At 38.4% G+C, this 144,179-nt stretch overlaps 1 protein-coding gene and 1 pseudogene across 2 annotated transcripts; both read right to left on the reverse strand.

The window, feature by feature from the left end:
• Window positions 1–876: 876 nt before the first annotated feature.
• LOC147572124 (lipoxygenase homology domain-containing protein 1-like) lies at window positions 877–6,280 on the reverse strand (annotated as a pseudogene). Its single transcript, XR_015247005.1, has 3 exons — window positions 5,804–6,280; window positions 4,965–5,114; window positions 877–1,446 (listed from the first exon to the last, which is right to left on the reverse strand). The product of XR_015247005.1 is annotated as a lipoxygenase homology domain-containing protein 1-like (transcript).
• Window positions 6,281–35,830: 29,550 nt separating this feature from the next.
• Window positions 35,831–93,933, reverse strand: LOC147572125 (uncharacterized). The gene is made up of 7 exons (XM_086695924.1): window positions 93,670–93,933; window positions 69,545–69,648; window positions 67,592–67,768; window positions 64,329–64,541; window positions 52,640–52,817; window positions 37,498–37,629; window positions 35,831–36,821 (listed from the first exon to the last, which is right to left on the reverse strand). Exons 1-7 carry the CDS (start codon window positions 93,854–93,856, stop codon window positions 36,805–36,807), a joined length of 1,008 nt encoding a protein of 335 aa, XP_086552050.1. The 5' UTR covers window positions 93,857–93,933; the 3' UTR covers window positions 35,831–36,804.
• Window positions 93,934–144,179: the final 50,246 nt, after the last annotated feature.

The raw sequence follows: 144,179 nt of genomic DNA on the forward strand, positions 1-144,179 counted from the left end.
AGTCCAGGGCACAACCGGAATAAAGGAAGCGATAACAGAAAAGGAGGGGTGTGTTAAACAGGCCCTGTGAGAAGGAACTGACTGAGTTCAACGACTACAAAGGCCCAAGAGAGGGACAGCCCGCTGTGGTTCCCACTGCTCCTGCTCGGTTAGTCGCCCCCAATCATCTCTGGCTTGCGGTTTTTAGTGGCATGCATTTAAGATTTTTTAGTTGAGTTGACTCACTGTCTTCTGCTCTGTTTTTGGCTTCGCAATTCAAGTTGCAGCTGTTCTGACGTCTCCGAATCTATATGCCTGAACCTGAAAGCCATTCTTTGTCTATAACTTTTTTTGCCTCGTTTCCTGTTGATTATCTACGATCTGTTGAAAGGAGGCCGTAGGGCCCCAACATTGAGGATTCAAAATTGCAAAACAGAACCCCAGGTTTCTTCCTCCATGTGCACAATAGATTGGAGTTTTGTGTAGAACCCTATCGTAATTCAATCCCGTTCCTGGGTCTGGGGCCCACCCTCTTCCCTGTGGTGAGAACCAAGCATCAATACCCAGCTGGGAGCTTCTGGAGAGAGAAGACTCAAGGGTCTAGAAAGCAAGGCTTGAATCTGGAGGCAGTAGGACCCGGTCAGAAATGGCTATCAAAGGACGGGGAGTGGGCGGGGATGAGACCGATGGTACTTAAGGATACAAACTTGCAGGGGGCAGTAAGCAAGCCACAGAGACCTAATGCACAGTGTGATGAATACAGACAAAATTGTACGGTAATGCTGTGACATAATCAACATTGTTCCAAAGGCAATCATAGTACAATATACAAAAGTATCAAAATATCACATTGTATACCTTAAATTTACACAATGTTACATGTCATGAGGCTCAAGGGAAAGCCTGTTATCTAGACTTTAATCTTTGTCTTTCACAGGTTCAATTCCAAGAGTTCTTGCCACAATTCTTGCTAAGTTCCCTTATGAAATTGGTATAACACTACAATTTTAAGTAATGGAAGTAAAGTAAAGCCAACATTTAAACAAACATTCCCATGATGGAGGTAAAAATTTCCAGGATTAAACTTTTGATCCTCGTGTGATATATAGAGCACACCGAAATAGTGAGAAACGACGATAAGATTTCTTTGCGATGCTTAGCGATAGGTCATTCAAACAATCAATGAGTAAAGATGATGTGGAATACTGGGTAAGCGACACAAACCCCCGCACCTGAACGCACACCGGCTCACGCACACACAGCATTACCCACATCGCAGCACACTCTTTGAGGTACCAGAGGGACCAGCACTACCTTTCACAGGTGAAGACAGGCTCGGGTGCGGCACCAGGCTCTCTGGCCATGACCTTGTCACAACACCAGTACTGGGATTTGTCACTGGCCTCACAGCGCAGCACCTTCTGAAGTTTGCCGAGAGACACTGCTTTCCACTTGCCACGTATCGATCTGGTGCAGGAGGCAGAGAAAAGCCCCACGGAAATAACGTGAGTCCCCACACGGCAAATGCAGGCAGTAAGAGGCCGAGGACGGCCAGCAGCAGCCCGCTACTTTAGAAGAGATAATGTTACCACAGTTAGCATCAAAAGGGGAAAGAAGGAAAGAAGATAAGCAAGTTACTTTTATCTACGAAAATAAAATTCTGTGTTTTTTTTTCTCTTCTGCAGTTTTATTTTACCCATTTGTGGTAGTTTCTAATGTAAGACATAAACCCTTCTACAAAGGCTTCTGGTTTGTGGCTTTTCTCTTACTCAGATTCCTGCTCCTGTGACACAGTTTAGTAGGTGGTCAGATTGAAAACCATGAGCCCTAATATGTAAAACCAGTTTTGTTTCCATGAATGTTGATATATTTGGAGACATGTAGAAACAAATTTTCCCTTTCCTTCCTTCCTTCCTTCCTTCCTTCCTTCCTTCCTTCCTCCCTCCCTCCCTCCCTTCCTTCCCTCCTTCCTTCCTCCTTTCCTCTTTCTTCCTTCCTTCCTCCGTCCCTCCCTTCCTTCTCTCCTTCCTTCCTTTATCCCTCCCTCCCTCCCTCCTTCCTTCCCTCCCTCCTTCCTTTCTTCCATGCTTCAACACATCCTCTCCTGTACTTTCCTCTGTAAATAATATATAGAGCACATTCTTGGGCTTGTTGTGGAAGGGCATCCTGGAATCTTCATTCCTAAACAGAGTCACTTTGTCATGTCAAACACTCACTAACGTTTCTAGAGAGCGGTAGGACCTAAAGGACGCGCTATTCTGGTTGGAATCAAAAGAACTCCTTCACACATTACTTCTTCATAGATTCTTGTTGAGAAAAACCACCTAAAATTACCTGAGGAAAGGATCATGAATTTAATCAAGTCTGCAATGATCCCAGAAATGACAGCTGACTACTAGCCACTGTTACCCTACTTTGTGGTAAAAATACAAATCCCGTAATGCTTTGTGTTTCCTATAGGGTTACGCGGTCTTACCAGCTGCCACACTGTTACCAGTTTGAATTTCAGTGTTATATTTGAAGACCTACTGCTGTTAACTCTTGATGCCGTATTTGTTATTAATGGAAATCTTTAGGCCAAACTCACAACATTACTAGTCCAGGGGTGTTTCTGTAAACCAGACTACGACTGTGCGTGTTCTCAGGTGTGCCTGGACAGCCTTCTTGTGCTTCAGTCCCCAGTGAGCCTTTACAAGGGACATTTCACAATACACACCACCGGTTGCAGGAGATGTGCTTGAAGCCCCACCCACTGTCCTCTAGGTCCCTTTCTGGTCCCCTGCTGCTTTGGCACATAACTCAGGCATGCTGACAGCTTTCTTCCTCAACCCCCTGTCTCACTGCCTCTTTGCCTGAGGGCTTCCCCCTTGTGGGACAGGCTTGAGGGCTGTCCTGCAGAGTTTCTCAAGGTCCCCAGCAAGAAGGAATTCTAGGTCATTAATGTCCCCACCTTGACTTTTCTCTCTTTCCAGCCTCATTTTGTCTACTCCTTCATTCCAAAGGTACTCACTGTGACTGTCCCCCAAATAAATCCCCTGCATGTCCTTGTGTTATGGTCTGCTTTGGAGCAAACCCAAACTATAATACATCAAGGTCCAGAGGGATTGCCTGACTCGGCTTTCTGGTTACTTCTTGTCTCTTAAACTAACTTTGGTTCTGAAGGTAGAATTAAATTAGGTCTGTTACATATGTTGCTGTCTCTTGGTTATCCACTGGACCCTCTGCAGAGAAGATGACAATACCAGCACCATCAGTGGCTAAAGATGTGAGCTGTGGCTCACGTAAAACCACTCTGGTAATAAACCAGAAGACTGTTGTCACAGCTTCTGAACTGCAAAACTCTTGACATCATTTGGCATTCCCCATTCCACTCCCTTCATTGAGGAAAACAACAGAAAAATATGAAATCTAAAATGAGCCAGGGAAGAAAAATACTTTCGTATCTCTGATGCTGAACTTCAAAACATACCACTAAACCCCCATTTCCCCCCTGAAGTACACACTGGTGGCAATTGTACCTCCTGTCTGCTTTTAATCTCATCCATAATGCGCCCTTCCCATTCTCTCGTAAATGCTACATACAGTGATGGACTGAAGATCCATCGTGAAGACGGCTTGTGAAATCAGCGCACGCAGCCCGACGTGACGCAGCACACAGAGAGACCGACTAGCTGGCACCCAGGAGAGATGGGCTTCACCATCGCCAAGTGATGTTGATCACAAAAGGGGAGGGTGGAACAGTCTAGGGCTGATGGGAAGCTAGGAGGATCCTGTAGGGGTAACTGCACTGATCACTCGGTGTAACAATAACCTCACGCTATCTAAAACTTTGTTTCTGCTTTTCTCCTCAAAGTTAATTCTCTTGTGGTGGCAGAAATCAGGCACAATTTTGTTCACTCCCTTCTCCAAAGCGGATCCAGCTTTCGTCTGCATTCTGATGGAAGTGTCTCCGTAATCTGCAGTGACAACAGAAGGCTTAGGTGATCTTTAAGATCTCTGATGTTTCGAGATAATTCATGAACTTCAACTACAAAAAAGTGTGAGAAATAGCACTCTCAAACTGGTCTGGGAGTCTTTTTTTTTTTTTTTTTTTTAAATACATCCTAGGGTGACATAGTCCCTATTTTTAGTTTCAGACCCCAAGTAGTACTTTCTTTCTATATACAACAAAATAACATTAAAAATTAACTGGGTTGATTACATATCTTATTGCCCCCTCCTCAAACATCTAATATACAAAAAGACTCATGCTTATATATATATAGGACAAAAGGAAATAGTGAAGGGCTTAAAGTGTGAAAATAATACACTTGGTTCCATTCAAGATGTTTTGAAGAAAGGCTATTGTGTTATTATGTGAAATGTACTATAATGCCCCTTCTATGACCCGATCTTTTAGATTAAGGCTTTGTACTTTCGGTCCCAACAGGGCATGTTCATATATATTTTTCCCTGGTATTGTCTCATTTTTTTCCCTTATGCTATCACTAATTTTTTTTTTTTTTGAGAAAGAGTACGTGCACGCGCACGTGCGCGCGCGCGCGCACACACACACACACACACACACACACACACACACACACGAGTGGGGGAGGAGTCAAGGGAGAGGGAGAGAATCTTAAGCAGGCTCCACACTCAGCGTGGAGCCCAACACAGGATTCAATCTCATGACCTTGGGGTCATGACCTGAGCCAAAATCAATAATCGGACACTCAACTGACTGAGGCACCCAGGTGCCCAAACTATTACTAATTTTTAGTGTCATTTTCTTTGTTCTATTATTCATGGCTAGTAGAGTGTGTCCCGTTTTTCTTTCAAGATCTTCTAAAACAAAGCACATTGGGAAGTTGGTCAGGAAATCTTATGTCAACGATGTCCTACAATGAAAACTTGAAGGGTGTGAAGCACCTTTCAATTTTCAATTATAAATGTCCACCTTCAGGGAGCTTGCTAAAGTCATGGGAAAGTTACTTGTGTGGACTCACCTGTTCTCTTTGAAATTTTACTAGCATGTTAGATTTGTCCAGAAGTCTAAGCCCAGAGTCTGCCCTCTCCTCATAGACACAGGAAAACTTCAGACTCTGTCTCTGCTTGCTTCAATTGCCCAGTATGGACATCATCGTGGTATCTCACTACTGGCAAAGCAAAGGGAAGAGACACAAAAAGCAATCCATTACCTGTAAACTCGTACAAACAGAACCCAGATCCATGGGTCGGACCACAGTAAAAAACAGTATACGAGAATTCTTCTAATCTGGATTTTCTGCATCTGTTGAGAGATTTAAAAGCTTTTTTCAATTACTAACTTAAATTATGAATGGGCATTTTTATACCATGAACAAATGCCCAGAAGACAGAGAGAAATAAAAGATTTTTTTTAAGACTGTTCTACATATGACATAGGAGGACATTTCAGGAGGACTTATACATATGACATAGGAGGACTTAGTATTTTCGTGGCAAGGGTGACAATGTTATTGTACATGATGCTTGAAGTTTAAAATGATAAAAGTTTAAATGAGGAAATATATCAAAAATGACGTGATGGCCCCAGAGGAGGCCCAGACCTGACATTATATCTTTCTTAGAGCTTCAGTCCCTGTGACTATAGTTGGACCATAAGAACCTCTTTGAGATTCCATTTCATCCCAGATCCACCAGTGACCCATGCTATGATACAGAAAAACTCACTTCTCAATGGGTAAAACAACCCTCTGTTAGAACTAGAAACAATATTCTGTAACTAAATAGTTCAGAGAGAAACTCAAGCAACTCTAAAACAACTTGTGCATGCAATATATGCCACTCAGAATCAGTGACGCACATGGAAAAATAGCTTGTCCTTCTCTCACCACAGGAAGCTCACAGACAATCCCATCGGCTAGCATTCGAGACAACCACGCGTTTGCTGCAAAATCGAGGGTCTCCTTGCTCTTCACGTGTTGCATGGTCACCTGGATTTAGAAGAAACAACGACCAAATTGTGTGACTTCCAATTTCTCACAGAATTTCAAAGTGCACCCCAGGGATTGCTAAAATGTACTTCGCAGTCTCATGTTTGTTGTCGGCGGTAGTGGCTGTTGCTTATGATTTTCCAGCGACTATGCGAAGTGATTCATTTTAATTATCTCTTTTAACCATCACCAACTAGATTGGAGAAATACTTATAATTTTATAGGTAAGAAAATGGAGGCTCGGAGATTGGAAATGGGCTGTCTGATTCAAAGCTCTCAATTTCACTACAGCAGTTGCTAAAGAAGCGATCCAGGGGAGGGAAACTCCCAAAGAGATTCGGTGCTCGTTTTAGTCAGCGAAGCAGGCACACAGCAGAATTTTGAAAATTTCTAATGTCTCTTAAACGTACTTCAATAGGTGTAGGTTACGAATAGCCCTCAGCTGCTGCAGCCAAAGTGTCTCACTTCCCCGAGTGCAGGGAGTTGTCTCTGCCTCCTTGCCCAACGTACCCTCGGCAGGCTCCTCACTGGCTCTCGATTCTTTTGTTATTTCTAGTTATGAATGGGTATGTCTTTCACAAGACGGCTCCCTTCCCTTTGTTTTACCCTTCACATCTCAGCCAAGGACTGACGTCCAGAAGGAATGTCACAATCGCCTGCCTTTCCTCCGATCACATGGATGATGTGCCCCTCTCCGAGCTCACTGCCACAACCCACTGGCTGCCATTTTGGCTCCCCTCAAAACCTGCTTTTCAGCTGTTTCGGGAGAACGCAGTCTAAAACAGAAATCTGATCACTGTGTACACTGCTCCCAACTTCTTCAATCATCCTGCCTATAGCATAAAATCCAAAATCCTCAGCATCGTGAGCAGTTCATGATCAGGCCTTGCTGACCCTGAGAGAGACTTCTCCCTCACATACAAAATCCAGTCATACGAATAGGTTATGGTTCCACAACTGGCCCCATTCCTTCTCACCCCAGAGTTTCCACACACACTTGTATCTCTACATAGAACAGCTTTCATCTGGCTGAATCACCTGCTGAATTCACCTGCTGAATCTGCCCATCCTTCTTTACATGGCTCAGACATAACATCTTCTAAGAAGCCTTCTGTGAGCCCCTGGCCTGGGTTAAGCGACCCTACTGTGATGCATGGCAACCTACCCATTCATAACTATGATTTAGCACCTAATATTTGACTGACTTGATAGAAGGGACAATGTCCTACTCATCTTGGTTCTTCCACAAGCTCTCACAAGGCAGTCCTTGTTTTTTCAATGAATGATTAAATAACGAAGCGAAAATAGGTATTTTTCAACAAAAGTAATTAAAACTAAATCAGTTTTATTTAATGCCTGATTGTGGCTTTACTGCTCCAGGCAAGAGGCCATTCAAAGAACACTGGATTTCGAGAAAGAAAAACTGGGACCAAAGTCTAGATCTACCATTTTCCAACTGTTTGATCATGAGCAATTCACATAACCACTTTGAGTATCAGCTTTTTCATCCATGAAATAGTTTACATGGTTGTTGTGAAGATTAGATGAGATTATATGTAAAAAATGTGCAAAACTTTTTATAAACTGCACAAAAAACTCTTATTTACATTAGCCAAATTTATATATGAACCCACCAATAAATATAAAGGCAATTACTATAACACATACCACTAAATTTGGAAATGTCCCTCTCTCTGAACTATCTCATGCTTTATTTTTCTAGCAATTAGATGGAAAATCCAGGAATACTAAGAGATAAAGACCAGTCATAAAGAGTCACATGCTTTTTAACCCAAATCAGATACAATACTCAAAATTATTTTTGCCATCTGTCTGAAGTTTTCATTTTTATTTTTTTAAAATTTTTTAACGCTTATTTACTACTACTGAGAGTCAGAGAAACACAGAGCATGACCAGGGGAGAGGTAGAGAGAGGGGGGAAACACAGAATCTGAAGTAGGCTCCAGGCTCTGAGCTGTCAGCACAGAGCCCGACACGGGGCTCGAACTTACAAACTGTGAGATCGTGACCTGAGCCGAAGTCGGTCGCCTAATCAACTGAGCTACCCAGGCGCCCCATGTCTGAAGTTCTTAAAGTTCAGTTGCCCCAGTGGTCCTGAAACTCAGAGGCTGGGTTGCTGACTTGGCAATTAGACAGACAGGAGTGGTCGATGAATAAAAGAAGAGAAACCCACATCCCACAGCTGAGGCTCCATATTATAAGTCATCTTGTTGCTAAAGTCCTAGCAAATGAGAAATGATGTTTAATCTTTTTATCTCCCTTCCTTGATCCCCTTATCATATTTTTTCTTTACTGGGGGCAAAAAGAGATGTTACTTCCTAAACTACATAGAGGAAAATACTCCTCAAAAGAGCAAGCAAACACAATTCCTAAACAAAAAAAGAGCTGACCAAAGGGCACAAGGGAGTTTCCAGACTAGATAGATATGCTTGCGTGCAGACAACCTCAAGAAGTGGCACACGGGGGCGCCTGGGTGGCGCAGTCGGTTAAGCGTCCGATTTCAGCCAGGTCACGATCTCGCGGTCTGTGAGTTCGAGCCCCGCGTCGGGCTCTGGGCTGATGGCTCAGAGCCTGGAGCCTGTTTCCGATTCTGTGTCTCCCTCTCTCTCTGCCCCTCACCCGTTCATGCTCTGTCTCTCTCTGTCCCAAAAATAAGTAAACGTTGAAAAAAAAAAGAAGTGGCACACAGACCCTTGGCCTCCTCGCAGTGACATTTCTTAGAGTGATGCTCACAGCACTGCACTGGCCATGACTGGGAGTTTAACAACAACAACAACAAAAACGCCTCTACGATCAAGGAGAGTATATAGACTATCTGTGAAGTATAGACCAAAATATTTAAATAACACCAGATTACATTAAAGCATCATATCAATAAACACTTTTCTTTCAATAAACACTCATTAAAAGAAATTAAGTTCTATGGGGATGCAGGCTAATGTGAAGATTAGAATGAGAATAATTTCAGATGGAACCTAGTGGATGCTTCAGATAAATGAGGGTCATAAGCAGGCAAAAGGGAGTCTTCTGGATTCTGCATTTGAAGCCTTCCCCACGACAAGATCATTCTACCTCAAACTACAACAGGCTCTTCCTCTGCACTCAACTCTCTGTGGGACCGGCAAGAAGCCTCTGGTTTCTGAGGCTCTGGGACCATCCCTCATCCTTAGAAGTATACTGACTGTTGAGGGAGTCTTAATCATTTTACTTAATTGAGTGCAATCACGCTAACTCCACTGAAAAGCCTCCGGGTGAGGGTTCTGAATGAGTTTCATTTACCTTCAGAGTAGTGATGCCACAAAAATAACAAACAACAAATCTAAGTTAATTTGTTTTGTTTTGTTGGTTTTTTTAAATGTTTATTTTTTTGAAAGAGAGAGAGAATATGCATGGGGAGGGGAGACACAGATTCAAGTAGGCTCCAGGCTCTGAGCTGTCGGCCCAGAGCTCCACGCGGGGCTTGAACCCATGAACCATAAGATCATGACCTGAGCCAAAGTCCGATGCTGAACCGACTGAGCCGCCCAGGTGCTCCTGTTTTGTTTTGTTTTGTTTATACAACACAGAGATACGGCAGTGGTTCTCAACCAGGTGAGATTTTGTCCTCCCAGGGGACATGTGGCAGCATTTGGAGACATTTTTGGTTGTCACAATTGAGAGGATGCAACTGCTACCTAGTGGGCAACAGTAGTTGAACACTCTACAACGCGCAGGACGGACCCCACAACAAATCATCCAGCTCTAAATGTCAAAGTGCTAAGGTCAAAAATCCTGAGATAGAAAGACACCTAGTTGATAATAGATAATCCAATAATTGAACAGAATGATATAGGTAAAGAAAGAGAGACACATACATCTATGGATCTTATTGTGTTCATGTCTGTTTTTGTCACAATTGTTCTTGATTATTAAAGTAATAAAGTAATACAATATTTTTTAAATTATTGAAGTATTGAAGTGAGTAACAAATGCCAATTATTAAAGTAGAAAGGTCAAAATTCTTGCAAGATCACAAGGCATGAATTCAGTCACATCGCAGCTGATGGCAGGACACATGAAGGACATATGCCACGTGGGACAAACCCAAGCTTGGATCACAGGACCTCCATTTATGTCCTGGCCCTGCTACTTACTAGGTGGCTACACAGCCCCGGGTAGAAGCCCCACACGACCTGTGGTCTTCCTCATTTGCAAAACTGGAGTACTTCTATCTTGCCGGGTTGGAGACTGAGTGTTTTAGAGCCAGAGTGCTTTATGTAATAAAGTGAGATAAAATTACCTTGTAGAAAAGAGAAATAGAAAGTTATTTCCCACAGCAGAGTTTTCGCAAGTGTGGGTTACTATATCCAGGAATACTGAAACACACACTCATCCTGAACATCTGACTTGCCCAGGTGGCGGTAAGCGTCAGACCACTTCTTTTCAGATCCATGTGCTTAGCTATGTGATATTGGGAATGGTTTATTGTAGATTCAAAAACCTCAATATCCTCCATTGAGACAATAATATTATCTACACTGTTACGGTATAATCACTAAAAGTCTAAAAGTGATGATTGATACTCTTAGTGCTCAATAAATGCTTGGAGGTGGTCGTGGCACTAGGAGGAGGAGGACAAGGATTATTACAATTAATCATAGATACTAGATTTCAGAATTCTTAACCTTTATTTGGGGTTATTTGTGGTTCCTCCTCTCTAACGCCTCCTAGAGATTGCGCAAAGAAAACTTAGGCTCAGTTCTTTATTATCAAAAAGAGATTTCTTTTTTTTTTAATGTTAACTTTTTTTTATTTTTAAGAGACAGAGAGAGACAGAATGCGAACAGAAGAGGGGCAGAGAGAGAGGGAGACACAGAATCCAAAGCAGGCTCGAGGCTCGGAGCTGTCAGCACAGAGCCTGACGCGGGCCTTGAACTCAGAAACCGGGAGATCGTGATATGAGCTGAAGTCGCATTTGACCAACTGAGCCACCCAGGCCCCCCCAAAAGAGATTTCTATGCTAAATCCTTGGCTCCTGCTCTACTTGGCAGAGCTGACTAGATTATCTGGGAAGACAGACAGAGGCCTCCTTAACTCCTCCTCCCCTAAGCCAATCTAAGGTAGCTTCTCCTGCTTCCTCTCTTCAGGGCCCCACCTTGAATTCTGTAGCCCATCAGTCAAGAGGTCTAAACAAAAGGCAAAATCCCTGACTTCAAGACTGAAAATTCTGAAGCTCTCCTCTCACCGCCCCACCCCCCCATCCTACCCCTCCAGGAAAGCTCTCTAGTACCTCCAGTCTCCTGGATTCCTATCTGGATAATCCCTGCATGTTTTCTCTGAGGTGGTTCCCATTCAGATCCTCTGTAACACCAGGCAAATGCCCTCCTTCCTCTCCACGGGTTTACCTCTTCCACTAATGTCACACCTATTTAGCCCTTCAGAGATGGCCCAGTAGCCTTTTCCCCATCTGGCCTTCATGCCTATCTTTAATGCCAACCAGGACACCCAGTAGAGTAGGAGTCGGATCCAGGTGGGGCGGAGGTAGGGCCACCACTGTGACTGGGTCACACTGGATGACAAGGGCAGGGGGAGAAGCCACCCCCCCCCCCCAAGCTCTACATCATTCTTTCTTGCCTATCAGGATTGAAATTAAATGCCATTCATAACCAACAAAAATTACCACCATCTATATTTATATTTCCTTTTTAAAATTTTTTTTAAATGTTTTATTTATTTTTGAGACAGAGACAGAGCATGAGCAGGGGAGGGGCAGAGAGAGAAGGAGACACAGAATCAGAAGCAAGCTCTAGGCTCTGAGCTGTCAGCACAGAGCCCGACGTGGGGCTCAAGCTCACAAACCACGAGATCATGACCTGAGCTGAAGTCGGATGCTCAACCGACTGAGCCACCCAGGTGCCCCATATATTTGACTTTGTTTTATGAAATACTCTTCACATATGTTATGTAACCCCAAATTTAATCTTATCTTTTCTTGGAGGAGAAATGACATACAACCAATGTCAACCCTTTCTGAGAACTCCACTTGTGGCTAGTTGTCTGCTGGACCCTGGATATAAAATAAGGATGTATCAGGATGAGAGAAGTTGCGAAAAACGCTTTTAGAAATCCTACTCTGAAGTGTCATAAACCTTTGTTCTATAAAACAAAACACAAAAATGTGTAATACCTCTACTCTTATTATGTATCCAATGTAGACCATGCTTCTTGAAAAAATAATAAAAGCAAATAGTCACCGATATACTTTGGGGGCACTTAAAGTGTTCATAGGATTATACCAGATCTGGCCCTGGGGACAGGGCAGCATGTACTGTCGGTCATTAGTATTTCCTTTTTGGAGTCGGAAACATGAAAACATAATAAGGCCTAAATGTGTTGTTGTCAGAGAAGAACTCTTAAGCGTTCTTGCCAACCAGCCTCCAACTGAAGCCTGACTCTGAGCCTCCTTATTTCCGGTATTGTTCCTTGTGACAACGCCCTATTTGTTACACGGACGGTCCAAGGAGGATGGACTATGGTATTTACAACTGACCGGGGGACTATCAAACACATGAATTATCTTTGGTTCAAATAAGCTGGCACAACTTTTAGGATGTTTCTATAAACTGCTGGAGCCTTTTGAGATTAAACATTTGACTGGAGATTTTGTGAGAACAGCTTCCTGCTGTTCACTGAACTAGAAAATCCTCAAAAACAACCATTTCTCTTACTGCATTTTAGAACTTGCTCTTTCTCTTCTGTGGCTCTTTTCTAGAACCCTGAAGGGAAGAACTAACTAAAAATGACAAAGAACTGGAAATATTTCTAGGATGGTTTCAACTTTAAGAAAATAAAGCAAGAAAGCAATTTCTTATCTGGTTTAGCTAATCTCAAAACCGCCTGGAGCTTGTTATCAAGTAGGTTATCGTATCATATCAAGGCGTAGTAGTATAAAAATAACAACAAATGCACCAAAACCTATGACCCACTTCAATTCAAAGGCGCAGAAGAACCGAGAAGTATCCAGAGAGTTGCTATTCTATTTGAGCCAATTTATCCAAGGCACATATATAGCACATGCTGCAGAAGTAGCCCAGACATGTGAAGAGAGAGCAGTGGGCCAAGAGTCAGGAGGAGGGCCTCTGGCCTTGACTGGGCGATTAACTCTATGAGAGCTGGCCAAGCCTCCGAAACCGTCCAGGCTTTGTTTCCTCATCTGCCCCTTACATCCGTCAAGGCTCAGCCGTATAAGATTACCTCCCACTCCTTAGACACCAAGCAAGCTTGTATGATTTCGCTTCAATTCACACTTACAATCTACAAAGGGTTTCACATATATTATAAATATCTGTTACATAAACCCAAAGTGAGTTTTAGTCATTCATTCATTCCACAAATATTTATCCCACATCTACTAGAATGTAGGTACCATTCCCTGTTCTCACGTTTTGCTCAGTTTCTGGTGAACGGAGAGTAAACAAATAAATTTTAAAAATAGGATTCAGTAATGTGTTAAACAGAAAATGAACCAGGCTCATAGGATTGAGGGAAACTGGGGGCTTACCTTGGACTGTGCCAAAAGGCCACTCTGAGGCAGAAGAGCCGTGTGGCTTAAACATAATGTAATGAGCCAGGGTAGGGTGGTGGGAAAGGTGGCCAAAGAGGGAGGCAACGGTCAGATTAAAGGGGGAACACAGGACCTGACTGATGTTTCTAAAAGCACTCTGGCTGCTCTTGGGAAACTGGGTATCAGGGGAAAAAGGGAAGAAGCTGGAAGGCTACTTCAGGAGATTTCTGCAGTGAAGAGGAAAGAAAATAGGGCACCGATGGACTAAAGGGATGATAGTAAGATGCAGAAAAAGAGACACATTCAAGATATGTTTTAGCGACAGAGCAAGAGGGGATTTTTTCAGGCACTGGATTCTGAAAGCTAAAGAAATAAAACAATCTAGGAAAACATACAGATTTCTGGTTTGGATAACTAGGTAGACGCTGACATCATCTACTCACACAAGTAAGTTGAGGAAGAAGCAAGCTGGGTGGGGAATGAAAGGTTCTGATGGTCCTGTCTCATTTTTTCACTTGATATTCACAGCTTGTGAGGGAGGGTAACTATTTCTGAGCCCTATTTTACAACAGGGAAAACTTAGAGAAAAGACGAACAAAAGACTTTTTATAAATTAAACATCTATCAGGCCTTTGGACTCTACATCTAAGATTTCTTACATCAATTTTAAATAGTCAAAGCCAATTCCAGGGAAGAAAATACAGAAACCCCAAGATTCAAAAAATAATTATTAGTTTTACACAATAGTATTTCCTAAAATAAATTCTTATCTTTTTCTCCACATTCAAAATTAATTACTATGTGATTATCTTCAGTTATAGCCATCCTATTTTAGGGCTGAGCTATCTATCTGTTACCTGGAATCAATTCAGTGACCTGGATTAATACTTTACATCAGCATTCTGGAAGCTGACGGGCACAATTGGTTAAAGTGTATTAACATGGCTGATACGGCAAGCCAGACCTCCCTCCAGAAAGGTGACCAAAGTATGATCAAGGAAAAAGAATACGTTCATACTCTGATACAAAAATCCACCACTAAACTAACAGCCCCAAACTGCTAGAGCATCATGGAATGGGAGAGCCAATCCCTCTAAAAATCTACATGTTACGTGAAAAAGCATGTTCTCGCCCATTTTAACTTGGACACCAGGAATAATTTCAACAAACGCTTGCCGGAAGCACTGGCTTCCCTTAAACAATAGCATCCCTTAAGTGCTCTCATGGTTCATCACCAGAAACTATTGGCTATAAACAGTGCATCTTTATGGACGGGGGGGAAAACCCTCATGGCATACACCCTAATAAAGACAGACTTTCAGATTTCTCAGTCCACTAAAGACAGCCTTTGATCATGACAGAACCAACTATTTTCTTGTTGAAAACAGTATTTCCTTTTGACTTTCAGACTGGGGCATCATCTACTATACTTGTCTCTACTAAAAAAAAGATCCAAAGCCCCGACTTTTGCTTTTGCTCTGATACAGAGTTGCCAAATGTGAGTACTATAAAAAAAAAAGTTAGTATAGCAGAGAAAAAAATGCACTTATATTAAGCTTCAAAACCAAACCTTATGTTGGGATAAATGTGGGAAAAGAAAAAGGGTGAGTTCCCCAAAATATTTTTTCCATGGGAACATACACTCATTTCCATTTAAAACAAATAAATTAACCAAGTGCTTAAGGCATGACGGTATCTTTATCATGTAAAATCTTCAGCATTTGTCTTAATTTCATAAATGAACAGAAACAATTTTAGGAATGGCCTCAACAGAAACTAAAGTTCATTTGCTGAGCTCTCCCTACTGACTTACAATCGCAGATTATTAGTCGTTTCACAAGAAAACATTAACATAAAAATTCACTTTTGATTTCTTAGAAACCTAGAATTCCTGGATTCCTTTAAGGAATTTCAACTAAGTAGTTAAATATGTGCCCTAAAAATAGCTGACTGGAACAGACACACAGCGGTATTTACAATGTCTTAGTTAACACATCAGAATTCAACACTGAGGTTAGAACACCTCAGTCAGGCTACCCAACCTTTCTGCTCAGAACCTGAGACAGGGGAGAAATCAATTTAGTTCCTTCAATAAATCTTTTGGAAGACAAACGCAAGGGAGCGAAGCATTTTCACTGAGATATAACAATTAAAATGAAAACTCTAAGAAGAACCAAACCACAATCTGGTTTATAGCTGGGCTAATCGTGCAACAAACCTTTTAAAGGCCCGCTACGACACCTTTGTCACACTGGCATGCTCACACTCCTCGCACAGTCCCTTGCACATAGTGGGTGCTCTAATAGTACTTGATGAAGGACTTTGAATAGGAGTACAATTGTGTGTGCCTTTATGCATCTCTGTTATTATCTGTTTTAACGCCAAAGTCCAAAAGAGAGACCTGTCGCTCTCTTCCTTCCACTCGGACACACTGATACAAAAGAAAAATTACCGTGGTCCTGATCTGTCCAAAAGTACAGAGTTAAGTTGACTAGGACTATACTAGTCCTGACAAGGAAAAGGGAAAAGCCCTTTAAGAAAAGGGAAATAGTGGGGCGCCTGGGTGGCGCAGTCGGTTAAGCGTCCGACTTCAGCCAGGTCACGATCTCGCGGTCCGTGAGTTCGAGCCCCGCGTCGGGCTCTGGGCTGATGGCTCAGAGCCTGGAGCCTGTTTCGGATTCTGTGTCTCCCTCTCTCTCTGCCCCTCCCCTGTTCATGCTCTGTCTCTCTCTGTCCCCAAAATAAATAAACGTTAAAAAAAAAAAAAAATAGAAAAAAAAAAAAAAAAGAAAAGGGAAATAGTGATTAAGAGGGATATATAGATGATACAAAGATTACTAAACTGTTCCACTGGGCCATGCATGCAGATGAAGAAAACTGTGGGTTGCACAGGGATAAACTTCCAGTGCAATCGTGAAATAGAAAACAGATAATACTGAGAGTTTAATTATCAGACAGAAGATGGTTGCCATACACACAGAATTCTTTGTACACGCATGAGTAGGAAGGCAAGACATGATGATGAAAGATGTGTATTTATTAACTGACTCCACCTAAATTATGCCAGCCAACTTGTGTCTGACAAAATCGAGGCTATCCAAAGACCCTTGAAATACAACTACTTCAGCTTTGCAAATAGACACTTTCCCTCTCATTGGGGAAAAGCCGTTTTACATATATATGTAGTTATTTTTCATGAGACTCCACATGCAGCGTGGATACCTGAAATAGGCAATCTCCAAATAACTTTCTGCTCACCATCTCTCCCTGCTCTGCCCTTACTCATACCTCTCCACTGTCCAAGGGCTTCCTGTTCACAAAGCCTTCCTGGTTCCTCAAGGGACACATATGTATCTTTCTTATTTGAAATCTATGGCTGTTCGGGTCTTTATACTACCCTCTAATCACTATATGGATGTTACGTGATTTTGTTTCTCCACCCAGGTTGAAAGCAGAACCTATGGTCTATTCTAGTTTTGTAACATTGCAATGACTAGCACCAGGCCTATTGGTGAGTTCATCATTTTCTCTTAGATATGCCTTCAGAATCCCATAATTCACCTAGCTGCTTCTAGGTTAAAAGCAGTTCCTTGGGGTCTCACTTTGATCACCTCTCCCAGAATTCTCTGTGGGTTGGAGATTTCCAAAGAGTAGATTAGCACATTAGCTAGTCATTTTCTAAATTATATAAATTATAGATCCCTATGTATTGTTAACTATGACTAGACTCATACAAATATAAGCCAGACATCTCCGTGTGTAACTGTTACATCACAGAGTCAAAGATGGCCTCTGGATATTGATTCCTAGATTGTTTATTTCTTTACTTGCAGGCTGAGGCTCATTAGCTCAAAAGCTGCTGTTGGCAAACTCAAATTTCCTAAGTTTAAAAATAGCCCAGGGGCACTTGGATGGCTCAGTCAGTTAAGCGTCTGACTCTTGCAGTTTGTGGGTTCATACCCCGCTAGGGCTCTGTGCTGACAGCTCAAAGCCTGGAGCCTGCTGCAGAGTCTGGGTCTCCCTCTCTCTCTCTGCCCCTCCCCTGCTCATGCTCTGCCCCCTCTCAAAAATAAATAAGCATTAAAAAAAATTTTTTAAAAGCCCAAACGATTTCTTACCCCCCCCCCACACACACACACAAAGATAGCCCAAACAAACAAGTCTTTAGCCATTTAGACCCGGCCTGATTTACACACCCCCAAAAAACCTCACCCAACGGCTGTTCCCTATTGATAATATAGGGCCTCGAGGTTACGAGGCCCCAAGCTGCTGCTGCTGTCCTTTGGAGCTTTGTGGCAGAGACTCTCCACTATGCTGGGAAACCGAGGCACGTAAACCTCCTCTCCTCAGATCTTGCTCTCCCCTGGGGGTCCCTTAACCACCCCGCCTTCCCTTCTGAGTAGCAACCCACGCCTTAGCGCCTGTCTGCACAGACTCCTGCCACGAGGGACTCTCCCCAGATGCAAACTTGTCAAGGCCTCCCTCAATAAAATGAGTGTGTCCCACTTCTGCTGCCTCCTGGTCATGTCTTTCTCCTCAATTGTCCCCCAAATGCCTCAAGTCTCTACAGCAATACACAATATTCATTTCAAGGAATGTTAATAGATTTCACCTGAAAAATATGGTCCCATGGTGAATTTAGCTTGGAAAGGCTGTTAAACAGTTTTCTTTACCAGAGGGCATCTCCGAGCCTTCACTGTATTTACATGCACTGCAAATCTCCAAGAGAGGAAGGAGAAACTCAGTGTTTCACAAACTCATTTCACCACAGAAATACTTACCGGGGGCATCTTGTGAAAGCAGAGGCAGGGCCAGGCTCTCACCCCAGAAGTCGGCCCTGGGCTGACATACGTAGGCTTGAGAGGGCCAAGTACCTTCTCTGGGTGTCCCGCACAGATACTAAATGCCGTTGCCCACTAAAAGAAACCAGGGCTGGAGAGAAGAAAGCATTAGATGAGCCTGAAATATCTTTCTGTGCCAGGAAGCAAAGAAGTACTCAGAGTATGGATGGTGACAGGCAAGGAAATAGGAGATAGGAGCTTGAAGGGTCTCCCACTGGATGAATGGAGAATGATTTTGGCATCAAAATAAAGGATGATAAGAAACAGTTTAAACCCATCAAACAAAATAAGAATCCATTAAATTCATGCTGGTACAAATTAAATAAAATGTTTAAATGGGGGAGAAAGGAAAGTTGCACCTTGTAGTAGAATGCCACGTAATGAATGACAGAATCAGAAAAATCCCCATCTGGCAAGCATTATAGCAATAATTGATTCTGGCAAGAATCTCCCATAGATGTTAAATTAGTGGGTGAAAAATTTATGAGAACAAAGTGTCTCCCCACAGAATACTATTAATTAATCATTAATTAATAAGTACAAAATACACAGAATTTTACACTGAAGAACTGCGATAGACACCAATCTGACCAACTGGTCCAAGTGAGCATCCCCAGGAACGGGAAGAAATGGTACTGTGTCCCTGGAGATGTGAGGCACTGAATAGAACACACCATCCCTTCTTGGAACTCCTGCCCCGAATGAGAAACTTGAACCTAATCATGACAAACACAAATTGAAAGGCGTTTTGCAAAGGAATAGGCCTGTACTCTTCAAATATATCAAGGTTACGGCAGACAAGGACAGACAGAAGAATCCTTCCACGCTGAAGGAGATTAGGGAAGCAGGACAACTAAACACAACACACTATCCTGGACCGAATCCCTGTTTGGGGGAAACAAACCTTGAAAACTTAAGGGGCGCTGGGCAGCATGTCTGTAACCATCTCTCAAATGACTAAAAACTACACACAGACACACACACAGATATTTCAACAGAGAACGATAAAGCAAATGGGGTGTATTGTTAACGGGGCTCTGAGTAAAGTCAGTTTTTATTCCATTCTTGTAATATTTTCATACATAGGAAGTTAATTTGAAGTGGAAAACATGTTTAAATTAAGTCACAGGACGAGTTCCCTCATTCCACATCACTTTGGTGATTCAATCAGGTCTAGTCACTCAATTCGTGTGCTGATTTGACGGATCTGCTCTTCACAGAAACCTGTGCCACCAACCCAAGGGTGGGCGATGCCTCCTTTTGTTCCAAGGACCGAGCACACCCTCCTCCGAGCGCCCTTCCTGGGGCTGCCTCCCCCCAGCTGGAGGATCACTACTGCTGCACCTCTGAACAGCCTTCTCACTTCGAGGCCCAGAGACAGCAAAGCTCCACCAGCGACAACAGGCCAACTTAGCTCACGGGAGCTCCTTCCTAAAACGTCTGAGTCCCGTTTCCCAGTAATTCACAAGGACAGATTTCATAATTGTGTGAGACTGTGCAGGTTCCGTGGAGGTTTGCATCCTCTTAAAGGGTTCCTTTCTGTGTGTCCTCTGAAACCACTGAATGCTGCTGAACAGAGAAACTTTACAGCCAACATACAGCCTCTTCCTACTCTCTACAGCATTTAGCGCGATGGAGGGCATATATTAGGTACTCAGAAAATACGTCTTGTCCAACCGACTGGAACATACTTACCTGTTCCTGTACTATAAGAATACTAGTTTTCATCATATTAGTTATGTGTTAAGAAATGCAACAATGAACATTTCAGCAGATTTGACATTTTCTCATTTACTTTCAAAATATAATCAAGGATACATAACAAAAATCACAGATAAGATTAAGAAACGTTTTATTTTAACTTTATTTATTTTGAAACAGAGAGAGAGTGTGTGTGTGGGTGGGTGGGTGGGCAGGGGAGGGGCACAAGAGAGGGAGAGAGAGAGAATCTCAAGCAGGCTCCCGGCTGTCAGCAAGGAACCTTACACAGGACTCAATCTCACAAACCGGGAGACATGACCTGGGCCAAAATCAAGAATCCGATGCTAACTGATTGAGCCACCCAGGCACCCCAAGAAACATTTTAAATGGAAAAATGATAGACTCGCTAGATTCTAACAAACTTATTAAAAATTTTAAACCTCAAACATGTTAAAATAATATATCATGTACTATAAATGAATCAGTGACAGACATAGTATTTAAAGCTAGAAAGCAGAGATGTTATAGAAATCGAACCACGGCATCTCCACAATAATTATGCTTCCATACAGAAACCTTATGGCTTCTAAAAATTTAATTGCCATCTATTTTTGAAAACAAACTTAAGGCCCAATGATATTGCTTAAGATCTCGGTAATATTATGTATCAACTATACTCAAATAGAATTTTTTTTAATTTAAAAAATATCTCCATTCTTGTAGTGTAACATACAATAATACCTTTACTAAGTCATCTCAGCCAAATTATTTCACTTTATGGAGCCTCAGTTTTCTCTTCTATAAAAAAAAGACATTAATGGTACCTAAATCAAAGAGTTGCTTAGGCAACAAAAGTATGGTTGTATCTGTAAAGCAGTTAGCATATGGTAAGAACTTAGCATACACATTATTACTGCTGTCATTATTGCCATGATTAACTAAAAAAGAAAAAAGAAAAAAGAAAAGACAGAATCCCAATGTAATACATAGCATGATTCAATTTCATTAAAGGAACAAAATATACATAAATGTGTGAGTATGTGTGCGTGTGTGTGTGTGTGTGTATAATATTCGTACATTCATGTGTTCAAGTATGTAATATATACATTTATATATAATTACATGAGTATGTGTATGTAGAGAGAAAGTGAGTTCAAGAGAGGGATTCATAGAAAAAAGACTGGAAGAAAATGAACAACCCCAGTGGTCATCTAATGATCAATGAGTAACAAATCATTTTTTTTCTTATATACTAATGTATTCTTCAGATCTTCCATGAACACAGATTGCCTTTGTAAATATAATTATAAAAATACTATTTTTAAAAACCTCACAAAGATGAGCCATATTTGTTTAGAATGTTATAAACAAAAAAAAATTGTTCACATTATTTACAACAATTGGAAAATATGCTATCTTTCTCATTGTTTTAAAAAGTCTGCTTCCTTCTTTTCATAATCGAGTAAATATTAAGCACAAAATAAAAACCATTACCCTCTGTAAGCTCCACTCGGGCTGCTCGCTAGTCCCATCATGTCCTAGCCTTATCTTATAGATCTTTCCAACGCTTCTTATTTCAACCTGAATGAAATGCAAAGAAGAAACAATTAGCAGAATGTTCAAATTAAGCATATTAAAAATTTTGTTTTCTTCTTCTTACTAAATGCACCTTTTCTTCCTAATAACTGGAAGGCTCCCAGGGACCCCCTCAGAGTCTAGCGATGAAGTCTTCACAAGAAGCCACTGGTGGACTCCACAGACAGAATATGAAGCAGAAACATCACAAGACTTGACTAAAAATATGCAGAAGGAGTCAGATGAAAGAATAAGATAAAGAACATACATATGCTCAGCTCTCTGATTACCACACACTTCTCATTGGAAGCCAACATCTTCTGAGCTGAGCCCAAAGATGGGCTCTTATTTTAAAAAGACAAAAAGCAACTTTCATCAAAGCTAAATATAGCTATTTCTACACACTCAAGGAAAAGTACCAGTGAGTCTAGAACTTGCTTTTACTCTGAAAATCCTCTCTTGTTTGACTTGCAAGCTAAGACGTAGATGTTCCAAGTTCAAGGATAAGAAACAAAGCTGCCCACGGTGTATGTATACTTGGTTAGTTTCTGACATGGCCCAAGAGTATTTGTTAATCCAGGTAGCATTGTAGAGAATCAGCTTTGGGATCATTTTGAGTTCAACTGGTATCCTGGCTATTGTAACCTGAATAAAATATGGTATCGTATATCTCTGGATGTCAATTTCTTTATTTGTTGGACAGACATAATGTCTCCTGCATGCAATTTTCAAGTTAACTAAATAAATGTGTAACGTAAGCATTGTGCAAGTCTACAGGTATCCAAAGATTAAAATGATGGCACAGTCCCTAACTTTGAGGAATTTACAGTCTAGTAAGAGAGACAGATTTGTAAGCAGACATTTTCAGCACAACAACATATGTCCAGGACACTTAACTGTGAGGATTAAAAAGGGCAATATACCACCTTGCTGGTTAATAGCTTAAATAATAGCCACTGCCATTATTTCTACTACAGGTGCTCATCTACCTCCACAGACTAGAGATATGAATATAAGTAGGCACTTGCATATTATACTTGACTTCTATCATTGCCCACCTATGAACTAGACCCCAAAAGAGCTGGGACAGTCAAGTGACCCAGAAGCCATCAGCATTCCTCTTCCATGCCCATTTCCCACACTCAGAAATTCTCTCTTTTAAGGGTCCATCACCACCACTTTCCCCCACAAACTGCAGCCGCTAGACCGGCCCTGAGGCGGTTGCACTGACTGGGCACTGACTGGCACCGACTGGGAGGGAGGAAAAGAAGCTGTTAATCCCCCACTTTCTCATTCCCAGAGCTGGTCTCAGTGGCAAACGCAGAAGCTAGCTCTTCCCACCAGAGAAAGTAAGAAGCTATCCCAAACTGCCGGCCTACTTTCTCTCTGAAAGTTAAGCTGGCCATTAAGTACACTTTCACTGCCCCAAGAACCTACTAGCACATAAGTATAAACCTTCTCTTTCCATAAATTCTAAGTGAAAACATAAAGGACTATACGATTTCATGACTGCCTTCCCGTTACTTCCGGAGAATGCAACTGCCATGCAATGACCTCGGCTACGCGCCAGCCAGGGGGCAAGTGCTAGGTATGTATGGTCTCTTCCAATCTGTACATAGCTCTGTGAAGAGTAAGGCCCTTTAAGGACACCAAGAGGTGAAGTGATGTATCTAAAGACGTACAGCTGGATACACGGGTCCAAAAGTAAAACTCGGTCCCAAGCCTGTCTGATCAGAAATGTCACACTGTTCTCACACACACAAAAAAAAAAAAAAAAAAAAAAAAAAAAAGCCATGTGTTCACTTTGGAATTGGAAGGAAGGAAAAGAGGATAAAAGACTAATTCAGAGGATGCAGATGATGCCAGTGAAAAAGAACAAGGGAGTCAATGCCCACAAAAGTGAGAATGAAGAGGAATGAGCTGGCTCATCCTAACTTGAGGTTCTCAGACTACCAAGAGTCCCCATCGCTCCTTAAACCCTAGACCAGTGCGTCTCAAACATTAGTGTCTACACAGATTACCTGGGGATCTTGTTAAAATACAGATTCCGATTCAGTGGATGTGGTGTGGGGCCTGAGATTCTGCGTGTCTAACGAGCTTCCGGGTGAAGCCCGTGCTGCTGGTCCGGGTCCACAAGGCCTTAGACTCCTAGGGAGCTTTCGTATCCATCTCTGCCCCTGAGGCAGCAGCTTGGAGCTGGGTAAGTCCCTGCTCGCACTTCACAGTAAATAGAAGCTAGGAGGAAACATGCTGATGCTGCAATATCTGTAGTTAGTAGAATACTTCCTATCTACCGGGGGCAGATCCCGAGACGCACATTCCCAAACATTTCTTTAAAGTTAGTAGTATTACCTCGCTCCCACTCTTTACTAAGAAGGAAATTGAAGATTGATGAGGTGAAGCGATCTGTCCCAGGTCACAGAACTAACAAGTGGTCAATATGGCTCTGAACCTGGCTTCCATGACTCCAACGCCTCTATTCTTAATCAATTTACTACATTCCTTAGGGGTCAACGGAATTTTTTAAATGTATATGTATTTTCTCTTTCTCTTATAAATTTCAGACCACTGTGAAATTTGGGGGGAAAGCCAGATACCATTGCCTCCATTCTGTATGTAAAAATAATGCTGCCCTGGAGAAAAATAATTAATGACATGGTCAAGGTCACACTGTGAATATACGGTAAGCTAGGACTCAAATCCCGCTCACCAGATTTGCAGTCTAGTGCTATAACGGGGCTACTCACCCTTGGTTTCACTTTAGAATCACTTGGGGAGCCTCTGAAAGCTTCAGTGCTCAGGCCGCTCCCTAAACAAAACAAACCAGAAGCTCTGGAGGTGGAGCCGGGCATCAGCAGTTTTTAAAGCTCCCAGGTGATTCCAAAGTGCCATCAAGACTGAGAATCTATACCATCCATTCTAAAATTGGAATCTGGGAACATTTTTCCAGAAAAACCAGTCACAGATTTACCAGCACATAAGTTCATATGTCACAGGTACATTATGAGTAATGATAGGCTTGTGTGGGGTAGCCTAGGGATCTAACCACACAAGCCTTCTGAGTTCTAAATAATCATCCTCAAATAATCTTTTGAAATGCATATGTTGTATAAGGTACGACTGCCTGTGCATTGAGCCCATGTGCTCTTTCATGACTGCATGACTTCTAGGTCCTGTGGCCTCAAGCAGCCTTGGCTTCCTGGTGATTTGAGTTGGCCTCGATCATTCTGTATGCTCTACCCAGCCTTAGGATACAAAAGGAATATTCTCCAGGAGAACAACTGCTGTTTAACAGTGCACTCTGTGGGGGTGGGGGCGAATTAGTGAAGTGGAATGTAATCGTCCCAACTGAAGTTTGTCCAAAGCCCTGAGGAACTAGGAGAGGCAACCAGTGACACTCAAAACAACAGCCCATTGAACAAAAGAACAGCCCCTTGTTCTCTGATGCCAAGAGAGATACTCCGACGGGCACGGGCAGAGCTTCAAAATATGGCCTCTGAAGATGCCAAGAAAAGGATCTCACATCCATACTGTTCAGCTGAGTGACATCTCAAAGTATACGCAAGTTACAAAAAACAGGTTTTCATTACCAGAAGAATTTCTAAATGGCTTATAACCTGGTTATAATTTGAGTTGAGGCTGATGGTTTATGGGGCCAGTTTCAAGGCAATGGCCTAAAACTAACTGCTTTAAAGAAACCAATTTTCAAAAGAAGAAAGAAAGAAAGAAAGAAAGAAAGAAAGAAAGAAAGGGAAAGAAAGGAAGGAAGGAAGGAAGGAAGGAAGGAAGGAAGGAAGGAAGGAAGGAAGGAAGGAAGAAAGAACCAATTTTCTTCTACAACTTTCTTTGCTTATATAACATATGTCAGGAAAAAAATGTTTCCTCCAATGATTCCAATAGGCTTTAGGATAACTCGTGGGGATTTTCACAGACCAGAGATTTTATACAGGACACCCCCATAGCCACTCCCCCCTCCACACGCAGTCACACCCTTCTGTATTACAGAAATAAATTTAGGATGTTGAAAAGGCAATATTACCGCCAGTCTTGTTTACCTGAAACTCATCCTCCCGTCTTGGAAGGAAAAGCTCCTCTGGGCTGTCCTTGCGAAGACTTATTGGTCCAGTGACTCCTTCATCTCCATACACCCAGAGTGTGACATTGGCTTGAGTCCCTCTATTTCCCGTCAGCACTAACACTTTCCATTCATCTTCTGAGAGAAGAGACTTACTGCTTTGGGAAGGCCTGATTTCTTCTATGGGGGGAAGAAAGGCATTAGCGGCAGATCAGATGCAACATCAGGCTGACAGAATCCTTTGTCACCTGAAGCCCAAGGACATCAAAACCAGCGCAGGGGAGGGCAGGGCGGGGAGGCACTGAACTGCCACACCTCCAGGGAGTTGATTTGTGCTGGTCTGCTCACAGCAAGGTTCTGGTCAACTGCGACTGAACTACTGAAGGAGATTGAATTAGAACAATAAACATCTGACACACCCGGCCATTTTTCACCTGTCCTCAACGCTACAACCCGGGCGTGTGCCAGAATTTGCAGTTCTGTCTCCACAGATTTGTCATAAAGCTGCCCGCCTGGCTTACAGACTTTCACACAGAACTACTACAATGTAAAGAAACCAAAAAAAAAAAAACAAAAAAACAAAAAAAAAGTGGAATTAACACCCGTTTTCAAGTCAGGTGTAAAAATGGCAAATGGAGGGGAGAGGAAATTCTTCTGAAATATTTCTAGGCAAAAAAGAAATGCCCCACTAGAGAAAGCAATGAAAGGATTTAAAGCTTAAGGTGGAATTTGCACACGTGCTCAGCACAGGTTAGTCTGTGAGGACAGGGACTCGGCAGCCCCCGTCAACCAGCACTTCCCAGACGGCTGCTCTGTGTTGGTAAGAGATGCTTAGGAATGGAGGCCCCAGCCGAAGCCACCGTCTCTTCTGCCTGTCGCCTCATCCAAGGAGATGCCGGGGCACGCAGAGCTGACAGCATCTCCCGGCCACTCTGCCCTGGTGGCTGGATTGCCCCCAGCAGCACACGAATTCTTGACTGACACGTCCGTGTAGAAATATCCCAGACTTAGGTAAGGGGATCAACTTTCTCACGACGAGCGGTTAAAGTGCCTTGAAGCCGTCACTTCCCCGACTCTTCCTCCCTTTAATCCTGTGGTTTGAAGTTATAGGCAACCCTCAGCAGCACCTCGGATCTCATCAACACAGCATCAACAGTGATGACCAAACCTGGCAAATAACGCCAGTAGTCCCCCATTATCTGTAGTTCTGTCTTCCCCGGGTGTCAGTTACCTGCGGTCAGTTAAGGTCAGGAAGCAGATGTCTGGTCACGTGGTCAACAGTAGCCTAATGCTAGGTCAGTGTCTGTGTCGTGCACCTCACCTCATCACAAGAAGGGCGAGTACGGTACAAGAAGGCATCTTGAGAGAGACGACATTCGCACAACTTTATTCATTATACTAAACTTTCATAATTATTCTGTTTTATAATTATTGTTAATATCCTACCGTACCTCGTTTCTAAATTAAACTTCAGCATCATAGGTATTGTGGATAGAAAAAAATCACATGTATAGGGTTGAGTACTACCCGGGGTTTCAGGCATTGCCGGGGGTCCTGGCACATATCCCCTGCAGATGAGGAGGGGCTACGGTAATTATTTCCTTCTGTAACAAACAAATTTTAAAATAAAAACTACACCCCCAAAATTGTACATGCTAAGAAAGAACTGGCCTTCATTTTCTAAAGTTGCCGCCTCTTTACTCTCCTGGGTAATTTCCGTCATTGTAATGGCAGGCATTTCTCCTTCAATCGTAATAATAATTAGCATCTATTAAGCTCCTACAATAAGCTAGGCTCTGTGTTGGATGCTTCATATTCATTTCTCACTCCATGAGGCAAGTCAAATTATGATACTCATTTTAAGATGGGGAAAAGAGGCAGAGGCTTATATGCCCTAATCATACAGTAAGTAAAGGATGGAATGTCTCCCTCCAAAGCCTCTGTACTCCAAGCTGGATAGGTGTATCTAAACACAATTCACCAAGACACATTTTATTCTGTGCTAAGGACGGTCCTAAAAACTTAACATTTATTACTATGTCAACCTTACTCAAACCTCACACTAGTTCTATGAGGTCCTGTCCCCTACTAAACAAGTGGACAAACTGGGACGCAGAGGTTAAGTATTTGGCCCAGATTGATAACAGGCAGTAGCAGAACTGGCAAACTAGGTTTGAATCCCATGCCAGGCTGGATGCAATGTCAAAGGTAACTGACCCGGAAAAGAGCACAAAACTTGGTCCAACAAAATTTTATGACACAATCTAATTTTCAAAATGTAAATATTGTATGTGAACACCTAACTGCCTTGCCTGCTGCTTCTGGTCAACCATGATCAGGAACCTCACACACACACTGGAATTTTCTCAGACGCTAGACGAGGGGGCAATCAGATCTCTACTGATGAAAACTCCATAGCACATCTATGAGTGCCAGAGAATAATCAGTGATCTAGGTTAGGAGGATAAACTATTTAGGATGCTAATCCTTTACTCAGTATTTCATGAATGTCTGAGTCATCTAAAAAGATCATTTTTACTCAATTCCAGAAAATTTTATTTAGTTCCTATTATTTGCTGGGCACTGTGTCAGATTCATTGCTCTCTAAAAATTAATCGCACAGATGAAGTGTTTGAAAGATAAATGAAATAAATGAGAGTCTCACCTCAAAGATACACACTACCTGGTAGGGAAGACAAACATATAAATATTTGGATTTCAAACACGTAGACGCATTCTCAGACAACAAAAGAAGTACTACGAAGTTTAGATACAGCAGAATGAGGAGTGGTTAACTGTGGAGGGGTGGGCAGTAAAAGCCTCATGGAGAAAGATACGAGGTGAAGCAGAATTTTGTTGGGCACCTGGGTGGCGCAGTCGGTTAAGCGTCCGACTTCAGCCAGGTCACGATCTCGCGGTCCGTGAGTTCGAGCCCCGCGTCAGGCTCTGGGCTGATGGCTCAGAGCCTGGAGCCTGTTTCCGATTCTGTGTCTCCCTCTCTCTCTGCCCCTCCCCCATTCATGCTCTGTCTCTCTCTGTCCCAAAAATAAATAAAAAACGTTGAAAAAAAATTAAAAAAAAAAAAAAAGAATTTTGTAGAAAGAGGAAGGGAAGGACTTCCCCAATACGTACATGCCCAATATGTACAAAGGCTTCAAACAGCAGGCATAAAGAAGAGCTGCACACGGTGATAAGTGGTTAAACATGACATCCCATGAGACGTTATGGGAGAAAAGGAGAAACAGTGAGATCATGAAAGGCATTGAGCAACTTGGAAGGGAGCTGACACATCTTTGTGCAGGCAATAGGGAACCAGTCAAGATTCTAAAGTGTGGTGGTGATACGATCTGTTAGAAAGATCAATGTGGGGGCGCCTAGGTGACTTAGTTGGTTAAGCGACTGACCTTTGATTCTGCCTCAGGTCATGATCTCATGGTTCATGAGATCGAGCCCCACATTGGGCTCTGGGCTGAGGGTGTGGAGCCTGCTTGGGATTCTCTGTCTCACTCTTTCTCTGCCCCCCCATCTCTCAATTTCTCTCTAAAAATAAAAGAAAGATTAGCGTGAAACGCAGGGAGGCCAGTGAACAAACAATGAACACTGAATAGTGTGTAAACAGAGCCTGGAACAGGGCCAATAGACCACCTTTACTTGGTTTTAGTTTTTTTGGGTATTCATATGCAAGTACATACACATTCATGCACATGTGTGCATGCTTGTAGTTTGTCTGCTTCCATCTGAAAAAAATTAATGTTCTCTAAAACCTCTTCTTCATTCTCTAACGTTTTCACAAACATAACACATTTGCACGAACATGCATATCATTGGCATGCACTTATGTCATAAAAGCTGATGACTTAATATGGTAGACTCTATCATATAGAATAATGTATCAAAGTTGTGCTATCAATTAAATATGAATTCCATCTAATGCCCTGATCTTCTGGAAATAAACCAAAGTCCATTAGTCTCAGACCATAAACGTATCCATTTGAGAACCATAAAAGCATTTGCTATTGTTGACTAGAGGTTTAAAATATTCTAAGCTGGGAGAATATTTGATGGTGACTCTGAATTAACTGACAGACTCTTTCAGGGTCTCCCTGAATAAAATCTACAGTGCCTAAAATGTACCCAAATGACTAAAAATGTACTTCATAGGGGTGACAGAACACTTTAATTAAGCACCACTCAGGTTGACTCGGCCCAAAGGAAAAATAAACAAACCCTAAGCTACCATTGCTGGTCTCTTAAAGCTCTAAGAGAAAAGAAAAAAAATACAGAAATAAAATAACAAATTAGCTGATTCTAATAGTTCATGGATTGAACAAAGTTAAGGTCCACTTGGAGCACCTGGGTGGCTCGGTCAGTTGAGCATCCGACTTCAGCTCAGGTCATGATCTCACAGTTCGTGGGTTTGAGCCCTGCATCAGATTCTGTGATGACAGCTCAGAGCCTGGTGCCTGTTTTCGATTCTGTGTCTCCATTTCTCTCTGCCCCTCCTGCAATCATGCTCTGTCTCTCAAAAAAATAAAATAAACATTTAAAAAAATTTTGTTTAAAGTTAAGTTTCACTAAAAGCATGAATCACCATCAGAGTGTGGGCATAAAAAAACAAATTGCGTAAATTTTTGTGTACTTTTTCAAGACAGTGTTTGAAAAAAGTTGATTTATACTAAAATGTAGGGGTGCCTGGATGGCTGAGTCCTTTAATTGTCCAATTCTTGATTTTGGCTCAGGTCATGATCTCAGAGTTCATGGGATCAAGCCCCACCTTGAGCTCTATGCTGACAGCACAGAGCCTGCTTGGGATTCTTTGTCTCTCTCTCTCTGCCCCTCCCTCACATGTGCACACACACTCCCTCCCTTTCTCTCTCAAAATAAGTACATAAACATTGAAAAAAATAACTATTTATATACTAAAATGTAAAGCCCACTAATGCCCATTAATATCTGATACACAGTATCAGAAAAATGGCTATTTAACTGCAAAATCATCTGGAAAAAAAATAAGGTAAAGTCATCTCTCCATAGGTATCTTACTATATAAAAATATCTATTTCTACAAACTTAACATGAACCGTATTATTTTATTCACAAATTTCTCAGTTTCTTGACTTAAGGCATTTATATAGAGCACAGAAAGCATAAAGCTGGTAGGGAGAGCTAACATCAAATAATCAAAACTATCTCAGCATGTTAGAATGTTGGACTGATATCAAAAAAAATAAAAATTAACTGGTATCAAGGTAAAGGTCCACATTTTGGTTCAAAACATCAGTTATATATTTTTCAGTGAAAGGATCTGAATACAATATCCTGAATGATCTTAATGAATACCAAAAGTCCAATAGCAATGCCCTACAACATGTATTCCAAGCCAAGACCATACTAACAGACGTATGAGGTCCACATTAAAGGAACGCCATTATTCTAACCATTCAGATTATATGAAAAGACAGGCTCCTACATGGAGAAAAACACTTTAAATATCCATAAAGGTAAATAATTAGAAAACATATATTAGGAGGAACTATTAAAAATATATATTTCAAATAGAAGAGAATATACTAAAAAGGAACTAAAAATCCACTTTTTAGTGTGTGTGTGTGTGTGTGTGTGTGTGTGTGTGTGTGTGTGTATGAAGGATATACTAAGAAGAAATGAGAATATACTAAGTAAAAACATCAAGGTTTATTTTATAGGACAGGATGTTGACTTTTTATATGCCAAACGAATTTATAAGGAGTAGGTTTTCTGTTCAACATAGAGAGGTACTTTCAACTGATTAGGATTGCTTAAAACTGTGTGCCTTGTTTCTGCCTTCTTCATGTGAACTTTTATGTTATTTTTGCCAGGTGAAAAGTCCCTTCAAATCCTCATTCTTTTTTTTTTTTTTAATCTTTATTTTTGAAACAGAGAGACAGAGAAGCAGGCCCCAGGCTCTGAGCTGTCAGCACAGAGCCCGATGTGCTTGAATTCACAAACTGTGAGATCATGACCTGAGCCGAAGTTGGACACTTAACCAACTGAGCCACCCAGGTTCCCCCTTCATATCTTCATTCTGTGATAAATGAAAACTTACGCTACCTCTACACTGTAACTTACTACAATAGCATGAGCACAAAAGAATAAACTTATACTTCAGTCTGGATGTTGCTATTTTTTTAATATTAAAAAAAAAAACCTCTAAGATCACAACAGGAAGAAGTTAATATAAGCTATTACCTTGTCTATTTATAAGAATTATTCTAAAGAAATAACACAAAATACAGAGGAGCATCCGTTGCCAGCTATACTTGAAAAAAATTGAAAAACAATACCCAATAGTAAGGGAATAGGTAAATATGGTATGGAATATCTATACAATGGATTATTTGCAGCTATTACATTATTTTATAAAATTATTTAATGTTATAAAAATACTCATAATGCTTACTGTATTCTATTAGCTGAGAAGCAGATTACAAAACTGTGTACTCAACATAACCTATATATGTGTGCATGCATTTAGGACGGTAATAAGATGATATAATTTTAACTTTTTCCTTTATGCCTTACGTGTTCTACATTTTTTTCAGAATAAACTTAGTTTACTGTGACTGCTTTTAAGGAAGACTTAAACTTGGTAAGAGATTTCACATTTTCTTTGCCCAAATATTACTTGTTTGTTTTTTAAAGTGTATCTAAAGAGGTTTAAAGAAAGTATATGCAGGGCTCCTGAGTGGCTCAGTTGGTTAAGCTTCTGACTTTGGCTCAGGTCATGATCTCTCTGCTTGTGAGTCTGAGCCTTGCATTGGGCTGTGCCGACAGCTCAGAGCCTGGAGCCTGCTTCAGATTCTGTGTCTCCCTCTCTTTCTGCCCCTCCCCCATTCAGGCTCTCTCAAAAATAAATAAATATTAATTTTTTTTTAATTTTAAAACAAGAAAGTAAATGCTATGGCTGAGACTTTGGCACAGATTAGGCCTTGCTCAGTAACAGCAGTGAGACGCCAGCGGCTGACTAAGGACTGCTGTGGCTGCACATACTGCAATGCTCAAATTCTCATGGACAGAATGGGTGGGTTGCCCTCAATTTGGAGGGAAGACTTCAACCACATTTATCTTCCCGAGCCTCAGTTTTCTCATTCATAAAAATAAGTCACATTGAAGATTTCTAAGGACAATTTCAGTTCAGAACATCCAATTGTAAAGCTTCTCTTTTTGGTTCAAATGTTTTTAGATGCAATGTTTCCAAACTTATGTGGAAGCAATTTATATTCCCAAATATTTTAATAACTACTAAAATACAAATTTCCAAAGTGCTTATGGAAGAAATGATATGGTGCCTTAGATTTGCTATAATCCAAGGGGGGCAACGTGGGACACAATGTGAAGGATCGTAACTAAAACAAGACTGGTCATAGGGTGGTAATTGTTGAATCTGGGCAGTGGGTACGTGGGAAGTCATTATTCCATTCTATTTTTGTGTATATTTGAAAGTTACCGTAACTTTTAAATTTCTTTTTAAAAAAAGTAAAATTCCTTCCTCAAAACGTCCCCCTTCCCTAACAAAACTAATATTAAAATTCAACTTAGCCCTAAAGGAAAATCTTGCAAATTTAATGGCCTTACACCTCTATTTACTACAAAAAAAGTACTATCTATTGAATATGTAGTTTTAGAAGTTCTAAATCTCTGTCTCTCTCTGATGTATATGAGAAAAACATCCATTTTCTTTTTAATAAGCAAGCGTCTTGAATACAGAGGACAGGTTTATTTTATCTATAATACCTACTCCTCAAACTCTTTAAAACTTGCCCTATCCTGGAGTAGACTGACAACCATAATCTCATTCTTCAGGAGCGGATAGTTGCTTTTGATACCTTTAAAACATGAAATAAATTTGCTGAATTATTTTCCAACTAACATATATTTTAATATGAATGGCTAATGTAACCCAAATCCATCTAGCATGACAGCTAAATTGCAAAACCAAAAGGAAGGTATTTCTGGCAAGAAACACCTTTTAAGTACTACGGATGTTTGAGAGGTAGAAAGAAGACAGTTGTGATTTCATTACTCAGTAATGAATGGGAACCTTCTAGGTAATAGTCATACGTGAAGATATTTTTTCCTATTAAAGTCATCGACGTATAAAAGCCATTTCTACTACAATCTGCGAAGGCAGCATTCAAACAAATCACGGGGATTTTGCAAATGGCATTTGCATTAGGAGAGCTTTACCATCTGAATTTCCAGGATTTCATGTCCAGTATCTGTGCCATGTCAATGACTTAAATAGCGCATTAACAAATGAAGTTCAGTCTCCCTTTTCTCAGTTTTTGGCCCACTCTCCATTTCTCCTATATCACCATTAACTACAACAAAGGACTTACACCTACCTAACCCATTCCCCCCACCTCCATTCTGGTAACCATCAGTTTATTCTCTACAGTTAAGAGTCCTTTTCTTGTTTTCCCTCTCTCTCCTTTTTTCCCCTTTACTCATTTGTTTTGTTTCTAAAATTCCACACATGAGTGAAGTCATATGGTATTTGTCTTTCTCTGACTGTCTTATTTTTCTTAGCATAATAGTCTCTAGCTCCATCCAGGTTGCTGCAAATGGCAAGATTTCATTCTTTTTGATGGCTGAGTAGTATTGTAATATTCCATTGTGTGTATGTGTGGATACACATATGCTCTTTATCCTCCTTTATGCACTCATCAGTTGATGGATGATAGGGCTGTTCCTATAATTTGGTTATTGTAGATAACGCTGCTATAAACATTGGGGTGCATGTATCCCTTTGAATTAGTATTTTTGTATTCTTTGGGTAAATACCTAGTAGTGCAATTGCTGTATCACAGGGTAGTTCTACTTTTAAGTTTTTGAGGAACCTCCATACGCTTTTCCAGAGTGGTCACACCAGTTTGCATTCCCACCAATAGTGCAAGAGGGTTCCCCTCTCTCCTTGCCAATACCTGCTTCTTGTGTTGTTGATTTTAGCCCTTCTGACAGGTGTAAGATGATACCTCATTGTAGTTTTGATTTGTATTTCCCTGAGGATGAGTTACGTTGAGCATATTTTCGTGTGTGTGTTGGCCATCTGTATGTCTTCTTTGGAAAAACGTTCATGTATTCTGCCCACTCTTTCATTGTATAGTTCATGTTTGGAGTGTTGAGTTCTATAAATTCTTTATATATTTTGGATACTAACCCTTTATCAGAGGAGTGCACTTGTTGTGATGAGTACCAGGTGGGGTATGGACATGTTGAATCAATATATTGTACACCTGAAACTAATATCGTACTGTATGTTAACTGGAATTTAAATAAAAACTTCAAACAAACAAAAAAAGGACTTGCAAGTCTTTTTATAAATGAATTAATAACTGAAATTTTGTTTTGTGTCTAGCATGCCCTGAATGTTTCCCACATCTCATGTATCAGTTTTTAACTTTATATTTTTGTGTGATTGTTTAATATTTATCTGGCTCGATGAAGTGTAAACTCCAAGAAGTCAGAGACTGAGTCTGTTTCGTCTATCACTGTATTTCCTGACATCTGACATTTGGTAAGCACAAAATTCCTATTTGATAATTCATTACATGAAAGAATGACTTGAAAAAGTTTATATTTATCATGAGGTCTAATTTCATCATTTTTGAAAATTACTCAATCTTTCTAGCTTTATTCTAAAACTTATACCTCCCAATCCTTAAAAATTTAACAATGGTATCAAATAAGGGGTTAATATCCAAAATATACAAAGAATTGATACCACTCAAAAACAGAAAAACAATCTGATTACAAAATGGACAGAAGAATAAATAGGCATTTTTCCAAAAAATATTCAAATGGCTAACACGTATATGAAAAGATGGTCAATATAATCATCAGGAAAATTCAAATCAAGACCAATGAGATATCACCTCATACGAGTAAGAATGGCTATCATCAAGAAAACAAGAGATTAAGTGTTGAGGAGGATATGGAGAAAAGGGAGCCCTTGTGCACCACTGGTGTTTAAGCTGGTAGCACCACAATGGCCAACAGCATGGAGATTCCTCAAAAAATTAAAAATAGAACTACCATATGATCCAGCAACTCCACTTCTGAGTATGTATCCAAAGGAAATGAAAACAGGATACTGAAGAGATATATGCACTTCCATGTTTATTGCAGCATTATTCATAGTACCCAAGATATGGAAACAATCTAAGTGCCCAGCAGCATTTCAACGGGTAAGGAAGATGTGAAAGCCATAAGAAGGAAATCCTTCCGTTTGCAACAACATGGATAGACCTTGAGAAAATTATGCCAAGTGAGATAAGTCAGACAAAGATAAATACTTTCTGAGATCCTGTATATGTGGAAACTAAAAAAAAGCTCAGGTTATAAAAACAGAAAGTAAAATGGTAGTTACCAAGGGCTTGGAGTTCAGGGGTGGGAACAGAAGAGATGTTCAAGGATACAAATTTGCAACTAGTATGTAAATAAGACATGAAGATCTAAGGTATAGCAACTATAGGTGACAATATTGTGTTATAAACACTAAAATTATGAATACACTAGATCTCAATTATTCTCATTACAAAAAAGAAATATATAATTACACACTGTGATGGAGGTGCACTGTTGCATATTCCATGTATTATATATCTATTGCATAGTGCGATATGTAAAAATATTAAATCAACATATGGTACACCTTAAATTTAAAAACATTTAACAACGGTAACATTTCAAAGATGTTTTCGCCAGAAGACACAAATATTCATAAGACATGTAGAAGTTTTCCTCTTCAGCATTTTGTTACTCATAAAAAAAGTATCTATTTCTAGGGATTTCAGCTAGTATGTTATTTTCAACCAAGTCAAATTTTACTTGAGGTGGCCATCCCAGATTTAGGTGCCATTACTTCCTGACACAAGATTGAGTTTTCCTTCTGTGAAAAATTTTAACTAAGCACATGTTTCTCATGCAGTGTGAGATTTGTCACACTGTTCCAAGGATTCATGATACGACACGGAAATATAAAACTGGGCCTGTTCCAACAGCAAGAATCGAAAGGCTAATTTCTCTTCCCTCTGCTTGATGTGATAGCATCATAAGGTTGTCAGCAAGAGACATCTATTTTCTGTTACTCTCTGAAAGAAAAGAGAGCACACCCAATTACTAATTTTCAAAAAGCGCTTTTTAAAAGGTAACACTGCAATTTATCTGACTCTCAAGATGGGATTAAAAAAAAAAAAAAAAGGCCAGAGACATCAGTCCAGTATTTCATTTTACCTAAAGATTACTAGCTTCTGATGCACAGAATTTGTCAGATATCATTCATTATACTTCCCAATCAGAGAGAAAGTAATACATTTAAGGGCAAGAAAGAAACTAAAAATTCAAAACTCTGAGACCTACAGTACTTTATTCACGCTTCAGTTTCTTTATCAGTGAAACAGAAGAGATTATTTTTATTGTTACTTAGACTTTGGTGAGCATTTGCCGTTATTCATAAAATATATGCATAAAATATTTGGTATGTGATAGCCCAGTACAATGTCATAATTTAATAATTTCTTCTTACCAAGTCATTGTTATGGATGAATATTAAATTCAAGATAAAGAAATGAACACATTTTCACATATATGTATTCTTTGCAATATAAAACCAAAACATAAAAAAAGCAAGATAACAGCTCAAAAGCAAGTTCATGTGCAATAATGTAACCTATATTTTAAAAATAATATGATGCTCTTCCTGAGGTGGCCACAAAGAAGCAGTGCAGACAAACAACCCAAAAGAAGGGGGAAAAAGCTGTTGCTTACTTGCAGTTGAAGAAAGTAAGGAACACTTGGCCTCAAATGCTGCTGGTGTTTCTTGCCGATTTTTTGTCTCACGGATCTTTTCCTCCTCTTGGCTGGGTGTTGCTGACATACCCATTGGGTTTTCTCTGCCAACTGAAATTAAGATTTTAAAAGATGCCATCCTCTCAAAATCACTGGTTTTTTCTCAGAAAACTCACCATATGTTCAGCTATGCAAGTTTCAGTTTTGCTATTGTCTCCATTTCAATGCCTAGTCAAATCTTTTCACTCTGCATTACATACTTACCAGAAAATGACTTTTTATTCTTAGCAGCAGGCTGTGCATGAATGGTATTCCTATAAAATTTATTCACTGATTTGTAAATCCAAGCAATAATTTAACACCACAGTATGAATCAAATAACTTATTCAAGATGTTTTTCTTATGGATTCTAAACAGAAACTCCTTTGACAATTTGGTACTTTGCCTTCCTCAGAAGGGGAAACTGACTAAAACATGATTCAAATAATACTTCCTGTTACCTTACTAAAATATGAAAATCATAGAAATATATCAAATAAATATATATGTATATATGTACATACATATATATAAATATATGCACACACACATATAAATGAAGAAAACATTAGCTATTTTTCTGCCTTTCATTTAGAAGCAAGTGTTCTGGTATTTTGTTCAGGAATAGGTATCTCTAGTCTACCTGAATAATAACTCCAATTTTATAGCATATGTTCCTAAGTGCTATTTGTGTTTAGGATTTCAAAGTTTGAGTTGTTTGTGTTTCATTTTTAGGCATCAGCCATAGATGAGACCTCATCAGCAACAAAAAATTATACAGATGTCTGATTCTACACATTAATAAACAATAGCAGCTACGTCTTAATACCACAATTACAGCCAACAATTTAAGATGACCCGTAAGACATATGCTAGCATGAGAAGGTGCAATGCTCTCATAAGTACGGTTAACAGAAATCAGCAACACTAAAACACATGGAGTCATGGCACTGACTACACAACACTGGTATCTGAAGAACTGCCCATGATTATATTGTCATAAATAACCTTATAATTATTTGATATCATATGATATAATTTCAGGCAATAATCATCTTTTAAACACCAAACTCTGGAAAACATAAGGTTTTCCATATGGTTTATTTACAATGCAATGCTTAGACACTGGAGATTGATGCTAACAAAGGAACTTTGAAATATTAAAAAGAAGATCAGAAATAACTAGAAATATGTCCACTGAGGGTAAATGGACACTTACAGAAAAGAAATAAAAAAGATTCCTAAATATAATATACATAGCATCCATTTTCTTATGGTCCATTAAGGGACCCATAATTAAGGGACTACATTATTTACAAATAATGTAGAAATCCAAGATTTACAAAGAGAAAATAAACTCTCCCCCAGTCACTGCCATAAGCATAAGAATAAATCAATGCATAACACGCGGCTTTGACATTGATGAGGTCACAGCCCAGGAGGAGAACACATGAACAATGACCTCTGCTATATATCGCTGAGTGCTGTAATGTACAACGCATGCACAGGTGCCTCGCACAGAAAGGGCTGTACAACAGTGAGCCTAAGCAGACTCTGAAACAGGAATAAGCATTTCTTACCTCAATTCTCCCACACTGGCTTTTCAAGATTCTACCTCATCCTCAAAACAAATGTCAAATTTTTATAAACACAACAGTTGTCTTAATAGTAGGAAACCTAGGATCTAGACGACATTTTCCGGATACGTCATCTAGGATGGTCCTGTCCTTCTGTACAGAACACTGCCCTTCTTGCCTTGGGGCCACGTGGGTCACAGCTGGAGGTCCAAAACCCAGGTACCAAACAGCCATCCAGTGGATTCACAGCCTACTCTGAATTGCGGTAACTCTTACCGGTGTGCTCTCTCTGTCTCACGTTCACAATTTAAACAGGAGTGTGGAAATTTATCAAACATAAAATCAAACCTGTGATAAAGGTGAAAGAAACAGGACTGTCTAGCTGGCAATCGTACCAGAAGGTATGTATTATTGATAGCTGGGATTGACTGATTAATTTGCTCACTTCAGATAGCATCTCAGTATACCCAACAGTTTGGTAGCATCAAGATCAACCAGAAAGAAAGGCTCTAACTACAAAAAGTGAACTAGTACAAACATTTTGGTTCACTGAATACCAGCTATTTAAAAAAGGCAAAATAGGGGCACCTGGGTGGCTCAGCTGGTTAAGTGTCCTACTTCAGCTCAGGTCACAATCTCGCGGTTCATGAGTTCCAGCCCCGCATCGGCCTCTGTGCTGACAGCTCAGATCCCGGAGCCTGCTTTGGACTCTGTGTCTCCCTCCCTCTCTCTCTCTCTGCCTTTCCCCAGCTCATGGTCTGTCTCTCTCTTTCTCTCTCTCAAAAATAAATAAACCTTAAAATTTGTTTAAATAAATAAATAAAACAAAAAAGGCAAAATACGCTAAAACACAATAGCAATGTGTCATGCTCTTATGGCATATATATTTCAATCTATAAAATATATTTTATTATATGAAATATGTTTTTGCCATATTCTTCTACATAAGATCATAATGTACACATTCAGAATCTGATGATCAGGTATATGACAGTATTCACTTGTATTCTGAAACTTGAATGATCTTAGAAGATTAGTATGAAGTGAAAATGAATTTTCCAAACATACTCTAATAAAAACTTCCATAAGACTTAAACCTGAAGCAGATTCCTCATATTATAATAAAAAATTAACATCTGAACCATATCTTCAGTCCTGAATTTTTTTTCAAGTTACTGATACCCAAGCCTCATGGTTTGAATACAGAAGGTGGCTAATACCATCAAACCAGACTGGAATTTGAGTAAGAAGTGGCAAACTTTAGGCATAATTTAAGTCTCAGTTATGATACTTATAAAACTGGAATATACCCAGTTCACTGTTACTTAAGTGTTCTAAAAAAGAAACAGTGTATTAAGGTTAATGGAGGGGTGCCTGGGTGGCCCAGTCGGCTGAGTATCTGAGTCTTGATTTCAGCACAGGTCATGACCCCTGGGTTGTTGGATCAAGCTGATCCCACGCTGAGCATGGAGCCTGCTTAAGATTCTGTCTCTTTCTCCCTCTGCCCCTCTCCCCCACTGGCATGCGAAGGAAGGAAGGAAGGAAGGAAGGAAGGAAGGAAGGAAGGAAGGAAGGAAGGAAAGGAAAGGAAAGGAAAGAAAGTTAGCTAATAGAAAGTCACAAGTTATACTGATCCAACATTCCCTAAGAAACTCCAAGAACACTGTGTTGTTATTATATGGAATTATAAGCATGGGGTTTATTGCCTGGAACAATGGGATTGAACACACTTCCAAATAATCCATTGAGAACCTTCTCCATGGGCTCAGTGTAATAACTGACTATGTAAGCATATGAAATCAAACCTCTTCACACTTTCTCCTATGTATAGAGTTCATAGTACTGTGAATGTAAATTCATGATCAAGAGAATAAATATGTTTTGCTGCACAAGCCAACTATTTCAACTAAATGGCAGTAGGAACAATGACTTTTTATTATAAATCCTCAAGACACCATTAATTAAACCAAATTCTAACCAAATTGTAGACAAAGAAACCAAGTTACAGAGAAGTTATATGATTTGTCCTAAGTGATTACACGAGGGAATGAGAAGATAACTCCCCAAGAATCCATCAACTCTAAGTTATAAAAAATACACCATGATGAATCAGATCAGAAACTAATGAAACTGAAAACAGGACATCAATAGAGAAAATCAATGTACCAAACTCTGATTCTTTGAAATGATCAATAAAATTAGTAAGTCTCTTGTCAGACTAAGAAAAAAAAAAAGATGAAAGAACACAAATTACTAACATTAGAAATGAAAGAGATGACATCGTACAGATCCTATGGACATTAAAATGTTATAAAGGAATACTATCAACAATTCTATGATCTCAAGTTTGATAACCTAGATGAAATGGACTAATTCCTGGAAATCTGACAATTTGCCAAAACTCACACAAGAAGAAATAGAAAAAATGGATGGTCTTAAATCTATTAAAGAGACTAAATCAATATTTAATAATCTTCTAAAACAGAAAACACCTGGCTCAAACAAATTCACTGGTAAATTTTACACCAAAAAATTTAAAGGAGAAATTACACCAATTCTCTACAATCTCTTACAGTGGATAGAAAAAAAAGGAAATATTTCCTAACTCATTCTACGAGGTCAGGATTGCCCTAATACCAAAAACCAAACAAAGACATCGCAAGACAAAACTACAGACCAATGCTTCTGATGAACATAGATGAAAAAATCCTCAACAAAATATTAGCAAATTGAATCCAACAATTTATAAAAAAAAAAAGATTAATAGAACAAGTCCAAGTGGGATCTATCCCAGGTATGCAAGACTGGTTCAACATTCAAAAATCAACTAATGTGAAAGACAGATACCATATGTTTTCACTCTTATGTGGATCCTGAGAAACTTAACAGAAGACCATGGGAGAGGGGAAGGGAAAAAAAAGAAGTTAGAGAGGGAGAGAGCTAAAGCATAAGAGACTCTTAAAAACTGAGAACAAACTGAGGGTTGATGGGGGGGTGGGAGGGAGGGGAGGGTGGGTGATGGGTATTGAGGAGGGCACCTTTTGGGATGAGCACTGGGTGTTGTATGGAAACCAATTTGACAATAAATTTCATATTTAAAAAAAAAGCTCCATTAATACCTATAAAAGCTGCAACTACATTTTATGGAACTATATAAATAATTGTGGAAACCTTAAAAAAAAAAAGAAACAAAAATCAACTAATGTAAGGATTTGTAAGTCATTGAAAATATTCTTTAGATATTATATTGATGGATATATGTCATTATACATTTGTCCAAACCCAGAGAATGTACAATACCAAGAGGGAACCCAAATGTTAACTATGAACTCTAAGTAATTATGATGTGTTAATGTGGGTTCATCAATTGTAATAAACATACCATCTGGTGGAGAATGTTGATGGGGGAGGCTATGCATGTGGTAGGCAGGAAGTATATGGAAAACCTCTATACCTTACCCACAATTTTTCTGTAAACCTTAAACCGTTCTTAAAGAAAAACTGTTAAGAAAATATGGCTGAAAACAATTCACCATGAGAAGCTCTTCGTTTCTTTATAATCATAACCACAGGGGCGCCTCTGTGGCTCAGCCGGTTAAGCGCCAACTTCAGCTCAGATCATCATCTCACGATTCATGGGTTCCAGCCCCACGTTGGGCTCTGTGCTGACAGCTCAGAGCCTAGAGCCTGCTTCGGATCCTGTGTCTCCCTCTTCTCTGTCCCTCCCCTGCTTGTGCTCTCTCTCTCTCTCTCTCTCTCCTTCAAAAATAAATATGAAAAAAAATAATCATCATCATAACCACAAACACTTGTATAGTGCTTACGGAGTACCAGGCACAATGATCAGCATCCTACAGATGTTAACTCATGTAATTCACACACCAGCACTGTGAGGCACTCCTCATCCTTATTTTACAGAGAATGGACGTTTGGTACAAGTGCTATGAGAGCGCACAGCTAGCAAGAGGCCTAAGCGGGACGCAAACAACTGGTAGTGCATCTCAGAGCCTGTGAGCCTCCCTACCCTGTGGCTTTACTTTCAAACCTCTAGCTGTTTGGTAGGTGAGTCAGTCAACAAGAGTGTCATCGTAGGGCGGAGCAATGACCTCCATATGACTGTGAGCCCTGCCAGACCAACCAGTATATAAATACACGTCCTTCAAGCACACGGGCTTCTAAGGAGGCCAGGGCCCAGCATTCAGGGGTACACGCTTGGGGACAACAGGTACCTTCCCCACAGGAAGGTCTTCACATAAGTCTCCTGAAATGTAACCTTACTATGATCTTCCTAAAATGATCTCTTCCCCTGTACAAGTCCCTGATTGCTAGGAGTACCTGAAAATTTCAACTCTACCTTCTATGAAGAAATGTTAATGTTTTAAAAAAAAAAAAAAAAGGCATGGAGATGGGCTTCTCTATATCTGTACTGAAATACAAACAAGACTCAACAGTTTTAAGGGGGTATTTGTTGTTATGCTTGGTATACAGCAGGCTCAATCTATCATATATGGGATATATGAATCCCAGATTCTGTGAAATATATATATTCTAGTCAGAATATATTACTTTTAAGTAAACATTCTGCTGCTCACCACAAAACTCTAAGGAGCACCTGGGTGTCTCAGTCGGTAAAGCGTCCAGACTTCAGCTCAGGTCATCACCTCGTGGTTTGTGAGTTTGAGCCTGGCCTCGGGCTCTGTGCTGATAGCTTGGATAGCTATCAGATCCTGAAGCCTGCTTCAGATTATGTGTCCATCTGTCTCTCTCTCTCTCTCTCTCTCTCTCTCTGCCCCCTCCCCACCCTCGCTTGTTTTCTCTCTCAAAAATAAATATTTAAAAATTTTAAAAAACTCTCTAAGAGAGTTGCTTAACACTTTTTGAGTCATGGTTCCCTCTGAAAACCTAAAGGTCATGAATGAGCTTGTTCCCACCTTAAATGCACACTTACGTGTATTTGTCTACAAATTATTTACTCAAAATATGTTTACTCAATTTCAAAAGGTTCACAGACTCACACTAAAAGTTCTTACTGTAACTCAACGTTTTTATTCTTATTTACATATGACAAAACAGAGGTTAAGCCAGATGAAAAGATATATAGGGCAATGTCTGGGAGGGCCCAGAGTGCAGGAGCTTCTGTCCCCACTGAGTGGGGTGCCTCACCCTCCCAGTACATATAGGTGTTCATTAACCTGGAAGCTCCCCAAACCCCATACTATTGGGATTTTAGGGAGGCTTTTTCATATAGGCATGATCAATTATTAACTCCATTTCTAGCTCCTCTCCTGTCTCTGAAGAATGGGGAAATGAAGTTAAAAACACCAAAGATTCTAATCCTGACAGGCTCTTTCTGGTGACCAGCTCCCACCCAGGAGCCATCCAGGGACCCACCCAGACTTGCCTCATTAGAACAAAAGACACTCTTAGTGCTCTCAGGACTTCAGAATTTACAAGGGTTCTAGGAGTTCTGTGCAGGAACCAGAGTGGGGGGGGGGAGGGGGCGGGGAGTGGCAGAGACCAATATATTTTCTATTATCTCACACTGTTCTCTAAATTTTTTGTTATACCTTTGTTTATCTGATATGGCAGCAAATTCAGTACCCCCCAGAAAAGTAAGGGAAAACGTGGGTAAAAGTAAAGACAAATAGCCCACAAAACAGATTTTTCAATGGTACATACGAGTATAGCAAACATGAGCCTTTGTACAGCAGCCATTCTTTGTGCTTTGTTAAAATGTGCATAGTCTAATGATTAATTAGAGTCCAAATCAATCCTGCAAAGGAACTGTTGCAATGAATTCTGCAGCTACATTTTTCATTATAGTCCTGGGTGGGGAAAATACAAACTTGACGTGGAAGCCAAAAGGCAAGTGCTACACACATGGATTTCTTCAACACTGTGGTTCTTGTCTTATGAAAACGAGGAAGTATTACTAGAAAGGCATTTTGAATAAATGTTAGTGCTTCCATACCTTTCCTCAGAATTCCTAGGATTCATGATGCTTCAATAAAATTTCCAAAGCAATATAACCAGCATTAACACAGGAAGTTGCCTCAGTATATTCAGAAATAATATCATGGTTGGCTTCTGGGAAGATGGCGGCGTAGGAAGACTCTGGGATCACCGCGTCCTGTGGATCACTTAGATTCCACCCACATCTGCCTAAATAACCCAGAAAATCGCCAGGAGACTAGCAGAACGGATTCTCAGGAGCCAAGCGTAGACAAAAGGCCCACGGAAGAGGGGCCCCTCCCGAAGCGGATCTCCGAAGGAAAAGCGAGCTGAGCCTGCCCCTCTCACCCCTGTGCACCTGCCGATCCACCCCAGCTAATACGCCAGATCCCCAGCACCACAAGCCTGGCAGTGTGCAAGTAGCCCAGACGGGCCACACCACCCCACAGTGAATCCCGCCCCTACGAGAGGGGAAGAGAAGGCACACACCAGTCTGACTGTGGCCCCAGCGGTGGGCCAGGGACAGACATCAGGTCTGACTGCGCCCCGCCCACCAATGCAAGTTATTCAAGACAGCACAGGGGAAGTGCCCCACAGTCCCGCACCACTCCAGGGACTATCCAAAATGACAAAACGGAAGAATTCCCCTCAAAAGAATCTCCAGGAAATAACGACAGCTAATGAACTGATCAAAAAGGATTTAAACAATATAACAGAAAGTGAATTTAGAATAATAGTCATAAAATTAATTGCTGGGCTTGAAAACAGTATAAAGGACAGCAGAGAATCTACTTTTACAGAGATCAAGAGACTAAGGAACAGCCAGGAGGAGCTAAAAAAGGCTATTAATGAGCTGCAAAATAAAGTGGAGATGACCATGGCTCGGATTGAAGGGGCAGAGGAGAGAATAGGTGAACTAGAAGATAAAATTATGGAAAAAGAAGAAGCTGAGAATAAGAGAGATTAAAAAATCCAGGAGTATGAGGAGAAAATTAGAGAACTAAGTGATGCACTAAAGAGAAATAATCTACACATAATTGGTATTCCAGACGAGGAAGAGAGAGGGAAAGGTGCTGAAGGTGTACTTGAAGAAATCATAGCTGAGAACTTCCCTGATCTGGGGAAGGAAAAAGGCATTGAAATCCAAGAGGCACAGAGAACTCCCTTCAGACATAACTTGAATCGATGTTCTGCACAACATATCATAGTGAAACTGGCAAAATACAAGGATAAAGAGAGAAATCTGAAAGCAGCGAGGGACAAACGTGCTCTAACACATAAAGGGAGACCAATAAGACTAGTGACGGATCTCTCTACTGAAACTTGGCAGGCCAGAAATGAATGGCAGGAAATCTTCAATGAGATGAATAGAAAAAATACGCAGCCGAGAATCCTCTATCCAGCAAATCTGTCATTTAGAATAGAAGGAGAGATAAAGGTCTTCCCAAACAAACAAAAACTGAAGGAATTCATCACCACTAAACCAGCCCTACAAGAGATCCTAAGGGGGATCCTGTGAGACAAAGTACCAGAGACATCGCTACAAGCATGAAACCCACAGACATCACAATGACTCTAAACCCGTATCTTTCTATAATAACACTGAATGTAAATGGACTAAATGCGCCAACCAAAAGACATAGGGTATCAGAATGGATAAAAAAACAAGACCCATCTATTTGCTGTCTACAAGAGACTCATTTTAGACCTGAGGACACTTTCAGATTGAAAGTGAGGGGATAGAGAACTATTTATCATGCCACTGGAAGTCAAAAGAAAGCTGGAGTAGCCATACTTATATCAGACAAACTAGACTTTAAATTAAAGGCTGTAACAAGAGATAAAGAAGGGCATTATATAATAATTACAGGGTCTATCCATCAAGAAGAACTAACAATTATAAATGTCTATGCGCCGAATACGGGAGCCCCCCAAAATATAAAACAATTACTCACAAACATAAGCAACCTTATTGACAAGAATGTGGTAATTGCAGGTGACTTTAATACTCCACTTACAGCAATGGATAGATCATCTAGACACATGGTCAATAAAGAAACAAGGGCCCTGAATGATACATTGGATCAGATGGATTTGACAGATATATTTAGAACTCTGCATCCCAAAGCAACAGAATATTCTTTCTTCTTGAGTGCACATGGAACATTCTCCAAGATAGATCATATACTGGGTCACAAAACAGCCCTTCATAAGTATACAAGAATTGAGATCGTACCATGCATACTTTCAGACCACAATGCTATGAAGCTTGAAATCAACCACAGGAAAAAGTCTGGAAAAACTCCAAAAGCATGGAGGTTAAAGAACACCCTACTAAAGAATGAATGGGTCAACCAGGCAATTAGAGAAGAAATTAAAAAATATATAGAAACAAACAAAAATGAAAATACAACAATCCAAAAGCTTTGGGATGCAGCGAAGGCAGTCCTGAGAGGAAAATACATTGCAATCCAGGCCTATCTCAAGAAACAAGAAAATTCCCAAATACAAAATCTAACAGCACACCTAAAGGAAATAGAAGCAGAGCAGCAAAGACACCCCAAACCCAGCAGAAAAAGAGAAATAATAAAGATCAGAGCAGAAATAAACAATATAGAATCTAAAAAAACTGTAGAGTAGATCAATGAAACCAAGAGTCGATTTTTTGAAAAAACAAACAAAATTGATAAACCTCTAGCCAGACTTCTCAAAAAGAAAAGGGAGATGACCCAAATAGATAAAATCATGAATGAAAATGGAATGATTACAACCAATCCCTCAGAGATACAAGCAACTATCAGGGAATACTATGAAAAATTATATGCCAACAATCTGGACAACCTGGAAGAAATGGACAAATTCCTAAGCACCCACACACTTCCAAAACTCAAGCAGGAGGAAATAGAAAGCTTGAACAGACCCATAACCAGCAAAGAAATGGAATCAGTTATCAAAAATCTCCCAACAAATAAGAGTCCAAGACCAGATGGCTTCCCTGGGGAATTCTACCAGACATTTAAAGCAGAGATAATACCTATCCTTCTCAAGCTATTCCAAAAAATAGAATGGGAAGGAAAACTTCCAGACTCATTCTATGAAGCCAGTATTACTTTGATTCCTAAACCAGACAGAGACCCATTAAAAAAAGAGAACTACAGGCCAATATCCCTGATGAATATGGATGCCAAAATTCTCAATAAGATACTAGCAAATTGAATTCAACAGCTTATAAAAAAAACTATTCACCATGATCAAGTGGGATTCATTCCTGGGATGCAGGGCTGGTTCAACATTCGCAAATCAATCAACGTGATACATCACATTAATAAAAGAAAAGAACCATATGATCCTGTCAATCAATGCAGAAAAAGCATTTGACAAAATTCAGCATCCTTTCTTAATAAAAACCCTCAAGAAAGTCGGAATAGAAGGAACATACTTAAACATCATAAAAGCCATTTATGAAAAGTCTACAGCTAATATCATCCTCAATGGGAAAAAACTGAGAGCTTTCCCCCTGAGATCAGGAACACGACAGGGATGTCCACTCTCACCGCTGTTGTTTAACATAGTGTTGGAAGTGCTAGCATCTGCAATCAGACAACAAAAGGAACTCAAAGGCATCAAAATTGGCAAAGATGAAGTCAAGCTTTCACTTTTTGCAGATGACATGATATTATACATGGAAAAGTGATAGACTCCACCAAAAGTCTGCTAGAACTGATACATGAATTCAGCAAAGTTGCAGGATACAAAATCAATGTACAGAAATCAGTTGCATTCTTATACACTAATAATGAAGCAACAGAAAGACTAATAAAGAAACTAATCCCATTCACAGAAATAATATCATTAGGGTTAGCATTTCTGGGAATACTCTACTTCTATACAAATGTTGACAATTTATGATACTGGTGATTGAGATTCCCTGGATCAATGAGAATTTCTTGGTCAATCTGGGCATCTACAACAGCGGGGAGAGAGAACTACTTAGGCAAACTTTCAGTATCAACTTTTTCCCAGATTCTGTGAATACTAACAGGTAACATACAGAATATAGAACACACTACCTCAAGATAGCGTGAACCCTGAAGATTTTAGCCAAGACCACAAAAGGTCAGCTAACTTGTACTAATGTTCTAAGGATTCCTGCTTGAAGGCCATATCAACACACGTCTTCATACATATTAATACCACTTCCTACAAAATGGGTTCTCTGCCTTTAATTCTATTAATTGCTTCTTCCTACTGAATCTCTGAGAGAGAGAATCTTACCCCTCACTTGTCCATGTCTCTATCCTGGCTCTCGAATTCTCATACAATGACAAGATACATAATGAGTGATACATAATGTACTGGGCTATAACATCACATCAATGCAAAGTGGTATTACAGTCACTTTTACAGGTTGAAAATAATCAGTGAGAAGTTATGAGGCTAAGAATTTTAAGTTTCCGGGGCTCCTGGGTGGCTCAGTCAGTTAAGGTCCGACTTCAGCTCAGGTCATGATCTCACAGTTCGTGGGTTCGAGCCTCACATCAGGCTCTGTGCTGACAGCTCAGAGCCTGAAGCCTGCTTCCATTCTGTGTCTCCCTCTCTCTCTCTCTTCCCCTCCCCTGTTCATATTCTGTCTCCCTCTCTCTGTCAGAAATAAACATTAAAAAAATTTAGAAAAAAAAAGAATTTTAAGTTTCCTTTTAATTTGAAAATCCAGAATCCTTGGAACAAGCCCTTCAGGGGTAGCAATCTTGACAGAGCTGAAGTCGATAACTTTACACTATGTTTGAAAATCCTCCATTCATTGTTTTTAAGTGGAAGAGGTACTTGCAATAAAAGTCCAGCATTCACTTAGAACTTCCGTAATCTAGTCAACAGACAAAATTCCATGATTTTCTCCGCGGGTTAATCCAGATAGGAACAGCTTGTTGATCACAGGAACTTGCATCTAGTAAGAATGACTTGTAAGATCTCAGGCTGCTAAGTGACAGCCCAAAGTAGGGCAAGAGGAACCCTTCGGTATATCCAGGATAGACAGGAGCCCGTAGGCAATACCCCACAGGGTTAATGAGAGCCAAACAGGCTTCTCATTTCTGAGACTGCTAGAGTCACCATGGGGCATTCAGATTTAAAAGAAGTCTATTGTCACTGAAATTGAATGCACAATTCCACTTCTGGTAATTTATGCTAAGAAAAAATTTCAGATCAGTGCAAAAATAGGTATGTACATGAATGACCATCCCAACATTGTTTATAAGAATTAAAAATTAAACCACAAAATATCCAACATTAAAGGACTGGTTAAATAATTTGTAGTAAAGGCATTAATAAAAATCACTTGAAAATATGGTATAAATCTAAGTATTGATGACAACGATATCTTTAAGTAAAAAAGCAGAAAAAATTGTTATATATATATATATATATATATATATATATATATATACAGAAGCATATATATCTTGCTAAAAATATACTTTCAGTATACTTAGAGAAAGTAAATATATCCAACACACACTTTCACAGAAAAAAAACATGAAAAAATATACATAAAAATGTAAATAGTTTTTATCTCAGATAGATTTCTACATGAGTATATTTTCAAAATTTTCCACAATTACATGCATTATCCATATAATAAAAATAATAAAGGGGAAAAAGAAATTATATAAACAGATTACCAATGTCTATCAACCAGGTTAATCAGTGTAGCATCAGAAGAATTAGTGTCAGCCCTACTGGCTATAAGCTCTTAAAGTTCATTTACAATCAATGCGTTTTCAAACACATTATCAAATATAAAAGTGAAGTTTCAAAAGACCACAAGAAATAATATATCTGTTTTCCAAAGTGGGACTAAACTATATAACCCATGTTTCTCGGTGTGTGGCATAAAATAACCGACTACAAATGCTAGGTACTATTACTGAAACAAGGACTTTCCTGTGCATTTACTTGCTTGACCCCACCAGCTTCACTGGGGAGACAGGGAAGGTATTACTGTTGTCCCAGTTACACAGACACAGCTGCCTAAAGTTAGTCGGCTTACCTAAGAGCATACAGCTGGTAAACAGAGAGAAGAAATCATCCGTGCTCTAGTAAGAGAACTACGCTGTAATGCCTGCAAAAAGGAACGACTTCTTTTCTACCGGTACCAATATCTTAGGTTGAGAGACACGGCCTTTAATTCTCTCTCTCATGTGTTGCCACAAATTATTTGTGCTCGTAGTCATCTTTTTTCCAATTATTGCTACCTCTGCCCTCTCATCTCTTCCTCACTGTTCCCCCCTTTCTTCCTGTGCTCTTCCGTCACGGTCGGTGTCCCTGACTAGCTGTTTCACACTACTTTTTCTTCCACTCCAGCCTGTACGCTCCTGCTTTCCCTCAAGTCATCTGTTTCCCTGCAGAGGGCCAGAGACAGATGGCAAACCCATTTTGTTGAGTAGGAGTGCCACTCTGTGCCAGTCTGTGGAAAAACAGAGGGTGGAGGGAGTGGCGATGCGGATGACAGTAAGTTAAGGTGTACTAGTCCAACAATTTGCAAAACTTGAAATATGGCAACTAAAGGCTGAGAAGGAATTGACGCAGGCAGCACAAAGAACAGGGCCAGATATATCATCATGTTAAGTCAAGCTCTTACTTAAACTATCTTCAACAGGATATTTTATATATATATATATATATATATATATATATACACACACACATATATATATAAAGAAGATATATATATAGAAGATTATACATATATATATAATCATAACACATATATGACACATATATGGTAATGTATCTTATAGGGAGATACACATGTAGACTTTGAGAAGCAAAGAGAAGTTAAAGAAGAGTCAGACTGACTAAGAAAATCATCTAGATTAAGCCAAAGTCCATGGGACTACATCAGGCAAAAATTAGACAACAAACTAAATTTGCAGATAATTTAAGAACACAATGGAGTTACCTCACTGGCCTTTGTGTTCCAGCAAATACATTCTAAGCTTAAACTGTTTAAATAAAGTCCTCAGATCCCCACTTCAATTAGCTAGGGAATCTGAACTTAGGAGAGAAACCGGTTTCAAAACATTCACATTTCTGTCCTATCCTTGTACTTTTTCCCCCAAATCCTATTTTTAATTCAAATCCCATTTGTAATGACCTTTTTTCTATCTCATTTTATACAGTGAGCATTAAAAATTAATAGCAATGAAACTGAGAATATTTCTAACAGATCCATTTCCTCACAGTGCACATGGAGATACCATTAAATAACAAAATACACATATACACACACACACAAACACACACACGTGCAAATGTACAAACAAATTTTAAAACTACAAAGGAGCTTAATATAGCAAAAACTCTGTATCTAACATTAACTATCTGAAAATTTGGGTTAAGTGATCTTCATAATTTTTTTCACTGCTTCTAGAATAACAGCAACTTACAAAAAAGGCTAATTAGCAGAGATCTGCTTAGTAAAAATGTGATGAAATTATCAGACACGAAACTATCACAAAGCAAACCAAAATGGAAACATTTCAAAGTAAACATACATTTGACGACTTGTGGATAGAAGAAAACATTCCCATTCTTGGTATAAATAACTGGTTTTGCCTGTCCGTCTGACTCAAGTCCAACAAATAACCCCGGGCTTTTCGTAGATTCCAGGCTTACAGATGCATTTTCCAAGTTCTTCTTAATTTTAAAATGACAGTCAGTATCTCCTGTACCCTGTGATCAATATAACATGATTTCATGAATGTAAGCAAATACCAAAGGGCAGAATTTAAAACCAGTCATTTGACAAGAATATAATTTTGCTTCATTTTCCAACCTCGGGATGAATACAGAACCTTTCGCATATCCTGAGCTATGCACCTCACCTTGTTCCATGGATCCAGAAATGAGACCGTGTGTTTGGCTGAGGCAAGGGCGTATGCCCTAGACAAAAGGCTCCAAGTAACCAAGGAGCTTCAATGAAGGAGAGTGCATTGTATGCTGTGTTTCATTTCAGAGTTACTAACTATTGGTAAACAGAGAGTACTAAGATGTGAAACTTTCCTTCTGAAAAATACTCTAAGATAATGAAAAAAAGGGCTATTCTCACCGTAAGTCCATTTACACCTAAACATAAACCAATTTTCTGTGCTATTCCACATTTTCTGAATTGAGTTTTTACCAGTAAACAGAGTTCACATAAATTACTCAAAGACTGCATGGCAAAACATTCAAGAATTAGGTGCTTAGGCATAATCTACATACCCTTCAGATCATCAAAATCATCTCTCACCTTTTTAATTTTTTTTTTTTTTTCAACGTTTATTTATTTTTTGGGACAGAGAGAGACAGAGCATGAACGGGGGAGGGGCAGAGAGAGAGGGAGACACAGAATTGGAAACAGGCTCCAGGCTCTGAGCCATCAGCCCAGAGCCCCACGCGGGGCTCGAACTCACGGACCGCGAGATCGTGACCTGGCTGAAGTCGGGCGCTTAACCGACTGCGCCACCCAGGCGCCCCTCTCACCTTTTTAAAGGCACGTATCATGTCCTATTAGAAAATATTTCACCTTTTTCACCATTTAGTGCTTTAAAAAGTTTTCTTATAAGATTTAGGAGTTCTAGAAAATAAGTTTTGTGAAAATGAATCAAAACTTGTAATGCAACTATTTTATTTGTAAACGATAACTGTATTCTGATCTCTACCTTCAAATGTGAACTTCTTTTAGATGAGAAACAAGTTGCCTGTGGTCTATTTCTCTCTCACAATATAAATATGGCTTAAGCAACTTCTGTCTTCTGTTCTTGTTATGGGTACAATAAAATTCTGGCTTTGATTTGTTCATAGCCAAGTAGAGCACATGACCACACATACAAATAATAATAATAATAATAATAATAAATGTATAAGGGCCAACAGGATAGAGATGGACTCCTTGGGTGTAGGGAGAAGAAAAGGAACTAAACTGAGGAGAATCAGGAAGGGATTCCTAGAAAGGTGAAGCCGAGTTAAGTGTCAAATAAGAACTAAGCTAAGTGGAGGAAAGTGAGGGGTGGTAGGTAGTGGATTTCAGGCGCAGGGCAACATGAACAAAGCTAAGAGGCCAAAAGCAGTATGGTGTGTAGATGAACAACTTCTTGATGTTCTCGAGCAAGAGAGAGGAAGGTGAATTCAGAAAGGTAGTATCAGTTTGTATGCAACGTAGAAAGTCGAGCCTGATCTCAGACTGTGGCAGCCACTGAGGAGTGATATGGGCACATCTCAAATTATCCTCAGGAAATTTCTTTAATGCCCCTTTAATGACTCTCTAATACTCATTATCTACCCAATAAGTTACATCACGCTCTGCAGTTTTCTAGCAATGATAAACAGAATCTCAATTCTCTCCTGCTCTTCAAGTACACACCCCTGGAGGTCCCTTTTATTATCTTTTAGAATAGACTTTTTAAAAAATGTTTATCTATTTTGGGGAGAGAGTGAGTGGGGTAGGGGCAGAGAGAGAGAAGGGGACAGAGGATCTGAAGTGGCTCCACGCTGAAAGCAGCAAGCCCAAAGCAGGACTTGAACTCATGAACCACGGGATCATGACCTGAGCCAAGGTCTGATGTTTAACTAAGCCACCCAGGCTCCCCTTTAGAATAGACTTTATATTTCAAAACAGTTTTAGATTTACAGAAAAAATTGAGAGACAGTACAGAGCTCCCCATATATCTAAATCTACTTTTTCCTATTAACATATTGCATTACTAGGACACATTTCTTATAATTAATGAACCAATGCTGATACATTATTAAGTAACACTTCACTGATATTTCCTTAATTTTTAACTAATATCCTTTTTCTGTCAAGAATCCCACCCAGGATACATTTATATTTGGTCACCATGTCTCTAGACTCCTTTCTTGCTGTGGGAGTTTCTTATATTTTCCTTGTTTTTGATGACTTTGACAGCTTTGAGGAATACTGTTCAGGTATTTTGTAGGATGCCTCACTATTGGAATACGTCTGATGTCTTCCTCGTGTTTAGACTAGAGTTTTGAGACACTGGGAAGAAGACCACAGGAAAAGGTGCCATTTTCATCACATCAAATCAAGGGTGCAAATTTCCAACGTGAGTTATCTCTGTTGAGGTTGACCTTGATCACATGGCTAGGTGTTGGTCAGGTTTTCTACTGCAAAGTCACTGTTTTTACGCCCGCTCCCCACCCCCCCACCACCGCCCTTCCCATACTCTATTCCTTGGGAGGAAGTCACTGTGTGCAGCCCATACTTAAGGGAAGGAATTGTGCTTCACCTCCTTGCAGGCAGAGTATTTTATGTAACTTATCTGGAATTCTACATAAGAGATTTGTCTCTTTCCCTCATTTATTTATTTATTAAATCATTTATGTATATTACTATGGGCTCATAATATTTATTTTATATTCTAGGATATAATCCCACACTCCTTTGTTTCTCAAACTGTTCCAGCTTTGACCATTGAGATCTTTCAGTTCTTCGTAAGTGAAGTGTCTCTTTTTAAAAATTTTTTTTTTCAACGTTTATTTATTTTTGGGACACAGAGAGACAGAGCATGAACGGGGGAGGGGCAGAGAGAGAGGGAGACACAGAATCGGAAACAGGCTCCAGGCTCTGAGCCATCAGCCCAGAGCCTGACGCGGGGCTCGAACTCACGGACCGCGAGATCGTGACCTGGCTGAAGTCGGACGCTTAACCGACTGCGCCACCCAGGCGCCCCGTGAAGTGTCTCTTAAAGTGTCTCTGAAAGTGTGTGTGTGTGTATGTGCGTGTGTGCTTGTGTGTATGTGTGTTGGCTGATGTCAGGGTTCATGAGTTCAAGCCCCAATTCCAGTAAAAACATGAGCCCCGCTTCAGGTGAGCCCTGATTCTCTTTCTCCCTGCCCCTTGCTCACTTGCATTCTCTCTCCCTCTGTCTCTCACACACAATAAATAAATAAATAAATAAATAAATAAATAAATAAATAAATAAATAAATAAATAAATAAATAAATCTGTTTAGACACATGAAAAGATGTTCAACATCACCCATCATCAGGGAAATACAAATCAAAACCACATTGAGATACCACCTCACACCTATCAGAATGGCTAAAATTAACAACTCAGGAAACAAAATACATTGATGAGGATGTGGAAAAAGGGCAAACACTTTTTCACAGTTGGTGGGAATGCAAACTGGTGCAGCCACTCTGGAAAACAGTATGGAGGTTCCTCAAAAAACTAAAAATAGAACTACCCTACAACCCAGCAAGTGCACTACTAGGTATTTATTCAAAAGACACAAAAATGCTACTTCACAGGGGCACACAGGCCCCAATGTTTATAGCAGCACTAGCAACAATAGCCAAATTATGGAAAAAGCCCAAATGCCCATCAACTGACGAACAGATCAAGAAGATGTAGTATACGGAGTATTACTTGGAAATCAAAAAGAATGAAACCTTGCCATTTGCAACCATGTATGGAACTAGAGTGTGTTATGCTAAGCAAAATAAGTCAGAGAAAAAGAGATATCATATAATTGCACTCATATGTGGAATTTAAGAAACAAAACAGATGACCATACGAGAAGGGAAGGAAAAATAAGATAAAAACAGATGGGGAGGCAAACCATAAGAGACTCCTAAATACAGAGAACAAACTGAGGGTTGCTGGAGGGGAAGTGGGTGCAGGGGTGGGCTAAATGGGTGACAGGCATTAAGGAGGACACTTGCTGGGGTGAGCAGGGGGGGTTAAATGTAAGTGATGAATCACTGAATTCTATTCCTGAAACCATTACTACACTATCTGTTAACTAACTTGGATTTAAATTTTAAAAATAAATAAATAAATAATCTCATTAGAGTGAGCAGGAAAAAAAAAAATCTCTGTTTTATCCCTAACCCAAATACAAACGTATTAATGGAATGCAGATAGGAAATAAAAGAAACTACGTGGGTTCTGGATGTAAAAGGGTCCTGTTGTATTTTGTGTGTCTTCCTACATATCCACAACATATACCAACGGGACAAAGTCTTGTTAGAGTGTTGATGCTCTGACGGCCGCTGCAACAGCACGTGATGTGCCTTTGCCTCTATCTGGTTTCTTTCTAGAAGGACACTTCCTACTCATCACCCCCAAGTGATATTTTAACTTCTTATTCATTACTGAGCACCTACCAAATGTCAAACCTTGTTGAAGAGTTTGGGGTATTTTAATAAACGAAGCAAATAAGAATCTCTTCCTTATGGTGCCCACATTCTACAAATTAATATACATTCTATACATTGTACTATTATTAATGGTTCTCATCAGCTTTCTCTTTTCCAGGATGACTCACTCAACAATTTATTCTTGTCTTGAAGTCTGTTGCTAGTGAGGGGAAGAAAATCTTTGTTGCTGTCCTCAAGCCCCTCTGTGTATGTATTCTTGAAATCTCTTTCATGCTATAAACATCAAAACTAATGCATAGACTATGGTCTATAATAAACAGCAAAATGTAAGATCGTTTTCTGGAAAATTCAAACAAAATAGCTAATCTTACAATTTTAATAAAATTCTTCAAAATTTTTTGATTAAGTAAAAACATAACTTCAATTCCCAGTTTCCAGTTCTGCATGTAAGAAGCTTAGAAGTTACTACTCTGTCTTAACAAATAAAAAGCTAAACAGATTGAAAAATCACCAACTCCTTTTAGAACCGTCAGAGGAGTGAGGATACAGGTAATTGCTGCCCCCAAGAGTAGAGAGACAGACAGCCAAATACAGGGAGTCACAGCTTACCAGAGCAAAGACTCAAAAGCAGGAACTAATGAGGAAACCATGCCTGGGTAGGAAAACTTGAACTATAATTGATGAATTGCTCAATTGAGCCTCAGTGAGGACAAGTCTCAGAGTTAAAACTCCAAGGAATTCCAGTCAGAAACAGGCCCCTGTACTTTGTGACTTTATCTCCAAGATCTCAACCAGGGTCCTACAGTGAATATCAAAGAATTCCCTTGTGCTTCTGTCAGGGGGAGGGAAAAAAGAACCATTTTTAAATACACATACCACTTTGTTCTTCTTAACAAGAACTGCCCACGGGAAAAACCCACTTAATTATAGCCTCAACTTTTGGGGTGTTATCAGACCCTTAATGACCTGGGGAAAGGGAAATATCCAACTTCCGCCCACTCTACCTATCCCAGAACTGAGAAGCACTTGTTAAGTTCATATTCTAGGGACATAGGCTCACTAAATCATATGATCTATTATCATCTACATAAAACTAAGTCTTTTACTGAATTTTATACTTTTCAATCCACTGCTCTAGCATTGTGTACCCAGCCCAGCCCATTTGTACATCTATACCACTTCTTAAAAATATGAATTATCTTTAACTTTGTAGTTATGTACATCTAAAGGAAAGAGGCAAAATTAAATAAATTTGCCATGAGAGAATCTGCCCCAGTTTCTGCAAACGAAATTCTTGCCCATGAACAAGGATCCTCCTAGTGTGGGTGTATCCATGTGTGTACGTGTCTTTTGTTTGTATCCTGTTTAGTTTATTTTTCCTCCAACTCTTAACATCTCTTTTTCCTTTACACTGATTCTAGGTGATGAATTCCACCCATGTTTTGAGGCTTGTTTTCTTCTCTGTTTCTTTATTTTTTTTAATATTTACTTTTAAGAGAGAGAGACAGAGAGACAGAGAGCATGAGCGGGGGAGGGGCAGAGAGACAGGGAGACACAGAATCGGAAGCAGGCTCCAGGCTCTGGGCTGTCAGCACAGAGCCCGATGCGGGGCTCGAACTCACAAACCATGAGATCCTGACCTGAGCCGAGATAGGATGCTTAACCGACTGAGCCAGCCAGGCGCATTAATAGCATTACAAATGTCCCTAGTGAAATGCATGTTTGTTGCTAACTTGAATCTTCACCACATCAGGTGATTTATTCCTACAGCATAAAAATTTCATAGTAACAGAAACATTTATTATAGAATCAGCATCATACTTGATGATAAGTATGTCTGCCTATAAGAAATGTTTTCGGGGTGCCTGGGTGGCTCAGTCGGTTGAGCTTCCAACCCTGGATTTTGGCTCAGGTCCTGATCCCAGGATCGTGGGATCCACCCTTGTGTTAGGCTCTGCACTGAACATGCAGCCTGTTTAAGATTCTCTCTGACCCTCTATGCCCCCCCACCTCTCTCTCTCTAAAATAAAAGAAAAAAAAAAGAAATGTTCTCAAATATACAATGGCAGATACATTGGAAACATTAATGCTCTTATTCAATTCCATTTATACAATGAACATTTGTTGACTAGCTACTAGGACCGAGGCACTATTAGGTTTTTAAGGTATAATATGAGTATGTGTTACCATTTACCTTTGAGTTCATTTTAAGCCCCTTTGGAGGCTGTGAGCATGCCTTACAACAGCCTCTAAATACATGCAAAGGAGAATAATTAAGATGATTATTACCATTCTGTTTTCAAGAGTAATGTCATTGCAGCCTAATGATTTCTGGTCAGATACAGTAAAAGTGAAAAATAATATGCCTGATTCTTATGCATTAATACAGTACCTTATGAGCAAAAAAGCTATCCATTTTGACTAAAAAGATCTATTTACCAAAATTTTAGATGAAGAATTTTAGTCAGACAACCACATCAATGAGTCACTAAATAAGTTATAAAGAGAACACTATGATGGGAACAGCAGAAAGTAAAATACAAATGCTGAAAGTTCTGGGGAGGCTCTTCTCCACAAAAGTTCCAAAGTAAAGTTTAAACATCAATGTTGTTTAAATGGTAAACACATAGGGGCGCCTGGGTGGCTCAGTCGGTTGGGCGTCCGACTTCGGCTCAGGTCACGATCTCGCGGTATGTGAGTTCGAGCCCCGCGTCGGGCTCTGTGCTGACAGCTCAGAGCCTGGAGCCTGTTTCAGATTCTGTGTCTCCCTCTCTCTCTGACCCTCCCCCGTTCATGCTCTGTCTCTCTCTGTCTCAAAAATAAATAAATGTTAAAAAAAAAATTTTTTTTTAAATAAAAAATAAACGGTAAACACCATCACATAGTAGCCTGAGTTCTCCAACCTTCAGTTGTTTACATGAGGCTGGTATACACAAACAAATAGACACGTGGGATCCACAGGAGGAGCCCTCACTAACCCTGATGTCCCCTGACAGTGTTGGTGGGGGGAGACCATAGCCAAGGGGCCAATCCCAGTGAAAAGCTAGAATAGGATTGATCTAGACTGTGCCTGATGGATAAAAGACTTAAATTTAGAATAGAAACTCTTCAATCCTGGCCAATCTTTTAGTAACTACCTAAAGGGAGTGATTCATTCATTTACATAGATCAGTTTGGGGTAAGACCTGCTATTGTTGTTTTCTTATCTTATTATTTGTCTTGCTATATGAGTTTAGGGGTAAAAGGATGTCATTACAAATATAAGACAGTTAGTCCAGCCTCTGCTACACAAGAGACACTCAAAAATATTAGTCTTTCTCCTTTCTGCTTTCTTTGCTGATCCTGTTACAATTATCAGGAAGTTCACCTTTGGCAAGAATAGTGGCACATTTTTCTAGTATTTACATAGCATCCAGGAGCCTGTGGCTTCATGGAAAGTCTCTTTAAAATTTCAAATCTTTTGGGGCACTTGGGTGGCTCAGTCGGTTAAGCATCCAACTTTGGCTCAGGTCATGATCTTGCGGTCTGTGAGTTCAAGCCCCGCATCAGGCTCTGTGCTGACAGCTCGGAGCTTGGAACCTGCTTATAATTCTGTGTCTCCCTCTCTCTCTGCCCCTCCCTCGCTCATGCTCTGTCTCTCTTGCTCTCAAAAATAAATAAAACATTAAAAAAAATTTCTTTTTAATTTCAAATCTTTTAACAATAACTTTCCAATGCAATAATTTTTCCAAGAATAAGCTTGAAATTTCCTACAGGAACACCAGGAAGGTAAAGACCTCTACCACATGTTTGAGCTTTGATTTTAGGAGACAAGTGAACAAGAGTAACAGATCTGTAAGTTTGTCAAAGGTTAGGAAGACTCCAAAATCTTACCTTAACTGGAGATTTTTACCAATGTTTAAAAAAAAGAAAACAGTAACGAGATTTCCTCTGCAGCCTTCAAGGGTTACACACACCTCACCCTTTGTGTGCTAGTAGTGCTGGGGGAGCAGTGTTTGAGATTGAGCTGGTACACACTGGGAGAGCCATGCTTGTTTTTTAAACATTGAAATACTTCCATTTGAGATGGTAACCAGCCGTGGTCTGAGACCCTAGTTCCTCCTGGTGCGCTGGCTGTTCCAGCAGGAGACAGTCTCTGGAGGTCCTGGCCCACTGCTGGGATTGGGGGCAGGGGGCAGGGACTAGAGCCTAGCAGAAGGGACGGCACCCTGAGCAGGGACTAGATCCTAGCAGAAGGGACGGCACCCTGATAACACGGCCAGCAGTGCCTCACCCCCATCGTGGACCCCCAAGGCTCCTTTGCTCCCTGCTCTTCCTTCCAGACCCCCTCCCCCTTACTAGTTTCTTTTCCATCTACCTCCTGCTTCACAGGCATGTGTGGTCTCACAGGAACACGACCTAAGAGGAAGGTCCTTAAACCTCCGGTCAAATGACATGCAATCAAGGTATCATTCCCAAAACGCCTAGAGAATCTCTGTGTTATGCTCTATTATGGGCCAAATTTCTTCTTTTAATGTTCTAACTATCAAATTCCATGTAATCAAACCAATTATGTTCCTTCACCTTTGTCAATATATCTCACTGGGTTCCCCACTTTGGCTCTGTCCAAGCCAAACAAAACAAATGCCTCTGTTTTTTTCAAGTTAGGAAAGATCTTTAAGAAGAAGGGACACTTGGATTTGAAACCCGAACACATGATTGCCTGCCTCAGTTCTAAAGTACATAGGAAATTCTGAACTTAGCTTTTTATCCTGAGAAGTCTATCAGGAAGGGAAAAGAAAGCACAGGCTGAAAGGACACGATTTTAGATTCACTCACTCACCTAAGCTGTCAACAAGATGGGTTCTAGGAAAACTGCTAAAGAAGGAAACTTTATTTTTGCATTGGGAATCACCTCCCCTCTATGTATATGGACCCTGTTCTCCTCATGGGAGTCATTCCAGCTCTCCCATCTTGGTATCATGAATCCTCCCAAAAAAGGGGGGGGCTTAGAAGGTAACCTGACCTAGACTGATTCTTGGCTCTGACACCAGCTGCTGGGCTCTGGGAAAGTTGTGTAGCCAGGCTCACATTCAGCTTCTTCATCGGAAGAATGAGCATGCCAACAGTTTCTCTGTGACAGAATACTTCTACATATTAATCTGTAAGTTTCTGCCCGTCTGCCTGTGCTCACCAAATTCTTTCACCTGAATACCCAGGACTTCTTCCAGTTCCCTCAGCCTCATCACATAGAGATGAGTCACTCAGCACAAACAAGAAGAACAAGAAGAAAACAACAGTAAGTACTTAATGTAGGGCAGAAAAATTCAAGATTCTGCTACACTCTTGCAGAGGAAATGTGCTCACGTGCAGGGACAAGAGAAGCAGCATACTGGGAAAGAGGGGGAAGAGACAGGGCTCACACAGACTGGAGAGGGAGGAATGGGAGAACCATGAAAACCACCATCCAACTTGAGTATGACACAACAGCTAAATGGAAGGTGACTGACAGATGAGCTATCCCCTCGGTTGATATCTAGAGAAGACACAAATTTCCAATGTTGGTTCATCTACTTTAAAGTGACATTTATCTTTGCCACCACAAACTCTCCCCAGAGATTTAAAAACACACATACCCCAAAACATGTGTCATGCAGTGATACATATCTGTCTCATGGTTCTGAACACTCCCATGAGCCCCCAAAGCAAAGACTCGTATACTTTGTGGATGCTGGTGATACGAAAGGAAAGCTACCTCCTGATGTTCCTCCAGTAGGATGGCTGAGCATTAGACGAAATCATACTCTCAGTCTGGCCATAGTAGTAATGTTACCTGTTTCGGTTTCTTTTTTTTAAGTTTATTTATTTATTTTGAGAGAGAAACAGAGAGAGAGCGCACATGCACAAGTGGAGGAGGGGCACAGAGAAAAGGAGAGAGAGAATCCCAAGAAGGCTCTGCATTGTCAATGCAGAGCCCAACGTACGGCTCAAACCCACGAACCATGAGGTCATGACCTGAGTCTAAATCAAGAGTCAGACACTCAACCAAATGAGCCACCCAGGTGCCCCAAAAGTAACGTTACCTGTTTTTAATCTTAATTGGTTCACTTACCAGTTTGCCATAGCATGGCACCATGGATTCTTCTGTGAAATTTCACAGTGTTCTTGTGAGTCAATCAAGGATACTAATTAAATATGTGCATGCATGTGCTTTTCTCTTTGCACTCTGAACACCAGTGCAGCTCACCAGACACAGACTTGCCAGTCTGCAGCAGAGACAGGGGCCCAGACAATGATGAATAGTCTAAGCCTTCCTCCTTCTCACCCGCAGAAGCTCATGCAAACACTACCATATAACTGATGCCATACTGGTAAGGAGAAAAGGGAGAGGAAGCACCCCTGGGTTTATCTTAAAGATGCAATTTAAACTAAATTGTTTCAAAAAAGAACAGAGGAACAAAGCATTAGCAGTCAAGTTAAATGTGTAAACTTACATGACCCTCAACCCATAGAAGAATTATGATATATGAAAGGTGTTATGTTAGTTGCCTTCTATGCCCCCTCCTAAGTCAGGATGTTAAAGAAGATCCCCTAATATTTAGACTTTAAAATTACTTCCTTACTCAAAGTGCAGGGTTTCCATTGGTGGAAATTCAGGCACCAAAAGAAGCAGTAGGGAAATATTGTTGAGCTGGGACTTTCTGGAGCCTTGGTTCTCAATGTATGGTTTATAGAGCAACATCATCAACAACAGCTGAGAGCTTATTAGAAACACAGACACACAGGTCCCACCACAGTTTATCTGAATTAGAATGTGCTTTACGATACAATTCCCAGGTGATTTGTGTGCACATTACATTTCAGAAGCAATGTCTAAAGGGTCAGACAGAATCCCTCTCTAATCATATAAAGCATGTGGCTGCCCTCCCAACTTTTCAATAAGTCAAGAGGACCACCATATATAACATCCTATTTCTAAAACGTTTATGGTTTAAAGCTAAAAAAACAAAATACTCAGAAAGAGCCATTCTCATATCTATCATTGGCAAACGTATTAAACATTCACTGAGAAAAATACAAGCATATGCTTACTGTTCCATCACACTGGCCATCCTTAATCCTCAGATACATCCCTGCATTTTTCACACTTTCAAACATGCAAATACCAGAGCTGATTTTATGCACTTTCCAGTAGGATTTCTCAGACTGGCTTCCCACTCCAGTGCAGCTCCCATCAGGCTGGAGACACAGGGCTTGGCACAGACTCGTAGCAAGTAGGACCACAGCACTGTTCAGGAACACGCCCTTCAGGATGACATACAGAACAGAAGGCAGTAAATAACAAGCTCATGTTTTGCTAAAAGAAGATGGCAAGAGAGCCCATTCTTTTACAGAAGTTATAGTGATCAGAATCTTACCAGAAACTTGTTGGCTAAAAATGAGCAAAATAAGGAATAATTTAACTACTATGCAAAACTATACAAAATTAAGGGAGGTTCTCTGACTGGCTCATTATAATATACAACAATTATTATTCATTGAGAATAAAGGATCAGTATTTAATGCTACAGAGATTTAAAAAAGATAAAAAACCACAAATACTTCTCTTAAGAAATTTATAATCAATATAAACAAATAATTATAATATTAATACAAAGCAGAATAAAAACAGTGTACTACAAGTGTACCTGAATTATAGGATGCACCTTATTAGGTGCATATTAGGTCAATGTACATATGTAGGAATGAATGAATAAAAAGAGATATCAAATACAACTAAAGTATTTTTAAGTAAATCCTAGGCAACCAATAACTTAAGAAGATGTAAAAAAATCTTGAAAGTGTATTAGAATACACTAATACTGTGCAGAAATAGATAAAATACATAAACACACAAGTCACTGAGGACAAAATACAAATGGCAAATAAACATTAAAAAAAAAAGGCAGTTCACCCTAGCTTATTAGTCTAAAAATTGTCAAAAGTTTGTTTTTGTTTTGTTTTTTTTTATTTTTTTTTATTTTTTTTTTTTAATTTTTTTTTTTCAACGTTTATTTATTTTTGGGACAGAGAGAGACAGAGCATGAATGGGGGAGGGGCAGAGAGAGAGGGAGACACAGAATCGGAAACAGGCTCCAGGCCCTGAGCCATCAGCCCAGAGCCTGACGCGGGGCTCGAACTCACGGACCGCGAGATCGTGACCTGGCTGAAGTCGGACGCTTAACCGACAGCGCCACCCAGGCGCCCCCAAAAGTTTTTTTAAAGACCATACTCAACACCAAGTTCAACAAGATGGATCCTCTCCTACACTGCAAAAGGAATTGGGTAGTAAAGAAATTAAGGAAAAAAAGAAACAAACAAAAACAGACTCTTAAATACAGAGAACAAACCAGTGGTTGCCAGAGGAGTGGGGGATGGGAGAATGGGTGAAATAGATAAAGGGAATTAAAAGCACACTTTCTCTGATGAGCACTGAGAAATGTATAGAATTGTTGAATCATTATATTGCACACCTGAAACTCATGTAACACTGTATGTTAATTATATTTCAATTAAAAAAGAGAAAGAAATTAACTTTGCTCACACAGGTCTGGCCTTTGCCTTTGGATTCTGAAAGGAATTTCTAAACCTTTGGATTGCTATGCTTGATAGGAGTTATTTTGTTTGCTTGATGGTCTTGAACCAGTCACATAGTAAAAATCTGAATTAGGGTGGCAGTTTTGAGTCACAAGATGTCAGCTGACCTCCTCTGAGGCTGGAGACTGAGATCAGCAACATGGACTCTTTGTATGATTGAACCCCAATCAAGACTGCACACCAAGGCTCATGGGAGCTTTCTGAATGGCAATACTCCACGCATATTGTCACATATCAATGCTGAGAAACAAATGCTGTCCTCACTCTAAAGGGAGAGGACAACTAGAAGTTGCACCATTTGGTACTTTCTATGTGTCTCTTCCCTTTGATGATTTTAACCTGTATCCTTTGTCTGTAATAAACCATAACCATGAGTATGACAACTTCCAGTGAGTTCTGAGCTATTTTACTAAATTATCAAAACTTGATAGTGGTCTCAAGGACCCTGGAACTCTGAAGTGTGTGTCAGATGTGAGGGTAGTCATATGAGCTGTCCCCTTTTAAACTTCACCGTTGGTTTAATGTTCACAGGATTTAAAATTAGTACATTTCTGGAAAGAAAGTTGGCAGTATGTTCCCATAGTCTTAAAGGCTTCATATTCTGACCCTTAAATTCAATTTCAAATCATTTAAGCTAAGCAAATAACCAAATATGTGAAAGTATGTCAAAGTATATTTTGCAGTAACATATGCAGAGGTGGTAAAATGAAGAGATTAAGATTAAACACCCAGGGGCATGTGGATGGCTCAGACAGTTAAGTGCCCAACTCTTGGTTTCGGTCAGGTCATGATCTTACCTTTCAAGGGTTTGAGCCCCACATCAAACTCTGCACTGAGAGTGGGAGCTGCATGGGATTCTCTCTCTCTCTGCCCTTTTCCTGTTCTCTCTCTCTCTCTCTCTCTCTCTCTCAAAAATAAATAAACTTAAAAAAATTAAAAATCCAATGATAGAGAGAGATTGATACATAAACATATACATCTACCTTATGTTTGGGTATAAAAATCATGTTGTTTTGGGAAAAATAATATTGTCATGAAGTGTTTATTATATAGTAAGCATAAAAAGTTTTGAAGACAAATTGACTTTGATTTGAATCACGATCCACCATTTATCCACTAGTTATGCTACACTAGTCAGATTTTAGCTTCTCGGAAAATCTTTTCTTCTATTTAAAATACAAATAATAGTATCTGTCACTATTTTTAGGATGATTAAATATAATTTTGTACGTGGTAAAGCTCTCAGTAAAGTGCTTGGCATAAAATAGGCAAAATGGTAGGTATTGTTTTATTATGATAACAATAATATTTTTAAGATAAACTCAGAAGCACATACTATAAAGAAAGAAGCATAAAATGATCACACATATACAACACTCAAAGAGTGTAAATATTCTAATTGTTAGAAAAGTTAAATATATACATTTGATTCCCAAATGTAAGAGTCTCTAAATTTGTACTAAGAATTCCCACATTTATGGTTTTCACCTACAAATTCAATTGAATAAAGGATGTCACTCCTATCAGTTCCAGTGCTGCTAAAGCTATGATCCCTATTGCCTTCCACAGTCTGGGTAAACAGAATGGCAATAGGCATCAATGCCACCTAGTGGGAAAGAGATCTGACTACTCCATTCTGACTCCAGAGCTTTCCTCAATAGAGCGAAATAAAGTAGGTATTTAGCAATATAAACTTTAATGACTTTCCACCATTTTACCTTGACAAAAACCACAAATTCTTTTGAAAGGTCTGCGTAGCCTGCTGAGGATTCAGCAGCTATTTTGCCATGACGATCAAAAATAACCGTTTGACCAGGAACCAATGCTGACTCAAGAAGTGCACAACGGTTGGGCTGATAAAGCACTCGCAGCTCAGTGCAGGCTCCACCACCAGCCTAAAAGAAAAAGAAACAAACAAGCAAGCAAACTCTGAATTAGCAATAGAAAACAATTAGATTTGAAATGTTTGCACATTCTATGTATGTACAGGTCTATTCCCCTCTATAGACTCCTCATATTATCTATCACATGCTTTTGTCATTGAATTGTTTTGATTTTCCAGCCTGATTTCCAGGGTCTTATTCCAAGAACTTTCTGTTGATTTCTCAGAACTCATGGAAGAGTACCAGGTAACAACAAAAAAAACTTCAGCAGCAGGAGAATGTAATGAGTTACTGTATTCTGTTGTTTATTTTTCATTTCTTCATTTGTGTTCTCCTAACTCAAGACTCTTTTGGACCAAAAGCTGAAATTAACAGGCACGCATTATCAGGTTTTGTTTACAAAAAAATTAAGCAAATCGAGGAGGTTATGCTACAGGGGAACATTCCTGGCTCAAACTACTATTTGAGATTTTACCCCATTTCCCCTCAGTGCCTTGGGGAGGCATTGGGCCTGAAAAGGAAGGACACATGGGTGTCCTTGAAAGGCTTGGCCCATGGCACTCACTAAAGCTACCAAACTCAGCAAAGTGCTCTTGTGTAAGTATGGTAGGTAAGCAACAGGGCTATTCATCTCCGAGAAGCCATGTGATGTTTGATGAGTACATCAGCAGTTACTGGTGTGGACTGAAGCCAAAAGGGCTGTTACTGGATATTCCCAGACCCCCATACCAGGAAAAGTCTTGTGTGTAACAAGATGAGTCTCGTCGTAACTAAGATGGAAACTCTCACCAACCTAATGGGTTAGGGGCTTGGAAGTAAATTTAATTTGAGTTTAGAAAAATAAATTTCTCAAACTCTTGATCTAATTAAGTAGATTTCATACTTACTACATTATTTATAAGCACTTACTATGACCAGGATCTGTGCTGAGCAGAACATGCTACAAAGTACAGCACAGGATGACGTGCTAAGTCCAGAGCAGAGGAGAAAAGACTTTGTAAAGAAAATTTGACGGATTATCATTTAGCCTGAATTGCAAGCCTACAAATTATATACGTTTTTTTCAATAATTATTATTTTTCCTTAAGTTAAATAACACGCCACGAGTCAAAAATCATGTAATATTATATAGCATTACATGAAAAGCTGTAGCATGAGTGCTAGAGTCAGAATGCCAGTGTTCAATTCCTGCTTCCACATTTACTGCCTATGTGACCTTGAGCCACTCACTTCATCCTCCTACACATTAGGTTCCTCTTCTGTTAAACAGGGATAATAACGGATTCTCTCACAGGGCAGATATAAAGATTAAGCATTATAACACATATTAAACATTTTACAACAGTGCATGACAGCTATCCTATGCGGTCTCATTTTTCAAAATAAATAACATACATATATTTTTTAAAACAGCTTTATATATTAAAAGCTACTTTTCAAACCTAAACTAAGCAATAGAAAGCATCCTTAGGTGACGTTATTAGTATTTCTTCCCCAATAATATGCTCCTTGAAGGGACCTTTGAGAAATCAGATCGTCCCCTCTTGGAGGCTTATTAATACTTTGAATGTTATCAAAAAAGTGGTCTAGTTTTCTTCTCTAAATTTTAATTGCTGAAATTAGGACCATTTATGCAACAGAATATCAAAAGTTAGTTAGACAAAACAGAATAATGAACAGGGTGAAAGGGAAAGCCAAAGGAAATACAATTTGATAATCTTATAAAAATAAATTACATATGGATACAACACTATTGATAAACAGCAAATAAATAAAATCACTACACACCATTCCAGTGACAGTGCTGTTGTCAACAGCAAGAGAAAGATGCCTGATTACATGACTCTGGAAAATGCACATATTTCCTTTGTTGAAAATAACATCAAAGAGACCTGGAAAACATTTTAGGTATTAGCAAGTAGTAATTCATGCTTTTAAAGTATTTTTTCTTATTCAATTATACACTGAAACCTCCTGATAAGACATTTTATGATACCTCTCAGTTAAATATTTTTAATTAGTCAAAAGACAGAATGCCACTAACCTTTGATTGTCTACAAGTTGCTTGGCAATTTGGTGGAATTTCCATGGAAAATCCCTAATGCCTTTCCATGTTAATCAGTAAGCCCTGATACAACCCCAAAGAATAACACCTGACAGAACTGATTCCAGGAAGATAAATTATCCTGGTGCAAAAAAAAAAAAAAAATCCATTCCATAAATCTCAGGGACTTGAGGTAAAATAAAATAACACATTATAATATAATAATGCATTACAAATACATATGACTTGAGGTGACTGCTTTGTAGGATTACGATGATTAAGATAATGGCATCATATATCTGGTTGTTTTCAGTTTTCAATATACTGTTTTTTTAAGTAGGCTTCACACCCAGTACAGAGCCCAATGTGGGGCTTGAACTCATGACCCCAAGATCAAGACCTGAGCTGAGATCAAGAGTCAGATGCTCAACTGACTGAGCCACCCAGGCACCCCAGGTTCTCAATATACTTTTATATACCTTTTTATCTTAAAATGTATGCTTCTTCAAGGCATGAATTTTTGTCTACTCTGTATACATCCACATAACTGCACTTAGAACAGTGTGTAGAACATAGTAATTTCTCAAGAAATATTCTTTAGTCAATTAAATCATATATATATATACACACACACATATGCATATATATGTATGTGTGTGTGTGTGTGTGTATAAGTATATATTAACAGATCCAGAAAGAAACTGACAGACTACAATAATGTAAGGAACTTTAACACCTGACTTATAACAATGAATATATCTAAACAAAGAAATCAATAAGGAAACACTGACTTTAAACAATATGTTAAACTAGATGGACTTAAAAGACATACACAGAACATTCTATTCAAGATCAGCAGAATACATATTCTTCTCAAGTGTACATGAAACATCCTCTAGGGCAGATCATATGTTAGGCCAAAAATAAGTCTCAGTAAATTCAAGAATATCAAAATCATATCAAGAATCTTCTCTGACTACAATGATATAAAACTAAGAAACCAAGTACAAGAAGAAAACAGAAATCCACAAAAATGTGATGATTAAAGAACATGTGGGTCACCTGGGTGGCTCAGTCAGTTAAGCGACTGACTCTTGATTTCAGCTCATGTCATTCATGATCTCATGGTTCTCATGATCTCATGATCTCATACACTGTATGCTAACTAACTGGAATTTAAATAATTTTTTTTAAAAAAAGAGGGAAGATCATAGCAGTGCAGGCCTAAATCAAAAAATAAGAAATATCTCCAACAATCTAACTTCATGTTAGAATCTGGATGTCAGACTCTAGTTCTGGTTCTGGTAATAAAGAGTTCAATAATTCATTCAACCACTATTTACTGACCACTTACTATGTGCATGCAATATTTTAAGTTGTAACCTAGATAAAGATTCTCAATGTTCTTATCTGTCCAACATTCTTATCTTTACAAACAAGAGGTGGGGCTCCTGAGTGGCTCAGTCAGTTAAGGAGAGAACTTTTGATTTCAGCCCAGGTCATGATCTCCACTTCATGAGACTGAGCCCCATAGGGGGCTCCACACTGACAGTGCACAGAGCTTGTTTCTGATTCTCTCTCTCCCTCTCCCCCTGCCCTTCCTCGACTTGCACTTGCTCTCCCTCAAGTAAATAAACTTTAAAAAATAAAAACAAGAAGTAAGTCTATATAATCTTAAGTTCCTGGCTAATTCTAACATCCACTGGATCTAGTCATACTAATGTCATCAAAACGAACTCTAATTGCCAAAATCCAACAGAAGTGTTTCAGTCCTTATTTGGCTTTGCCTCTCTACTCCATCTGAACCTGCAGGCACCTTTTGAAACTTCACAATCGCCCTCCTCACTAACTTCCTTCTCAATTGCCCTTTTCATGCACAGGGTTCTGTCCTCAGCTGATTAACCTTCTCACTTTTCACTGGCTCCCTGGGAAGTTTCTTTTGATAATCCATAAAGTGATAAACGCCAAGTAAAATCTAAATCACCCCCTCAACATCAGCTCATATATATTACTTCCTGTTAAACATAAACAACTGGGTATGTCACAGACACTTCAAACTCCGTATGTACAAACGAGAGCTCACAATTTCCCCTACATTCCTAGCTTCCAAATGTACTCCTCCTAAATCTTCTGTATCTCCGCTTTAGTTGGCGATCCCATCAACAATTTAATCACCCAACTCAGAAACCTGAGAGTAACCTTTGCCCTTGATACTCCTTTACCAATAAATGATGAAAGCCTGTCAATCTTATCTCCTAGAAATTCCTCAAAGCATCCCCTCTACTCTACCAATATTCCCACTGAAGTATTTTAGGTCCTCATCATCTTCTGCTTGACAGGTTACAAGAGGCTTCTAACTGGTCACTCCTTCTCTAATCTCCCTGCACATCCTGAAATCTTACCTCCACTTAGCTATCAAAGTATTTCTATTCTACTTCAAATCCATTAACAGCTATGTCCCACCCACAGAAGGGAATAAAAGAAGTTGCCTTCAGACATACACTGGCCCTTCTCTCTCAGATATTTGTATAGGGGCCACAGACTAGTCATGGAAGGGGATGGTTTGACTTGCACATTGCAGTAGACACCTTTTGATGACCAGCAGACTACTTTTAACACAATATTCTTGTGGTATTGGAATAAAGGGTTTAAAACATGCTTTACGGTCTCTAGAGTAAAATATCAGATTTAGCACTCTCTATTGCAACACCCAAAAAGATACAGGAGTGCTGATTCATAGGGGCATGAACCCCAAAGTTTATAGCAGCACTTTCAACAATAGCCAAATTAAGGAAAGAGCCCGAATGTCCACTGACTGATGAATGAATAAAGAAGATTTGGTTTGTATATTCAAAGGAATACTACTTGGTTATGAGAAAGAATGATCCTGCCATTTGCAACAACGTGGACGGAACTGGAGGGTATTATGCTAGGTGAAATAAGTCAGTCAGAAAAAGACAGATACCATATGTTTTCACTCTTATGTGGATCCTGAGAAACTTAACAGAAGACCATGGGGGAAGGGAAGGGAAGAAAATAGTTGCAAACAGAGACGGAGGCAAGCCATAAGATACTCTTAAATACAGAGAACAAACAGAGGGTTGTTGGGGGAGAAGGGAAAATGGGTGATGGGCACTGAGGAGGGCACTTGTTGGGATGAGCGCTGGGTGTTGTATTAAGCAATGAATCATGGGAATCTACCCCCAAAACCAAGAACACACTGTATACACTCTATGTTAGCTAACTTGACAATAAATTATATTTTAAAAAATTCATCTTGGATCTATAATTGGATTCTGAGTTAAGAAATTCAGCAATTTACAAAACAAAATAGCCCTGATTTGCTGAAGACTGGTATAAGTGTTAGTCTCACCTCTATGTGTCAACTCAGAGAGAGTTACACGAGGTCAGAGAGCAAAGTGAGCAGCCATATCCAAACCATGAACACGTACTTCTGACGTCCAGAGTTCTCTTCTTCCTTTACATCTCCTTTCCCTCATCTTTCTGAATTCAGGGACTTAGGTTCACTTTAAAGGAGACTGAATAAGACAACATCCATCCTAGAGCACATTCTTTTTCAATTTAAAGCCAAGGAAGTCCTTCCAAGTCCTCTCCCTAAAATAGAAGAGCAAAACCAATGGCTTTTTGATCTCAGAGAAATGCACCTAGGATATGGTAAGAGCTGGAGCAGAAGACAAAGTGGCCAACGTGTATCCACTGCTACACTCTTGAAATTATAAGTATTTTTTAATTTGCTTTATTAGTACCTAGTAGCAGACAACCAGACAAACAAAAAAATTACAGCTAATCACCACCTAGTGAATCACCACATTCACTAGAAATAGGGCTTAAAAATGAGTAGATCAACTGCTAACAATAATCTAAGAGAAGAATTCTAGTAGTACCTACACGGAATCCTACCTACACAGACAGAATACGAAAGATAATACAAAGGAGTAAGTTCTAGAAAAGGCTTTATTTTTTGTTATTCAAAAAAAAAGTAGAGAATAAGCAGCACAAGAACTTTCTTTTAAGGGGAAGAGGAAAATTAGCCTCCTTGGTATACCATGTAAACTATTTGATAAAGAAACAATGAAAAACTACAGAAAATCTTCTCTTCAAAGTCCTGAGAAGATTCAATCTATATCTCCTATGAAACAATACTCCTTAAATTCCTACTTCCCAATTAATTGTAACTGAAACTGGAAATTATCAAGCATGCATTACAGGTATAGTTACCATACAATTGTCCAACCAGGATACTTTTGAGAGTAAAATGGGATGCCAATCAGACGGAATACAGATTCAAACAAGAACATGCAAACGAGAGTGTGTGGTCCTTTTATGCAATGCTTTACACAAGAAACAGACCTTAGCCTTACATTTTAAAGTTGGATAATAAGTGGATGTGTAAGTTTCAAGCTTATACTAAAGTTAAAGCATCCATTTTTTATTATTAATTCTGCCTTAATGACAAAGTGTAATGAGTCTAAGACCCTCATGCACCACTGATGAGAGTATATACAACTGATATAACTGATATATTTAAAGGGCTGATGTAACTCTTCTGAAAAGAGATGGGGCAATCTATAAAAAGAGGCTTAAAAATCTTGGGTGAAAGGAGAAACCAAAGGAAAATCAAAATAAATCCTGAAACAAATGAACATAGAAACACAGCACACCAAAACTTATGGGATGCAGCAAAAGCTGTTCTAAGAGGGTTAGGTGTAGCAGTATGTGCCCACATTTTTGAAAAGAAAGATCTTAGGGCACCTTGATGGCTCAGTTGATTAAGCGACCAACTCTTGATTTGAGCTCTGGTCATGATCTCCAGATTCGTGAGATAAAGCCTCGAGTCAGACTCTGCACTGACATCATGGAACCTGTCAACATGGAAGCCTAGAGCCAGAAGAAGGCAGATCAAATTAAAGACTGTAGAAGAAATAAATGGTATAGAAACAAACAAACAAACAACAGTATAACACATCAATGAACCTAACGGTTATTTCTTCAAAATAATTATAAAATTAATAAACTCCTAGCCAGACTTATCAAAAAGAAAAGAGAAAGAACCCAAATAGATAAAATCATGAATGAAAGGGGAAAGACCACAGCCAATACCACAGAAATACAAACAATTATAAGAAAATATTATGAAAAATTATATGCCAACAAACTGGGCAACCTGGAAGAAATGGATGAACTCCTAGAAACATACAAACTACCAAAAGTGAAAACAGAAAGAAATAGAAACTTTGAATAGACCCACAATCAGAAAAGAAATTGAAACAGTAATCAAAAAATCTCCCAAGAAACAAAATTTGAGGGCCAGAGGCTTCTCAGGGGAATTCTACCAGACATTTAAAGAAGTGTTAATACCTATTCTTCTTAATCTGTTCTAAAAAACAGAAACATAAGGAAAACTTCCAAACTCATTTTATGAAGCCAGCATTACCATGTCTCCAAAACCAAAGACCCCACTAAAAAGAAGAATTACAGGGCAATATCCCTGAGGAACATGGAAGCAAAAATTCTCAAAAAGATACTATCAAATCAAATTTGACAGTACATTAAAAGAATTATTCACCACGATCAAGTGGGATTTATTTCTGGGCTGCCAGGCTAGTTCAGTATTTACAAATCAATCAGTGTGATACACCACATTAATAAAAGAAAGGATAAAAACCATATGATCCTCTCAATAGATGCAGAAAAAGCATTTGAAAAAATACAGCATCCATTCTTGATAAAAACCCTCCACAAAGTAGGGACAGGGAGAACATACCACAACATCACAAAGGCCATATACGAAAAACAGACAATATCATCCTCAAAGGGGAAAAACTGAGAGCCTTTCCCCTACAGTCAGGAACAAAACAACGATGTCCATTCTCACCATTACTATTTAACATAGTACTGGAAGTCTTAGCTTCAGCAATCAGACAACAAAAAGAAATGAGGCATCCAAATTGGCAAGGAAGAAGTTAAACTTTCACTATTTGCAGATAACATGACACTCTATGTAGGAAACCCAAAAGACCCAAATAATTGATAGAACTAATTCAGCAAAATTGCAGGATATAAAATCAATGTGCAAAAATCTGTTGCATTTCTATACACCAATAACAAAGCATCAGAAAAAGAAATCAAGCAATCAATCCCATGTGCAACTGCACCAAAACAATTAGATACCCAGGAATGAACCTAACCAAAGAGATAAAGGATCAGTACTCTGAAAACTACGGAAGACTTATGAAAGAAATTGAAAAGAACACAATGAAATGGAAAAGCACTCATGCTCATGGATTAAAAGAACAAACATTGTTAAAATGTCTATACTATTCAAAGCAATCTACACATTTAATGCAATCCTTATCAAAATAACACCAGCATTTTTCACAGAGCTAGAATGAACAATCCTACAATTTGTATGGAACCACAAAAGGTTCCACAAAAGGCTACTTGGGAGTAGCCAAAGCAATCCTGAAAAAGAAAACCACAACTGGAGACATCACAATTCCAGACTTCAAGCTATATTATAAAGCTGTAGTCATCAAGACACCATGGTACTGGCACAAAAACAGACACACAGATCAATGGAACAGAAGAGAAAACACAGAAATGGACCCACAACTATATGGTCAACTAACCTTTGACAAAGCAGGGAAGAATATCCAATGAAAAACGACAGTCTGTTCAACAAATGGTATTAGGAAAACTGGACAACAATATGCAAAAGAATAAAACTGGACCACTTTCTTACACCATACACAAAAATAAATTCAAAATGGATGAGAAACCCAATGTGAGACAGGAAACCATCAAATCCTAGAGAAGAACACAGGCAGCAACCTCTTTGACCTCGGCTGGAGCCACTTCTTACCAGACACGTCACCAGAGGCAAGGGAAACAAAAGCGAAAATGAACTAATGAGACTTCATCAAGATAAAAAGCTTCTGCACTGTGGAGGAAACAACAAAACAAAAAGTCAGCCTACAGAATGGGAGAAGATATTTTCAAATAACATATCTGATAAAGGTTTAATATCCAAAATCTATAAAGAACTTATCAAACCCAACACCTGAAACACAAATTATCCAGTGAAGAAATGGGCAGAAGATATGAATAGACACTTTTCCAAAGAAGACACCCAGGTGGCTAATAGACACATGAAATGACATTCAACATCACTCGTCATCAGGGAAATACAAATCAAAAGCATAATGAGAGGGGCAGCTGGGGGGCTCAGTAGGTTAAGCATCTGACTCTTATTTCATCTCAGGTCATGATCTCACAGTCATGAGACTGAGCCCAGCATCAGGCTTTGTGATGTGCATGGAGCCTGCTTGGGGTTGTCTCTTTTCTCTTCTCTCTCTCTCTCTCTCTCTCTCTCTCTCTGTCCTTCCCCTGCTTGCTTTCTCTCTCTCTCTCAAAATAAATAATCATTAAAAAAAACACCATGAGATACTGCTTCACACCTGTTAGAATGGCTAAAATTAACAACACAGGAAGCAAGATGTGTTGGCAAGGTTGTAGAGAAAGGGGAATCCTCTTGCACTGTTGGTGGGAACGCTGACTGGTGTAGCCACTCTGGAGAACAGTATGGAGGCTCCTCAAAAAGTTAAAAAGAGAACTACCCTATGATCCAGGAATTAACTGCACTACTAGGTATGTACCCAAAGTTACAAAACTACAGTTTCAAAGGGGTATATGCACCCCCAATGTTTACAGCAGCATCAACAACAGCCAAACTATGGAGAGAGACCAAATGTCCACCAACTGATGAATGGATAAAGAACATGAGGTATATGTATACAATGGAATATTACTCAACCATCAGAAATAATTGCAACAACTAGATGTATTAGGCCAAGTGAAATAAGTCAGTCAGAGAAAGCCAAATACCATATGATTTCACTCATATGGAATTTAAGAAAGCAAGCAGATGAACATATGGGGGTGGGGGTAAAGAAAGAGGGAAACAAACCATGAGAGACTCTGAAAGACAGAACGAACTGAGGGGTGATGGAGGGAGGTGGGTGGGAGATGGGCTAGATGGGTGATGGGTATTAAGGAGGGCACTTGTTATGATGACCACTGGGTGTTGTATGTAAGTAAATAATCACTGAATTCTACTCCTGAAACCAATATTGCACTGTATGTTAACTAACTAGAATTTAAATAACAATTTGAAAAAGAAAGAATAAATGAAATAGGAAACAAAAACAATAGGAAAGATTAAGATCTTGAAATAAGGAGTTGGGTTTTTTGAAAAGATAAACAAATTGTCAAATCTTTGGCTGGATTAACCAAGAAAAAAAAAGGAGACTCAAATAGGTAAAATTATAAATGAAAAAGAAGACATTACAACTGAAACCACTGAAATACAAAGTGTCATAAAACAATTTTATACCCACAAATTGGAAAACTTAGAAAAAATGGATAAGGTCTTAAAAACATACACTCTAAGAATGAGTCATGAAAAAAAAAAAAAAAAAGAAAATTTGAAGAAACCAATAACAATTAAGGAGTTGAATCAGTAATCAAGAATCTCCCAACAAAGAAATACCCAGGATCTAATGGTTTCACAGGTAAAATTACCAAATATTTAAAGAACAATTAACACCAATATTTCTCAAACATTTCCAAAAAAAAAAAAAAAAACTGAAGAGGAGGGAACACTCCCAAACTCATTTTACTAGGCCAGCATTACCCTGTTACCAAGGCCAGATAAGGACACAACAACAACAACAACCACCACAACAACAACATAAAAGAAAACTACAGGCCAATATTACAGATAAATACAAATGCAAAAATTCTCAACAAAATAGTAGGAAACTCAATCTGAAGTCACATTAAGAGCATTATACACCATGGGGTATTTATCCCTGGGATGCAAGTGGGATTTATCCCTGGGATGCAAACTGTTTCAAAATACTCAAATCAAGAGAGTGACACACTACATTAATTGAATGAAAGACAAAAATCATACAATCATCTATAGATGCAGAAAAAACATTTGAGAAAATTCAGTATCATTTCATGAAAAAAATCTCTCAAAAAGTGGGGATGGGAGAACCTTACCTCTACATAATAAAGACCATGTATGACAAGCCCACAGCTAACATCGTAGTCAGTGGTGAAAATCTAAAACAAGTCTAAGATCAGGAAGAAGGCAAGGGTGCCCACTGTCACCAGTACGTACCAGCAGAGTACAGGAAGCCTAGCCTGAGCAAATAGGCAACAAAAAGAAATAAAAAGAATCCAAATTCAGAAGGAAGACGTAAAATTGTTTCTACTTGCAGGTGATATGAGAGTCTCCACCAAAAATTGTTAGAACTAATAAAACAAATTCAGTAAAGTTGCAGGATACAAAATCAAGGCACAAAAATCAGCTGAGTTTCTATACACTCACAGCAAACTGTCTGAAAAACAAATGAAGAAAAAATTTAAAATAGCATCAAAAACAAGAAAATTCTTAGGAATAAATTTAACCTAGAAAGTGAAAGATCTATACACCAAAACTGTAAGACAGTGATTAAAAAAATTAAAAAGACATGAATATAAATATATCCCATATTCATGAATCATAAACTGTTTTAAAATGTCCATACTACCTGAAGCCATTTATTGTTTCAACACAATCCCTACTAAAATTCCAATGGCATTTTCATAGAAATAGAAAAAATAATCTTAAAATTTATAAGGAACCACAAAGACTGTAAATAGCCAAAATAATCTTGAGAAAGAACAAAGTAATCTTGAGAAAAAAAATCATACATCCTAATATTAAACTACATTAGGGCTACAGTAATCAAAGCAGTTTGGTACTGGCATTAAAACAGACACCTAAACCCACGGAACAGAATAGAGAACCAAGAAATAAGCCCACACATACACCCTCAACTAATACTTGACAAGAGAGTCAAGGAAACTCAATGCAGAAAGGATAGTCTCTTCAATAAGTGGTTCTGGAAAACTGGATGTCCACATACTGTTGAAGAGCAGTATAAATAGCTCCTTAATGTTGGTCTTGGCAATGGTTTTTGGATGTGACCTCAAAAGTACAAGCCACAAAATAAAAAGCAACAAGTGGTGCTATATCAAACTAAAAGACTTCCACACAGCAAAGAAAACAATCAACAAAATAAAAAGGCAACCTACAGAACGGGAGAAAATATTTGCAAACCGTATCTCGGATGAGGGATTTATTTCCAAAATATATAAGGAACTCAACGCAATGGCAAAAAAACCCCAAAAAACAAATAAAACAACACACACACACACACACACACACACACACACACACACACACACACACACGATTAACAACAAAAAACACTTCCATTTAAAAACGGATAGGGGCACCTGGGTGGTTCAGTCGGTTAAGCGTCCGACTTCGGCTCAGGTCATGATCTCACAGTCCGTGAGTTCGAGCCCCGCGTCGGGCTCTGTGCTGACAGCTCAGAGCTTGGAGCCTGTTTCAGATTCTGTGTCTCCCTCTCTCTCTCTGCCCCTCCCCTATTCATGCTCTGTCTCCCTCTGTCTCAAAAATAAATAAACGTTAAAAAAAAATTTAAAAATGGGTAGAACATTGGAACAGATATTCTTCCAAAGAAGACATACAAATGGCCGAAAGTACAAGCAAAGGTACTCAACACCAACCATCTGGGAAATGTAAATCAGAACCATAATGAGATACCACTTTACACCAAATTAGGATGGCTATTATCAGAAGGACAAGAGATAACAAACGCCTGCAAGGACCTGGAGGAAAGGTAGCGCTGATGTACTGTTGGTGGGAAGGTGAATTGGTGCAGCTACTGTGGCAAACACTATGGAGTTTCCTCAGGATATTAAAAATAGAATTACTATATGATCCAGCAATATACTTTTTTATAATAAATAAGTATTTTGTTGGGGCAGAGGCTGAAAACTCGCAACTCCTACAGGACAGCTCCTGCCTGTGGACATTTTTTTTTTTAATGATTTATTGTCAAGTTAGCTAACATACAGTGTAGTCTTGGCTTCAGGAGTAGATTCCCATGATTCATCACTTACATGAGCACCCAGTGCTCATCTCAACAAGTGCCCTCCTCAATACCCATCACCCATTTTTTCCACCCCCTCAAACCCCCACTCCCATCAACCCTCAGTTTGTTCTCTGTATTTAAGAGTCTCTTATGGTTTGCCTCCCTCTCTGTTTATAACTTGTTTTTCCTTCCCTTCCCCTGTGGTCTTATGTTTCTCAAATTCCACATATGCGTGAAAACATATGTCTTTCTCTGACCTATTTCCCTTAGCACAATACCCTCCAGTTCCATTCACATTGTTGCAAATGGCAACATTTCATTCTTCCTCATTGCCAAATAGTATTACATTGTATATACATACCACATCTTTATTCATTCATCAGTTGATGGAGATTTGGGCTCTTTCCATAATTTGGCTATTGTTGATAGAACAGCTATAAACATTGGCATATACGTGCGCCTACAAATCAGCACTCCTGTATCCTTTGGATAAACTCCTAGTAGTGCTATTGCTGGGTCATAGGGTAACTCTATTTTTAACTTTTTGAGGAACCTCCACAGTTTTCCAGAGTGGATGCACCAGTTTGCATTCCCACCAACAGTGCAAGAGGGTTCCCCTTTCTCCACATCCTTGTCAACATCTGTTGTTTCCTGAATTGTTAATTTTAGCCATTCTGACAGATGTGAGGTATGTCATTGTGGTTTTGATTTGTATTTCCCTGATGATGAGCGACATTGAGCATCTTCTCGTGTGTCTGTTGGCCATCTGGAGATCTTCTTTGGAAAAGTGTCTATTCATGTCTCTGCCAATTTCTTCACTACATTATTTTTCAGTTGTTGAGTTTGGTTAAGTTCTTTATAGATTTTGGATACTAACCCATTATCTGATATGTCATTTGCAAATATCTTCTCCCATTCTGTCAGTTGCCTTTTACTTTTGTTGATTGTTTCCTTTGCTGTGCAGAAGCTTTTTATCTTGATGATGTCCCAATAGTTCATTTTCCAGCAATATACTTTTGTGTATATATCCAAAGAATATGAAATCATTATCTTAAAGAGGTATCTGTACTCCTATGTTCATTCACAGTAGCCAGGAAATGGAAAAAAATCTAAGTGTCATTAAACAGATGAATGGATAAGAAAATATATATAGATGTAGATGAATATTTTTCAGCCACAAAAAAGAATGAAATCCTGACATTTGTAACAACATGGATGGACCTTGAGGGTATTATGCTAAGTAAAGGAAGTCATACAGAGAAAATCAGATACCATATGGTTTCACTTATATTGAGAATCAAATTTTTTTTTTTTTTTTTTTTTTTTTTGTAAATCTGACACTGAACTGTGGAGAACAAACTGAGGGTTGCTGGAGGGGAGGTGGTTGGGACATGGATTAAATGGGTGATGGGTATGAAGGAAGGCATTTGTGATGAGCACTGGGTATTGTATGAAAGTGATGAATCACTAACTTGTACACCTGAAACTAATATTACACTGTATGTTAACTGGAATTTAAATAAAGACTTGAAACTACAAAACAAAAAAAAAAAAAAAAAGCTGAACTGACCGAAACGGAGAGCAGACTGGAGGTTGCTAGGTGGAGAGGTGGGGGAAATGAGGAGATGCTGGCCAGTGTACAAATTTCCAGTTATAAGATGAATGAGTTCTGAGGGTGTAATATACAGCATAGTGACTATTACCAACAATACTGTATCAAATACCTGAAAGTTGCTCAGAGATTGGATCTTGACTGTTCTCACAACAACAAAAACAATTGTAATTATAGGCCATTAACACAAATGTGTAAACTAACCCTACTGTGGTAATCATTTTGCAATATATACATTTATAAAATCATCATGTTGTGTACCTAAACTTACACATTGTTCTACGTAAATTATGTCTCAATAACTCTGAAGAGTAAAAAGAATTAGTAAAATCAAAAGTTGAAAAGACTCCTCACTCCTCCCAAAGTAGATACACCAATCTCATTGGAATGTAAACTCTAAACAGGCACAGGTTTTGTTTGTTTGATTCCTATAATGTTTCCAACATCCAGACCAGTACTTAAGTGTGTGTGTGTGTATGTATGTATGTGTTTACATTTAATAAGTCTCTCCTGTGAACAGAATTTATAATTTCTAAAAAAGAAAAAAAAAACTAGAAATCTCACTTAAATCATTACAGTTAGTTATCTGCCATGAGTAAGCAAAGTTTAATATAAGAATAGAAATACTTAGTTTTAAGAAAATATATTTATTCAAGTAACCTTTATTAACTCTAAATCTAATATGAAAAACTGTATCATGAATCCAGAAGATGCCAGAGAAATGTAGTAATATTTAATTTTTAAATCATTTTTAATAGGGTTCTTAGTAAAATTAGAAATATGTGACTTTTTCTATCACTCTAAAGGACAAGTATTTAAAAATCAATAACCACATTATATATAAGGGGGAATCTACTTTCCCCATGCTAACTCTCACACTCCCCTACACTCCATACCATGGAATAGAGTGCCTTTGGTGCTTTGAAAGAAACTAGTATTACAGTCTAGGCCCTTTCTGTTCCCAAAGGAGCCACCCTCAGGGAAGGTCCTTTCTGCTGTGCTCTTTGTCACTGGTAAGGGGCCGCTCTTTGTCACTTGTAAGAGTTAATATCCTCATTTGACTCCATCAGCAGTAATGCTGAGATCTCAATTTCCATGTGTCTGCGTTCTGTATCTTATTCTGTAATTGATTCTGTACACAGGAAGGGAAAAAGGTGGTATTATTTATCAACTCCTCTTCAAATACCCAATTCTTAATAAACAATAAAGACATTCCATTAATATTAGTTACAAAATGAGAGCATCAGTATTACCAACATTATTTTGCCTTCTTAAGGATGTTCTTGCCAGCTGAAAAGTGCTTGAAATCAAAACAGATCTAACTATTGGGAAGTAGATAAGTTTATTAGATTTGTAATACCTGAAAAAACTCTTTAAAGTAGTAAAATTCAAAAGAAATACCTGACAAATAGGCACCTATTAAATACTGAATAAAACATAAAAGCTGTAGATTTCTTTATTTTTATGTATATGTTATTTATAATAGAAAGGGGGTTATTTATAATAGAAACCAAAACCTTCATAATAACACTAACAAGGCAATGCAGTAACTACGTGAAGAGAGAAAATAGTTTAAAAATATATATGAAGTTCTGAAAAACTAAGTGTAGGACAAATTCCTAAAGGAAAAGTCTGAACACTGAAGATTTGAATTTCTTCAAGTTAATATATAGTTTTAATGTAATTTTAACAAATTTCCCTTCAGGCTTTCTTTTGGAATGATGAAAAAATTTAATGTTAATTTGAAAGAAAAACCATATAGATCAACTCTGATAACTATGATAACTCTGATAACAGCTATGCTGTAGTTTGAGTATTTTTTAAGAGCATGTGCAAATCAGGGAGGGGTAGAGAGGTTCCAACGCAGGCTGCACAGTAACAGCAGAGAGCCCCATACAGGGCTCAAACTCAGGAACCATGAGATCACAACCTACCCCTGTAGTTTGAGTATTAAAATGTCAAGTCATGGAACATCTGGGTGGCTCAGTTGGTTAAGCATCCGACTTAGGCTCAGGTCATGATCTCACAATTTGTGGGTTCGAGCCCACATGGGACTCCCTCCTGATAGCTCAGAGCCCGGAGCCTGCTTTGAATTCTGTGTGTGCGTGTCTCTCTCTGCCCCTCCCTCCACTCACGCTTTGTGTCTGTCAAAAATAAACATTAAAAATAAATAAATAAATAAATAAATAAATAAATAAATAAATAAAACTCAAGTCTTTGAAATTTCAAAGTACCTCTCGCCTTCAGCTCAGGTGTGGTTGCTAGAAGCTACTCGGAAGGGAAAGGAGCATTACCTGGTTTCTCCCGGTTTCCCTCGTCACCTTCACTCACCAGGTGAAGTTAGTATGTGATTTATCACTCATATGAATTACTGCGGATGCAGAATTGCAGGCCCAGCTTGTTGGTCATTGCCATTTCTCCAACAAACAATGCAGGAATCAAAATAATGACTCTAGTGTCTGTCACTCTAGATTAGCATTCTCGTACTACCATCAACAGCTTCCCGATACTGAAGAATCCAATCCTATCAAGGCGAGGCCTTTTTGCACTGGGCAGCCATCTGGGGCAGCTAGATGGCACCTGCTTACGTGTTCTATCTGTGCCTCGTCTAAAATCCCTGGAACCCCAGGAATCCATTCCTCAGCTTCAAGACAGATTAGGGGCTGAAGTCAGCCTCTGACCTTCCTATGGTCCTTCCCTATGATCTAGTGCTTCTAGTCCACTCTCTCGCCATCGGACAGACAGACAGCCTGCAGGAAGACACCTGTGTATCACATAGACAAGTAGTCCCTACGCAGCAGGACAGCTGTTAGCCAGCCAGCCACACTTCCATGAATTCAGCCGGTGAGGACACAGCAAGCCTCGCTGAATTTAAGTAGTTTATTGGACCCGGCACAGCAGGCAGCACAAAGTGCAGGTCCATACCGATTCCCCTGACCCCCGAGCCCCATCAGGGCAACGCAGAGTAGGGCGAGGTAACTGCCACTGCACACTGTGACGCAGGATCACACCCGAGGAACTTCAAGCTGGGCAAAGCCCCATGCTTATTAGGAACTGCTTGCAAACCCGCCCAATCTTTGACCACAGAGAGGGATTATCTTAACTAGAAAACAAATGTTCTCTGAGGAAAGCCGGAAGACCTTACTATCCCTGAAGGTCTTCAGGAAAGGAGATGTTCTTTGTCTTGCAATATCTCTTTACACAGATATTCTTAAAGTGGCCACGGATAGCTTTGCACAGGAGACCCAGATCATACAGAAATGTGAGAGACACAGGGAGAAACTGTCCCCTGACAACACGTTGTCTTCACGTACACACCTCCAAAACTTCCCGGAGAACGCTGGATCTTCCACTCCCAGTAGGGAACAGCAAAAAGACAAAGTGCTAGAAGAAGGTGCTAGAGCCACTCCCTCCAACCCACTGCAGTCCTGAGGCCCTTTACAGAAAGCCAGTTCAAGTCATGGTACGAAGTGTGCATTCCTGGCTCAGTTTGCCACTCTGCTTCTTCCTGTTACACCTGTTTGTTTGCAATGCGTTCCCATCAACCAGACTGGCAAGTGAAATAATGCCTTTGTGAGAACTGGAAAGAGCTGTCCTTTTACCAAAACACATTATTGCCTTTTTTGTTAGAAACTGTTAATAAATGTACAAATCCGTAACAACTACAAATGTAAAGTTTACCTCTGCTCTCGTGCAGTGCACAGGGGCTCATGATGTTAGTCAACCACAGTAAAATAACATAACATAAAACGCACCATTTTAACCATTTTGAAGTGTACAATTCAGTGGTACATTCACAGTGTTGTGCAAATAATCACCCCAAAAGAAACCTGTAGCCATTAAGCTGTCAACCTCTCTTCCCCTCACTTCCAGCAGCCTTCGATCCACTTTTTGTCTCTATAAATTTGCCTATTCTGATATTTCATATAAATGAAATCATTCAATATTTGATCTTTTATGTCTGGCTTTTCGCTTAGCATGTTTTCACAGTCCATTCACGTTGTAGCATAAATCAGTACTTCATTCCTTGTACAGCTGAATAATGTTCCATTGTATGGATATCACATTTGTTCACTCATCAGGTGACGGATGTTTGGGTTGTTTCCGTCTTTCGGCTATTGCGAATAGTGCTGTAAACATTCGTGTACACATTTTTATTTCCAGTTCTCTTAGAGTGGAAACGCTAGGTCACATGGTAATTCTATGTTTAACTTACTAATTGCCAAATCATTTTCCAAAGCAGTTGAATCATTCTGCATTCCCACTGGCAACGTATGAAGGTTCGGATTTCTCCATATCCTCACAAGCACTTATGTTCTGTTGTTTGTTTGGAATTTCCAGATGAGAATTTTGTAATTACAATTACAGTTTTTCATTTTTTATTCAAGTATAATTAATATACAGTGTTATATTAGTTTCAGGTGTATACTATTCAACAATCCTATACATTTCTCAGTGTTCAAGGTAAGTGTACTCTTGATCCCCTTTATCTATCACACACCATCCCCCATCCACCTCCCCTCTGGCAATCACCAATTTGTTCTCTATATCTAAGATTGTGTGTGTGTGTGTGTGTGTGTGTGTGTGTGTGTGTGTGTGTGTGTATTACCTCTTTTTTACGCATTCATCATAAATAATGCTGCAATAAATATAGGGGTGAATATACCTTTTCAAATTAGTGTTTTCATTTTCTCTGAGTAAACACCCAGTAGTAAAATTACTTGATTATATGGTAATTCTATTTTTAATTTTTTTAAGAAATCTTTATACTGTTTTCCACAGTGGCTGTCACAATTTGCATTCCCACCAACAGAGCACAAGGGTTCCTTTTTCTCCACATACTCACCAACAGTTGTTATTTCTCGTGTTTTTTGTTTTTGCCTTTCTGACAGGTGTAAAGTGACACCTTACTGTGGTTTTAATTTGCATTTCCCTGGTGATTAGTGATGTTGAGCACCTTTTCATATGCATATGAAAAGCCACCTGTATATCTTTCATAGCCATCGGTATATCTTCTGTGGCAAAATATCTATTCAGGTCCTTTGCCCATTTTTAATCAAATTATTTGAGGTTTTGGTTTTGAAGTTGTGTAAGTTCTTTATATATTTTGGATATTAATCCCTTATCAGATATATCATTTGCAAGTATCTTTTCCCATTCAGTAGGCTGCCTTTTTGTTTTGTTGATGGTTTTTTTCTGTGCAAAACCTTTTTATTTTGGTGTAGTCCCAGTAGTTTAATTTTGCTTTTGTTTCCCTTGCCAAAGGAGACATAACTAGAAAAATGTTTCTATGGCTGATGTCAAAGAAATTAGTGCCTACATTTTCTTCTAGCAATTTTGTGGTTCAAGTCTCATATTTAGGTCTTTCTTTTCTGTTATTTTTATTATAGCCATCCTAGTGGGTATGAAGTACTATCTCACTGTAGTTTTGATTTGCACTTTTCTAATACTAATGACAGTGGACATCTTTTTATGCATTTTTTGGCCATTTGTAGATCTTCTTTGATTAAATGTCTATTCAGTTTCTATGCTCATTTTTAGTTTTTTTTTTTATCATGTTGTTGAGTTTTAAGAACTTTTTATATATTCTGGGCACTAGAGCATGATCAGATATATGATTTGCAAATATCTTCCCCCATTTTGGGGGTCACCTTTCCATCTCTTAATAGTATCCTGTGATGCATAAGAGTTTTTAATTTGATGATGTCCAACTTACCTATTTTTTCTTTGTTGCTTGTGCTTCTGATGTCATATCCAAGAAACCACTGACTATTCCAACGATATGTAGACATACACATATATTTCCTTCAAAGAGTTTTATAGTCTTAGATCTTATGTCTTTGGTCCATTTGACTTAAATTTTGTATATGGTGTGAGGTAAAGGTCCAACTCCATTCTTTTGTATTTGGATATCCAGTTGTCCCAGCACTATTTGTTGAACAGACTATTATTTCCCCAATTGAAGGTCTTGGCACCCTTGTCAAAAATCAATGACCATACATGTACAGGTTTATTTCTAGGCTCCCAATTCTACTTGCATTGTGTATAATTTAAGTTTTCTGTATATTATGACGGTTTGACATCTTAAAATTTTTTTCTGGCTGGGAGAGACTGCCTCACTCTGGGCTAAATTCTTAGAGATAGTAAAAGACCCGGACTACAGCAGACCTGTAATATTCAAACTAACCAATCCAGAGTCATACTTCCTCTTTCTGGCCCACGTACCCCAGGAGGCAACGTTCCTCTGTCTTAATCATCCCAGAGCCAAGTACCAGGCAAGCAGAGACCACCTCTATAGTCCAAGACTCAGTGAAACTATTCAAATTAGCCAATCCTAAACTGTTTACCCTGCCCTTCCTTGCCTTTCCCGTGGAAATCCGAATAAAGGTCATGGCCTAAGTGCTCCCTCTCTCCTATCTTCTCTCCTCTGAATTCCCTGGTGTTTTTCTATGGTCCTGCATGATATATTATGCCTCCTGTCTTTAGGATCTGTGAGTATAATGAAACTTGTTTTTCTGAGCCTCTCCTGTGTCTTTTGCACCTGACTGATCATCCCATAAAATATATAAAACACCATTCCATTGTTCTATATGTCAATATTTATGCCAGTACCATACCATTTTGATTACTGTAGCTTTATAGTAATTTGTCAGATCAGGAAATGTGAGTCTTCCAATTTTGTTCTTTTTCAGTACTGTTTTGGCTATTCAGGGTTCCTTGAATTCCATATAAATTTTGGATTAGTTTTTCTGTAGAAAAGGTATTTTGACAGGGATTGAATCGAATCTGTAGATAATTTGGGGAAGTACAGTCATCTTCACAATATTAAGTCTTCCAATCCATGAACATAGGATATTGTTCTACTTATTTAGGTCTTCCTTAATTTCTTTCAAAAATGTTTTATAGTTTTCAGTACAGAAAAAAACTGAATATACAGGATTTCCTAATCCACCAGTAAAAAATGTAGAAATGAATCAGCAATGCAAGAAAGATGATGAGAATTCAGATTAGAGAGAGGAGAGATGCTGCCATAACTTAGTGTGAGGGGAAGGCGGAATCCATCATAGTGCCCAGGGTGAGAATATACTGACACATCTTTCTTACAGGTGGGTAACTCTGGGTCAGGGTCTCTCATGAGATTACACTCAAGTTGTTGATTGGGGCTGTTGTCATTTGAAGGCTTGACTGGAGCTGGAGGATACTCTCATGAGATGGATCACTCAACATGGCTGTTGGTAAGAAGCTTCTGTTCCTTTCCAAGTTGGAAACCCTCTCCATAGGGTTGCTTGGATGTCCTAAAGACATGGCAGTTGGCTTCCTCCAGAGTGAGTGATCCAAAAAGAATACCAGGAAAAATCTATAATGCCTTTTATGACCTTGCTTCAAAAGTCACACATAATCACTTCTAACATATTTTTTTTGGTTTATTTATTTTGAAAGAGAAAACATGGGAGAGGCAAAGAGAGAGGGAGAGAGAGAATCCCAAGCAGGCTCAATGCTGTCAGCACAGAGCCCAACATAGGGCTCGATCCTATGAACCATGAGATCATGACTTGAGCTGAAATCAAAGGTTGGACACTCTACTGACTGAGCCGCCCAGGCCATATTCTATTTGTTAGAAGAAAGTCCCTTAGTCCATCCCATATTCAAGGGGAGAAGAGTGGGCCCACATCTTGAAGAAGTCCGTGTCAAGTAATTTGTGGACAGATTTTTAAAACTCCTACACTGAAGAATGTAGTCACCTCTTCCATATGCACTAGTCTAACACGGAACCAAATAACCACTCCAAAAACAAAAATCAAAAATCCATCATCAAAACCTGATACAGTAGTTCCTCCTTATCCATAGAGGATACACTGCAAAACCTCCAGTGGATGCCTAAACCTGCAGATGGTACCAAGCCCTATATATTCCATGTTTTTTCCTTTGCATAAATGCCTATAATAAAGTTTAATTTATGAATTAGGAACAGTAAGAGATTAACAATAGCTAATAATAAAGTAGGAAACTTATAATAATATACTATAATAAAAGTTATGTGAATGTGGTCTCTTTCTCTCTCTCAAAATATCTTATTGTATTGTACTCGCCTTTCTTCAGGTGATGATATGAGATGATAAAATGCCTACATGATGAAATGAAGTGTGGTAAATGACGTAGGCATTGTGACATAGTGTCATGCTACCACTGACCTTCTGACGACATGTCAGAAGAAGGATCATCTGCTTCCACATCACAGTTGACTGCAAGTAACTGAAACTGTGAAAAGCGAAACCAGGGATAAGGGGAGACTACTGAACAACTATTGACCTCGATTCTTAGAGACAATGCAGAAGACAATAATGACAATTAGAAACTTCCAGTGGAACGATATATTTTACATTTTTAAAATTCATGCTTACTCCTGTTAGACTATAAGTCAAATCTCATTTAGGTTATGAATTTTTTTCTTCAAAACTATAAAGTGAGAAAACTATGGAAAGCTGTATTTTATAGTAAATCTTTTGAAATTTGGGGGTAGGGGAAGTTTGTGAAAGTGGCCCTGACATAAAGTAACTATCAAGGGTTTGGAATTAAAAACTGAATTGCTTTGGTTGTCTGGCCCTTCTTTTTGGTTCTAAGACATCACACTAAAGACAAGAAGACTTGTTTATGATTGTCATTCTCAATGTTGGCATAGTATTGTTTTTAATACCTATTTCAAAGATCTTCCCACGCTGTGTCGTGCTTTTAGGCCCAGTATTGCCAATAAATGGTTTAGCAGCTCTCAGAGAAATGAGCATCTAACTCTCTGCATATGGGAATAGCTAAATTTACAATCAGCTTGATGACTAAACAAAAGTTATTGTCTCATGGTGATAAAAACAACATTGTTTTGTAGAGTGAAAAGTATAAGCAAACTTATCTCAAGAGACAAGTTCTTAAAATATTTTCCTGAAAAGATGTCCATGGGTCAGCACTGTTCATCACAACACTTTCCAGGCATGTGCAAACTGATTCATGAGTGTGAATTTATAGGATACTGAGCATAACATCAGGAAATAGTGCTGCAAGTAATTATCACACCTAAAAGACCTCCTGTTGCAAAAATGTCAGTTATGCCAAGGAAAATTACTCATACTATCCTGTACCTCCCTTGTTGAGGACTGCTCATTCCACTTTATATATTAAAGGACGAGCATATTAAGATGCTAGAAATGCTTCGGGGTAAAAAGTTTCTCTTTTTCATATCTACCAGTTAGTGTGGTCTACACAGGAACCCACATATTTGACTATCGGGCAAGAACTCAGTTGGAGCTGTTGGAACATCAATTCTTTCTGTATGGCTGTCTGGGCTTTCTTGTAGCAGGAGGACTGGCTTCCAAGAGGAATTAATCCAAGAGATAAAGGTAGAAGATACAGATTTTGCAAGTTACAGTGTTGCCCCATCTGCACTGTATTAGTCAAAATGTGTAGAAAGGCTTGATCCAGTAAAGGGTAAGTAAGGAAATGAATTCCACTTCTTGATGTGGAAGTGGCAAGGTCCCTTTACAGATTAGGTTGTATGATGAGTGTGAGAAGACAATCCTCCCTACATCTGTCGTTCTCCTGCAGAGGCCGGCCCTCTGAATAAAGACACTTACAAAATGTTTATATAAGGAAACAATCTGTCATAATAAAGCTTCGAGATCTCTCCCCCTCCACTTCCTTTCCCTTACCTCTCTTCTCCTCTTCTCTCATCTCTCTCCCTCCCTCTCTTCCTTTCCTTCTTTCTCTCTCTCTCTCTCTCTCTCTCTCTCTCTCTCTCTGCCCCAGGAGAATAAAAAGGTAAAGGCCTTTCCTTCCCTTCCCTGGAGAAGATTTGTTTATATTCCAGAATGAAAAAAGGTGTTGTCTGTCTCCTTTCTCTCTGTCTCTGTCTCTCTTGCTCTTTTTCTGAAAGGAAGGATGGGCAACCCTATATAAGACCAGAGTTTCCTGACTTGGGGATTTCTCCCCTTTAATGCACCCACCCACATATGCAGGTTCCGTCAAGCCTTCACCTCAAATGCTGTGGGATTCAGACTTGGGGAACCAACCAAGATGTTGCTCTGGCTGCTGCACTTGCTGTGGGAAATGAATGGTCTTGGTCTTTGACTGTGCTCTCATGTTTTCTGAAAATGGGGCAAAACTTAGATCCTTCACAGTTTCTGATTTAACAATAGCAGATACTTTTGCGACCACATTTGGAAACACAATATACTATATTCAATAAGGAAAAAACCACCAGCCCCAGGGTCCTGAATATAAAGGGTCACTTTGAATGATCTAAGTAGGTAAATCATTCCAAATGGGAACCAACAGGTAAAGAAAATGTCTAAGGGATAGATTAATTTTGGAAAGGGAAGCTACTAGGAAGTATTCTTAGCCTTCCACGTATTTTCATAGAGGAGAAAACTGGATGATTCCTTGGGATCTCTAATATAAGGTAGAGGAGGTTACATTTTGAGGAAAAATCTCCAGCACATCTTAGAGGTTATTAAACAACATGGTTTCTAACAAAGTACAGCAAAGTCATATTCATAGATGCAGCTGGAAAATTTTGCTTCAATACTAAATTTGTTTCAAAAAGAGTTAGAGGTTTGGGTTCATAGTCAAAGATCTAACATTATCAGTTTGCCCCTTCTTCATTAGTTCTTATGGTCAGGGCATCACTAAATGTCAAATCTAGACTTTCTTTGCCTAGTTTTTCATCTGTATCTTTATGATGGCACTAGCTACCAAGAAAAAAGAAAAACCAAATCATTATTAGAATCGTATGTGTTTGTCCTCATTTTTAGGTTGTGACCCTCTGGAATTCAGAATACTGTCTTAGTTATTTCTGTGGCCCTCAAATTATTTAACATAGTGTTTTGAACAGAACAGTCACTCAATATTTAGTAGAACCAACCTAATTCCTTAATGGCCATACCATTCAAAAGCTTAATTTTGTGAACAATTAGTGTTAATTGCCTACATTTGATTCTTCAATTAATAGCAAATATAAGTTTTCTCATGATGTACTGTTCTGCAAAATGACATCATCTGCCCGGATTTAAAGCGTGTCACTAGTGATTATTTGTATTAGTGTAAGTCGTGAATTGTTTAAATGGCCTAATACTGGTGTAAAGCCATGTGAAAAGAAGCAAAACCATAAATTAAACTGCCTTCCTCTAGTTCCCAAAACTGCCACAGCACCAGCTGCTTTGCCAAATGACTTTACCGTATTTGTCTGTCTTCTCTCCAAGTGCATCAACTGTGCCATCTGGATGCAGACGGACAAACCCTCCAGTGAGCTTGTTGTAGAATTGAAGAGTATTTCCTTTCACAAACTTCCATCTTTCTGCAGCCCACTTAATATGAAAACAAAACAAAACAAAAACACCAGCATGAGAAGACAAAGAGAACATTATACACTGGTTTTTTTTAACACATCAAATAGCAATTTGGACACTATTGATACCAAATAATTTAAGGCCAAAAGTAAAATCTTACTGTTTCTTTTCTACTAAGTTCTAGCTTCTGCCCTGAAGGTATAAAGGAAAGAGAAAATCATTAATTTCAGCAGAGTCATGCTTTCCTCAGTCATCGTAAGAGAACCTTCCCAGAAATGTGCATATAAGACACTCACGCCCAAAAATGATACTGTTATCCCTGGCATACAGTTCTCTGGCAATTTTACCATCATCTTCCCCTTGATCCAGCCATCTATGGAAAGAAAAATATATCAGGAATATTGTGGCTTTACACTTACACTGAGCACTGGCAATTATGGAACCAAGTCAGAAATAACGGGTAACAGGAACCGGAAAAAGTCATAGGTATCTTGTTGGCACATGCAGAGCAGAAAATGGAAAAGGAAATGCATGAAGTGACTAAGAAAGTGCAAGGGAGGGAGGAGAGGCTGCCATCAGATTATGGGAGAGGTACCTGCTTTCCCTAACCCACAGGTCAGTCAGTCAGTTAGCTGGTCAAGGTCACAGATCTTACAACCCCTGCACCAGTTATTAAATTCCTGGTTTTAAGCCATCAACTACATTTCAAACTACAGTCAGTTATTTCATAAACGCCTATTATTGGTTCCATAGGGAAAGAGGCAGGAGAGTGCTGAAAGAAAGAGCAAATCTATCACCACTTTGCAAGAATAACCCAAAAATCAAGGCCTAGTGACAGTAAGTCAGCAAAGCCATCATTGTATAAAATGCCACGTGCAACATCTATTTTGTACATTTATTATAACCGAGCTTAATTTGTGACCTAGTCCACAGGGGATCAGTTTTCTTGCCAGGGACTTTCATTCTCATATGAGAAATCATATTTTTTTAAATCTTTCCAGGTAAACCAAGGAAGATTTAATCATATTTTTTAAATCTACCTTAATTTACTGAGAAAGATTTAAATTTACATCAAGAATGATGATAAACATATTGTATATCTTTATAAATAGAAGCAGATGCCCCTAAAATTAATCTTCAAAAAAGTTACCCAGCAAAGCATTAGTGACCAGGAATAAGTGGATAAGCTATCCATTGCTCCAAAATACATGAACTTGGAACTAATATGAAATGAATCTGATGAATGTAAAAGCAAACCTACACACCTGTGACAGAAGAAGGCATATTCGCGGTCTGTTGTGGGATCCTTGATTACAACATCATCAAGAAACCAGCCATTTCCTAAACACAGATTAAAAGAAAGAAAAGTGTAAATATGTATGGCCTAGGTATTACTTGAAGTTTTGGAAAGATGTCCTGGCTTCCAAATATATGTGAAGGCTTTATGTACTGTAAAGCTTTAATACTTCAAATAAAGCAAAATATAAGAAAAGCTATAAGAAGCATTTAAAAATATTTCTTATACATGTAACAAAAGCACAACATGTTTTTAGGTTTCATGTTTTATGATATCTACCTCAATACTATTTTCCAAGAAGTTTGAAAACAGACCAATTCAACAATTTCTCTTGATTTCATAAACTGTATTTATATCCCTGGATCTAAGATCTTCCAAAAAATTATACCTAATGAGCTAGCAATACTTTGTATTTCTAAAACATACACATAAAGTTAATTAAAGTTCAAATTTGAATCAAGTATATATTTTGCTAATCCAGAAAATGAACTTTTAGATACTCTGTTGAAGCACACAGACTGAGCCGGTATACATGAAGACAGTCATTTCCTTTTAAATATTTGATTTTATATTAATTTGAAAACTGGAGTTAGTTAAGATATAATTTAATTTTACTTATAGATAAAATGGAATATTTTAACCAGTCACAGTAGTTTCCTCTATACAAAAGAGTCAGCTCAAAATCTATACTCTTCTAATCAAATATCCTTGAGTTTATGAGTTAATAACTAATAACTAGAGGATGAAACTTTTTTTTAGTGTGTTTATTTTTGAGAAAGACAGAGACAGAGACAGAGCGTGAGCAGAGGAGGGGCAGAGCGAGAGGGAGACACAGAATCCGAAGCAGGCTCCAGGCTCTGAGCTGTCAGCACAGAGCCTGATGTGGGGATTGAACTCACAGAGTTGTGGGATCACGACCGGAGTCAAAGTCGGACACCTAACCAAGTTGAGCCACCAAATGCCCCTAGGATGAAACTCTTTTAACAAAGCATTCAAGGGCCTTCATTGCCTGGCTTCTGCTTACTCTTTAACTTCATCCCATATTATATACTCCCATCATGGAACCATGCCAAATTGCTCATAGTTCCCAGATCAGCATGCATCAAAACCACCAGGAGGGATTAGAAAAACACAGATTGCTGGGCCTCACACCAAGTTTCTGATGCAGTAGCCCTGCGATTAGCAACCTAAGGTGACTAACTGCCCCAGTCTGCCCTGGAAAGAGGGGTTTCCCAGGATGTTCCTATACTGGGAAACAGTGTTTCCACTAAACATTAAACAGTGTTTAGTTTCAGTGCTAAAACCAGGAGAATCCCAGGCAAACCAGAATTATTGGTCATCACATAAAAGAAACCAAGAATGGAATTCTTAATGAGATCCCAGGCAATGCTGATGATCCAGGAACCACTTTGAAAACCACTGCCATAGATAATGGATATTCATAATTTACACATGGTGCTCCATCACCCATGCCATTGCGTAGGCCTAAAATGCCATCCCCAAAATGCTTTATTTCACTTTTTTATTTAAAAAAATAGAATTACTTGTCTCCCTTAAGGAAAATTAAAATGGTACCAGAATTCTGAAATGGGTTTTAAGAGCTACTGAGGAGTCTCTAAAGAAAACTCTTGGAGATGACAAGGTACTGATTTTTAAAATACTTTGTAAGTTAATAGGTTTAATTAATAATCAGTATAAATATATTTTTTAATGTTGGTTTATTTTTGAGAGAATAAGAGAGAGCATGAGTTGAGGACAGACAGAGAGAGAGAGGGAGACACAGAATTGGAAGCAGGCTCCAGGCTCCAGGCTCCGAGCTGTCAGCACACAGCCCAACGCAAGGCTTGAACCCACAAACTATGAGATCATGACCTGAGCCAAAGTCAGACACTTAACCGACTAAGCCACCCAGATACCCCAATTAGTAATTAGTTTAAAAGTACCTATATAAAAACATATTATCTCCAAGAACAGTCAGGTGGAGGCAAGATCAGCTGAAAGACAATGTAAACGTGAAATAAATATCACTGTAATTCACTGAAATTTAGGAGTGGTTTTCTATACACCATACACTAGACTTGTGGGTTAATTAAAATTTTACAAAATTACATAAGAAAAAAAGGTTAAACTTCAAATATTATATTTCTTTGTATAACACTAAAGATTTACTTTTTGGCCATTTTTTCCAAGTTCTTTATATGATGAGTGTTTTTTTAGTGTATCCTTTTGGAAATAATGTTATGAGACTCCAAGTGCTATTTAATCTTCTTTTTAGCAGGCTGCACCCTCCACCCCCATTGATGTGCAGCATAAGCTTTACGTGTGTGCACACATTCAACTTCTGACCCAACAGGTCTAAGTGGGCACTGACTCACTGCAGACACCTAGGTAAACGCTGACTTCCTCCTCCCACCCACTGATACCTTCCCCATAAAAGTAAGGCATTTGCTGTGTCACTGACTCTGAGGACAGTAATATCCCTGGTGTGACCCTCTGTTTCCGTAGAGAGGGGAAGCATGAGGCTCAGTCACACCCTTTGCTGCTGCAGAGTAAGGACAGAAGCTCACAAAAAGGAAGGAGAGGCCGAAGAGCACCAACTAGGGCCAACTCCACCACCCTGCTCTGCCTTGTTGGTGTGGACAGGAGTATAAGCTTAGGTCACTGGGCCTCACTGATGACTAGGGCACAGGGGGAGCAGAATGTCATCCACTCCATATTGTCCTACCTCATTCCACCTCCTGATGCTAGGTAGGGATGGACACTCAGACACGACGAGAATTCACTGACACCAGGGGTGGGAGACAGTGGAGTGCTGACTAGCCCCAGCTTGCACTGCTTTCTCCTATTTGCAAAGGACAGGGCTGTCTATGGATAAAATTCCAAACAATCTACAAATAATAATAATAATAATGAATGATAATAATAATAATAAATCCCAGAAGTAAAAAGTGAGTTGAGTGACATCCTGGATACAAGACAAATCACCACACAAAAATAAATTGCATTTCTGTATACTAACAATGAACAAATGGAAACTGAAATTCAGACACGATGCCACTTAAAATCACTGTAGAGATTAAATATTTAGGATAAACTTAACAAAACATGTACAGAATTTGTATGCTGAAAATTTTTATTTTATTTATTTTTTTTTTCAACGTTTATTTTTGGGAGAGAGACAGAGCATGAACGGGGGAGGGGCAGAGAGAGAGGGAGACACAGAATCAGAAACAGGCTCCAGGCTCTGAGCCATCAGCCCAGAGCCTGACGCGGAGCTCGAACTCACGGACAGGGAGATCGTGACCTGGCTGAAGTCGGACAATTAACCGACTGCGCCACCCAGGCGCCCCTGGAAAATTTTTAAATGCTGAGGAAAGAAATCAAAGAATGCTTAAACAAATGAAGAGATATACCCATACTACATTCATGGATTGGAAGTCCCAATATAGTGAAAGCATCAATTCTTGCCAAATTAATTTCTAGGTTTGATATAATTCCCTTCAAAACCCAAGCAAGTTTTCTTGTAGATATGGATAAACTTTTCTAAAACTTATATAGAAAAGGAAAGGTCTTAAAATAGCTAAAACAATCTTTAAAATATTAAAATAGGAGAAATTACTGTAACTGATGTTAAGGCCTATTAAATAGCTGTCAAGACAGTATGGTATTGGCAGGACAGACACACATATCAACAGAACAGAGAATCCAGAAATAATCCCACATAAACATGCCCAATTGCTTTATGACAAAGGTATAAAAACAATTCAGTGGAGGCAGGATAAATTTTAAACAAATTGTGTTGGAGTAACTGGACTTTCATAGCTAAAATAAATTAACTTCAACCTACATCTTACACTTTATACAAAATCGCAAAATAAATCATAGAATTAAAAATGAAATGTAAAACTATAAAGCTAGAAATAAATAAGGAAAAAAAAAGTTTGTGTATAGGACTATTCAAAGAGTTCTTCAACTTAACCCCCAATTATAATCCATAAAAAAAAAGAATAAACTGGGCCTTATCAAGACTAAAAATTTGTTCTGCAAATGGCCTTATAAGAAGGTGGAGTGACAAGCTACAAACTGAGAAAAAATATTTGCAAACCATAAATCCAAAGGACCAGTATCTACAATATATATACAAAAAAAAAAAACTTTTAAATTTTAACACTAAAAAAAAATCCATTACAAAATAGATAAACAACATAAAGACATTTCACCAAAGAGGATATAAGCACATAAAAATATGCTCAACATTATCTTTATAAAAATACAAATTAAAATGAAACTGGTAAGTCACTACACACCCATCAGAATGGCACAGGGGGAAAAAAAGGCAGCAAAAACACCCAATACCAACACGGATGCTGAGAAAATGGATCACACATATACTGCTGGTGTGAATATAGAATGGTATTGCCACTATGAAAGTTCGCCAATTTATTATTACACTAAACATGCAATTCCATATGACCCAATCAACTGCATTCTTGGGCACTGATCGCAGAGAAATGAAAAGTCATGTTCACATAAAAATCTGTACACATACACAGTCATGGCAATTTTATTCATCACAGCTCCAAACTGGAAGCAACCTAGATGTTCTTCAATGGGCGAATGGTTAAACTGAGGGAAAGCTGTTCCATGGAACACTACTCAGCAATAAAAAGGAACAAACTGCTGACACATAACATACACCTCGAATGAATCTCTAGGAAACTATACAGAGTAAAAGAGCCAATCCCAACAGAATGCATAACACATGATTTCATTACTATAACTGTCTTGAAATGAGAAATTATAGGTATGTGGCACAGATTAGTGGTTGCTGAGGGTTAAGAATGGGAAATGTAAGGAAGAAACTGAGGAAGACAAGTGGATGTGGCTACAAAAATGAGACATGACAGGTCATTGTAGTGATAGCACTCTTCTTTGTCTTGACTGTATAAATACCAATATGCTAATAACGATGGTGTAGTATACCTTTGCAAGATGTTACCACTGAGGAGAACCGGGTAAAGGACACAGAGAATCTCTCTGTATTATTTTGTATAACTACATGTCAATCTATAATTATCTCAAAATAAAAAATTTAAATCATCCCCATCTCTCCCCAACTCTCTTATTTCTTCACTTGTGATGCTCCACTTGGTTTTGGAGTAAACAATGAGGTATCCCCTCACACCAGTTAGAATGGCTAAAATCAAAATAACAAGAAAAAACAAGTGTTGCCAAGGATGTGGAGAAAAACGAACCCTCGTGCACTGTTGGTGAGAATGTAAACTGGTGCAGCCACTATGGAAAACAGTGCAGAAGTTCCTCAAAAAGTTAAAAATAGAAATACCATACAATGTAATAATTCCACTACTAGATATTTACACAAAGAATATTAAAACATCAATTTGAAAAGATATATGCACCCCTATTGTTCACAGCACTATTTACAATAGCCAAGATATGGAACTAACCTAAGTGTATATCAATACACAAATGGATAAGGAAAATGTGGTATGTATATGTACACACACACACACACACACACACACACACACACACACACACACAGGAATATTATACAGCCATAAAAAAGGACAAGATTGTGCCATTTGAGACAACATGAATGGATCTAGAGAGTATTATGCTAAGTGAAATAAGTCAGACTGACAAAGACAAACACTGTATTATTCTACTCATAAGTGGAATTCAAAAAATGAATAAAACAAAAAGCAGAATCAGACCTATATGTACAGAAAACAAACTGGTCATTACCAGAAGGAGTGTATTGGGCTAAATGGGTGAAGAAGAGAGGAGGTAACAGGCTTCCAGTTATGGAACGAATATGTCACAGGAATAAAAGACACAGTATAAGGAATATAGTCAATGATAGTGATATAATGGGATAGATATGGTAGTTTTGCTTGTGGTGAACATAGTATAATCTATAACTTGTCAAATCACCATGTTGTATACCTGAAACTAATATAACACTGTGTCAATTATACTAAAAAAATGTTTTAATTAAAAATGTAGTTTATAATTAACTTTTTTAACTTTGTTTTCTGAATAATAAAAATTTATTTTGAGTCATTTTGAATTGCTTTTTTAATAACCATTGCTCATTTTTCTAGTGACATTCACGAAACTGCCTAGTAACACTCACTAAAGTATATTTAAAAATTATCCTCAGGGGCGCCTGGGTGGCGCAGTCGGTTAAGCGTCCGACTTCAGCCAGGTCACGATCTCGCGGTCCGTGAGTTCGAGCCCCGCGTCAGGCTCTGGGCTGATGGCTCAGAGCCTGGAGCCTGTTTCTGATTCTGTGTCTCCCTCTCTCTCTGCCCCTCACCCATTCATGCTCTGTCTCTCTCTGTCCCAAAAATAAATAAAAAACGTTGAAAAAAAAATTAAAAAAAAAATTATCCTCATGCATTTTAATGTGAGAGTCTTCCTTGTTAATCTATTTCAAAATGCTACAGTCTATTAAATACTTTAAATTTTTCCAAGTTAGTAACATTGTAATTTTAACAGATTTATTGAGAAATAATTTACATACATAACGTTCACCTGTTTAAATGAGTTCTGAGGTTGTGTGGTTGGTAATATATCTATAGTTGTCATATCATAACCCAAATTCAGTGCCATTTCATCAACCCCAAAGGAAAGTCTGTACCTATTCACTACCACTACCAACCATCCATCCCCTCCCCTCTGCTAGACTTAGGCAACCACTAATCTACTTCCTCATTTTGAGAAGATCTGCCCATTGTGAAGATTTCACACAAACGGAATCATGTAATATGTGGCCTTTTGTGACTAGCTTATTTCAGATAGAAATAGAAAAAGGACGTCAGCTATCTAATGATTTACTTTAGGTTAATTGTACTACCTGAGTCTGTGATGTCTCTTAATCAAAATCAGTAGGTGTATCTGTATTATTATCCCCATCTCTCCCCAACTCACTTATTTCCTCATTTGATTTTGGAGTAAACCATAGTCTTTCTATAAGACACCATTGCAGCAGATTCTCTCCATTGTAGTCTTAGATCTTATGTAAAATGAATCTCACAGCAGATTGTTTTTGCTAACCAAATGGACAGACCTGGTGCACTTTGGCTCATCAAACAAAATTCTCAACTCCTTCTACAGCCAACGCACCAGAGACACAGCTAGGACCTAAACTAAATATACGGAAGCACGAAACCTTCACCTCCCTCACCAATCAATCAATCAATAAATAAATAAATAAATAAATAAATAAAATTAAAAAATAAATAAATAAATAAATAAATAAATAAATAAATAAATATAAACTTCTAAAACAAAACAAAAACAAAAACACCCCACACATAATGCTACTGCAGTATCAACACCAAGAAATGGATTACAAAACTAGCTGAGATCAATCACTGGTAACTAATCTGTAAAGAACAAATAGGTTCACTTAATCTGAAACAGGACCTATAAATCACACTTTCTTGGCTAGAACTTCTATTACCTCTCTATATGGTTTTCAGACAAGGCAAGTCTAATAAGTCAGATGGGAATATACTGTTTATTGTTGATGCTAATTATTACATATAAATATTACATATATATTAAATATATATATGTTTAATATATATAATTATATATATAATTATATATATTGCTGCCACCTGTAGGCAATAATTTTGCCTTCTCCTTTCTGAAATTATAATTGTTTTAGAAAACATATTATAATGCTTTCCAAGAATGCCTATATTCATAATGAGGACATCTTTGTTGTTCCACTTCATTGAATTCCATTGTTTATTAAGTAATTGTCTTGAGTTACATTATTTTAAAATATTTTTTCTCTTCCAAATTTTCAAAGAACTTTTAATAATAGTATTATTGGGCTGTTAACAATTTTTCTACTTTACCCTTCTGAAGTGATGTTATTTAATTAATAGATTTTCTAATGAACTATCTTTCAAATTTTGGGCATGAACCCTATTTAGTTGTTATGTATTATTCCTTTATTATACTTCTTGATTCATTTTGTACACATTTAACTTAGGATATCCTCACATACATTTATCAGTAAGGCTGAACTACAACTGTTCTTCTGGAGAATAAACACCATGGGACACAGGACATGGCGTAACTACGAAAATCCTCAGGAGCAACATGTCACTTTTATTAGAATATGTAGAGGAAAGGGAAATGAGAAATTTAACTGTCTAATTAAAATACTATCTTAGTCTGCTTGGACTGCTATAGCAAAATACCACAACTTGGCTAGCTTATAAACATCAGAAATTAATTTCTCATAGTTCTGGGTAGTCCAAGATCAAGGCACCAGCATAGCCACCTGATGAGGGCTCTCTTCGTGGTTCATAGCTAGAGCCTTCTTGCTGTGTCCTCACAAGGTGAAAGGCACTAGGGTTCTCTCTCTAGAGCCACTTTTATAAGAGCATTCCTAAAGGCTCCACCTCCCCCAGGCTCCACCTACTAATATCATTGCGTAAGGCCTTAAGATTTCAACATTTTAACAGGGAGGGGGGTCACAAACATTCAAACCACAGCAAATATTTTTAAACAAATGTGGAAAAATTATGAAATAAAAATATTTGCTTACATTTACATTATAAAACATGAATATGGTAAACAAAAAGAGAATTCTTTTAGAATAGATCCTCTGAGGTCTGCAGGCATTCTTGCCCATACTGGGAATGTAACAGAGGATAATGCAAGAAGCATTAAATCATAGTTCTATATTCTGTACATTTTCAGGTTTCAGTATCATTAAGTCTGCGCACAAGTTTCCAATTCCATAATCTGGAACATTTTATATAGCACTGAAAATGTCTGCTGCATGGACATTTCAGAGAAAGTGCTGATAAATCCAAATAGAAACACAGGTGTTGGAAAGAGATTAGCCTTCTAAAAAAATTTATTATTATTGATTACCATTATTTTCTACTTTTTCTTTGGTCAATATTGAGTCAAATCTGCTTCTTGGGTAATTCATAATTTCTTAGGCTACACTTCTTGAGTCAATTTGTCTTAAATAATCATCCAGTTCATGCGGAGCTTCAAATTTATTTATCCAAAACTACATAATAGTCTCAAAACTTTTATCCAATATGTGTTTGTACTGTATTCACTATATCTTATTTTGACATGTATTTTCTTCACATTTTCATTGCACTTCTCAGTGTCATCTTCCTATGTGAGTGCTCATATTTTTTTTCCCATAGAAATCCATTCATATACATGACATCAATTCTGTTTTACTATTTTCAGTCTTTGATTTCTATTTTTGTCTTCATATTTTCTTTCTCTCATTTTTCTCAATTTTTCTTTCTTGCATACCTTATTTTTTCCCTGACTTGATTATCGAGATATAATTGACTTGGAATATTGTGCAAATTTAAGGTAAACAGCCTATTGACTTAAAACATATATATATACATATATATACACATATATATGTATATATATGTATATATATATTGCTAAATATATATATATATTGCTAATATATATATTGCTAAATAATTACCAACATAAAGTTGGTTAACACATCCTTCACATCACACACATACATTTTTTGTTATTGTTATGGTGAGAATATTTAAAATCTAGTCTCAGAGAAACTTCCAATTATATAACACAGTATTATTAACTAGAGTTACCATATTAGATCCCCAGGACTTACTCCTCTTATAACTGGAAGTTTGTGCCCTTTGATCAGCATCTCTTTTTCCCCACCACCCAGCCCCTAGGAACTACCAATCTACTGTTTCTATGACTTCAGCTTTTTTATATTCCACATATAAGTGAGATCATACAGTATTTGTCTTTCTCTGACATTTTTCACTCAGCATAATGTCCTCAAAGTTTGTTCACATTGTCACAAATGGCAGGATTTTCTTTTTAGGGCAGAATAATATTCACTGTATATATTGACCACAACTCTTTACCTATTTATTCATCTGCTGATGGACACATAGGTGGTATCCATGTATTTATTGGCTATTGTGAATAATGCTGCAATAAAGATAGGAGTATATCTATGTTTATGAGATCATAAATTCATTTCCTTTGGATATATACTCAGAAGTGGGATTGCTGGATCATATGGTAGTTCTATTTTCATTTTGTGAGGAACTTCTACACTGCTTTCCATAATACCTATACCGATTAACATTGTCATAACAGTGCATAAAGGTCCCCTATACATCCTTTCCAGCCTTCTAACAGGTGTAAGGTAGTATCTCAGCATGGTTTTGATTTGCATTTCCCTGATGATTACTGATGCTGAGCACCTTTTCATGTACTTGTTGCCCATCTGTGTGACTTCTCTGGAAAAGTGGCTTTTCACATCTTCTGCCCATTCTTTAACTGCATTCTTTGGGTTGGGGGACAGGGTTTTGGATGTTTGTGTTTTTGTTTTCTTGCTATTAAGTTATACAAGTTCTCTGTATATTTTAGATATTAACCACTTAGCAAATATATGATTTACAAATATTTTCTTCCATTCTGTAGGTTGTCTTTTTTCTTTCTTTTTTTTTTTTTTTTTGATGATTTCCGTAACTGTGCAGAAGCTTATTTTGATGTTGTCTACTTGTTTATTTTTGCATTGGATGCCTTTGCTTTTGGTGTCAAATCTAAAAACTCTTTGCCAAGAATGATGTCAAGGAGCTTAAGACCTATATTTTCTTCTAGAAGTTTTATAGTCTCAGGTCTTACATTCAGGTATTTAATCCATTTTGAGTTAACTTTTGGTGGGGGGTGTAACACAGTGCTGTAGTTTTATTCTTCTGCATGTGGCAGTCCAATTTTCCCAAAACCATTTATTGAAGAAACTATCCTTTCCACATTGTACATTCTTGCCTCCTTTGTTGTAAATTAGTTAAACATATAAGTGTGGGTTTATTGCTGGGCTCTCTATTCTGTTTCATGTATGTCAACACCATAATTTTTTGATTACTAGAGTTTTGTATTATAGTTTAAAATCAGGAAGTGTGATGTTCTTTCTCAAGATTACTTGGTTCTTTATTCTTTCTTAAGATTACTTTGGCTATTCAGAGTCTTTCATGCTTCCAAACAAGCTTTAGGATTCTTTGTTCTACTCTGTAAAAAATGCCATTGTAATTTTCATAGAGATTGCACTGAATCTGTAGACTGTTTTGAATAGTGTGAACATTTTAACATTAACAGTATGGACAATTAATTCTTCCTCCATGAACATAGACTATCTTTCCATTTATTTGTGTCCTCTTCAATTTCTTTCAATGTCTTATGATTTTCAGCGCACAGGTCTTTCACCTCATTGATCAAATTAATTCCTAGATATTTTATTCTTTTTGATGCAAATGTAAATGAGATTTTTTTTTAATTTCCCTTTCTGAAAGCTTCTTTTTTTAATGTTTATTTGAGAGAGACAGAATGTGAGCAGGGACGGGGGAGGGGCGGAGAGAGAGGGAGACCTAGAACTCAAAGTGAGCTGCAAGTTCCACACTGTCAGCACACAGCCCGACTGAGGGCTCAAACTCACATACTGTGAGATCATGACCGGAGCCGAAGTCGGACACTTAACCGACTGAGCCACCCAGGTGTGCCAGAAAGTTTCTTATTAGTTGTACAGAAATGCAACAGAATTTCATATATGGATTTCATATCCTGCAACTTTACTGAATTTATCAGTTAACAAATTTTTGGTGGAGTGTTTTGTGGTTTCTATATATAGCATTATGTTATCTGCAGATAATGACATTTTATTTCTTCCTTTCCAATTTAGATGGCTTTTATTTATTTTCCTGCCTCGTTGATCTGGCTAGGACTTTTAATACTTGTTGAATAAAAGTGGTGAAAGTAGATTTTTTTCAGGTATCTCCATTAATTTAATAAGTATTAATTAGTACATCTCCACATTAACTGCACATAGGTTCTGTGGGTGCCTGAGTGGCTCAGTTAGTTGAATGTCCCACTCTTGATTTCAGCGTGGGTCATGATCCCAGGGTCATGGGATCAAGCCCCACGTCAGGCAACATGCTAAGCATGGAGCCTGCTTAAGGTTCTCTCTTTCTCTGTCTCTCTTCCTCTGCCCCTCTTCCTTGCTCACACTCTCACTCTCTCTAAAATAAAAAATTAAAAATTAATAAAAAATAAAGAAGAAAACACTGTCTATATTAAGCATTATACACATACATCATTTTACCATGCTTCACTTTTTATTATGTTTCACAGATACTACGCTTTTTATAAATTAAAGGTTTGTGGCAACCCCACATTGGGCAAGTCTCCTGGCACCATTTTTCCAACAGTTTTTGCACATTTTTTGTCTCTGTGTAACATTTTGATAATTCTCACAATATTTCAAATTTTCATTATTACTGTATTTGTTACAGTGATATCTTATCAGTGATTTTTTACGTTTACTGTAATTATTTTGGAGTACTATTAACCATGCCCATATCACATGACACATTTGATAAAGGTGTGTGTTCTGTTCCACCAACTGACCATTCCTCTATCTCTCTCCCTCTCCTTGGGCAGCCTCCCTATTCCCTGAGATACACAACCCTGAAATTAGGCCAATGAATAACTGTACAACAGCCTCTAAGTGTTCAAATAAAAGGAAAAGTCAGCATCTCTCACTTTCAATCAAAAGCTAGAAATGACTAACCTTAGTGAGGAAGGTATGTCCAAAGCCAAGACAGGCCCAAAGCTAGGCCTCTTGCAGCCAAACAGCCAAGTTGTGAAGGCAAAGGAAAAGTTCTTGAAGGACATTACAAGTGTTACTCCGGTGAACACATAAATGACAGATAAGAGAGCAAAGAGCCTTATGGCTTACGTGAAGAAAGTTTTAGTAGTCTAGATAAGAAGATCAAACCAGCCGCAAGATTCCCTTAAAGCAGAGCCTAATCCAGAGCAATCCTAATCCTAACTCTCTTCAATTCTGTGAAGCTGAGAGAGGTGAGGAAGCTGCAGAAGCAGAGTCTGAAGCATGAGGTTTAAGGAAAGAAGCTGTTGGCATGACACAGAAGTGCGAGGTGAAGCAGCAAGTAGTGATGCGAAAGCTGCACCAAGTTATACAGAGGACCAGGCTAAGACCATCAATGAAGATGGCTACACTAGAGATTGCGGTGCAGATCAAACAGCCTTATACTGAAAGAAGATGCCATTTAGGACTTTCACAGCTAGAGAGGAGGTGTCAATGCCAGGCTCAGAGCTCCAAAGGGCAGGCTGACTTTCCTGTTAGGGGCTAATATGGCTGGTGACTTTAAGCTGAAGCAAATTCTCATTTACCATTCTGAAAATTCTAGGGCCCTTCACAATTGTGTTCAATCTATTCCACCTGTGCTCTAGAAATGGCACAACAAAGCCTGGATGACAGCACATTTGTATGTCACAGGGTTTACGGAATTTTTTTTTAACCCCACTGTTGAGACCTACTGCTCAGAGAAAGATTCCCTCGAAAATATTACTGCCCCTTGGCAATGTCCCTGGTCACCCAAGAGCCCTGATGGAGATGTACAATGAGATTAATGTTGTTTTCATGCCAGCTAAAACAACATCCATTCTGCAGCCATGAACCGAGGGGCAATTTCAACTTGTAAGTCTTATTACTTTATTTTTTTTTACATGTTTTGCATATATTTTAATCACATTTGCATGTTATTTTAATCAAAATAAGAATATTTCATTTTACTTACAGTTTTCTAACAATTCTTTTTGTTTCTGAGATGTTGACGTTTATCATTTTTAATGCATTTATTGATATGATCATAACATTTTTTTCTTTAAACACATTTTTTTAATTTTAAAAAATTGTTTTACAGTGTTAAGGAATTACTCATTTTTATTTTTATTATTTAAAATTTTTTTTTTTTCCAAACGTTTATTTATTTTTGGGACAGAGAGAGAGAGAGAGAGAGAGAGAGAGAGAGCATGAACGGGGGAGGGGCAGAGAGAGAGGGAGACACAGAATCGGAAACAGGCTCCAGGCTCCCAGAGCCTGACACGGGGCTCGAACTCACGGACCGCGAGATCATGACCTGGCTGAAGTCGGACGCTTAACCGACTGCGCCACCCAGGCGCCCCTATTTTTATTATTTTAAAAATACATGTCCTAAGGCTCTAGCTGCCATAGATAATGATTCCTCTGAAAATGTGGGCAAAGTAAATGGGAAACCTTCTGGAAAGGATTCACCATGCTAGATGCCATTAAGAGCACTTGTAACTCATGGGAAGAGGTCAAAATATCAGCATTAATAGGAGTTTGGAAGAAACTGATTCCAATCCTCGTGGATGACTTTGAAGGAGGGGTTCGAGACTTCAGTGGGGGGAGTAAATGCAGATGTGGTGGGAAGAACAAGAGAACTAGAACTAGAAGTAGAGCCTGAAGGCAAGACTGAACTGTTGCAATATCACGACAAAACTTTTACAGATGAGGAGATGCTTTTTGCAGATGAGCAAAGCAAGTGGTTTCTTGAGATGGAATCTACTCCTGGTGAGGATGCTGTCAAGACTGGTGAAATGACTACCAAGGATTTAGAATATTACATAAAGTTAGTTGATAAAGCAGCAACAGGATTTGAAAGAACTGGCTTTGATTCTGAAAGAAGTTCTACTGGGGGTAAAATGCTATCTCACAGCATTGCATCCTACAGAGAAATCATTTGTGACAGAGTCAACTGATGTGGCAAACTTCCTTGTCTTACTTTCTTCAATTGTCATAGCTGCCCCAGCCTTCAGCAGCCATCAACAGCAGCCTCATCAGCAGCCTGATTAGTCAGCGGCCATCAACACTGAGACAAGACCCTACAACACCAGCAAAAAATATTACAACTCACTGAAAGCTCAGATAACACCTAGCATTTTTTCGCAATAAAGTATTGCTTAATTAAGGTACACATATTTTTTAGACATAATGCTGCTGTACACTTAAAAGACCACATACTTTTTACAGGCACTAGGAACCCAAAACATTCGTTTGATTCACGTTACTAAGATAGTCACGTGATTGCAGCAGTCTGAAGATTGCACTGTCTCCAACTCACACCTGTACTTCCTCAAAAAGAATTCACCCATCCATTTTAGATAATTTCTTAAGCAACTTCCTCAAAAACATTGCGTTGCTTCCACTACACAGAGATTAGGAAGTTAGAGAAGCAAACCCACGGGGCACCTGGGTGGCTCAGTCGGTTAAGCGTACGACTTTGGTTCAGGTCACGATCTCACAGTTTGTGGGTCCCAGCCCCGCGTCCGGCTCTGTGCTGACAGCTCAGAGCCTGGAGCCTGCTTCAGATTCTGTGTCTCCCTCTCTCTCTGCACCCCCCCCCCCACTCGCACTCTGTGTCTCTCTCAAAAACTAAATAATAAACATTAAAAAAAATTAAAAAAAAAAAAAAAAACCTACTGCCGCACACCCAAAAGAGCATAATACAATTTCAACACGCTTTGTGATAACTTAAGTCTCACATATAAAGAAGCATAGCAGTTTGTAAACATGCAATACACATATTCATACAGTGTAGTTTACAGTCTTAACAGAAGGAAGAATTATATTCACATAATGTAGGGTACTTAAACAAATATGTCTTTGTTTTGGTGCGTTACCCTTCCAACATTTCTTCCTGTGGTTAAACTTCTCTCTGCTACAAAATGCTACCACATTTTTGAAAAATTTTATCATTTTTAATCAAATAATATCTTTTTATTCTACAGAGGCTCCCTCTGAGATGTTATTCAAAGGACTGGAAGTTAAGAAAATTATGAGACCATTTGATTACTAGTAAATTTTAACCAGTGAGATCTTCACCCTTGATTATGACAAGAAACAGTATTTTATCAAGTTACTCAACAAGTGTTGCCAAATTTCACTGCAACATAAGTCTACTAGAATTTATTAAGTAACTTCAGTGTTCTTCACCTCTTAAAAACAAAGGACTCTAGGGGTATCTGGGTGGCTCAGTCAGGTAAGCACCAGACCTCGGCTCAGGTCATGATCTCATGGTTCGTGGGTTTGAGCCCTGCGTCAGGCTCCGTGCTGATGGCTCAGAGCCTAGAGTCTGCTTTGGATTCTGTGTCTCCCTCCCTTTCTGCCCCTCCCCTGCTCGCACTCAGTCTCTCCCTCTTAAAAATAAACATTAAAAAAAATTTCTTTAAAACAAATCACTCTCTGAAGGAGATTCTAATTAAGACTTTCTGAGAGACAAAATTTGTAATAGCAATAGTGAAATAGTAGTTTGAGACTATTTCAGAAAGTATCCTTAGCATGTTATTACTTCTTGAATTATAAAACGGATGTAAGTTAAAAATAACAGTATTTTTAAGCTGTAGTCAAGACAGTATGGATTTGGCACACAGACACCTAGATCAATGGAACAGAATAAAAAATCCAGAAATGGACCCACAACTATATGGTCTAGTCATCTTCAACAAAGCAGGAAATATCCAATAGAAAAAAGACAGTCTCTTCAACAAATGGTGTTAGTAAAAGTGGATGGTGACAGGCAGAAGAATGAAACTGGACCACTTTCTTACATCAGATACAAAAATATATTCAAAATGGATGAAAGACATAAACTGAAACAGGAAACCATCAAAATCCTAAAGGAGCATCAAAATCTTAGTCCTTGGCACAGAAATTTCTTACTAGACATGTCACAAACCTGATTACTGGGACCTCATTAAGATAAAAAGCTTCTGCACAGCGAAGGAAACAATCAACAAAACTAAATGGCAGCCTATGGAATGGGAGAAGATCTCTGCAAATGACGTATCTGATCTGATCATACAGATCCAAAATCTATAAAGAATTTATCGAACTCAACACCCAAAAAACAAACAACCCAGTTAAGAAATGGGCAGAAGACATGAATAGACACTTTTCTTTTTTTTAATATTCATGTTTATTTTTGAGAGAGAGAACATGAGCAGGGGAGGGGCAGAAAGAGGGAGACAAAGGATCCAAAGTGGGCTCTGCGCACTGACAGTACAAGCCCAACGTGGGACTCAAATTCACGAACCGCAAGATCAAGACCTGAGGCGAAATCAGGAACTCAACCAACTGAGCTACCCAGGTGCCCCAAAAGACACTTTTCCAAAGAAGACATCCAGATGGCTAACAGACACAGGAAAATATGCTCCACATCACTCATCATCAGGGAAATACAAACCAAAACCACAATGAGATACCATCTCACACCTGTCAGAATGGCTAAAATTAACAACACAGGAAACAACAGATGTTGGCGAGGAGGCAGAGAAAGGGGAAACTTCTTGCACTGCTGGTGGGAATGTAAACTGATGCAGCCACTCTGGAGAACAGTATGGACGTGTCTCAAAAAACTAAAAATAGGGGAATATCCTACAACCTGACAATTGCACTATTAGGTATTTACCCAAAGGATACAAAAATATAGATTTGAAGGGGTACATGCATCCCAATGTTTACAGCAGCATTATCAACAATAGCCAAACTATGGAGAGAGCCTAAATGTCCACTGACTAACGAATGGATAAAGAATATGTGGGTGTGTGTGTGTGTGTGTGTGCGCGCGCATGTGCACGCACACACATATAAATGCAATGGAGTATCACTCATCCATCAAAAAGAATGAAATCTTGCCATTTGTAATGATGTGGATGGAGCCAAAATATTTTATTTAGCATAAATAAATAATAACAGTTAAATCAATCAGAGAAAGATAAATACCATATGACTTCACTCATATGTGGAATTTAAGAAACAAAACAGATGAACATATGGGAAGGGTGGGGGGAAGAGAAGAAAGGGAAACAAACCCTAACAGACTCTTAACCATAGAGAACAAAATGAGGGTTGCTGCAGGGGAGACGCGTGAAGGGATGGGTTAGATGGGTGCTGGGTATTAAGGAGGGCACCTGTGATGAGCACTGGGTGTTGAATCAGTGAATTCCACTCCTGAAACCAATATAGCACTGTACATTAACTAACTAAAATTTAAATAAAAACAAATACAGTAACAACTATACCTTAACCACCTGCGGTCAGGGACTTGGTAGATACTGAAGTTCTATTTTCCTACAGAATTAGCACCACACTATACAGCCAAATATCCAAGGTGGTAGAACAGAGATGGACATATGGAGGAGACACTTTTCCATTCCTAAAACAAGGACAGCAATTTGCATGTACCAAAGACTCGAGAAAGGTTGGCTGAATGAATCCAAGGGAAGTAGCCAAATGTAGTAAAGAGGTAAATGCTGGCTACTTCTAATCCTTTTTAGCCTAGCAATTTCCATCACCACCAACTCCCACAAGTGCTCTTAGATAAATACCGCTGACCGTAAAAATAAAGAGGTGGAGAGGAGTGAAAGGAGCAAGATTATAAGAGGAGTTTTTAGTTTCCTTCTTACAATATACGTACAGAAAATGCGGAAATGAAAGAAAATGGACTGATCTTACAAAACAACATATTGAATTGGTATTTAAAATGTGATTCAAATCAAAATATGGGACCAGAAACTACCTCTGAAGACTATCCATCCCAATATCGGGGTGGTGCTCCTGAACCTTTAACTTTTAAATCGTACAGCTGAAGCATAAAGTTGTTTGTTGTACACAACAAATATTTGGAGTAAGTCTGTTAGTGTTTCTCTACGAAGAACTCTTTGTAAACTTGTTTTGTTATTTAGTGTGGAACCTCTACTTGAACAATTCTGAACTGTACAAACTCATGGAGCTTCTGCTCTTAGTGGGCTTCTTACTTTTGTGTGGAATCTCATATACTGCACTGTCCTGTAAAGATTAAATCCCACACTTTTCTTTAAAAAATAAAAATAAAATTAAGAAATAAAATGTAATTTAAGAAATTCTAGTGACTATCTATTGACAATTCACTGTCAAATGTATACTGCTTTGCCATTCATAAACAACCTCACAGAATCCTCACAATAACCGTATGAGGTGTTCATCTCATTTTACAGAGGATGAACGGAAACTCAGAGAGGTCAAGTGATTCGCTCAAGATCAAAAAATCAACAAATGACAGGGCCCGAATTCAAATCTACGTTGCTGGCTAACATTCTAATATTCTCTTCATTATGTCACAGCAACAGTATATCGGTTACTTAGATTCCATTTAGATAAACTAAGAAAATCAGAATTTGGAGGAAAAAAAGACAGGACTCTCAACTAGAATTAGGAAGCAAAGTGTTGTCCCAAACTTGTTAGGATTTAAAATCATCTTGCTAGCTCTTGGTAGACTAAAGGGCAGGCATTCCACGTTGGTCACCCTTGTATTTACTACAGAAAGTATTCAGCACAGTACTTTGCACAGAGCAGATCCACCAAAAATATTCACAAAATTGGATCAGCTGGCCTGCAAGCGTTAGCTTGGGCACACGAACACGCCCTATTCACGTCGTTCTAGGGCACAGCCTAACAAATCGGCCTTGGAGCCATCTGAGTCCTGGCAGAAGTGTGATGCTACAACACAGTGTTGACTATGGGCTGGGCCCGGATTATAAAATTAGCCATCAACTGAAAGAAAATAAACCGCAAAAGATTTGAGTCTTGTCAAAATATAAACAAAAAAAAAAAAAAATATATAAACAAATTACATCCAGGAGAGAAGACAACACTACAGATATGTTTTTACTGTCTGAGAACATTAGCCGCATTTTTAATTTATCAATCTTATTCACCGTTCTTTTTGTTTTCACAGACTATATGAATGATGTTTCAGTTTCATGCAACCTCCTTTGAACCAGCTTTTTCACCTTGCTGATTCTCTCACTGATTATTTAAACACACTTTCAGCATATTCGTAAGAAAACTTTGTCTAGACACTTTGAAAATCATGCATTGCTACCTTTTGGTAAAAGCGTTTACCCTCTTATTTGATGCTTTTTAATTTTTGATCCTTTTTGTGGTATGCACACTTTAGTACTCCTATCTTTTGGTAAAGACTCCGTTTGTCTTATGGTTCTCTTTATTCACAGCAACAGAAAATGTACTTATTGGGAAGATGTAGGTCATCTCACAGAACTGATGGGAAGACGGAGGAAGAAGCATAAGCAAAGTGGCAGCGGAAAACACAGCTGAGAACCTGCTACCGACACAGCCTCCTTAACATGTGACATGCGCCTGCTGGCACTAATGCTGGCACCCCATGGACTGTCACTGCCGGCAGGCACCGCTGCTCGGCCCACAAGTACCATCCCAGAGCTAGAATGCGGCCACGTGCCACAGTACGTGAGTCCCACATTCTGCCACCATTCATGCATCACTCCTTCCAGCATTCTAGGCAGAGCATCCACTTGGACAAGCCTATGGCATTAAAAAAAAAGGCACACCTACTTAAAATTTAAAGAACATTTGGGTTCAATACTTTAATTTCAGATAGCCAATACTTAAAGATGAATTTATTATAAGTTTCCTACAATTATTATCCAAATTTGCACAGAGTTGTACGTGACTAGAAAGGAATCAAACCTTACATATCTACTAATGTAAGCTCTTACCCGGGCCAAGTCCATCATGGCCTATGACAATCTTATATAGATCCCCAAGGTGCACAGCTTCTAGGGAGAAGGTGTCAGTCTGTAACAAATCAAAAAAGGATAACTATATCTGGATTATGAGTCTGATTTGTTACAAGATTATAAATTAAGATACACTAAAAATTGTGAAAAGAATCAGGTGCAGTTAGTAAACACACAAATCTAATTTAACTATTTAAAGATAAAACAATATTAACTTGTAGAACCTATCCCCCACATGTCTTTTTGTTGCCAATATTTCATTAGGAAAATACAAATTTGGGGACTCTCTACACATACAGGTTTCAAATAATAATAATATAAAAGTAATAATTATAAAATATACTAAAAGTTGTCATTCCTTTGAATACAACCAACTCTTACCTGTCCCAGGATGGAATTTTTTAACAATGTTTATGGACCATTGACAAATATAATGTTTCTACAGTGATTTTAGGATATTGATATAAATATTACTGGAAATCTATAACATGTATCTGAAGTCCCAATGGGCTGCTACAATAAAAATTATTCATGTTTGTGCTCTAAAGGTTTACATATTCAGAACATGGATACAAGTAAGGAGTACAGAGTTCTTCTGATAAAACCTAAGATAATTACATATAGGTTAAAATGCAAGAAAAATGTATGATGCAGCATATCAGTTGAAAATAACCCAGAAACAAAAAATAACGTTTTCATTAGATAGTAAGTTATACATATTGAAATATTTTCACACTAAAATTTTACTTTATCCTTAGAAGTCATTCTCTGAGAAAGTTGTTATCTAACAGTAAACCTCATTTAACATTATAAAAGTAGATTTAAAAATCAGACAATAGGAAATGACTTCACCAAGATGAGGGACTAGAGAAAACCAAGCCCTCCCTCCCCAGTGGAGATACCATTTTAACAATAACATATGGGCTAGAATACTTCTGTGCAAATTGTGGACACCAGATGGGAAGCTTCAGTACCCACTCCAATGCATAATAAAAAAGGGACTCCATCAAGAGGTAGGAAAGTTTGTGACTTCCTGCATGCTCATAGCCTTCCCCTTACTTGGCATAGTGCATTATAACAGGGCGGAAACCTTCATACCCTGTATCCTCTTGGGACAGAAACAAAAGAGTAGACAAAGCATACAAAACTCTGGCTTCCCTGAGGGCTGCCCAGAGAACCGATTCTCTCTCACTTAACTCAAGTACTAATGGCAGCAGACTTTGGAAGTCAATGAAAACAGAGAAGAGTGCTGTGGCATGTCAGAGCTACAAAGGTTGTGAAGTATAGCAGGATGGAGTGCAAGAGAACATGAGCACAGGAGGAGAAAAGGGAGCAAGCAGCCTAGGAAAATTAAGAGTTAAAAACATGTAAACAAGCCCAAAAAAGATACAGTCCAAAAAAGCATGAGAGTCCACGGAAATTCAGCCAGGCTCATGGGTGAGGGTCTTCCCTTCACAATGCAGTCCATTAAGACTAGGTAAGATAGTTTTTCAAATGCCAAATCTCAAGAAAAGGTCACAGGGCATGTAAAGAGGGAAACATAGCCCAGTCAAAAGAACAAAACAAATTCCAGAAACCAAACAAAGAAATAAAGATCTCTGACAGTTTTTTTATTTCAAGTTTTTATTTAAATTCTAGTTAGTTAACAAATTTTACATACGAGTAAAATCATATGATATTTGTCTTTCTCTGAAAGACTTGTTTCACTTAGCATAATATATTAACAACTCCATCCACGTCATTACAAATGGCAAGATTTCATTCTTTTTGATGGCTGAATAATACTCCATCATATATACGTGTCCATCAGTTGATGGATATTTGGTCTCTCTCCATAGTCTGGCTATTGTTGATAATGCTTCCATAAACATTGGGGTGTATATACCCCTTCAGATAAGTACTTTTGCATCCTTTTGGTAAATACCTAATAGTACAATTGCAGAGTCTCAGGGTACTTCCATTTTTAAAATTTTCAAAAACCTCCATACTGTTTTCCAGAGTGGCTGCATCAGGTTGCATTCCTACCAACAGTGCAAGACGGTTCCCCTTTCGCCACATTCTTGCCAACATCTGTTGCTTTCTGTGTTGTTAACTGTAGTCATTCTGACAAGTGTGAGGTGGTACCTCATCGTGGTTTTGATTTGTATTTCCCTGATGACGAGCAATGCTGAGCATCTTTGCATGTGTCTATTACCATCTGGATGTCTTCTTTGGAAAAGGATCCGTTTGTCTTCTGCCCATTTCTTACCTGTATTATTTGTTTTTTGGGTGTCGAGTTTGGTAACTTCTTTACAGATGATGGATACTAACCCCTTATCAGATATGTATTTTGCAAATACCTTCTCCCATTCCGTAGGCTGCCTTTTAGTTTTATTGATTGTTCCCTTCACTGTGTAGAAGCTTTTTACCTTGATGAAGTTCCAATAGTTTGCGTTTGCTTTTGTTTCCCTTGCCTTCGGCGGCATGTCTAGTAAGAAGTTGCTCTGGCCGAGGTCAACTGCTGCCTGGATTTTGATAGTTTCCTGTCTCACGTTTACGTCTTTCATCAATTTTGAATATATTTTTGTGTATGGTGTGAGAAAGTGGTCCAGGTTCATTCTTCTGCATGTTGCTGTCCAGTTCTCCCGGCACCACTGGTTGAAGAGACTGTCTTTCTTCCATCGGATATTCCTTTCTGGTTTGTCGAAGATTAGTTGACCATATAGTTGTGGACCCATTTCTGGGATTTCTATTCTTGCTATTTGCAAATCTTGCCATTTGCAGCAACGTGGATGGAGGTATAGTATATTATACCAAGCAAAACGAGTCAGTCAAAGAAAGACAAATATCATATGATCTCACTCATACACAGAATTAAGAAACAAAACAGATGACTATAGGGGAAGAAAAAAAGGGAGAGAGGAAGGCAAACCATAAGAGACTCTTAACTATAGAGAACAAACAGTGTTGAGGGGAGATTGGTGGGGGAAATTGGCTAAATGGAGGATGAAAATTAAGGAGGGCACTTGTTGTGATGACCACCAATGATGAGCACAAACTACATTCTACTCCTAAAACGAAAAAGAAAAAAAAAATTACTTTATGATTCCAATTATTTGAGATATCTACAGTAGTCAAATTTATAGAAACAGAAATTAGAATGGTGGTTTCCAAGGGCTGAGGGGAAGGATAAATATGGAATTGTTTAATGAGTACAGAGTTTCAGTTCTACAGGATGAAAACTTTTCTGGAGACCTAATGTGCAACAATGTGAATACATTTACTACTAGTGAACTGTGAACTTAAAAACAGTTAAGATGGTAACTTTTATTTATTTTTTACCACATGTAAAAAAAAAAATCAAAGGACTTTATCACTTACTTGTCCTCTTAAAAAACTGAAGGAGCTCTTTGATCGAAACAGTTGTCTGGATCCTGAATCTCCCTTTTCCCCATAGACAGAAATGTAGACATTTGCTACTGTTCCAGCGTTCCAAAGCTCACCTGTTGCCACGTGCACTTCGTATACCGTCACTGGCAACAAAAGAAAAATAAACTTCATATGCCAAGAATTATTCATATGAGAGAAAAATTACTTCCACCTAATGTAGAGTTCAGTTCCAGTTAAAATGCAGTAACACGCCGTATGCAGTCCTTCCCACTGAAAACAGCTATAAACTCTTGACAAATGCAAGCAGCAGCCATATGAAGATGCTGAAGAGTAAAACGTAGCAGGAGGATTCAGGAAGAAGACCAGAATTTGATGTACCAAGTGAGAGTATGTTTGTCATTTTTTGCCCTCTGGCATCTCCCATCCTGGACTCAGTTCACCAAAAACCTGGAAATAAGCACTGGAGTTCAGACGAAGAAATCCAGGAGAGCCCTCGTGCTCAGGCTTAACACACAGGAAAGAAAGTTCCTAAGACACACAGACAGTAGAGATTTTGCACTATTTGATTTTCTCTTTCATTCTTTCATTCTCTCACATGCCAGTGCTTGAGCACAGCAGCACACAGGAAGCAACACTCTGAGGGAGAACTTTTGCCTGTTCAGAAGATCTGGGCTTCAGCAGAGGGAGGCCAAATTCCACTGCTTTCTTTGCTCTCTGTCCTACCAGTGCATGGCCCTGGACATAGGAAGACTGCATAAATGCACATCCAAACAGGAAAACTAAAATACCAGCTAACCAACCAAAACTAGAAGCCAGGGAACTCGAAAGTACCAAAGAGCGTCATGGAAGAAAAGCAAACCCCGAAAGCTCTTTATTAACTCTCAGGCTCACACCTAAGCTAAAGATGCATGACCCTGATCCTATCCTCTTCAGCGTCCCAGAGACCTTGAGATCTAAACTAACAGATAAACCTCCACCTAGGACCCAGATTCACCAGTGAATAGCATACATATAGGGCAGATATGAATAGCACTACAAAGGCTTTTAAAACTAAACTGACATTGGAACCACAGCCCACAGATGACAGGTGGAAACTAACCAGGGGGTCAACGGCCTGTCAAGGCAAAAATATAAACATTCTTCATAGGATTTAAACGGCACCCAGGAGGGGCCAAGATGGCAGAGCTGCATGGAAGGTGTTTTTGGCTCTCTCGTCCCTGAAACGCAGCTAGATCAACACCAACCAATCTTGCACACCTAGAAAACTGATTTGAGGATTAACACAACAATCAGCACAACTTGAACCACAGAACTCAGCAGGTACGCAGCACGCAGCATGGAGAGAAAAGCCGCAGAGGGCAGGGAAGTGTTTTTGCTTGCAGAGAGAGGATGGAGACGGGGGGAGAGTACAGGAAAAGCATTCCCCCCTTGAAAACAGCTGGAGAGAAAGAGAAAGACTGGAAAGAGCCTCAAGGCACTGAGGAAAAAAGGGAGAAAGGAAAAGGGAGAGGGCTTAAATTCTTAACATTAAGATGCTACAAACAGGGGAATGCAGAGTCTGAAACTCTGCAGCTCGACACCTGCCAGAGCTCCGGTGGGAAGGGGAAATCCCCAGGAGCAGATAGAAAGATCTGAGGGGTCCACAGGCCACATGGGGAGAGGCAGTTCCCCTGCTGGAAGGACATTTGGTAAAGGCCGTGTGGCCTCCCCACAGGCAAAAGGGCCCAGCAGACCCCAGAGAACAGCCACGTTCACTGGTGTTGGAACAAGGATGTTAAGGGTGAAGCCTGGTGCCAGAAGTGTGTTGTGATTCACCATAACCCCTGGAATGCCGCTGCCATACAACTGCACGAAATTGTTCTGGGGCGGGCTGGCACCTGGCCACGATCTCTGGACATCTGCAGCACAGTCACCCAAACATTCCTGGAGGCGGGCCGCACCCAGCCATTGCTCAGCAAGACCCTCCCTCAGGGGGTCTGAGTGGGTCAAAGCTTCAGGGCCCTCAGAAGTGAGGGGTTTGGAAACACAGCCCCACTGAGACATAACTCGGGAGAGAGGTGCCACCTGGCAGGCTGTGTAGATCACAGACTGTGTAGAAGCAGGGAGTGGACCCAAGCTAGAGACAAAGGAGGGATGCTTGACTGCCTGTCGGCGAAAGCACAGAGTTTTGATACTGGAGACTGGGTAGCTGGGTAATGGCCATTTTCACCCCTTCTACCCATGTGCATACACGCCTACACAAGCCATAACAATCCATCAGGAAACTAAGCAGCACCTTTTAGTGGAGAACGGAGCTATTACACCAAGCCCTGCCCAACAGGGCCAAGCATGCTCTAGAAGAACACCACAAGTCGCTCTGCCTGCATAGTTTACAGACTATAAAGAGCTTCATTGTTTGACTTATAAGGGAAGTTTGATGTAATTTCATTCATATTTCATTCTGTTCGCTGGTTCATCTATTCAGTTTTTCTTTTTCGTTTGTTTTTTATTCTTAAATACAGAAAGAAAGAATTTATTTTTATTTTCCATTTTTACAAAGAAGATTTTCTTTAATTTTTTTCTACTACATTTTTTACTTCTTAATTTTTTATTTATTTATTTTTAATGTTTATTTATGAGATGGGGCGCCTGGGTGGCTCAGTCGGTTAAGCATCCGACTTCAGCTCAGGTGATGATCTCGCCATCCGTGGGTTTGGGCCCCAGTCGGGCTCTGTGCTGACAGCTCAGAGCCCCGGAGCCTGCTTCGGATTCTGTGTTTCCCTCTCTCTCTGCCCCTCCCCCACTCACACTGTCTCTGAAAAATAAATAAACCTTAAAAAAAATTATGAGAGACAGAGCACAAGCAGGGAAGGGGCAGAGAGAGGGAGACAAAGAATTTGAAGCAGGCTCCAGGCTCTGAGCTGTCAGCACAGAGCCCGATGCAGGGCTCAAACTCAGGAACTACGAGATCATGACCTGACCCGAAGTCAGATGCTTAACCAACTGAGTCACCCAGGCACCCCTTTATTTGTTAAATTTTTCAAATTCTATTTTATTTTTATCATTTCATTTTATTCTATTTTCCTATATTCATTTCTTTAAATTTTCAAACTATTTTTTATTTTCTTTCCCTTTTCTCTCTATTCTATCAAACTTCTTTCAACAACCAGACCAAAACGCACCTAAGATCTTGCATCCTTTATCTGATTTTTTTGTTTTTAATTTTTTAATTTTTATATTTTTATTTTATTAATTTTTTCTTCCTCCAAACTGATGAAATGAAGGAATTCACCCCAAAAGAAAAAACAGCCAGCGACTTAACACAGATACAAGCAAGATATCTTAACCAGAATTTAGAATCATGATAATAAAAATAATAGCTGGGGCTTGAAAAAAATCATAGAATCCCTTTCTGAGGAGATGAAAGAAGTAAAATCTAGTCAGGATGAAGTTAAAAAACACTACAAATGAGATGCAATCTCGAATGGCTGCCACGGCAGCAAGGATGGCTGACACAGAGTAGCAAGTCAGCAACATAGAGAACAAATTTATGGAAAATAATGAAGCAGAAAAAAAGAGGGAGACTAAGGCAAAAGAGCATGATATAAGAATTAGAGAACTCAGTGACTCATTAAAAATGAGTAACATCCAAGTCATAGGGTCCCAGAATATGAAGAGAGAGAAAAGGGAATAGAAGGTTTATGTGAGCAAATCATAGCAGAAAACTTTCCTAACCCAGGGAAAGGCACAGACATCAAAATCCAGGAAGCACAGAGAACTCCCACTAGATTCAACAAAAGCAACCATCAACAAAGCATTATCACAGTCAAATTCATAAAATACTCAGGCAAGGAGAGAATCATGAAAGCAGCAAGGAAAAAACAGTCCTTAACCTACAAGGGAAGACAGATAAGGTTTGCAACAGACATATCCATAGAAACTTGGCCAGCCAGAAAGGAGTAGCAGGATACATTCAATGTGCTGAATCGGAAAAATATGCAGCCAAGAATTCTTTATCCAGCAAGGCTGTCATTCAAAATAGAAGGAGAGATTCAAACTTTCCCAGACAAAAACTAAAGGAGTTCATGACCACTTACCAGCCCTGCAAGAAATTTTAAGGGGGACTCTCTGAGGGAAGAAAACACGAAAAAAACAAAACAAAAAAGACCAAAAGCAAGACTAGAAAGGACCAGGGAACGCCACAAGAAACCAACCCTACAAGCAATATAATGGTAATAAATTCACATCTTTCAGTATGTCAATGGACTAAACATTCCAATCAAAAGACATAGGGCAACCGAATGGATAAGAAAACAAGATCCATCTATATGATGTTTATAAGAGACATAAAGACAACTTGAGATTGAAAGTAAGGGGATGGAGAACCATTTATCATGCTAATGGTCACCAAAAGAAAGCTGGAGTAGCCATACTTATATCAGACAATCTAGATTTTATACTAAAGACAGTAACAGGAGATGAATAAGGGCATTAGATCATAATTAAGGGATCTACCCACCAAGAAGATCTAACAATTGTTAGTACATTAAAAGAATTATTCACAATGATCAAGTGGGATTTATACCTGGGATGCAGGGCTGGTTCAATATTCACAAAACAATCAATGTAATACATCACATCAATAAAGGAAAGGACAAGAACCATGTGATCCTCTCAATAGACACAAAGAAAGCATTTGACAAAATACAGCATCCTTTCTTAATAAAAACCTTCAAGAAAGTAGGGACAGAAGGATCATACCTCAAGATCATAAAAGCCATATTTGAAAGACCCACCACTAATACCATCCTCAATGGAGAAAAACTGAGAGCTTTCCCACTAAAGTCAGGAACATGACAGGGATGTCCACTTTCACCACTCTTATTCAACATAGTACTGGAAGTCCTAGCCTCAGCAATCAGACAACACAAAGAAATAAAAGGCATCCAAATTGGCAAGGAGGAAGTCAAACTCACTCTTCGTAGATGACATGATACTCTATATGGAAAACCCGAAAGATTCCACCAAAAACCTCCTAGAACAGATCCATGAATTCAGCAAAGTTGCAGGATATAAAATCAATGCACAGAAATCAGTTGCATTCCTATACACCAATAATGAAACAACAGAAAGAGAAATCAAGGAATTGATCCCATTTACAATTACACCAAAAACCATAAAATACCTAGGAATAAACCTAATCAAAGAGGTGAAATACCTATACACTGAAAACTATAGAAAGCTTACCAAAGAAATTGAAGAACACACACACACACACACACACACACACACACACACACGGAAAGGGGCGCTTGGGTGGCTCAGTTGGTTAACCATCCAACTTCAGCTCAGGTCATGATATCATGGATTGTGGATTTGAGCCCCCCGTCAGGCTCTGTGTTGACAGCCTGCTTCGTATTCTTTATCTCCCTCTCTCTCTGTCCCTCCCCTGCTCTCACTCTATCTTGCTCTATCTCTATCTCTCTATCTCTCTATCTCTATCTCTCAAAAATAAATAAAAATACTTTTTAAAAATTTTAAATAAAATAAAGTAACTATGATTAATATGCTAAAGACTCTTAACAGATTATATACATAACATGCAAGGACAAATGGGCAGTGCAAGTAGAAAGATGGGATTCCAAAGAATGAACCAGAAAAAAAAATGCCATCAATAAAAAAAAATTATAACAGAAGCAAAGAATGCCTTTGATGGACTTGTTAGTAAATGTTACACTGATGAGGAAAGAAACTCTGAGCTTCAGAGATAAATCAATAGAACCCTCCCAAACTGAAAGGCAGAGGGAACAAGAACTGAAAAACAAGGATTCTGGGACAACAAAAGGTGTAATATATACATAACAGGTATTATCAGGAGAAAAAAGAAAGGAACAAAAGAAATATTTGAAATAATAATGACTGAAAATTTCCTCAAATTAGTATCAGATATCAAGCCAAAGATCCAGGAAGCTCAGAGAGCATAAAGTAGGATAAATACCAAAATAAAAATGTTTTTACCTACTTTAGGTATATCACTTTCAAACTAAAAAAAAACAAAGATAAACTAAAATATCCTGAAGAAATACAGAGAAAAAAAACCTTACTTACAAAGGAACAAAGACAAGAATTACATCTGACTTTTCAGCAACCATGCGAGCAAGAGTAGAATGAAATATTAAGGGTTGGAAAAACACCACCAAGTTAGAATTCTGTACCCTGTGAAATTATCTACCAAAATGGAAGAAAAAATACAAACTTTCTCAAAGAAAAATTGAGAAAATCTGTTGCCAGAGACCTGCCTTGCAGGAAATGTTATTAAAAGAAGTTTTTAAAAGAGAAGGAGAACAATATAGCTGGGAAGTTCAGATCTATATAAAGGAAGAGCATCGAAGAAGCAGTAAGTAAAGATAAAACAAAAACTCTTATGTTTCTTAATCATAATTCATTTAAGAGCTAAGTTCATTTAAAATAATAATAGCACCAGAGTGCCTGGGTAGCTCAGCCAATTAAGTATCTGACTCTTGATTTCAACTCGGGTCCAGATCTAACAGTCATGAGATCAGGCCCCACATTTGGCTCCACACTGGGCGTGTAGCCTGCTTAAGACTATCTATCTCCCTCATCCCCTGCCCCTCCCCCTCTCAAAAACATAATAATAATGGCATCAATGCATTTAATTATGTATGTTTATGAATGAATAGGTAATATATGCTTCAGAGTGCTTATATATAAAAAATAATACGAGATAGAAGAATTCAATTATTTTGTTATTATAAGGTACACTATCCATGAAGAGGTATTGTGTTATTTGAAAATGGACTTGTATTAGTTGTAAATGTACATTTGAAACTCTAGAGCAACCACTAAATAAAGTTTTTTTAAAAAGTATAACTGATATGCTGAGAAAGGAGAAAAAATGGAATAATTTTCTCAACCGAATGTTCCATTAAAATCACAAATGGCAAAATGAGTGAAAGACAAAAACAAGAACAAAGAATAAAAGAAACAAATAGAAAACAGTAGCAAATATGTTATATATTAATCCAATTATATCAACAATCTCTTTGAACATCAATGGTCTAAATGAACCAATTAAAAGACATTGTCAGAGTAGGTTAAAAAATAAGACCCAACTATATTTTTTCAATAAGAAACCTACTTTTGATATAAAGATATACATAGATTAAAAGTAAATGGATGGATGGGGCGCCTGGGTGGCTCAACTGGTTAAGCATCCAACTTCAGCTCAAGTCATGATCTCACAGTTTGTGAGTTCGAGCCCTGCGTCAGGCTCTGTGCTGACAGCTCAGAGCCTGGAGCCTGCTTCAGATTCTGTGTCTCCCTCTCTCTTTGCCCCTCCCCACTCATGCTCTGTCTCTCTGTCTTAAAAATAAATAAAACATTAAAAAAAAAAAGTAAGTGGATGGAGGGGGCAGTTAAGATGGCGAAGGAGTAGGGAGATCCTAGCTTGTCTCACCCCTCATACACAGCAAGATAGTTGTCAAATCATTCTGAACACCCAAGAAATCAATCAGAGGTCTAAGAGAACAAAAACTGCAAGTTTACAAGTAAAAAAGTGACAACCTTCTGGTATGTAGGAGGTGCCAGCAAAAGCCCAGGAGACCCTCCCCCAGAGGAACAGAGTGGGTCTTCTCCATGGGAGTCCCTAAAATTTAGAGCTTTTTTTAAAAAAATTTCTTAAATGTGTATCTATTTTTGAGAGAGAGAGAGAGAGAGAAAAAAGCATTAGTGGGAGAGGAGCAGAGAGTGAGGGATGCGAAACTCAGTTGCATGCCTGGGATAAAAAAGCCTGGATACCTGCAGGGTGAATGCAGGGTTCTAACAGAAACTGGGGACACAAGAGGGGTGACTGATTGCTCTTCCATGAGGGTCTGTGAAGACTGGGGGGTGTGATCTTTCAGCAGTGGGGCTGGGGGAGTGTTGCCATATTCATCCAGCCCATCAGCACTGAAAGACTTCAGGGAGCAAAACAGCACCACCTAGTGAAACCCAAACCAATTACTTGTAGCAAGCCCCGCCCTCTACCCCCTGGAGATGCATTTCCACTGAAACAAGTCAGCCTGAGTCAGTGCAGCAAGCCCTTCCCCCAGAAAAGAAGCACAAGCCCCTTGCTAGCATCAAGTCTGCTGACCAAAGAGTGCCACAAAATTTCAGCTCTAGGGGAAATAGGATCTAACTTTCTGATTACTTTTATTCTTTATTTTTTTATTACTTACATTTATTTTCTTATTTTTTTAATTCATTTTTCAGTTACTTTTATTTTTATATATATGTTTATATTTTTTTGTTTGCTTATTTTATTTTATTTTATTTTAAGGTCTAGATTCTTTTAAGCAGACTAAAATATACCCAGGATCTAGATTTTTGGGTTTTGTTCTGTTTTGTTCTTTTGGTTTTTGTTGTTCATTGTTTTTTTCTTTCTTCTTTTCTTTTCTGGACAAAATTACAAGATGGGGAAATTCGCCCCAAAAGAACAGGAGGTAGAACTCACAGCCAGAGATTTAATCAATACAGATATAAGTAAGATGTCTAAGCAAGAACTTAGAACAATGATTACAAGGATACTAGCTGGGCTTGAAAAAAGCATAAAAGATACCAGAGAATCCCACTCTGCAGAGATAAAAGAACTAAAATCTAGTCAGGTAGTCAGATGGAAATGAAAAAATACTACAACCAAGATGCAAACCCCAATAGATGCCATGAAAATGAGGATGGATGAGGCAGAGGAGCAAACTAGTGATATAGAAGATAAAATTACTGAAAATAATGAAGCTGAAAAGAAGAGGGAAATAAAAATCATGGATCATGAAGACAGATGTAGGGAATTCAGCGACTTATTAAAATGTAATAACATTTTTATCATAGGAGTCCCAGAAGATAAAAAGAGTAAAAAGGGAGCAGAAAGTTTACTCAAACAATTATAGCTGAAAACATTCCTAATCTGGGGAAGACACAGACATCAAAAACCAAAAAGCACAGAGAACTTCTATTAAAGTCAACCAAAGCTGACCATCGCTAAAGTATATCATAGTCAAATGCACAAAATACATGGACAAGGATAGAGTCTTGAAAGCAGCAAGAGAAAAAAAATGTCCTTAACCTACAAGGGAAAGACAGATGAGGTTCACAGAAGATCTGTCCACAGAAACTTGGGAGGGCAGAAGGAAGTAGCAGGATATATTCAACATGCTGAATGAGGGAAATATGCAGCCAAGAATTCTTTATCCAGCAAGGCTGTCATTCAGAATAGAAGGTAAAGAGTTTCCCAGACAACCAAAAACTAAAGGAGTTTGTGACCACTAAACAAGCCCTGCAAGAAATTTTAAGGGGGACTCCTTAAGTAGAGAGGAGAAAAAAAAAAAGACTAGAAAGGATCAGAGAGCATCACCAGATACACCAACTCTACAGGCAACACAATAGCACTTAATTCATATCTTACAATAATCACTCTGAATGTAAATGGACTAAATGCTCCAATCAAAAGACACAGACTATCAGAATTGATTAAAACAAAAACAAACAAAAACAAAACAACAACAGCAACAAAACAAGATCCATCTATATACTGCCTACAAGAGACTCATTTGAGATTAAAAAAAACCTCCAGATGGAAAGTGAGTGGATGGAGAACCATCTATCATGCTACTGGAGGAGCCAGAGTAGCCACACTACTACCAGACAAACTAGATTTTAAACCAAAGACTGTAACAAAAGATAAAGAAAGGAATTATATCCTAACTATGGGCTCTCTCCATCAAGATGACCTAACAATTATAAATATTCATGCCCCCTACTTGGAAGAAACTATATAAATCAATTCATCACAAGCATAAAGAAACTCATTAACAATACAATAATACTAACAGATGATAACACCCTATTTACAGCAATGGACAGATCATCTAAGCAGAAAATCAACAATGAAACGATGCCTTTGAATGACATATTGGACCAGGACTTAACAGATACTTTCAGAACGCTTCATCCTAAAGCAGCAGAATATATATGCTTTTCGAGAACACATGAAACATGCTCCAGAACAGACCACAAACTGGGTCACAAATCAGTCCTCAACAAGTATAGAAAGATGTAAGATCATACCATGCATGTTTTCAGATCACAAAGCAATGAAACTTGAAGTCAACCACTACAAAAAATTTGGAAAGCCCTCAAATACATGGAAGTTAAAGAATATTCTACTAATGCATGAATGTTAACCAGGCAATTAAAGAAGAAATTTAAAAAATACATGGAAGCAAATGAAAATGAATAAACAACAGTACAAACCCTTTGGGATGCAGCAAAGGCAGTCCTAAAAGGAAAATATATTGAAATTCAGGCCTATCTCAAAAAGCATTTCAGAAAGATCCCAAATACACAACCTAACCTTACACCTAAAGGAGACAAAAAAGGAACTGCAAATAAAACCTAAAGACAGCAGAAGAGAGATAATAAAGATTAAAGGAGAAATAAAAATATAGAAAAAAAACACAACAGAATAAGATCAATGAAACACTGTTTTAAATTCTTGAAATAATAAATAAAATTAATTGATAAACCCTTAGCCAGACTTATCAAAAAGAAACGAGAAAGGACTCAATTAAATAAAATTATGAATGAAAAAGGAGAGATCATAACCAACACTACAAAAATACAAAAAATTATAACAGAATATTATGAAAAATTATATGCCAACACACTGGGCAATCTGGAAGAAATGGGTAACTTCCTAGAAACATTCAAACTACCAAAACTGAAACAGAAGGAAATAGAAAATTTGAACAACCCATAACCAGCAAAGAAATTGAAACAGTAATCAAAAATCTCCCAACAGGGGTGCCTAGGTAGTTCAATCGGTAAGCGTCAGATTTCAGCTCAGGTCATGATCTCATGGTTCATGAGTTCAAGCCCTGCATCAGGCTCTGTGCTGACAGCTCAGAGCCTGGAGCCTGCTTTGGATTCTGCATCTCTCTCTCTCTCTCTCTCTCTCTCTCTCTCTCTCTCTCTCTCTCTCTCTCAAAAACAAATAAAACATTAAAAAAAAATTTTTTTTAATCTCCCAACAAACAAAAGTTGAGAGCCAGATAACTTCCCAGGGGAATTCTACCAAACATTTAAAGAAGAGTTAATACCTATTCTTCTCAAAGTGTCCCACAAAATAACAATGGAAGGAAAACTTCCAAACTCATTCTATGAGGCTGACATTACCTTGATTCCGAAACCAAAGATCTAATTAAAAGGAGAATTACAGGCCAAAATCCCTGATGAACATGGAGGCAAAAATTCTCAATGAAGTACTAGCAAACTGAATTCAATAGTACATTAAAAGAATTATTCACCATGATCAAGTGGGATTTATTCCTAGGCTTACCAGGCTGGTTCAATATTTGCTAATCAATCAACATGATACACTACTTTAATAAAAGAAAGGATAAGAACCTAAGTTCTTGTCAATAGATGCAGAAAAAGCATTTAACAAAATACAGCATCCATTCTTCATAAAAATCTTCAACAAAGTAGGAACAGAGAGAACATTCCTCAACATCATAAAGGCCATATACAAAAGACTCATAGCTAGTATCATCCTCAGTGGGGAGTATGAGTCTTTACCCTACAGTTAAGAACAAGACAAGGATGTTGATTCTCACCATTACTACTTAACATAGTACTGTAAGTCTTAGCTCAGCCATCAGACAACGAAAAGAAATAAGAGACATCCAAATCACCAAGGAGGGGTCAAACTTTCACTGTTTGCAGACAACATGATACTCTACGTAGAAAACCCGAAAGACTTCACCAAAAAATTGCCAGAAGTAATACATGAATTCAGCAAAGCTGCAAGATATAAAATCAATGTGCAGAAATCTGTTGCATTTCTACACACCAATAATGAAGCAGCAGAAAAAGAAATCAAGCAATCAATCCCATTTGCAATTGCACCAAAATAATTAGACACCCAGGAATGAACCTAACCAAAGAGGTAAAAGATCTATACTCTGAAAACTATAGAAGACTTATTAAAGAAATTGAAAAGAACACAAAGAAATGGAAAAGCATTCCATGCTCATGGATTAAAAGAACAAACATTGTTAAAGTGTCTATACTACCCAAACAATCTACACATTTAATGCAATCCCTATCAACATACCACCAGCATTTTTCACAGAGCTAGAACAAACAACCCTAAAATCTGTACGGACTCACAAAAGACCCCGAGTAGTCAAAGAAACCCTGAAAAGAAAAACAAAGGCATCACAATTCTGGATTTCAAGCTATATTACAAAACTGTAGTCATCAATACAATATAGTACTGGCACAAAAACAGACACATAGATCAATGGAACAAAATACAAAATCCAGAAATGGACCCGCGACTACATGGCCAATTAATTTTCAACAAAGAAGGAAAGAATATCCAATGGAAAAAAAGACAGTCTCTTCAACAAATGGTGCTGGGAAAACTGGATGGGGATATGCGGCAGAATGAAACTGGAACCACTCTCTTACATCATACACAAAAATAAATTCAAAATGGATGAAAGATGTAAATGTGACACAGGAAACTATCAAAATCCTAGAGAAGAACACAGGCAGCAATCTCTTTCTCCTTAGCCAGAGCAACTTCTTACCAAACATGGCACTGAAGGCACAGGAAACAAAAGCAAACATGAACTATTAGGACTTCATCAAGATAAAAAGCTTCTACACAGTGAAGGAAACAATCAACAAAACTAAAAGGCAGCCTACAGAATGAGAGAACAGACTTGCAAATGACATCTGATCTGATCATACAGATCGAAAATCTATAAAGAACTTAGCAAACTCAACACCCAAAAAACAAACGACCCAATTAAGAAATGGGCAGAAGACATGAATAGACACTTTTCCAAAGAAGACATACAGATGCCTAACAGACACATGAAAAGATGTTCAACATCACTTGTCATCAGGGAAATATAAATCAAAATCACAAAGAGATACCACCTCACATTTGTCAGAATGGCTAAAATTAACAACACAGGAAACAACAGATGTTGGCAAGGATGCGGAGAAAGAGGAAACCTCTTGCACCAATGATGGGAATGTAAACTTATGCAGCCACACTGTAAAACAGTATGAATGTGTCTCAAAAAAGCCACAAACAGGAGACTACCCTACAACCCAGCAACTGCACTATTAGGTATTTACCCAAAGGATACAAAAATACAGATTTGAAGGCCACCCCAATGTTTATAGCAGCATTATCAACAACAGCCAAACTATGGAGAGAACCCAAATGTCCATCGACTGATGAATGGATAAAGAAGATGTGGTGTGTGTGTGTGTGTGTGTGTGTGTGTCTGTGTCTGTGTGTGTGTGTAATTAAATATTACTCAGCCACCAAAAAGAATGAAACCTTGCCATTTGCAACAATGTAGATGGAGATAGAATGTATTATGCCAAGCAAAATAAGCCAATCAGAGAAAGACAAATACCATATAATTTCACTCATATGTGGAATTTAAGAAACAAAACAGATGAACATATTGGGGAGGGGGGAGGAGAGAGGGAAAAACCACAAGAGACTCTTTACAATAGAGAACAAACTAAGGGTTGATGGAGGAAGGCAGGTGGGAGATGGGTAGATGAGTGATGGGTATTAAGGAGGGCACTTTTGTAATGAGCACTGGGTGTTGTATTAAGTGGTGAATCAGTGAATTGTACTCCTGAAACCAATACTGTACTGTGTTAACTAAAATTTAAATTAAAAAATATATGGCTTGGGTCATGATCTCACGGCTCATGAGTTTGAGCCCTGTGTCAGGCTCTGCGCTGACAGCTCAGAGCGTGGAGCCTGCTTCAGATTCTGTGTCTCCCTCTCTCTCTGCCCCTCCCCTGCTCACGCTCAGCCTCTCTCTCTCTCTCTCTCTCTCTCTCTCAAAAATAAATTAAAAAGGAAGAAAGAAAGAAAGAAAGAAAGAAAGAAAGAAAGAAAGAAAGAAAGAAAAAGAAAGAAAGAAAGAAAGAAAGAAAGAAAGAAAGAAAGAAAGAAAGAAAGAAAGAAAGAAAGAAAGAAAAGAAAAAGAAAGAAAGAAAGAATAAATAAAGTAAATGGGTAGGGAAAATGTATCATGTTAAATTACTCAAAAGAAAGCAGGGTAACTATATTAATTTCAGTCAGAGCAGGTATCAAAGCAAGGAAATAAGAAGGGTATTACATAATGATAAAAAGGTCAGTTCTCCAAGAAGATATGATAATCCTTCATATGTATGTGCCTAACAACAGAGCATCGAAACACGTGAGGCAAAAACTGATAAAAGTGCAAAGAAAAATAGATAAATCTGCTATCACAGTTGGAGACTTCAACACCCCTCTCTCAGAAATGGACAGAATAAGCAGGCAGAAAATCAATAAGGAAATAAGTGAATTCAATAACACTGTTATCAACTGTTTATAATTCACATCTGTAGATTACTTCATCCAAAAACAGCAGAACACATATTCTCCCCACACTTACATGGGATATTCACCCAGATAAGCCACAGTCTGAGCAATAAAACAAACCTGTTATGAACAGATTTAAAAGAACAGAAATCATATACTGTGTTCTCTCAGACTATAGTGGAATTAAACTAGTAATTAGTAACAAATAGATAACTGAAAAATTCCATAATACGTGGAGATGAAATAATACACTTCTAAATAACACATGGGTCAAAGAAGTAACCCGAAGCTAAATTTTAAAATATTTTGAACCTGAGGTGCCTGGGTGGCTCAGCTGCTAAGTGACCAACTCTTGGTTTCAGCTCAGGTCATGATCTCACGGTTCCTGAATTCGAGCCCCATGTCCCGCTCTATGTCGGCAGTGCATAAGCTACTTGAAATTCTCTCTCTCCCTCTCTTTCTGCCCCTGCCCTGTTTGCACTCTCTCTCTCTCAAAAGAAATAAATAAACATTAATTTAAAAAAAAAAACTTGACTTTAAAAAAATAAAAAAATAAAGATAAATAAAATATGTTGAACGTAATTAAAATAAAAACATACTTATCAAAAACTGTGGGATGGAGCAAATGCAATGCTGAGGGATTCAGAGCATTAAATGTATACATTAGAAAAGAAGAAAAGTCTAAAATCAATCACTATGTGTCCACCCTGGGAAACTAGAAAAAAGAAGGGCGAATTAAATCCAAAGTAGACAAGAAGAAATAAGGCTTAGAGCAGAAATCAATGAAATTGAAAATAAGAAATCAAGAAAGAAACTCAATGAAACGAAAAGTTGGTTCTTTGAAAAGACTGATAAAATGAGAAGCCTCCTGCCAGGCTAACTGAGAAAAAAAAAAGAAAGACAGGACACAAATTACTATTATCAGAAATTAAAGAGGGACTGTCACTACAGTTCCCATGGAAAATTAAAATGATTCTAAAGGAATGCTATGAACAACTCTACGTTCACACATTTGACAATGTAGGTAAAGTAGACCAATTTGCTGAAACACACCATGTGCCAAAATTTACCCAGGAAGAAATAAAATTTCAGTTTTGTAAGATGAAAAAAGTCCTAGAGATCTGCCCAACAATGTGAATATACTTCACATTCCTGAAATGTACACCTAAAAATGTTAAGAAACTAAGTTTTATTATGTTTTTGTTATCATAACTGAAAATCAGAATTAAAAATAAGTATCTCACACAGCCTGGGGAAGTGCACTTTTACTCTGATTATCTTAGCAACCCTTATCCACTAATAATTCCAAAACTATAAAACATATTTTTTCAGGTGCATATGATAGTATACTGGTTAACCAGGCCAACAGTTTTAGACGCCTTTTCACCTTCAATGATAAATATTGCCCTAACTATGGACTCAAAGATACTGAACATAGCAAAAAACACACTAATCCAGCCTTTCCTTATTTATACCACCTAGAACTGATGTATCTGTCTCTAGAGAAAGCTGCTACTTGTCTGTAATGACAGCATTTCATACACAGCACCAATCTTTGCTGGAGTATTAAACAAAAATATGGCTAAGATCAGCTATCATTTGTTATATCTACCAATGAGATTTAGATAATTAAAGGCTCACCAAGTTTATTAATAGCACATGAGAGGGTACAGATAGCCCAGAGATAACATATAAGAGATTTCTCCAAGCCATGTGAAGAAACTTGGGGGAGGAGGGGATATTTATTAACAAACCATAAGTATCAAGTACTACAAACAAAGCAAGGGAAGTCAGTATGTATTTGAAGAATATGCCTCCTATGAACACAATTTTATAATTAAAATGAGACAAAAAAGCAAAAAATGACCCCTGCATCATGACTAGCATGGGTAGGAACAGGGCACCTGACCAATGTCTCCTCCTTGGTGAAGCAAAAAGGTTGATGAGGAAGAATGTGGAGAATACTTATAAACAGTGATAAAAATGCTTATGAACAGTGAGAACAATGCTCATACAAGCCTTCACTTTTCAGCAAATGGAATTATTCATATATTTTCAAAAATATCTTAACTTCAAAAACTTAAACTAAGAGTTTATTACACCTTAGTTAAAAACCACAAATGAATGAGGGTGCCTGGGTGCTTCAGTCAGTTAAGTGTCTGACTTCCGTTCAGGTCATGATCTCACAGTTTGTGGGTTGGAACCCCACATTGGGCTCTGTCTGTGCTGACACTCAGAGCCTGGAGCCTGCTTTGGATTCTGTGTCTCCCTGTCTCTGCCCCTTCCCCAGCTCGCTCCCTCTCTCTCTCTCTCTCAAAAATAAGTAAACATTTAAAAACATTAAAAAATATTATGGGGCGCCTGGGTGGCGCAGTCGGTTAAGCGTCCGACTTCAGCCAGGTCACGATCTCACGGTCCGTGAGTTCGAGCCCCGCGTCGGGCTCTGGGCTGATGGCTCAGAGCCTGGAGCCTGTTTCCGATTCTGTGTCTCCCTCTCTCTCTGCCCTTCCCCCATTCATGCTCTGTCTCTCTCTGTCTCAAAAATAAATAAAAACGTTGAAAAAAAAACATTAAAAAATATTAAAAAAGGAATCAACAGCCTCTGCAAATGTTTTACGTACCTACGTTTCCTAAAAATGTTACCCAAGTTATTATGTGCCTAAGCCTAATGATAGATTATATGACATTATGGAAGCCTCACATGCTCTCTCTCAAAAATAAGTAAACATTTAAAATCATTAAAAAATTGGGGTGCCTGGGTGGCTCAGTCAGTTGAGTATCTGACTTCGGCTCAGGTCATGATCTCACAGTTCGTGAGTTCGAGGCCTGTATCGGGCTCTGTGCTGACAGCTCAGAGCCTGGAGCCTGCTTCAGATTCGGTGTCTCCCTCTTTCTCTCTGCCCCTCCCTTGTTCACACTCTGTCTCTCTCTCTCTCTCTCTCTCCCTAAGAATAAACATTAAAAAAAAAAAATTTTTTTAATAAAAACATTAAAAAATATTTAAAAAAGAATCAACGGGGCGCCTGGGTGGCGCAGTCGGTTAAGCGTCCGACTTCAGCCAGGTCACGATCTCGCGGTCCGTGAGTTCGAGCCCCGCGTCAGGCTCTGGGCTGATGGCTCAGAGCCTGGAGCCTGTTTCTGATTCTGTGTCTCCCTCTCTCTCTGCCCCTCCCCCGTTCATGCTCTGTCTCTCTCTGTCCCAAAAATAAATAAACGTTGAAAAACAAAATTAAAAAAAAAAAATAAAAATAAAAAAAAATAAAAATAAAAAAGAATCAACAGCCTCTGCAAATGTTTTACTTACCTACGTTTCCTAAAAATGTTACCCAATACTGAGGAGGGCACGTTTTGGGATGAGCACTGGGTGTTGTATGGAAACCAATTTGACAATAAATTTCATATATAAATAAAAAAAAAAAAAAATGTTACCCAAGTTATTATGTGCCTAAGCCTAATGATAGATATGACATTATGGAACTCTTCTTAATCTTCACATAGTATCTGTTACAATTTATTGCTTTAGAAAACTAAGATACCACATTTTGGATAGAAAATATTCTGGACTGGAAAAAAACTTATTTTTATAAATTACCCACTTAATAATTCTTACTTACCATTTTCCTGTTCTCTTCCCAAACAAGGGCCAGCAGACACAAGAGCAAGAAGCTCTTAGAGCCAGAGTCACCTTCAATCATGCAGTGACTCTCTGACCCTGAGCAGAGCCTATTTTTCAGCCACGGTTACACAAGGCTTGAACACACCTCTGCTCTTGGTCAAATGCTTAAAAGGTCATTGAGTAGTTCTGTTTTCATTCCTTCATTCGCAGCAAATTTTTCAAAAGTAAGGTAGGATTGTTGGGGAAACTATACATTGACTTGCATTTCTTAGCCCTGGAATAACTTTATTGGGCTCTCAGCTTTCTCATGACCTCCTAAAAATTAATTTCTTGCTTTGATTAAGAGGCATTTCATTTGACCCCCCTCCAGGGTTAACTGTTGACAAAAACATATTCCTGAAAGCCAGTACACGAAGCAACTAAACCGTATTTAGATGCATCTATATCACACCATCAGTGATAACTGGTATGAAATGAGCAGCTGTTTAATCACTCATTTGTCCATTGATTCATTTATGCAACATGTATTTATCAAGTTCCCTGTCCTTCAGCATTTAGGCAAACAAGTTTTATCTGTGCTGCCTGCAGTTGGATAGTTGGATCTTCCCTACCTGGAAGCATGGGTCGTCCTTTGTTTAAAACAGGAAATTCTCGACAGATTTCCCCATCCTCTTGATCTCGTGCTAACCATCGTTGAACAGGTATATAAAACTTTTTTCCAGAATTCATGTTCCATAATTGTATCTACAGTAGAAACAATATTTCTTGTGAAAAATGTAAGAATACTTTATCAAAGAGTCAAATAAAAGTTTTCATCCAAGCCTGACACTTAGCTCATAGAAGACCGTTATTTTTTTAATAAAAGAAGTTGTTAAATACTTGACAAGAAAAGTGCTAATTTCTTCTTTTATTGCCAAATCAAGTAAAATGGCATTTCTTTTCTTTACTTTGAAATTTTTCTGTTTTTCATTTCTCTACATTGAAATTCTAAACATGCCAATTTCCTCCCAAATTTTCTAAGTGTCATCAATATTTTCCTATTTAGAAAGAGATATTTATAATTTTTAAAAACCTATTACTTTCCTATACCAATCTCTTAGTAATACATTTTTTATTTCAAAATGGTATTATAAAATGTTAGCATGAGCTTAGATTTTATGTACTACAGATTCAAACTAATATAGTTTCCTCTGTGGGTCCTCAGCAATGAATGAAATTTAGGCAATAATTATTAATTTGGGTACCTATTATGCTATATTATATCTATTCCACTTATCCTGGAGTTAAACAAAGATGTTAATAAATTCTGTTAGGATCAGATGAATACCAAAAATCATCAAAATGTAGAAATTATGAATCTTGATTCTAGAATCTAGACTTTCATGAGTAGGTCTTATATTATTCTTTTAAAAGTTTCAGTGACTGTTATTTTATCTCTTAAATTAAACTTATAGTCTTTAAAATGCCTTAATCAGAGATTTTCTATTTTAATGTGTTTAAGAAATCAGGTTCTTATAAAATTAGATTTTTGATTCCTAAATTTACTAATTCTGTGGATCTTGGTACGGCCCAAAAATCTGCATTCATAAATTCACACCACGTGTGAACTTGGTACAATCATACTTTTAAAAAGGCTTCCCGAGAATCACACAGAATTACCATTGGTTTGCAAGGCTGCTGACATCATGATTTAATTTGGTTAGTTTAAGTAAAGCCCAAGGCAAATCACTTGAGAAATACAAAATGACCACCATTTGAAACTTTTTATTCTGTAATCTTCTTAACTAAACTTGAAAGAACAAAGATTAAAGTCCTAAAAGCTAATGTGACTATTTTACAGGCTGTGGAAATAGTGTATCATTATTGCTATAATGGAGTAGACGTTTTAATTCAAATCCCTTTGAGTTATAGGTACAAGTTGGCCTACTTAAAATTTTAAACTTTAAACTTCTAAACTATAAGAATTGAACACAAAATTCCCAGCCCGTTTTCTAGCAACTTAATTTGGCAAAATTAGTATAAAGGTTTTATCTACCTAAAATAAAACTTTAAATCAAGAACATCTCTCTTCCTTGCCAGTACTCAAAGACAGGTGATATAAACCTCAGGCAAACAAGTTGCCTTGCAATGAGAGTAACTGCCATAGAAAGACAACAGGAACGTTCAGCCTGACTTTTTGTCTTTCCTATGCAATACTATAAAATCTTTTCAGATCACTTAACCATTGTTTCAACATCCAAGCTATATATATACACACACACACACACACACACACACACACACATATATATGTGGGTGTATATAAGCAATATATGAACACATATATATAACGAATATAATACTGCTTGTTGGCTATCAATCAGATGAGATGGCAGGAGGATTAATGTTAATTTTCGTAAATTAGCTTAGCTTGCTAGGAGACAAAAAAATAAAAGATATTATCACATATGATCACTGAAGTGTCAATTTGAATATCATACTTCAAACACTCTAGAACATAAAAGAGAATAATTTCATATAGGAGCAAGGCATTAATTTTGAACTTTGAAATCTAACTTCTATATTCATATTTTCATTAAGTGAGTTTTCTTTTTTCAATTTCCTTCATGGTCTCTGATGGCTTTAATGTAAAGATTCCATTATTAACAACCATATATATCTGCTAACAGAATAAAAGTATTTTTAAGGGATTCCTCATCTTCTACAAATTTTTCATTAATTTTCTCACATATTATAAAACTGTAGAACAAGTTTGCCAAGAATATCAGGAGTTTGACTAGGTGCTCTTTGCATTTTGAAAACTTGCTTACCTAAGTTTATTTATTTTGAAATGGCAAATTTTTCCATACCCCAAAATGGAAAACAAGCAAGATTTTTAATGGCCACTGTTAAAGATGTCGACTTTTTGGCAATTATGGCAATAAGTAAAATGTTTAATTCTGAGCAATGTAGAAAATTTATGCCCGTTTTTGCTAACGAAATGTATTCAGGTGGCATTATTTGTTTAGCATGAAAAGACCTAATTCAAGAACTGGCATTCAAGTCTAGCAGATTATTACTTCACCAACACAAATGGTCTATTTTTACAACATTCACTTAGTCACCTTTTTATCACTAGTGCAACTACATCAAGGAGCAATATAATTCCCAAAACACCATGTTGTACACCTGAAACTAATGTAACATTGTATTTCAACTGTACTCAATAAAAAATAATAAAATAATAGCTGATGCTAAAAAAGAGAAGCAGGAGCAGCAAGTCCCAAGTATCCAGAGTCCCAAGTACTTTCTTTTCTTTGCAAAAAGGTAAAGGGATTATTTAGTTGAGGGACTTCCCTCAAGAAATTAGGAGTTAAATTATTAATCAGGGTATATGATACTACTGTTTTAAGAAATATACTGACTAAAAAAGATTCGAGGTTTGACTCAATCAACTCATAACAGGTGTGAAATAAATGCCTCTTTGAGGTTGAATTCCTGAACAGAATTTGCAGAGGAGTTTTGCAAAGGATGTGAGTCTTGATATGCCTTTACCTCTTTACAGTGCCAGGAAGGGGACAGTCCAGAGTTAGTATGACCAATACGAATCTTAAAGAGTGTTCCAATATCTCCAACCATGATCTAGAAAAGAACCAATAAAATGTCTTTCAATGTAATTCAACAAAACCCATTTAAAAATTGCTCGTATTAGGACATTATATGTCAATAAAGGGGTCAATCCATCAAGAAATAATTATAAACATGTATACACTTCATGACAAAGTGCCAAAACATGAAACAAAAATTGACAGAACTGAATAGAGAAATAATCTACAATAATAGTTGAAGACTTCAATATCTCACTTCAAATCATGCATAGAATAACAAGACAGAAGATCAATAAGGAAATTGAGTCCTTGGACAACATTATACACCAACTAGATCTAACAGATATTTATAGAATATTCCACTCAGTAACAACAGAATATAGTTCTCTCAAGTGCACATGGAATATTCATTCTCCAGAACAGACTATATGTTATACGACAAAAAAAGTTTTGCAAATTAAATAAGACTGAAGTCATAGAGGGAAGAGTTTCTAACTACAATAGAATGAAATTATAAATCACTAGAAGAAGGAAAAATGAACAAGCCATAATTATATGTAAATTAAAAACCACACTCTTAAGTACCCGATGAGTCAAAGAAACTGCAAGGGAAATTAAAAAATAACTTGAGATGAATGAAAAACAATAATAACACAAAAAAATATATGGAATAAAGTGAAAGCAGAGCTCAGAGGGAAATTTAGGCCGCAATTCCTTAAAATTTGAATGTACTTAAAGAAGGAAATCATTTTAGATGGGTGCCCACCAGCTAAATTGGCAAGCTTACTGTGAAAAAAAAAATTCTTTGGAGATTCTGACCTAATAAATCCAGAGACTCTAAGCAAAAAGAAGAAGGGAAAGCGGAAGAGGGGAAGGAGAAGGAGGGAGGACAAAGGGGAGAGAGAAAAGGGAAAAAGAGGTGGGAGGAGAAAACAGGGAAAAGAGGAAGAGGAAGAAGGAAGATCTCAATCTAGCTTTACAATGTAAGAGAACTAGAAAAAGAAAATTAAATGCACAACTAGCAAAAGAAATGAAGTAAATATTAGAATGAAGATAAAACAGGGGCATCTGGGTGGCTCAGTCGGTTGAGCGTCTGACTTCGGCTCAGGTCATGATCTCACAGTTCGTGAGTTCGAGCCCCATGTCAGGCTCTGTGCTGACAGCTTGGAGCCTGGAACCTGCTTCGGATTCTGTGTCTCCCTCTCTCTCTACCCCAACCCACTCGCATTCTGTCTCTTGTCTCTCTCAAAAATAAATAAACATTTAAAAAAAAATTAGAATGAAGATAAAACAGAAAATAAAATCAATAAAACCAAAAGCTCATTCTTTAAGAACACCAAAATTGACAAATATTTTTTCTTTAGAAAAAATAAAGAATACTCAAATTGCTAAAATTAGAAACAAATAGAGACATTACTACTAACCTTACAGAAAGAAAAAGGATTACTGAGAGGCACCTGGGTGGCTCAGTCGGTTAAGCATCCAGCTTTCGCTCAGGTCATGGCCTCATGGTTCGGTTCATGAATTCAAGCCCCGCGTTGGGCTCCATGCCTACAGCTCAGAGCCTGGAGCCTGCTTCAGATTCTGTGTCCCCCTCTCTCTAACCCTCCCCCACTCAGGCTCTCTCTTTCTCTCCCAAAAATAAACAAACGTTAAAAAAAATTTTTTTTTTAAGAAAAAGGATTACTGAAAAAAAGAACATCTTGGGCACCTGGGTGGCTTGGTAGGCTGAGCATCCTACTTCAGCTCAGGTCATGATCTCACAGTTCTTAAGTTCGAGACCCACATCAGGCTCACTGCTGTCTGTGCAGAGCCTGCTTTGGATCCTTTGTCCCACTCTCTCTGCCCCTCCCCTGCTTGCCCTCTCTCTGAAAACTAAATAGACTTCAAAAAAATTTTAAAAAGAAGAACATCATGAATAATTGTATGCCAAAAAATTAGATAACCTGTATGAAATGGACAAATCTTAGAAACACACAAACTATCAAAACTGACCCAGGGAAAAACAGATACTCAATAGGCCTATAAAAAGTAAAGAGACTGGGATGTCTGGGTGGCTCAGTCAGTCAAACATCTGACTTCAGCTCAGACCATGATCTCATGGTTCATGAGTTTGAGCCCCTCATTGGGCTCTCTGCTCTCTAGGCCCCTCCCCAACTCATGCATGAGCTCACTCTCTCTCTCAAAAATAAATAAACATATTTTTTAAAAAGTAAAGAGATTAGGGGCGCCTGGGTGGCGCAGTCGGTTAAGCGTCCGACTTCAGCCAGGTCACGATCTCGCGGTCCGTGAGTTCGAGCCCCGCGTCAGGCTCTGGGCTGATGGCTCAGAGCCTGGAGCCTGTTTCCGATTCTGTGTCTCCCTCTCTCTCTGCCCCTCCCCCGTTCATGCTCTGTCTCTCTCTGTCCCAAAAATAAATAAACGTTGAAAAAAAAAAAAAAAAAGTAAAGAGATTAAATCAGTTATCAAAAACCTCCCAATAAAAACAGGCCCAGAATAGATGGCTTCACTGGTAAATTCTACCAAATACTTTTTTTATCATTAATATGTAATGTTCTTTTTGACTGAGGTATAACTGTCATATGACATTATATTACATTCAGGTACACAACACAATGATGTGTTATTTGTATAATCTATGAAATGGTCACCCCAATAAGTCTAGTTACCATCTGTCACCATGCAAAGTTTTGTGATTTTTTTCCTGTGATGAGAAATTTTAAGATTTACTTAGCAACTTTCAAATGTGCAATCCAACATTACTGACTATAGTCACTGCTATAACATTACATCCCCCTTACTTATTTTATGGCTGGAAGTTGTACCTCTTGACACTCTTCACCCATTTTACCCAACCCTCAACTCTCTTCCCCTCTGGAAACTACCAATCTCTTCTGGGTATCTATTTGTTTTGTTTTGTTTTGTTTTCTTGGTTTTTTTTTTAAGATTCTGCATATAAGTGAAATCATATGGTATTTGTCTTTTTCTGATTTATTTCACTTAGTATAATACCCTCAAGGTATACTTATATTGTCTCAAATGGCAAGATCTCACTCTTTTTTATGACTGAGTGTATTCCATTGTGTATTTACACCACACCTTTATCCATTCATCCATCCATCTATCCAACCAAACACTTGGTTGTTTCCATATCTTGGATATTGTAAATAATGCTGCAATGAACACAGGAGTACATTTATTTTTTTGAATTAGTATTTTCATTTTCTTTGGATAAATACTCAGAAGTGGAATTGCTGGATTGTATGGTATTTCTATATTTAATTTTTTGAGAAATCTCCACAGTATTCTCCACAGTGATTGCACCAATTTACATGACCACCAACAGTGCAAAAGGGCTCTCTTTTCTCCACTTCGCTGTCAACACATTATTTCTTGTCTTTTTGATGGTAGCCATTCTAAATGTAGGAGGTGATATCTCATGGGTTTGATTTGCATTTTCCTCACAATTAATTGGTTACATTGAGCATCTTTTCATGTGCCTCTTGGCCATCTATGTATGTTCTTTGGGAATATGTCTATTCAGATCTTCTCCCATTTTTTAAATCAGATTGTTTCTATTCTGTTATTGAGCTACAGGAGTT

Source organism: Puma concolor, chromosome F2 (genome assembly GCF_028749965.1).
Source record: "Puma concolor isolate L17-30 chromosome F2, mPumCon1.1.hap2, whole genome shotgun sequence".
In the NCBI taxonomy this organism is placed as follows: Eukaryota; Metazoa; Chordata; class Mammalia; order Carnivora; family Felidae; genus Puma; species Puma concolor.

Excerpts from the sequence above, each read along its gene's own strand:
- LOC147572125 (XM_086695924.1), bottom strand. The coding sequence starts at position 93,856 with ATGTTCTCTTTGTCTTCTCATGCTGGTGTTTTTGTTTTGTTTTGTTTT. Across the intron at positions 69,649-93,669 it reads AGAGAAGACAGACAAATACG|GTCTCTTTGATGTTATTTTC; the intron begins GTAAAGTCATTT and ends AATGTTTTCCAG. Across the intron at positions 52,818-64,328 it reads ATGGCCAGTGTGATGGAACA|GGTACAGGAGATACTGACTG; the intron begins GTAAGCATATGC and ends TATTGATCACAG.